The 123,774-nt window shown below is 36.4% G+C and overlaps 1 protein-coding gene across 1 annotated transcript; it reads left to right on the top strand.

Annotated features, from left to right (window-relative positions):
* The first annotated feature begins 34,290 nt into the window (after positions 1-34,290).
* On the top strand, positions 34,291-118,616 carry LOC149833412 (Vacuolar sorting protein 39). The gene is made up of 14 exons (XM_090015100.1): positions 34,291-35,646; positions 36,066-36,341; positions 57,695-57,891; positions 58,047-58,188; positions 58,412-58,678; positions 58,789-58,861; positions 62,513-62,561; positions 68,378-68,666; positions 82,566-82,621; positions 82,833-82,901; positions 82,986-83,097; positions 106,704-106,793; positions 117,740-117,910; positions 118,132-118,616. The coding sequence occupies exons 1-14, from the start codon at positions 34,525-34,527 to the stop codon at positions 118,228-118,230; spliced, it is 3,012 nt and encodes a 1,003-aa protein (XP_089871226.1). The 5' UTR covers positions 34,291-34,524; the 3' UTR covers positions 118,231-118,616.
* The last annotated feature ends 5,158 nt before the right edge of the window (positions 118,617-123,774 follow it).

Below are 123,774 nucleotides of genomic sequence, written 5' to 3' on the forward strand. Positions count from 1 at the left end.
TTTTAGAGAGAAAGGGTTCTATGAAAAGGGTGGCTTGGTAATTTGGTGAACACTACAGGAAGATAATCAAGAGTTAATCAAATGTTTGTTGTTACTCGAGGCCGCATTTGTGTTTTAAATCGTAGATTGCAAAACATTGTTGTATGAGAAACCTGATGTTGATTAGGGATGGCAGTGGACCAGGGAAAACAGGGCCTTACCCCGCCTTGCCCAGTTTGGACCGAGGATGGAGGACATGAAACTAAGATGTAGCTGTGGATGAAGGTTAAAATCAAAACCCGTGCAGGGATGGACTTACGCTTTCCCCGGCCCTGATCTCCGTTAGTAAAACAACTAAAATGCCTTTAGGGATAGCAGTGGACCCAGGAGAAACGAAGCCCGGCCCATTTGGACTGGGGATGAAAGACATGAAATGGGGATGGAGGCAGTGATAAAGGTTAAAATCAAAACTTGTGCGGGGATGATGGCAGGGATGGAGGGCAGAATTTTGAGATGGGGCGGGGGTGGAGACCTTGTCCTCCGCCTCTGCCCCTGTCCATTGGCATCCCTAATGTTGATGCTAATGGCATAGTGAATTTGCTGGAAATCAACAATTGGATGTGTATTTTTTATGAAAAAATGTGATTTTTTGTAATGCTTGAATATTTATGAAGATTATGTGCCTTTGATTTTAAAGCCTTAAAAAATCTCTTTTATGCATAAAAATTGGATGATTCAAGATCAGGTCTTATAAAACCGAGCATGGAGATCACATAAGTATTGTTAGATTCAAGAGAAAAGAGTAAAAAAATTCATGAAAATCACGGTTCTCATATTCTAGTAACTCTCTCTCTCTCTCTCTCTCTCTCTCTCTATATATATATATATATATATATATATATATATGGGTTCTTCTATGGTCATATTGTACCACCATAACGTGCTTGATTTACATAGATCTAAACTCTAAACATAAATTCTAACCTTAAGATGATGTTTAACGTGTCCTGTTTACTATTTTCATGTGTAAAAGACTTAAAGCTGACTTGAATATGAAGTTTTTATCCTATTTCTAAACCACTCATATTTTCATGAATTGTGAAACATTGATTTTTCACTATCTCAAAACTGAATTTGATGGTGTATTAGACATGAAAAAACTTTCTAACGTATTAAATAAACTATACTAATTAAATACATCTGTATAATTATAATGATCATTTGATGGCTAGATCCAAACAAACAAGTGTATGTACCACTATAAGGTATCATGGTACAAAACCACCTTATAAAAAATCACATTTCTTGATTGGTTTATGATGATCCAACAGTCAATCCTAAGTAAATGGTCCATGCCAACAGGATTAGATTTGCAAAAATACCTATGAAAATCTTGGTTCATAATAGTATACATATTTTGTTGATTTAGATATTTCAGATTCCCTATATATATATATATATATATATATATATATATAATGGCTTCACTCTAAAATGTGTAAAAACAATTTATCTTACTCTGCAAAACCCCATTTCCATATTTGTGACATTGATACAGACCTAGGCCCATAGGCCCAGTTCGATGCCTATCCCATTGTCCATTGATCATTGCAAGTCTTTGTTATATGTATGGGTTGATGTTGCCTTCTCTAACAATGTTTTATCATTATCTGACCCATCCATAATGCATTCCAAGCTCATCTACACCAACAAGTTAAATTTACAAAATTGTGGGCCCCATGTTTAGGGATGTTGGCGTCTCTTTATCTTCAATATTATTCATGTTTCCCTATGACCTACTTTGTATAGTTGTGTGTAGAGTTTATTTTGCTTTGGTTGAGTCTTGATGTAAAGTGTTGAGTCACTTGTAACTTTTTTTGGGACACACATGTACTTTGGTTCAGGTTAAAAAAATACCCTAAAGGGTCGGCTAGTAGATCTAAACTGTAACGAGCCTTCGGGCAAAAATATGAATGAATATAAATGTGAAGAGATTTCTTTTGTTCACCCTCGTTGTGATTGCTTTCGAGTGATTGTGATTTCTCTCTCTCTCTATTCTCTCGCTTTCTTGTACTTTCAGTTATCAAAGTTTTCGCTACTACAAGCGAGCGAAAGGTTTGCAAAGGTAAGGAAGGATCGTCGCGCTGCGTTGGCATATTGAAGAAGTAGGCTTGTGATAAGTGGTACCAGATCTCGTTTTCAAGCTGTGAAAAGGACTCAGGAGTCTATGTCGAGAAATGTGCCGACAAGCCATAATTTATGAGCAAGACATTGTGAAGTACCATTACAACTTGTGGAGCACCAAAAAATGGCAATTGTCGAGGCCGAGGAGATGGGTTCACCTTAAGGCCATAAGCAGATGGCCACGACCGTCAACAAACTGGTGGCTGATATGACTTCGCACGATGAAGAGATTTCACGTGCAGTTGAGTCATTCAAAGGACTGAATGATGAGGACGAGCCTGTGAGAGCAGGTAAACATGTTGATGGGATATGCTACTTCACTGACTATGACAGTGACCACCCTACAGACTGAAGTTGAGGAGCTTCAGTTGAATAACCACACTCTGCAGCAGACAGTTACCCTCAATGGTAGAAATGATGATAGGCCATCAAAGATAGATAGACTGAGGCCAGTTAAAATCAATGATTTTAGAGATAACAAGGTCATAGAAAACTTTCTATTCTAGGTAAAAGACTATTTGGGCATTAAGAATGTATTGGCCAAAGACTTAAGAGTGAAGGCTACAACAACTCTACTTGTCGGAGATGCTATAACCCGGTGGAGACAAAAGCGTAGCGATATGGAAAGGGGTCACTGCGTGATTGATACCTTTGAAGCTTTCAAAAGTGAGCTATGAAACTATTTTATGCCAAAGAATATACAATGCCAAGCTTATCGGATGGTGGCAGAACTCAAGCACATTGTAGCTTTGCAAGACTATATCAGGACATTCAATAAGCTCATGCTAGATGTACCCAATATGCCAGATGAAGACAAACTCAACTGGTTTATTTTGAAACTACAATTTGGGGCACAGTTCGAAGTGGAAAGGAGCAATCCTCGGACTTTGAAAGATGCACATGTGATGACCGAGCGATTAGTGGATAAACAATACAAGTCCTTCACTCCATTGTGTAAGGCTGGGAAGAAGTCGAACCACGAAGGCAATAAGGAAGATTAGCGCAATGATAAAGGTGAGTTGTCAATCCAGCACCATTCTGAAAAGAAGCAAAATTATAGAAAGTACAACAATAATGGCAACAAAGAGCAGGTTGTGACTTGGTTTTGTGGTGAGAGACATATTGCCAAGCAATGTCCAAAGCGCCTCATGAAGGATGATGGATAAGCCAATGCAGTGCAGGCGGAGAATAGTGACGCCGAGGTCGTGCAATCAAGGATGAAAACCATGTAGACAATCAACGCAGTTAAGAGCATGCCGATTAGCAAAGAGCTCATGTATCTGGAAGTAATTACGAATATGAACTCTACTACGATAATGGTAGACTTTGTGGCCATGTATAACTTCATCTCGTAGAAAGAAGTGGAGTGGTTGGGCTTGAAGCATGGGCCAAAGTAGAGGACCATCAAGACGGTAAACTCTGAGACCAAGTCAATCCTTGATGAAGCAAGGGATATGGCTATCCAAATTGGGAGTTAGGCCAGCAAAGCCAACTTCTCAGTGGTATCCCTAGACGATTTCAGAATAATTTTGGGCATAGAGTTTATTCGCAACCAAAATGTATCTCTTTGCAGTCAGAATGTGATGCTGCTTCCAAAGTTCAACTCATTAATAATCATGAGACCAAACTTTTTACACACAGTGTAGTGCCTTACTCTTGGAGGTAAGTCTTCAATGCTATCTATTACGCAAATTGAGGAAGGGTGACAAGCGTAAAGATCAGACATTTCAAGTCGTCGTGTGCACCGAAGAAGGGAAGGTGGAAGCGATAGTGCCGCCAACCCTTGCTTCACTATTGGCTGAGTTTCGAAGAGTGATACCCCTAGAACTGTCGAAGCATTTGCCGCTGAGACGTGAGGTCGACCACAAGTTAGAGTTGACCCCTAAAGCAAAGCCCCCTGCCAGGGTCCCTTATCGCATGGGGCCGACTGAATTGAAGGAGTTGTGTAGGCAGCTAGATGAGATGTTGGAGGTAGGATTTATTTGTTATTCTAAAGCACCCTTTGGCGCCCTAGTACTCTTCTAAGTGAAGCATGATGGCTACAAATAATTAAGTGTATCGTGCGTTGAACAAGGTCACCGTAAAAAATAAGCATTTGTTGCCACTGATAGCAGACTTGTTCGACCAACTAAGTAGTGCTTGTGTCTTTTCAAAGCTAGATCTGCGATCGGGTTACTGGTAAATGAGAATTGCTGACAGTGACGAGCCCAAGATGACTTGTGCTACTTGTTATGGTGCCTATGCATTCCTAGTGATTTCATTAGAGTTGACTAATGATCTGATCGCATTCATAACGTTGATGAACAAGATCTTCTACCCTTAGATAAGTTCGTGGTAGTTTATATCAATGACATCATAATTTACAGCAGTAGTATAGAGGAACATGTCGGGTACTTGCAAATAGTGTTTTAGGTGTTGAAGAAGAATGACCTCTATATCAAGCGAGAGAAGTGTTTCTTCAGCCAGAAAGATAGCAGCTTCCTTGGCCACATCGTGGGGCGTGGTTTGTTGCACATGAACGGGCAAAAGATAAGAGCCATCTAGGAATAGAATCCGTCGACTAAAGTGTCAGAGTTGCGATCATTCCTTGGCTTGACCAACTATTATCGGTGATTCATCGAAAGATACTTCATCATTGTTGTGCCCCTCACAGATTTGCTAAAGAAGAATTGGGTATGGCTCTTGACATAAGCCTACCAAGATGCCTTCAATGACTTGAAGAAGGCCCTGGTGAGGGAACCAATGTTGCGACTATCAGACTACTCCAAACCCTTTAAAGTTCACACAGATGCGTCAAACTTCACCATCGACGGGGTTATTATGCAAGAGGTTCATTCAATTGCTTATGAGAGCTAAAAGCTAAAGGATGCAGAGAGGCACTACACAGTGCACAAGTGTGAAATAACAGCCATCATGTACTGCCTCAGGACCTGGCGGCACTATCTTTTGGGTGCCAAGTTCATCGTTAAGACAAACAACGTCGCTACGAGTTATTTTCAGACGCAGAAGCAGCTGACACCCAAGCAATCTCGATGGCAAATATTTCTAGCTGAGTTCAACTTCGCTTTGGAGTATAAGGTGGGGAAGACCAACATTGTTGTTGACGACATGAGCTGCAAGGATGAACTGGTGGTTGTGTGAGCGGAGCTTTCTAAAATTTACTTGGAAGGCGTAATGTTAGACCGCATCTGCAAAGGAATGCAGTAGGACACAACAACGCAATACCTTGTCTCTCTGGCACAGGCAGAAAAGACTCAACGATTCTGACTATGGGACGACCTCTTCGTGACTAAAGGAGGATACATCTTCGTGCCGCGGTGGGAAAGCCTTCACCGCATATTGCTTAAGGAGTACCATGATACTTTATGGGCAGGTCATCCAGGTGAGGAGCGGACCTTAGCACTCCTTGAGCGCAGTTACTATTGGTTGCAAATGAGAGATGATGTGGAGAGATATATGTGAATGTGCCTCATTTGCCAGCAAGATAAGATGACCAACCAGAGAACTACCGACCTCCTTGAGCCTTTACCTATCCCAAAACATTTGAAAAAGCATTTTCATGGACTTCATTGTTAGCTTGTCGAAGGTAGATAGCTTCAGCTCCATCCTGGTGGTGGTAGATCGTTTCTCTAAATATGTCATCTTCATCCTAGATTTCAAAGAGTGCCCTGCAGAGAAGATGGTGGAACTATTCGTTAAGAATGTGGTGAAGCACTGGGGTGTACCAAGAAACATTGAGAGTGATCGTGATGCTCGTTTCACGAGCAAATTCTGGCATGAAGTGTTTCGGTTACTCGGTTTCGATATGTTATTTTCAACAAGTTTTCACCTACAGACTGATGGGCAGACAGTGCGCATCAACAGACTATTGGAGCAATACCTCAAACACTTTGTTAGCGTCAATTAGAAGGACTAGATAAAGCTCCTAGACATGGCTCAATTCTGCTATAATCTTCAAAAGAACAAGTCTTCAGGCTATAGCCCATTCAAGATAGCCACGAGACAACAACCGCTGACCTCGCATACTGTAACCGCGCAGGAGAAGGGAATGCAATCGTTTGCTTATCAGTTTTTTCGAGATTGACACGATTAGACTGAGCTGGCGAAGGCATTTTTGCATAAAGCAATCAAGAGGATGAAGAAGTGGGTGAACAAGCGTCGTCGTCCTACTGAGTTTTGTGTTGGGGACCTAGTGTTGGTGAAACTCTACCCGGATCGCACATGCATCTTTCGTGGACGACACTGAAGACTGATTAGAAAGTATGAGGGACCATTCACCATCACCAAAAAAGTGAGCAACCTAGCATATAAGCTAGACTCACTCCCAAACTTCAAGGTGCACCTGGTGTTTCAGGTGTGCAACCTGAAACTGTTTCATGCGGACGAGTGGGATCTGAAACGTAGCGTGCCACAACATGCTCCTATCCTATAGAGGGCCCCAACAGCACAACGGGCTGAGAAGCGTCTCAGTAAGATTCTTTGCTAGAAGGTCAATTATTTGGGCAAAGCGAAGAAGTATCTAGTGCAGTGGGAGGAAACAACGAAGCCAACGTGGGAGCTAGCATTTCGGATGAAGAGCCGCTATTAGGCCGAAGTCAGGGCCTACCACGAAGCAGATGGCGCCAAGGCGATGCATGACTTGAAGGAGGGAGTCTCTTTCTCTGCGACCTATTTTGTATAATTGTGTCTATAGTCTGTTTAGCTTTGGTTGAGTCTTGATGCAAAGTGTTTAGTCACTTGTAACTTTCTTTGGGCCACCCATGTACTTTGGTTCAGGTTAAAAAAATACCTTGAAGGGTCAGCCCATAGATCTGAACTGTAATGCGCCTTCAGGAAAAAATGTGAATAAATGTAAATGCGAAGAACTTTCTTCTGTTCACCCTCGTTGTGATTGCTTTCAAGTAATTGTGATTTCTCTCCCTTTCTATTATTTCGCTTTCTTGCACTTTAAGTTATCAAAGTTTTTGTTGCTGCAAGTGAAGGATCGAAAGGCTTGCGGCGGTAAAGAAGGATCGTTGCACCGTACTAGCCTATTAAAGAAGTAGACCCGTGACAATGCAATACCATCAACAATCTACTTGAACGGTAAAAGATTTAGGCTGAAAATCCACATAAACAATGTTCTGGACCGCTATAGAATGTTAATCTGAGGCATGTTAGCAAGGATTCTTCTGTTTGCAATGCCACGGGATTCTTGGATTTTCTCAAGATAAATCACAATCATAACAGTTTTTATTGGTTGGTGAAACACTAAAAAATGCATGTGGATCTTGTGACCAACATTCATCACTTTTACTTTCTCAGTTGTGGTTGTTCATTCCAACCAGTGACTGAAGCAAACATGCACGTAAGGTATATTTGAATAACCCAGATCTGAGAATATGAGATCCGTTGTTCAAAAAAGAGAATATGAGACCCGTGGATCTGAGATACCATGGGGAGGTGCCAATGCGGCACAGGCCCCACGTCAAGGTTTGACCCAAGGTATATCAAACAAAGGATAGGATTGGAGATCCTTCAAACATAGAGGAACTACGCAAGGCCTGACCAAAAAGTTAGGCGTTTGAATGCCTTAGGCCTTGGCCTGGGTCCACCAACAGGGGCTCCTCTTGTTTGGTAGGCGGCTCTGCCGAATCCAAACCAAACCAATTTTTCAGTGTATTTTCTGATCTGAAATCTAAGCTGTCTTCAGCCTTAAGGATGGCAGTGGACAGGGAAGGAAGCAGGGGACAAGGTCTCTACCCCTGCCCTGTTTCAAAATTTTGCCCTTCATCTTTGCATGGGTTTTTATTTTAACCTCCATCCACTGTCCATTCTCCGTTTCATGTCCTCCATTCCCGGTCAAAATGAGGCTCCTTCCGCTGCTGCCACCTTTCACTATCAGAGGAAGGAGAAATGAAAACTCGCACAGCTTGTTAGAGGAAGGAGAAGGAAAAAGGAAAGATTCGGTAAAGGATTTTATATTATATATATATATATATATATATAGGATTTTATAACATGTATAAAGGTATAATATTAATTTTCTTAACGAGAATCGATGATGGGGTAGGGCAGGTGGGGGGGGGGGGGGGGGGCAAGAGTAAGTCAATTCCCGACTCCATCCCAAGCATCTTCTGAAAATCAATGGGTCAACTAGTGCCCAACAGTGTTATTCATCTCCATATTACCACAAAATCGAACGAATCATTTTGCTTTCGGTAGGTTCATTCCTTTTCCTATTTCAGGAATTTATATCATAGCCTAAAGGTATCAGGAAGCCTGAAAGGCGAACCCTCCTAAACGCATATGCTTCCAATTCCTTTTACGAAAAGGTCATTCTTTCTTAAAGTAGTGCGCTGTGAGTTCTCATTCTGATGACATGTTTGGATATCATCCTAAATACGGCCAAGTTCATAAAGAAATATTGGAGTTCATGAACTTAATCATGTTTCACAGCAAACATGTGCATGAGCTATATATATAGTCATGTTTGATACAATGTGGCATCAAGTTCACTTTAACTATATTGTTCCGTATTCATTGATATATTAGTCATATTGAAAATTAGTAAAAATGGCCGTATCCCTGTAAGAACAGCCATATTTACGTGACATAGATTCTAAAGGTATCATGCATATTTACCACATTCTTTTCAAACGCTACCCTGAACAACTCACCATGGACTTGATCCTTTTCTTTATCCTTTTGAATCTTTCCTTCTTTTTCCTGACTGGGCCAACAGTGGACACATGATTGTTTTTTTCCTTCCTTTTTGTTATCTTTCCATGTTATGATTTTTGAATGCTTGAATATCTATGAAGATTATGAGCCATTGAATTTAAAGCCTTAAAAAAATCTTGTTTATGCATCAAAATTGGACGATTCAAGAGCGGGTTCTTATAAAACCAAGCATGCAGATCACATCTATTCTGTTAGATTCAGGAGAAAAGAACAAAAAATCCATGACAATTGTGGTTCACACTTTAGTTTTCATATTTCCAGTTACCATATTCTAGTGATTATATATATACATATGGCCACTAGATTATGAGAACTATAGATATAAGAACTACAATATGAACCCAGTTTTTTTTTTTACTTTTCACTTAGTTTCCTAATAAATTCTCCATGTTAAATACATCTGCACGGTCAGATTTGTAAAAAAGATGTTGAAAATGCCTAGTTCACACGTAGTTCTCATATTGAGAGAGAGAGAGGGAGGGAGATCCATGATGAACTGGACTATAGCTTCTGACTCTTTAAGTTTGGCTATAGCCTTATTGTTACATCTATGAAGAAAGGGAACAAAAGAGAGTCCTTAGATGAGAGGCCTCTCTAAAGTTCAAAAATGAGGGGAAATCCAGCAAATGAAGCAAACTGCAAAAACTTCAATACTGGAGGACTGAATTCAGAGTTGTCTTTAACATGGTGCCTCAGTTCCTGCCTTGTTCATCTATCCCCAGGGTGTTCTTCACAGACTCAGCAGCCCCTTGTGCCATATTCTTAATTTTCTCCCCTGTCTGTAAATCACATAAAAGAAAAAGAAGAGGAAAATGCTCAGAAAGATCTCTGCATTTTTTCTCTAATGAAAAAAGAGACCTATAACATGAGTTACTGCCCTTGCTCGTCAGAGTTCTGTGCACTCTGGGCAGTCTCACATGTCTTGTCCTTAGCTGCATTTTGCTGTATCCTGCACTGTTTCTACCCATTGGTCAGCCTTTGCCTGTAACCCCAAAATGAGAGAGAGAGAGAGTAATTACTGTGGAAAAATGTGAGTTTGTAATTTCCATGAAGGACAAGGAAACCGCCAAACGTACTTACGGCTTTCCCGTGTAAACCTGTGGCGCACCCCTTTCCCTGGCTTCAGCTGAGCAAGGACGTATCCCTTGACTTTTATCTCTATCTTTCATTAATGCAAGAGGTTTGATGGGAATGGAACCCTGACCAACCTTATAGTGGCCAAGGCCCGTTCCACTGCACAAAACCCCTTCGGGCTAGAGTCTTGGTTTATGATATTAAAGATCTCAGTATTTCACATGAAAGCTTGCATGGCCCAAAGCTCACGTGACAATGTATGAAGAGGGTTTATACTGTGCACATAGGGATGTAAACCGGTTGGATGTAAGCATTACCGAGTCTGACCTAATTGGGATCGGAGTATGATGAAATCAGATAAAAGCGAATTCGGATCTGACTAGCTTAAAGTTTTATATTTGCACTTAATTGGGTTTGGTTTTGAACTCAATATCAAACCCGAATCTAATTATTAATCGGATCTCAATTTGGCTACCAAATCCGACTAATCAGATTGTGATTTAGGTCGTTGGACAGGTTGGTTACATCCGATCCATTGACATCCCTACACGCATACCAACAATAATGTTTGGATCTTAATAGTTGCAGGACTCAGAATTGGTTGTAGGATCTCACATCAGAGTCCAACTTAAAATCCCCAACAAAATCCACCCAGATTATATGTATAAATCAGATCTAGATCTAGTAGGGTATACACTAATGTGATTCGGGGTTGGTAGAAGCTCTATACATCCAAGTTAGAATCCAATTATTTTAGATCCAATAAGATCCAGCCTGAGTGCAACCCATTTAAATCCCTATGTTTATGTGTGTGTCTGAGTGTGACATTATTTTTTTGATGATGCGGAACCTTCACTGAAGTGAGGAATACCCTGATGACTTCAATTAGGGGCAAAAATTGAAAAGTGAAATCAAATCGACATTGGCAAAGAATCAAACTGCTATCGAGTAATGCAAGTTGCACACACTCACTTATACACTCACTCTTCTCTTGTTTGCAATACTTTTTATGGCAATCATGCAGTCAGACAATAATGTTCATTTTTAAAAAAAAATCAAAAAATTTAGCAAGGGACTATTCTTTTTCCTTGAAAAAATTAAAATAATAAAAATTTTAGAGCATCATTTATATACCTAGGTCATCATGCATATTGCATTTCATCTCACCATGGCACTCAACATTATGTCATGCACCATTGTTATTCATAAATATCATCTTTGTCTTCTACTTTGTTATGAAGTTATTTAACATCATGATTTGATTGTTCACATCCATAGCATTCATATTGCAGTCATTCATTCATGTCATCTCATTTGACCCACAAAGGTTTACAAGTTAATCCTACAACAAGATTATTTTGAAAAAAAAATCTGCAATCTTTATCAATTTTATCCAAATTAGGTTTTTCATATGCGCATATCATTGTCATAGCTTTTGTAAGAAGTATCATTTTGAGTCAATCATTTAAAAATATGTCTTTGTCTAGTTGCATTTTGTCTTGCTTATTTCATCTTGAGATCGATGATTGGTCATTGGCAAGACCTCTCACTTTGCATGGCTACTCATTGCATCGATGAGACTTTTGTGTGAAATAAGGTTTCTGCTTTGTTTTTATATAGATGGTTGGTTGTCGGCAAGACCCTCCTGTAACGGCCTAAAATTTTAACCCATAAATACATGGAATTTTGTTTTAAACACAACAAAAAACAATTATTTGTGTTTGGTTAGAAATTTTGGGTGGGTTACAAATATGATAACTCAACATGGGCCTAGATCTAATTCCCGTATTCGACTTGGGTCCAACTCCAACTCACGATGGGTTTCCACTCAGAAATCTGATATCTAAATAGCCATTAAGCAATAACATTCATGAATTTAATTAAATTAATTAGAAAACATAATCAAATTATATTATTTATCAAATAAATGAATTATTCATAAAACAAGTCTTTAAGAATAATAGGCAGTCATTCAAAAGAAAATTTATGAGATTCAAATAGTTGGTTCACATGGCACCACCGCAGCATCCTGCAATCGCTTCAGTTTGTTCACTCATTATCTACATATGTATAAAATATAAGGATCAGACTTCAATAAGTCTCAATAGGAAACACAATAACCATGCATGCATACATGTATTCAATAATCTTTCAAAATACATACAATGTAATTTGGCAATCATTATGCATTCACATGGATAACTACAATAATTAAACTCATGTAACATGTTACCAAAACATGTCATTAACTAAACTCCAACATCATCAAATTCCTGCTTTCCATACAGACATAATATAAATGCAATTGCATAATTGAAAAGTGAACCTACTCAACTAATTCATTGTTTTTCTTGCTTACCAACTCTATCGGGTACTCGAAGGGTATACCACAAACACAAAGGAGACCACTTGGGAGTTTATTATGCTATGTATTTTAGTTTTTTTGAGTGACTGACTGAGTAAGAGTCCATTGGGAGTGGTCAACAACCAAGCAAAAGTCTCCCAGTGGCATCAGACAGGATCAATCTGAATACTTCTACAAAAGACATAGACACAACGTCTGTGACAAATATTGGTAGTTCGCCTCTAACTTCGAGGATTGGGAACCGACCAAGCCATTGTCACACGAAGCATAATAATATCTCAATGGTCAATGAGAGTTTTATACCACCTACCCTCTCCAAGGTAGGCATGGGATTTTTTATAACATATACCCTTGTGAGGTATATCACTGTCCCAAATTACAACTATCTTTATTAAGGTGAGAGGTTAATGTGTCTTATTCACATGGATAGCCCATTCTGTCTTATTCACATGGATAGCCCATTCTGTTCAATATGTTCTGGTTCTCTTTTTGTAACCAATGCTCAACATGTACTCATGAGCATACATGTGCATACATATAATTTTCCTAGTCTTATGTACAACCAACACACATAACATACTTTTATTTGTCATTGAAATCACATGCCACCCATATATTCATTTGTGGACACATGATACTACTTTCGTTTCTTGAATCACCAATTCATTCATCAAGATATGCGTACATGTATTTTCATGTCTTACATCACAACAATCATAAGCATATGCAATATATCGAATTTGTGTCATCATAATACTAAATTGGTTCCTTGAACCATAAACTCATTCATGAGCATTTATATGTGCAATATACATTTCATGTCTCATAAAACATAACAACATATACCCTCAAGATGCATACCATAACATCATATTGCATATCATAAGCCCATGTTGCATGACATATTATCATGTTTCATATCATGTCATTATATAAGCATATTAATAATGCATGTAATTTATTTTAATATTTTACATAAAATTTTCATCTATGAATCAACACATGTTCAAAATTAAAGGCACAACCTTATACCCCTATTAGACCCATAAGCTATACCCTAACAAGGTGTGTGTCCTTCTAGTCCATCTCTAGAACCCATTCATGTTTAATTGGTCCACTTTCTGAACCATAATATGTATGCAAACAAGAGTATCAAACTCAGAACTATATGGACAGAATTTATTAGTCAACGTAAATTCTGCCATGACCTTGTACCATGAATTTAAATATAGAATTTTTATTGTAGATGCACATATGCATTAGCTGTCTATAGGAGAAAACCTAGCCCAAATTCATTCTTGATCAAGGAATAACAGTCCTCTAACTAAAATCGGTTTTTAGTTTACAGAACAGATCTATCTAGTTTGGCTTTACCAAAGAACCATCCGCCAACAAATTTACAAAATAAAATATATTCTATAAATTTTTACTATAATTAGCTTGGTATGTCTAACACAAGCTCTAAAAGAAATCAGGTCTAAACTCTATACCAGCTAAGAATTAAAATTCATGCACTACAATCTATTTATATTCTTAGACAAACTATGTTTCAGGAAGTTCAAGTTCTTGAACAAATTTTTGTATTTTTTAATTCCTAAACCATAATGAATATGTAAAACCCAAGTTTTTTTATGATAATTAAAGTAAATAAATGATAAATTATTAGTGTATTTATGACTATAATTGTGAATTCTTGATTTTTATGATTTTCTTGGTATTTTTATGAACTCTTAGACATATCTATTCTGGAAGAGATGAAAAATTCAAATACTACCTTGAGAACATTGATGCAGCAGATACAATAGAAGTTTCAAGAGAATGACACTCAATTGAGACGGTTGAAGCAGAGTCACAAGCAGAAAATTCCTAGTGGTCTGGTTCAGAATGTTTAGCCAAGAAGGCTATGTCTATTAGACTTTCAAAAGTTGTTGTCAGGATCTCGAATCCTCAACCCAATGAGTACGAAGAGCGAGTCCAAAATTATTGAACAGATCAGGTTTCTGTTTAGGAAGAGTCGACCCCTAAGTTGACTTTGTCAACTCTTTCATACCATATTTTATGATTTTTGGTGTTTTAAACTCGGATGAAAGTTGTTTTTCTTGGGTAATGTATGGATTAACCCTGAATCAGGTTAACCTATGTGTGATGTGGTTTAGAGTTGTATACATCATTTTGAGTTTTGTAGCCCAAAGAGGGACCCAACTCACCTTGAGATGCATATGTGATGCTTATACCTCAACGTATGATTTTTTTTTCAGCTTAAGCATGTTGTATATTTCTTGTATGGCGGAGTTGATATTCAGTTGTGTTGTGACACTCATTAAAAAAAACTTTAAAAGTCAAAGCACCAATTGACAAGTATGGAGATTGGGATATTCTAATTTCTATGTAATTCGTTGTTATATGTCTCATGTTATAGAAAACTTAGAACCTGATTCATATGAGGAAGCTAAGAGTATTGATGTTTAGGAAGATGCTATATTATAAGAGGTGAAAATAATTAAGAAGAGTAGAGCTTGGGATCTAATACCTTTACCGAATGGAGTTGAATCCATCTCATGCACGTGGGTGTATAAGGTAACACATACTAGTGATGGAACAAATGATCGATACAAGGCAAGATTAGTTGCTAGAGGATTTTTAAAAAAAAATAGTATAGATTTCGATGAGACTTTTAGTCTTGTTGACTTGAATCTGGTTTCTGTTCAGACCCGATGTGAACCTAGGTCAGTTCAGATAAAGTATGAACCAAGGTCAGTTCAAACCATATCTGGACCCAGGTGAGTCCAGATCTGATCTAAAACAGTGTGTAACATCTGCGATTTTGCTTTAGTTTAGCTTTTTAATTCATATTAAATTAGTTTTTAATTCAGGCAAAATTTGAGAGTCTAAGTTGACTAAGTGGTGTTTTGGACACAAACCAGGATCCATGAGAGGCTCAAAGGAGTCACGCCTAGTCCAGTGGGGTGCCAGGTATGGTTAGAGTGACTCATAGGGGTTCAGGGGTGACTCAGGGTTATTTGGATCTTGGATGGGTTAGGTTCAAATCCAAACTTGATTTTAGATCCAGTGTTGTTTTGGATCTTATGCTTGAATATGAATCTTTAATTTGGATTTGGATTTGGATCTTTTTGTTTGGTTCCTATATCCAACACAACTGGGAATTGGATATAGATCATGTTTTGAATCTGGACCAAGTTTTTTGATCTAGATCATTTTTAAATTTGGACCCAAGTGGGATCCACTCCAGGTTCTAGAGACCTTATTAGGAGGGTCTTTAAACCCTAGAAGACTCTAAAGAGGGTAGGATGCTCTCTCTAGTGGACCCCATAACTAATTAGATTAATTAGTGGTTAATTAAGATAAAAATAATAGATAATTAAATTAATTACTTAGTTAATTTAAGATATTAGTTAGAATATCTTTGGAATAGGGCTCTTAGGGATCAACCTAGCTAATATAACATTAGGGTTGGACTCTAAGGAGGGGACTCTCCCCTTTGGTAGGTTTTTTAGTATAAAAAGAAAACAAAAAAGAGGAGTCTCCCTATTATTCTTATTCTTATTTTTATTCTTCATTTTCTTCATCTTCTTTCTTTCTTTCCTCTTGAAGCTTTTTCAGTAGTCATTGAAGTTTCTCTAAGGTTTTAAGATGGGAGGTGAATGTTGATCTACATTTGCGAACCTGATTAAGGTAAGTACATCAATCGCGTGGGCAGAGATTTTTTCAAATGCATGAAATATGCATGGGACGATTTTCAGAACTGAACCAATATTGGATCAGACCTTGAAATAGCTCTCTAAGATTGACTTTTAATCTAGAGAATACGTTTTTATGAAACTTAATTACCATAAAATAAAAAAAATGATTTTCAAAATAGGACAAGTTTCGGGCTTCTTTTGTAAAAAATGATTTGGGGAAAGCTTTTTTATTATTAATTACTCGATCTTATTTGTTCTAGCATGTTTAATATGTCAATCTTAGGTTATATTGATAAAATATAAGTTTTATAAGTTTTGAAAATGCATTATATGCTTGAATCCATGTTCTTGTATGCGAAAGATTGTTTTAAAGAAGGTTTTGGCAAAAAACATTTTTAGGGTTTTGATATTTTTGGATAAAGAAAGTGGATTTGAGCATGTATGATGAATTATTTCATGTTAAGCATGATTAAACACCATGTTATTTCATAAAGAATTCATGTTGCCATGATTTTTTAGGGTTTCTTATGATTTTTACGTAGATGTAATCATATTCAAGATATTTCTTGAAGGTTTTGTGATTCTTGGATGATGTATGTTAGTGTTTAAGCAAATTTAGCATGAATATGAGCAAATATGTGTTATATGATGATGCAAATATGTTCAGAGCATTAAAAAAAGTGATTGTATCGAATTTTACCTTGAATCTTGTTCTTACTTAATGGATCTTGCATGAGTTTGAATCTTGGCTTTTCTGTCATTGTTTTTTATTTTAACCTATTTTAGAAATAAATTAATATCTCTATAAAAATAAAGCCAATAAATTAAAATAAAAATACTGGAGTGTTCTACACATCTAGGGCTTGAATTTAGAATCTTGTTTCGCTTCGTTTGGATCTGTATTGAGACTAAAACGTCTATTGCAATAGAGCACATGTTTTCTCCTTTGTTTGCAAGACTGTTCCGACCAATGCTTTTGATGGTTCTAAAGACCCAACCAAGATTGATCAAAATAAATTGAGAAACATTTGGGTGAATGGTAACATGTATAAGAAGATCTTGTAAAAAGAGTTTTCTCAAAAGACTCTTTTGTAGGTCAGGAGAAATTCTTCAATGCAGAATAAATTTTTGTAATTGACAGAAATTGTTTTATATTTTTCCTGAACAGGGATTAGTTTCAAAATTTCTGTTATTTTACTATAACAAATTTTTCAGTTCAGTTTTTTGGTCTGTGTTCCTGAGATATATGGACAGTCTTAGTAAAATTGGGAAAGTAGAATTCGATCACTGTGATTTTTGGTGGGTTTTCCAAAATTGGGTTAACAGAGATCCAAATTTACACATTATGACATGTATGGATGCTTAAGTGTATTTTACATTATATAGGATGGTTATGAAAGTTTATTTTGAAATTTGAGCTGATATGCTTGCAAACTAAATGTATTTTATGTTATTCTTGATTTATAATCATTCATATGACATGCATGTTAATGAACATTAAATATCATAAGGCATAATCAGTGTAAAGTAAATTATTACCCATGTTGTTGCTTGTTTAAGCATGATCATGAATTGCATATGGTTGCAACATTTATTTATGTATGTGAGCATATAAGATGGTGATAATGATGTGTGATATGAGCATATGTGTTGCTTGGTGCGAGCTTGGGTTCGGTGGAACCTATGGGTATCTGTGGTGCACAAGAGACAAAAAAGATATCCATGCATATAATCACATAATTGCCTCATGAAGCCAAGCTCAATGTGTGAATTGTGGGTATCTAAATGGTTCCAAACATACTTACTTATGAAATCTCCAGTGGGGAGATTGGGCTTGCGAGCCCAGGTGCGTGTACTATGAGCACATGTAATTTAATTTATAAGCCTAATAATTAAATAACACCCATGACCCATTCGAAACAGGTCCTTTGGACTGTGACTCACTTTAGAGAGAGTGGAGGTACACACGATCAGTTGGCCGTTATTTTATTTTAGAGAGCAACGACATCTTCTGGTCTCCTGTCTCCAATCGTAGGGGGTTCGGACTACCAAGTGTCCTAGGTGGTATGTCCAAAATCTTTGCAGAGTAGGAATCGATTTCGCACATGACCACTAAAAGTTTCTCTCGGTTATAGACCGCTCCAGCAGAACCTCAGTGTGAGGTTGTAGATTTTTCAGTTCAATGAGGTTAATAAAGTACATGACATAATATACCTTTCATTGGATTGGTTGAATCAAAGTTAGGAACCCGATAGTATACCTTCGGGCAGGAAAAAAATGGAACATAAGAAATCGAAATGGAATCATTGAAATATTTCAGTTTGTGCATAAATTCTTATTTCATTGGCATGATGCATTGTAGCAAGTTTATCCTGTAATATAAATGCAAGCATGATTAGTTATATAATCAGAAACTATGCTTAATTTTAATATTATGATGTTGCATGATTTAGATGATATCTGAAAATGTGTCAATGTTTATTTATGTGATTAGAATATTTATGTTCACGTGTTTTGGTGATTACCTACTGAGGTTGTGGACTTATGTCTCTACTTATAATATTTCAGGTAATGAGTAGGCTGAAGGGTGATGACAGTAGGCTCGAGGGTGGCGCCAAGAGGGTCACGGTTTTTTAAGGCTTTAAAAAGACTTGATATTTTATTATCTATTTATTTGATTAAGTCCTATAAACTTTGATAATAGTTGAGACTAGCGTTTAATTTATTTTAAATGCAAATAGTGGTTTAATTTAGTTATTCTAGTCTTACTTATGTGTATTATATATGTAACCCCTCAAAGCTTGAACTGTATTTAAAAGAGTTTTTGTTGTGTTTCTTGAAAATTGTGTAAAAGGGTTTTTAAAAAAAAAATATTTTAAAAATAGGTGCATTACAGCTTTGGTATCAAAGCCTTGGTTAAAAAATTTGTGACTCTTGGCTTGTCAAGCATTCAGTCATTACTGTAAGTATGGTCCAATTTGAATTTTTATTGTTTGATTATTGTTGCTTGAAAGTTATAGTTTAATGCAAGAACCTAGACATATGCTAGGGACACTACTTAAGAATTTGGTTTTAAATTTACTCAGTTTTTTTGTTGGTTTAGATAGCGTGGGCTAGCCGATGCAACAATATTATGGACACCCTGAACAACCTCACAGGGGTTGTGGGCCAGCAGGCCATGGGAGCTAACCTGCAGGTAGCTCAGGACATGTTGATCGTCGGGGGTAGCGACATGTATTATAAGCGTTTTATGGACATAGCCCTACCTTTGTTCGCAGGGAGGACAGATCCTGATGCGACAGAGAACTGGATCAGGGAGATTGAGCGTATCTTCCAGGTCTTTGAGGTTCTAGAAGGTCAAAAGGTCAACTTTAGGACTTACAGGGTGACAGATGATGTGGGGAGGTAGTGGACGACCACCCATGTGGTTCAGTTCTAGAACGGGCTTGTGACCTGGGCACGAGTTTATGAAGTCTTTAATACGACATATTTTTTGAAGCATGTGAGGAACAAGAAGATATAGGAGCTCCTTGACTTGAGGCAGACTGGTACTCTGGTAGAGTATATTTCGAGGTTCCACATTTTGGAACGTTATTGCCTCAATCTGTACACAGAGGATCAGGATTGAGCCATGAAGTTTGGCCGAGGTCTGAAGCCAGCCCTGAGGACCAAGGTCTTTACTCGAGGACCGAGGTCACTAAATGCGGCCATTGAAGTGGCCACATTGCTGGAGGACAATTGGGCACATATGCTAAAGTCCTAGGGGAAACAATCTAAGCAACATTCTGGCAGTCAACGAAAGCATTTTGGCGGGAAGAGATTTGCACCATCTGCCAAGAAGGGCATGAAGCAATATCCATGTGGGGAGTAGGGCGTAATATGCCCTAGGTGTCGCTATGATCATCCAGAAAAGTCATGTCCTTTTGACACATATGTGTGCCTATAATGTAAATAGATGGGTCACTTCGCAAAGGAGTGTCCCTAGTGAAGGAACGTCAGCGGGAGGCCAGCCTCAGCTTTAGCAGCAACAGTGACAACAATGACAACATTAGGAGCAGCAGAAGAAGGCTACTAGACGAGTATATGCTACTACAACAGCTGAGTTGAAGCATGATGTCGATGTCATTGAAGGTACTATTCCTATAGTTGGTTTTAGTGCTTGAGTATTATTCAACACTATAGCAACTCACTCTTTTATTGTCATATGTTTTGCTTTATTATTGGATATTTCATTTGTTACGTTGGGTTACATCCTAGCGATAGTTACACCTTCGAGCGGTAAGACTATCGCTCATGAGTACCTATCAGAGGTAGAGGTGTTGATTGCTGGGCAAAACCTATTTGCCAACCTGATCATCCTGGATATGATCGGTTACAACATGATTTTAATGATGGATTGGTTGTACGAGCACTACGCTTGTATGAGGTGTCGCAGAAGGCAGATATATTTTGTTCTCCCAGACCAACTCATCTTCGAGTATAAAGCATATAAATCGATGAAGTAGGCAAAGTTGTTTTCAGCGATGATAGCCCAACATCTGGTTGAATGCGGTTGTGACACTTTTCTTGCCAATGTGTCTTTGGTCGAGCCCACACCTACCATGATAGAAGAGTTGGAGGTCGTGAGGAAGTTTTCAAATATTTTTTTTTGATGAGCTACCTGGGTTACCTATTAGGTGAGAGATGGACTTTGCTATTGAGTTGGTGTCTAGAATGACCCCAATCTCTAAAGCTCCACTCAGGATGGCATCAGCTGAGCTTGAGGAGGTTAAAGAGCAGTTGCAAGAGTTGTCAAATAAGGGCTTCATTCAACTGAGTGTGTCACCGTGGAGAGCACCAATGTTGTTTGTTAAGAAGGATGATTCTTTGCGGTTATGCATCGATTATAGGATGCTAAAACAAGTGACGATCAAGAACAAATACCCTTTGCCGCGGATTGAAGATTTGTTTGATTAGCTTCAGAAGGCTAAGGTAAATCCTGACTTATAATTTGGGGAATTGAAGGAAAGTAATGACAGCTTTTGATATGATTGTTGATGGATTACAGGTATTTTCTAAGATCGACTTAAGATCAGGTTATCACCAGCTCAGAATTATGGACGAGAATATCCCCAAGACAGCGTTCAGGACTCGTTATGGGTATTATGAGTTCCTGGTTATGCCCTTTGGACTCAAATGCCCCAGCAACATTCATGGACCTCATGAATAGAATATTCTAATTGTATTTTGATGTGTTCGTGATTATCTTTATTGATGATATTCTTATCTATCCTGAGAGTAAGGAAGAGCATGAGGAGCACCTGAGGATTGTTTTGAGCACCCTTAGAGAATATCAACTATATGCAAAATTCTTTGAGTGTGAGTTCTTGTAACACCCCAATTTTTAGAACCCAAAAAATGGTGGATTTTTTTAAATACTTTAACAAATACAATAGAAAAATTCAATAGGTTTAAAATTTGGTGTGCTACTTTTCGTGACCATTCATAACCATACGCTTGTGAAAATTTAAAAAAATAATTTCAAACATGCATAATATAAATTAAAATCTACAACCCTTCATAATTAATTATACTTGTTCCTTGAATTAAAACATTAAATAAATAATCAGAGTCCAAAATCTTTGGAGGTATAGGAAAGGTAGGCTGAGTCCTCGTCGCAACCTCCCACCTTCACTTGTAAGCTTACTCAATTCTTGAAAAACATTAAATTAGATAGGGTCAAGCATCGTATGCCTCAGTAGAGTGAATTATACTAAACTCGAAAAACAAAAATATGAAATAGAAATTTCATTAGACCTTTCATAATTTAAATATAGAGAATAACTCATACAATTACACAACCGACAGGAGTATACAATTCACTAAATTAAACAAGTATGCATCAATTAACTCATCTAAAGCAAATAAAATGCATGGCCAGTTAAAATGCATGAACTTACCACGTGCAAAAGCCATTAAATGCATAAAAAAAATTTTATCTTTAGTTACATGTTCTTTCTTAAATATTGCATGCAATGACTAACTAATGCACATACATCTTAAGTTATCACTTTTTAGCCCCATGGGTACAAACACAGGCAGAAACCTAGTTCAGGGTCGTGGCTCAAACAGTGTTTTATATACAGAGGTGGCTTTGGCCTGACCGAACACTTTTTACCAGTCTCGGTTGAGAGACGACAAAGCGAGAGAGAATCTCAACACCTCCAACCCGATGCATCAAACTTTCACTCATGAGTTTCTTACGCACTACATTGCAGTCTATTGTAGAGGTTTTCTCTATCTTCATGGGTGGGGAGGAGTAATTTTTCGTGCTCAAACAGAGTTCCACGAAGCCAGATGTACTGCTTGCCCTCTTTTTGCCAGCACTTACTTTAATGTTGCATGTTTTACTTAATTACTTTAATGGCTTATATGCAATATCATGATTGAATCTGTTATGAGGATTCAACCACTTTTTAAGCAATTGATGCATTCTTTGAAGCATTGCATTCAATTACACTTTCATTCTCATACTTTGGCTAGCGCATACACAAGTACATGAGTAATGCGATAAAAATGACTGACATGCATCCATATAATTACAAAATCAACATCATCATCATCATCATAACATGATTAGACATGCATCAAAACTAACATTTGATAATAAACAACAAACTTTGCATTTTGGACCCTTCGATCCCTTAATGCATAGTCCTTTAAGCAAACATGTCTTATCATTTCAATTTATATTCATGCCTTAGGGTAGGCATGTCATACCCTGCATAAAGTTAGACCTATACATGCATACTAATCATACAAAGAAAATTTATGCAAAGCATATGTAACTACACAAGTATCAAAGTTCAGTCCTTAGACCAGTTTTAATTTGCAAAACTCTCAACTCAGTTCGATTGTTTTAGAGTTAATAAAAAAATTTATTCAGTGAATAGAGTTGATTTTTTACAGATTGAAGGGATTTTTGTCAGCTTTCTATAGCCGCAAACTGTTTATAAAAATTTATCCGTATAAGGAAGTTGTGAATGTTTTACCGTAGACATATTTTTTTTTGTTCTGACTGTCATAGAACCATGCTCAATCTATGAACAGAGCCCAAAATTTCATAATAGGTGTAAAATTTTGTTAGCTTTCCAATGCAACAAATCTCTCATCAAAACCCTCTGGATGAGAGAGTTATGAACATTTTACTAGTCGTATGTCTGACCAAAAAATTATAATACCGAGTCTATGCATTCGGGTGGGGCAAAACCAGGTCACCCAAATCCATACATTCATATTTTTTTGACAAAATTTAACTCAAAAAATTAAATCAAAATACTTCTATCAATTCATCATAATCCACAACGGACAGATCTATTTTTTTCTCAATCGTTTGACCAAAAAAATAGACCATCTTACACATGCCTTACTTTCTCAAAAATTAATTTGGTAACATAAATAAATACTTAAATCATGATTTTTTTATAAATAGCAAATAAAAAAAGTATGCAAAAATCACATAACATACACATGCACATATTCTACCAACTACAATAAAATATTGCATGGACTTAAATTACGAAATTCATTGTTTTTCTTAAATTTACCGATATTTTTTCTAAAAAACTCGATAAGACTAAATTCACAAAATCTAAGGATTCCGTCCATGGAAATCCTTCAATTTTTTACATAATATCTACAATTTCATACACTACTGACCCAAATCAATATTTACAGAAAAATCATAGCTTAATTTACGTATTTTGAAAATTTATGATTTTATTTTTTGAGAGACTGATTTTTGGGGAAAACATATTTTCAAAGGGATTTTCACTCGAAAAGCCATTATTTTTCATATTTTGATAGCCCTAAGCCAAACCCACATATGTGAGGGTTGGTTTAAGGTCTATGCTTATGAAAAATCAATGGAATTCATACTATGAATTTTGTTTTGCAAGAGAAGTATATATCCCCCTACCTTTTGGCAAAAAAACCGTTGTTCCACACAAGCGACGACCCCGAGAACAACCTTCTAACTCCTTCTCTAACCATGTAACACCACTGGAGTTAACGTAGAGGAAGGAGAGAAAGAAGAAGAAGACAAAGAAGGGATTTTTGGGGAGAGAGAAAACTCTAAAAAAACAAGGGGCAAAATGGGAGGGGGGGGCATGAGCCCCTCCTCTCTTTAAATAGAGTGTAAAATTAGGTCAAGGGCTGGGGCTAATCTTAGCCCTTGATCTAATCTTGGTGGAGTTTCCAAATTACAAGGTAAATTTTTTCCTTTCTTCTTTTGAATTTTCTTTCTCTTTTATATATATATAGCATAGGTTGTAATATAATCTATGTATTGTAAGGTATAATATATACAATATACATATTACCTAAATACTTGGGAAAAGGTTGGTCAACCCCCATGGTTGGCCCGCCTTTCTATTTTGAAATTTTGGTCAACTTGCTTGCTTGGCAAGTCTTTTCTTCTTCTTCTTTCTTTCCTTTTTCTTTTACTTTCCGATTCCTTTCATTTTATAGCACAATAAGAAAATTTCCAAAATTCAAGAAAAAACCTCAAAAAAATTTCTGGGTGTTACAGTTCTAGCTTGATCAGGTGATGTTTTTGGGTTATGTCATCTCTAAGGATGGTGTTTTGGTGGACCCCGCTATGGTGAGTGATTTTTTCCATGAGCATCAGTATGAAATTTTTGAAAATTCTTATACCTTAATGGATAAATTGTTGGTATTCTATTAGATGGAGACAATATCGAAGTGGGAGCAACCCAAGAATATTGAAGATATTTGGAGTTTTCTTAGACTGACTGAATATTATAGGCATTTTATATCGGATTACTCACATATTGCTTTACCGATGATGAAGCTTCTTTGTAAAGGAGTGAAGTTTATATAAAACGTCTAGTATGAGGAGAGTTTTCAGATCTTGAAGCAAAAGCTTACTACTGCATCGGTGTTGACATTGGCGTCAGGGCAAGGTGGCTTTGTCATGTACACAGATGCCTCAAGTACAAGTTTGGGGTGTGTTTTGATGCAATACGGAAAAGTTATCGTGTATGCATCTCGTCAGTTAAAGGTTCGTGAGAGAAACTACCCTACTCATGACCTAGAGTTGGCGGTAGTGGTCTTTGCGTTAAAGATTTGGAGGTATTATTTGTATGGTGAGAAGTTTGAGGTTTTTCACAGACCATAAGAGCTTCAAGTACTTATTTGTGCAGAAAGAGTTGAACATGATACAGAGGAGGTGGCTTGACTTCATCAAGGATTATGAGTTCACGATCACGTACCATCCAGGAAAAGCAAACACTATAGCAGATGCTCTTAGTCGCAAAGTAGGAGGAATTTTAGCAGGTTTATAGAGTTTGACTCAGAATCTCATTGAATGAAAACCCTTTAGTGCTGAGTATGGCAAGATTAGTATCGCCAGTATGGCTGTGATGACAAAGATTATGGAGCAGATCATAGAGAAGCAAAAGTATGATCTCAAGTTTTCTCAGAAGGTAGCTGCGTGACAAGAGGACAAGTCAGCTCTGCACCTTTCGAAAGATGAAAGCATCTGGTATGGGAAGAGGTTATGGTACCTAGCGACCCTTTGATCAAAGAAGAAGTGTTTGGTGATGCACATAAGAGTAAGTTTACTATACATCCTAGTAGTACAATGATGTTTAAAGACTTACAGAGGAATTACTGGTGAAGCAAAATGAAGCAGGACATAGTAGAGTATGTCTTGAAGTGCTTGATCTGTTAGCAGGTGAAGATAGAACATCAGAGGCCTGGTGGTTTATTGCAGCAGATTGAAATCCCTCAGTAGAAGTGGAAAGCTATCACGATGAACTTTGTGGTTGGTTTGCCTAGAACCGCAGGGGTAAGGACGTGATTTGGGGAATTGTGGATCGACTTACTAAGTCAGCCCATGTTCTTCTAATCAGGACCAATCAATCTTTGAAGAGTTTGACAGATTTGTATGTGTAGGAGATCGTGCAACTTTACAGAGTACCTCTATCGATCATCTCGAATTGAGACCCACGTTTTACGTCAAAGTTCTGGGAACAGTTGCAGAAGGCTTTAAGGACTCAGTTAAAGTTCAATACGCCCTTTTATCTTCAGACAGATGGTCAGTGAGAGAGGACGATTCAGATATTGGAGGATATGTTGAGAGCTTGTACCTTGGATTGAAGAGATGAGTGGGATAAGTATGTTGTGTTGGCAGAGTTTACCTACAATAATAGTTATCATGTGAGTATTGGCATGGCACCATATGAGGTATTGTATGAGTGGTGGTGCAGGTCACCAATATATTGGGATGAGGTTGGTGCATTTACTCTAGACACACCAGTGGTGATAGAGCACTACACTAAGCAGGTGCTCAAGATGCATGATAGACTTCGAATGACTCAGAGTAGACAAAAGAGTTATGCAGATCATCGACATCGAGAGCTCACATTCGAGGTTGGAGATTTTGTTTTTATGCAGGTTTCTCCTACCAAGAATGTGTTAAGGTTTGAAAAGAAATAAAAGCTCAATTTCAGATTTGTAGGACCATTTAAGGTTTTGGAGAAGGTAGGCTCAACATCATATAGGGTGAAGTTACCACCCTAGTATGAGAAGATTCATGATATATTCCATGTGTTAATGTTAAGGAAGTATATACCAGACCCATCACACGTGATTCAGTATAAGAATGTTGAGGTACAAAAAGATTTGAATATAGAGGAGCACCCAACATAGATTATGGACCATAAAGAGAAAGTATTGAGATCAAAAATTGTTTCCTTAGTAAAGGTGTGTTAGCAATACCACGGTATTGAGGAGTGTACGTGGGAGCCTGAGGCTAGCATGAAGGAGAAATACCTTTACATATTTGAGTAAGTACAAATTTTGTAAATGATATTTCTTTAAGGGAGGTAGAATGTAACATCTGCGATTTTGCATTAGTTTAGCTCCTAAATTCATGTTAAAATTGGTTTTTAATTCAGGAAAAATTCAAGAGTCTAAGTTGACTAAGAGGTGTTTTGGACTCAAACCAGGGTCTATGAGAGGCTTAGAGGGGTCACGCCCATCCCAGTGGGGTGCCAGGTATGGTTAGGGTGGCTCACAGGGGTTCAGTAGTGACTCAGGGCTATTTGGATCTTGGATGAGTTAGGTTCAGATCCAAACCTGAGTTTGGATCTAGTATTCTTTTGGATCTTATGCTTGGATTTGAATATTTAATTTGGTTTTAGATTTGGAACTTTTTGTTTGGTTCCTATATGTAACTCAATTGGTGATTGGATATGGATCGAGTTTTAGATTTAGATCGAGTTTGGATCTGAATCATTTTTTGATTTGGACCCAAGTGGGATCCACTCCAGGTTCTAGAAACCTCATTAGGAGGGTCTTTAAACCCTAGGGGACTCTGAAGAGGGTGGGACACCCCCCCCCCCTAGTGGACCTCATAACTAATTAGTGCTTAATTAGTGGTTAATTAAGATAAAAGCAATAAATAATTAAAGTAATTTAAGAGATTAGTTAGAATATCTTAAGAATAGAGCTCTGAGGGATCATCCTAGCTAGTATAACATTAGGGTTAGACTCTAAGGAGGGGATGCCCTCCCTCAGTGGGTTTTCTAATATAAAAAAAAAGAGGAGTCTCTCTCTTATTCTTATTCTTCTTTCCTATTTTTTTTATTCTTCTTCTTTTTCTTCTTCTTCTTTTTTCTTCCTTATTGGAGTTTTTTCAACAGCCATTGAAGCTCCTCTAAGGTTTTACAATGAGAGACGAAGGCTGATGTACGTTTAAGAACCCAATTAAGGTAGGTACATCAATCGCGTAAGCATAGATTTTTTCAAACACATGAAATATGCATGGAATGATTTTCAGTTCTAGACCAATGTTGAATCAGACCTTGAAACACCTATCTAAAATTGAGTTTCAATCTGGATAATATATTTTTATGGATCTTTATTACCATGGAATAAAAAAAAAAGATTTTTGAAACAGGATGAGTTTCGGGCTTCTTATGTAAAAAATGATTTGGGGAAAGCTTCTTTCTTGTTATTTGTTAGATTTTAATGTTAATCTTAGGTTATATTAATAAAATATAAGTTTTATAAGTTTTAAAATTTTGTTATATGATTGAATCCATGTTCATGTATGCAAAATATAATTTTAAAGAAAGTTTTGCCAAAAAATGTTTTTAGGGTTTTAATTTTTTTTTGATAAAAAAAGTTGATTTGAGCATGTGTGATGAATTATTTCATGTTTAGCATGATTAAACATGTTATTGCTTAAAGAATTCATGTTTTCATGATTGTTTAGGGTTTCTTATAATTTTTGCATAGATGTAATCATATTTGAAATATTTCTTAAAGATTTTGTGATTCTTGGATGATGTATGTCATTGTTTTAGCAAGATTAGCATGAATCTGAGCCAATATATGTTATATGATGATGTAAATATATTTAGAGTATCAAAAATCATGATTGTATGTATTTTTACCTTGAATCTTGTTCTTGCTTAGTAGATTTTGCATGAGTTTGAATCTTGGTCTTTTTTTGTTCTCAATTTTTATTTCAACCTGTTTCATAAATAAATTGATATGTCTATGAAAATAAAGCTAATAAATAAAAATCAAAATAATATAGTATTTACATCTAGACTTGAATTTAGAATCTTGTTTTGCTTCGTTTAGATCAGTATTGAGGCCAAAACGTCCATTACAACAAAGCACAGGTTTCTGCCCTATCAGTAAGATTGTTTTGACCTATAATTTTGATGGTTCTAAAGACCCATCTAAGACTGATCAAAATAAATTGAGAAAACTCTGGGTAAATAGTAATATGTATAAGAAGATCTTGTAAAAAGGGTTTTGTCAAAATATTTTTCTGTAGGTCTGGAGAAATTCTCCAAGCCAGGATAAATTTCTGCAGTTGACAAGATTTGTCTTATATGTTTCCTGAATAGGGTTTAGTTCTAGATTTTTTTTTTATAATAATTTTTTCGGTTATGTTTCTTGGACTGTGTTATTGAGATATGTGGACCGTCGTAGTAAAATTGGGAGAGTGGAATTTGGTCCTTGTAATTTTTGGTGGGTTTTTCAAAACTGGGTTAACAGGGATCCAAATTTACACATTATGACATGTATGGATGCTTAAGTGTATTTTACATAATGTAGGCTGGTTATGGATGTTTATCTTAAAATTTGAGTTGATATGCTTGCAAACTAAATGCATTTTATGTTATTCTTGATTTATAACCATTCATATGACATGCATGTCAATGAACATTGAATATCGTAAGGCATTATCAGTTCAAAGTAAATGATTACACATGTTGCTTGTTTAAGCATGATCAAGAATTGCATGTGGTTGCAACCTTTATTTATACATGTGAGCATATGACATAGTGATAATGATGTGTGATATGAGTATTTGTATGGCTTAGTGTGAACTGGGTTCAGCAGAACCTATGAGTGCCCGTGGTACACCAAAAATTGAAAAAATATCCATGCATATAATCACATAATTGCCTTGTTGAGGCAGGGCTCACAGTGTGAACTGTGAGTATCTAGATGGGTTAAAACAAACTTACTTATAGAATCTTCAGTGGTGAGATAGGGCTTGCAAGCCCGGGTGCATGTGATGTGAGCACATGTAATTTAATTTATGAGCTTAATAATTAAATAGCACTCATGACCCATTCAGAACAGGTCCTTTGGATTGTGGCCCACTTTGAAGAGAGTGGGGGTACGCACGACCGGTTGACCATTATTTTATTTTGGAGAGCAGTGGTGTCTCCTAGTCCCCTGTCTCCGGTCGTAGGGGGTCCGAATTACTAGGTGTCCTAGGTGATATGTCCAAAATCTCTGCAGAGTAGGAATCAATTCCGCACATGACCACTGAGAGTTTCTCTCGGTTATGAACTGCTCCAGTGGAACCTCGGTGTGAGGTTGCAAATTCTTCAGTTCAATGAGGTCAATAAAATACATGGTATAATATACCTTTCATTGGATTATTTGAATCAAAGTTAGAAACCCGAGAGTATACCTTCGGGTAGGAAGAAAAGTGAAACATAAGAAATCAAAATGGAATATGCATAAATTGTTATTTCATTGGCATGATGCTTTGTAATATGTTTATCCTGTAATATGAATGCAAGCATGATTAGTTATATAATTGGAAATTATGCTTAATTTTAATATTGCAATGTTGCATGATTTAGATGATATCTGAAAATGTATCAATGCTTATTTATGTTATTAGAATATTTGTGTTTACATATTTTGGTAATTACCTATTGAGGTTGTAGACTTATGCCTCTACTTATAATATTTCAGGTAATGAGTAGGCTAGAGGGTGATGAAAGTAGGCTCAGGGGTGGCGCCAAGAGGGTCACAGTTCTTTAAGGCTTTGAGAGGACTTGATATTTTATTATTTAATTGATTAAGTCCTATAAACTTTGATAATGGTTGAGACTAGTATTTGATTTATTTTAAATGCAAACAGTGGTTTGATTTAGTTATTCTAGTCTTATGTGTGTTGTATTTGTAACGCACCCAAGTCTTGAACCATATAAAAAAATAGTTTTTGTTGTATTTCTTGAAAATTATGCAAAGGGGGTTAAAAAAAATCCATAGGCGTTACACAATGAGCCTTGTTTGAGCATGCTATTAAAAAAAAATTAGAAAAAATATATATAGTATTTCAAATAAAGTATATGCTATTGAGTGTATACCCGTAGTTATATATGTGTGTGTGTGTGTGTTTGTGTGTGAAAACACTTTTTAAAATACCTATGTATATATATATATATATATATATATATATATATATATATATATATATATATATATATATATATATATATATATATATATATATAACCATGGGTGTGTGTGCACATGTGTCTAGTCCTAATGGGACCATGCATGTGATTATGTGAACGTTCACTGAGTCTTTGGACACACTTATCCGAATGGGAGTATTGATCTACTAAATACATATGTATGATCTAAATGCATGCAACAAAATAATGTATAATGCAAATGCATGACTAAGTATGCAATATGATGTAAATACATGCAACGATAATAAAAACATGTAGATCACATTAGTAAGGTTAGTTTCAGGAAGAACAACCAAAAATTGATACTTTTTTTTGAAAAAATGAGGCATATGTACCTACAAACAACAATAACAAATATGATCATATATATACATAGATATATAAGTATATATATTGTGGTATTGTATTCAAATGAGATGCTTCATAAGACTATTGCAAATGATTAAGATCAGCCACTTGCAACTTGGTGACTCGTGCTACTGTGGCGAGTCAAGGATTTTTATTTATTTATTGAAATTTCATAATAAACATATAAAATATAATTATCTATTATAAAAATTAAATAGCCTAAGGTCCTAAACCAATCATTAAGATTGAGAAAACAAAATTGTGCTAAGAATCATTCTTATTTAGTTAAAAATTGATTAAATAGAGAAACCGAGCAGGGTTGCTAAAGTGACACCAGGTCAACCTAGAGGAAACCAAGTCAGCCTAGAGGGTGAACCAGGCTAGGGCTTAACCTAGTAGGGATTCAGTCAAACCTAAATGAAGCCAAGCTTGGGTGGGCTACACTTGGTCTAGGGAGGAGGGGGACTAGGCTTAGCTAGATGGATCAGTGCAGCTCAAGGGAGGGGCAGGAAGAGGGAAGGGGCAATATGGAAAATTGGGTGGCTAGGGGAGGCAACTACCAAGTTTGGTGGTGCAAGGGGGGCTAAGGGAGAGAGAGAAGGGGCTGGTAGAGTGAGAGGGAGGGAATGATGTGAGAGATAAATGAAGGAAGGGGTTGGAGGTGTTGCCAAGTGGCATAAACGAGAAAACCACTTGGTAAAGGGTGAAGAACAAGTATAAGGAAAAAGGGGGCCATGTTCCCTTTGGAAAACCATGGGCGAAACCCGTGAGCTGGCCCATGGGTGTGATAAAGTGGGTCTGGACATTGGGTAAGGTCCAGATCCAATCTATAAAGACCCATCCAGACCTAGTCTGGTTGGTTTAGTGTGGTTAGGGATTTTGGTTAGGTTTTAAATTTCTAACTAGACCCCTAATGGAATTTTATATTTCATTTAATACCAAATGCAACTTTAATTGAATTAATTAAAAAGATTAGAATTTTTGACAAAAATAATTATATAATTGATCAAGCCTAGTCAACAAGAGTATGGATGACTATGACCCTTAGGTCAAATCTGTCCCTTAGTTTCTCACAATTACGAACATAAACAATACATGAGCACTAACGTCAAACTGAAAGTTACAATGTGCATGTTAACGTAGTTGACTATGCACATTCGCGCTTTCTCACATGCATTTTAATGGCATTTGACTTAATCAAAATCATGACATGAAAGTGTCTAAATTCATTTCAAAACTGAGTTGTAAATACACAAGATTCACTTTTAAAAATTGATTTTGAATCTTGTTCAAAACCACATCCAAAATTTTAAAATTTATATCTCTTAAACATTTGATCAAACACTTAGTGTACATCATAATTCCTATGGTAAAACTAAAATTTTAGAATTACTAACATGCAAAACAGATTTAATTATGTTAAACAATCAATTCTAATTATATGCTCATATTGCTAATTAATCAAGAATCAACATAATTCAAGTGTTAGACATGTCAAAACCAAACTACACTAACATGATATTACACTATATGCTTAGACTAACATAATGCTAAAAACATTCAATTGGTATGCACTAACAGGACATCATTCTACAAGTTTAGTTAAGGGATTCTACCTTTGTAGCTCCAGTAAAAATATGTGGTGAAACCCGTAAATCCAAGGGGTTTCACAAATTTCGCAATGGATCATTCCTTTGGCGATTCACCTAATACTTGTTGTGCACGTGCAACACCAAGGAAAAAACAATAATTACACTTTGGCAGGAGCACTCACTCACTGACGGAGAGTGATACATGTCTACACACATAATGAGTTGGTACCAAAAAGTATCTATGCATAAAAATCAACATGAATCGGAGATTGGGTAGGGTGATTTCCTAAAAAAATGGCCCAAACAACTCCAAAATGACAAGGGCTGAGATGGTTGACTATGTTGGGCTTCCTCTACAATTAGCACACATTCCAAGACACCTTTAATTGTTGTTGCATGCTTCTCAATGCATTATTCCTAAAGAGGAATCAATTTTCTTGGGATAATCAATCTATAAAAGGAGAAATGGAAGAAGAACAAGGTGTCAATGATGGAGATGGCACTAATGGCGGTGACTAAAAAAGCACAAATCTACTGTACACGATTCTCAATGCTGAGAATGAGGCATGAAATCAAAGAAAAGCCTATTTTAAGTGAATCAGCTAGGAGAAACCGACTCAAAAAAATGATTTAGATGAAGAAAAAGATGGAGAAGGAAAAAACCACCTCTAGGCATAAATAGGGGGCTCTGCTAGACATCAATCCCTAAAAGAATATGCATGAATCCCAATGCAAGGGTCAGCTAGGGTGAAGGAAGAATAAGATGGATTTTCTTTCAAAACTCAAAAGAAAGAGTGACAAAAATGACGGTGTCGACCCTTGGGTTTGAGAAAGGAAGAAGGATAAGTGGGGTCGGGTGCCCTATTGGCCCCACTAAACCTATTACTACCCCCCTTGTGAGCCCATTCCAAACTAGGTTCGGTTTGGATCCATTTTGCCTCAAAAACCTAAATGGGGTTATGAAGAAAATCATATTCTGAAGTAAAATTAAAAGTCTTATATCCTATGTATATTATTTCAAGATTACAAATAGAATAAATGTAATTCTCTTTACTTTTAAAAATCTTATATTCTATGTATATTATTTAGTAAAAACTCTAGTTTGGGTCAAACCCATATAGAGTACCCAATATAAAAATCCAATTCTTTTTACTAAATAAAATCCTATCTTTTGCTTAAACAAAATCCATTATTTAATCTTTAAACAAATCATTGTTATAATAACTCATTAATTACTAATTATATTAGGTTAAAATATCTACTCATTATTTCTGACCAAAATACTTTTTTGATAGAAATCACTTTCATATGCTATTTAAATAAGTCCAGTTAAGCTCAAAACATTTTGAAAAATACCTTGATAAGCCATGTATATAGTTTTAATTATAAATTGAATATTTTTAAATATATAAAATACTAATAAATAAAATTTAAAAGCTTGAATCACGTTTATGATTTATATATTTATTTATAATCTTTGACAATTACTAGTTGTAGACCCTGCAGCCAGCCGCGGAAAGGCGAGAACGGTAGGTGCGTCTCCTTTGCCGACCACTGGGTGGGGTGGGGTGGAGGGAACGAAAATAAGATGAAAAAGAAGAATCCAAAGGTTTTACGTGCTTGCTTCGTCCGTCCGTCTGTCTCTGTGGTTTTCACCAACCAACCCTAGTTCCTTAGTCCTCCTCCTCTTCCTCTTCCTCTTCCGGACGATGGGTGTCTGCGAACCCTAACTAACACACACTCCCGATATGGCGAGGGTCGTCGAGTCCGGCGATCGGACGGTTCTAGAAGCTCTCGCTGAGGTCGAGCTCTCCCGGATCCCGGGCTTCTCCTCTCCCTCTTCCCCACTCTCCATCCGTTCGTTGGCGATCTGGACGACCTCCTCCGAAACCATGGTCTACGTGGGCTCCGATTCTGGAATCCTCCTCTCCTTCGCGTTCAATCCCTTGCAGCAGCAACTGACGAGGACTGATGGCGATCCAGATCTAGGCGATTCGTCTACGAAAGTCTCGTCGCCCAAGTGCGTCAGAGTCGGCAATTCTCCGGTGGAATTGGTGATCATTGTCGTGGAGATCGGTCGGATTCTTGTCCTTGCCGATGGTTTCTTGCATTTGGTGGATCGATATTTGTCTTCGCCGGTTCAAAAATTAGCGTTTCTGAAGGGAGTTAGCTCAGTAGCTCGAAAGTTGAGCTTTACCGAAACTGGCGTTGAGGATCCCTCGAAGAGGTCGTGGGGAGGAGTAGGTAGGCTTAACGGCCGCACTGGTGGCTTCCACTTCAGGGTCCATCCGCAATTTGCTGTCTTCGCTAACAGGAAGCTGGTGTTGTGTGAGATGCGGTTGGCTGGAGGGGTGAATGGTCAGGCGGATGCTATCGGTAGGGTTTACGATTATGGTGGGCTTATGGTCTCGGTTTTCAGAGAATTTCAGAGTTTGGATGCCGTTTTGACTATGACATGGATTGGTCATTCGGTGATCATTGGCACGGCTGATGGGTATTCGCTCTTCTCGTGTGTCACGGGGCAGAGTAGTCCCGTTTTTTCTTTTCCGGAGTCATCGGGGCCGCCCTTGTTGAGAGCTATGCATAGACGCAAGGAGGTGCTGCTGATGGTCGATAACGTGGGGATCGCTTCGAATGCTTTAGGCCAGCCAGTTGGTGGGAGTTTGATATTCAGACACGTTCCTGAATCTGTGGGCCAGATATCGATGTATGTGGTTGTTTTTAAGGATGGTAAACTCGACTTGCACCACGGAAGGACAGGTGTTCTCGTTCAATCAATCTCTTTATGCAGGGATAGAACCGGTCGTTCGGTTATTGCAGATGATGACAGTGGGAATGAGGAGTTCCTCGTTTGTGCAATGTCGGATAAGGTACTTCTTTTCCAATAAGAAGGGCGGTTTTCTCCTCTTCCAACCCCATTTTTTAAACAAGAGTCATTATATGCATGATTATGAATTCCTTTTGTTCATTGAGAAATACAAACATGATTAAGATTCGAGATGAGGCACGCTGATTCAAATATTGATTTTAGTAGTTTTGTCTTTTCCGATGATGGTAGTGATGATGTTGATTAGCAGGAAAATGTTACTCACCCCCCCAAAAAAGACCAAAAAGACAAGAGCATGTACATTGGCTTGCATTTTGAGTTTTAATCTGATTTAGGTATTTAAGCATTATTGTTATGGAAACAAAGCTTACTATTCCACTGATATGCCTGCGTTCTACTTCCTTGTTTTAGGTGGATCAAATTCCTTTGTATAGTAACCATCTTGTACTCTCTCTATGGCAGGTATTTTTCTTTCGGCAAGTATCGCTGGAAGAACAGATTAAGGATCTGTTGAGAAAGAAAAATATTAAGGAAGCCATCTGTCTAGCGGAAGAATTGGAAGCTGAAGGTGGTCTGACCAAAAATATGCTCTCTTTGGTGCATGCTCAAGTAGGGTTTCTTTTACTTTTTGATTTGCATTTTGAGGAAGCTGTGAATCATTTCCTGCAGTCAGAAACCATGCAACCATCAGAAATTTTTCCATTTATAATGCGGGATCCAAATCGCTGGTCTTTTCTGGTATTTTCCTCACTTCCTTTTTTTGTTTTACCTCCCTTTTGCTTGTAAATGATGCATAACATGTTTTCTGCTACGGTGAAGCTCCTCTTGCTTGCACATTTATTTCTTTAAATATATGCATCTTTATAGATCACAAGTTCAAATCTGGTTATCTTATCCATCTTCACACTTCTTTGTCGGACTATAACTCTTGGGTGTTTTTCTGTGTGAGCCTTTGAAAAAGAGGAATAAACTACTAGTGTTATATTCTTCCAAAGATTCTGAGTGTTGATGAAAAATAGGAAAACCAATCATATAATTGCTATGAGATGAAAATGTGCGAGAACCAATTAACAATATGTAAAAGTACTTTTTAGAATACTAGTTGTATGCAATTTTGAAGACAGTAATTCCTTAGCTACTAGAATACTCAACTTGGTATTTGGGAAGGAACTCAACTTTGATGTTTATAGACTTGCAAAAAAATCTACCTTGTCAACCATGCATGGACTTCAGGGCCTACACATGATGAAGACTTTGATGAAGAATTTGGACAAGATGATTTGGTCAAGATTTGGATGCCCTAGAAAGACTCAACTGTAATGTTACTTAACCCACAGATGAGCCCATGGGTTGGATCTACTTGTTTGGGATTTGGCATTATTAGTAGAGCTTGGGACGGAATGCGAAGGTCTCTACCTAGCCGGCTAGGCTATTTGTGGTGGGTCCATTGTATTTGGGTTGAGAATTAGAATGGTAATGAGGGTCATTATTGTCTTTTGTTGTAGCTACGAAGCCTATAAATATGGCGTATGCACTCACCCCGACGCACTAGCTGATCCCCCTGTCTCACTCTCTTTCACTATCAACTCTCAAATCTCTCTCATTCTTCTCCATTAGTGCTTCCTTAAAGGTGGAGCTGGTATCAAATTTGATATCAAAGCATTGATCCTACATCAAAATTCAGCCTCTATAAAAAATTCAAAAAAGTCGCCTTAGCCGATTTTCATGTTGAGCTTGAAAATGGGTTTTTGCATCAGTTTTGATGTGAGATTAGCTTGGATCATGCTGTGAACATGATCAAATCATAGAATTGATGGAGATGAGACGAGGATTGAGTAGATTGGGGAAGAATGAAAGTTAATTCCTCAATATTGACCTTCCTTGGCATGAAATTAAAGTGATTTGGTGGGATCCTTCATTTTCACTATTAAATTATTGTGGATTGTGCAAAATTCATGTGGATCAAATGAAATTCATGTGAATCACAATAGTTTGGAGTTGATTTAAAGTAGATCTAAAGTGTAGTGGTGTGAATTAATTGAAAATGAAAGTAGATAAATGCCAAATTCACGTGAGATTCACATGAATAGATCGTAATAGATCGACAATAGTTTTGAGTAAATTTGCTTTGGAACATGTGATCAGCCTCTGGATTCACAATTAGATATGGAAATTCACTTCTTAGATCAAAATTAGAGTGTAAATCAGAAGAATTGTTTTGAGAGTTATTGAATTGAAAATTCTGGCAATATCTTGATTGTTTCTGTGTAGTTGTATTGATTGATCCGAGTAAACCCGAGTGTTCTCTTGCCACTATGAGGTTGGATTGTGCTTTCGTATCATAGATCTATCATAATTCACATTTAGTAGTATGAAGAGACTGAATTTTTGGCTGTTTGTCATAGGAATATGGCGAGAAAGTGCTTAATAGTTCTATTTGTAGCAAAAATTTGCAGAAAAATGCATTTGAAAGATTGGATTGCTGGAAATTGGTCGTGTATGTTCTGTGGATGAAATTTGGAGGACAGATTCTTCAGATATTGGGCTTGAATTTAAAATTTTATTTTGTTCAAATTGCAGTTGTGCTTAGCTCCAAAAGTCTGATAAAATTGGGTGCATATTCAAATTTAGTTTATGTTCCTATTTTGTATAGCAAAATTTGTTTTGAATTGAAAAATCAAGTTTAGATTAAAAGAAATTGTTACAAAATACCAAAATTTGGAGTGAGGATTACTGAAGGAGTCTAGTTGTTGCTAGAATTTTGATTTTTTGAAATTGCATTCTTGTTGCTGATGAAAGATTGGATTTACCAAACCTTGTCCTAAGCCTTCTGTAATGACGCCTAATTGACCCTCGAAAAATGCAATTTTTTTTTAAACATTGCAGAAAACATCTAAGGGATTCGAGGCACATTACAAATTTAATATATACAACCCTAACCAGCATTCAGACAAAGAAATAAGAATTTAATCCATGAACTGAAATTGAATTGATTTAATCAAATAGTCTCAATGAAGGTTCACACAGTTTCCAAAATAAAAACAAACTATCCCATATACGTCAGAACCCGGGCTACCGGATCATAACCCACGGTGCCTCAGTACCTGAAAAAGATTTTTAAAAATTAGGTAAGAACTGAAGTTCTCATACGAGACCCTCTCGAAATCCATACTTAATGCACAAGTTCATGAGGTTCAAGGCAGTTCCCAGTGGTAACTTACCACACAATTTGTATTTTAATTACTGAGTTCTACATTTGTTCCTCAACCGATACCAGGAATCATCACCATCAATCAGAACATTAAAAATCATCACCTAATGTTGGGATGACAAAGAAATCAACATTCATTGGCACCACTTTCTTAGTATACTAATAACTACAGTTGAGTCAACATCTCCAGGCAAAGTTACGAAAGTTCCTTACAACCATGGCCGGGAACACGAACCACACATCGGGTTCTTGGAGACAACAAATGCATATGATATTTAGTATCTTCACGATCCCTCGTGACTGCCATCCAAGGTTCCTAACCTTTCAGAGGGACATGAAAGAATAAAACTATGTCATAGGGACTCGGCCAACTCGGTGCCGCACCCGCATCGACGGGACACAACGCGGGTGCACGTGCGAGTGCGTCACCCGGTGTGGTCAATGCACCCCATGTCATTTATGTCCAACTTTTGAACTTTATATATATATATATATATATATATATATATATATATATATATATATATATATATATATATATATTTCAAAGTGCTGCACCCCGCACTCGCACCCGCACCCGCACCCGCACCCGCACCCATGTGACATAAGAATAAAATTATTACACTGTTTGGTCTCTTTTACCAGTTTGAATTAAATTTAGAGTCATGCAAATCAACATGCATTAACATATTGGTGCCCTTGCCCTATTACATCAACAATGTAATTATTTAAAAAAAAAACAAATTTTCAACAAATCGTTTTGCAATGCAATTTACAATGTAATATTTCATAAGCAACACATGCTCATGGCCTTCAACGACCCAACAATGGTTCATACATTACCACAATAAGATAACATTGCAAAAATTTCAGTGAACATGAAGCACACATAAATATTCAAATTTTCATGTTCATAATACAACTCATGGTACAATCACAGAAATTTGATGGATGCATATTCAACCATGTATAACAGTTTCGAATATCAACCCTGCAGAAAAAATATATGCGTGTATTAAACCCAACCAGAAATTCAAATTTCCAAAACTGGTTTTGCAAAATAAAAACAAATTTTTATCTTAAACCCAAACACAAATTTAAAAGTTTATAAATCCACTGTGTTCCCGGTTCAATTACACAGACATATATCTATTTATATACCTGATGCGTACCCTGTTAAAGATTGCAGACATTATATATATATATATATATATATATATATATATATATATATATATATATATATATATATATATATACTGCGAACTCTGTTCAAGAACACAGACATATATATTTCGTCTGTGAACTCTGTTTAATAACGCAGAAAATGCATACATATATATGTTCTAGAATGCAGAAAACACAGATATATATATGTTCAAGAACACAGAAAATCACAAACATATCTCTCTCTCTCTCTCTCTCTCTATATATATATATATATATATATATATCCCTGCTGCGAACCTTGTTCAAGAACAGAAAAACGCAGACCTATATATATATATATGTATTCCTCGATTTTCTGAAAAACCAATGACCTGCCTATGCAGTCCCAACAAAACGACATGTAGGAACAGATTTAATAAGCATTATGTACATGCAGATCTAATAACCATGAGCAAATCTAATAGCTATCATGCATTGAACAGTTTTAACACTATAATACATGAACAGAACTAACTACATGCATATACTAACACACATCGTCCTGCTGACATACCTAATTCAGTATCAGCATAACCACACACATATGTTCTAAAATTATTCCTGATCAGCACTGACAACAAATAGTGCACACAACAAACAGTCCAGAAAACTTGGTCTAACATATTCCTGATCATTACTGACAATAAACAGTCCAGAAAACTAGGTATACCAGACTGTTTTCCTCAGTCCTAGTACTTAATTTCTGGACCATAAACCAATCAGGATTCCCGTTCTTTGAACTAGAAAAGGAATTGATTCTTTTGAAAACAGTTGTGCTGATTCACAGGTAACGATTTGAAGTACATGATGAAAAAGAAATTCAGAAACAACGAGAAGTTAGTCCAAGCAACACGCAGGCCATCATATACGTATACACAATTTAAATCCTAAACAAATTTAATATCTATAAACCCAACGTGAAACCAGTCCAAAAACACATAGGTTTCACTTCTTTAGGCCCATCAAAACCAAAACAGGGAATCAATATCCAGATCAGCAGAGAAGAATCAAGGTTTGATAAATCCAAAATCTGTGCGTGGAAACACATATTTGGTTTTTCTCAAACCCATGCTTGATTCAATCTGGGCTAAACACCTTACCCATTCAGATTAATGAAGAGAGAATCCCGTACCTTTGCTTGTGGATTCGTAAAAGAAAGAGGAGACGTTGGAGTAGAAGACTTTTTTTTTTTCTCTCTCTCTCTCTCGGTTTTGGCCCCTCTTCCTTTTTCAGTTTAGCCCTCTCTCTCTCTCTAAAATCGATGTTGAGAGAGAGAGAGAGAGGCACAATCCTTTTTATAAAGCAAGAGGGACTCCTCTTAATTAAGATTATGGAAATAGAACTCCTTATTCTATCTTTAAATACATACATACATACATATATATATATATGTATATATATATAGGTATATATATATATATATATATATATATATATATATATATATATATAGGTATATACTTTCGTTATCATAAAGTTTTAAATTTGTTATTTATTTTAAAGACTAAATTATCCTATTATGGATGGACTATGGGTCTTGGCTGGTGGACCCATGACCTATGTTCAGATCCATATTAGTGTCAGCCCCTATATATATATATGCCTCAGCCAATGGATCCTGGACCATGTCCAGATCCATATTGATGTCAGCCCTTATATATATATAGGTCTTGGTCAATGGATCCTGGACCATGTCCAGATCCATTTAAAGTCAGCCCCTATATATGTAGATTGGCATTAATCTAAGTAGCAAAATACATATATGAATAAATTTTTTTTGTTTATTAATATATATCTTGGCAAAAATTTGCGAGATATTACACCTACTCTGTTACAAAACTGCACAAGTCCCTAAAAATCCCTGAACTTTCATATCTGTGAACTTTTTAACTGTAGCAGAGAAAAATCCGATTCGCACGAGTTAGCCCTAAGTGTCTAGTTTCAAACCTTGTTTCAATTATATTTTTCAATCTTGAGATATAGCCATGTTCCTAAACCCTGTTTTTCATGACTGATAAAACTGCACTCTGTCACAAAAACTGAACCCATAAGTATACCTATTTTTACCCCCTTAGAAACCTCCTAAAAATCCTATAAATTTTTTACAGTACCTAGCTGGCAATCTGTTGATAGTGACCAAAGAAAGAATTTCTCAAAACTGTTTTATAACACCTCTGTATTGTTCAGTTCATTACAACAAAAGAGCAGTCATTTGCAGCAGCAGAAAATTTCTTGCGTATTGTGACTTGTGACTGATTGTAAAATGTCAGAAATCCAATACTTTCAAGGTGATTTGTATACAAGGATGGGAGAATTACCGAAGGGGATAGCTAGATTCAATGCAAGATGTGAGCATTTGGAAGGGATAGTAGTAGATTTGAAGGTAACTGTAGCAAAAGAAATTGAGCTTGTCGATTTGCTTGCTCAAGAAGAGGATGAAATAAAAAAAATTAGATCAAAATTTGGAGGATGCCAATTTAGCGACCTTTTTCATGGGTACATGCCTAGTATGTGCTGTAATGAAACAAAAGTGTGCACAAGGAAATGCCTCTTAAGGGTTTACAAGAATACAAAGTGTGCACAAATATAAAGCTTCACAAGCCAAATACAAAAGCCACTAATGGGAAAATACAAAAGAGCCACTAAGGCACACACAAATCACTCCAAAAGAGATCTCATAAGATAAAATAAACAAAATAATATTCATAAAATGCGTAAGAAAAGCTCTAAAGAAAATGGGGACAAGGAGTCCTAAATATACAACTCCCAACTACTCTATGGTCTTTTGACCATAGAGCCCTTGTACAAAAACAAAAAGCCAAAAAAGAAAATAAACAGATAAAAAATAAAAAAGATAAATCTGTCCCTAATGGACAAGGCCTATTACATAGGTACAAAATGACCAAAATGCCCCTAGAGGGCATTGCCTATTACATGAAAACATATACATATATATATATATATATATTATATGTACTCATGTATACATATATCCCCAAAAATAACATATTTTAACATGTTCAACCTTGGACCAGTTACTCATGGACGTGAGCCTTGCAAAATTTTTTGAAGAGCCGGTTACTCCCTATGGGAAGTCTCGCACGAGTGAAGATAATTTGGTGAGGCTCATACTAATACAACTTGTTGAATTCAATGGGCAATCAATCTTCTGCAGTGAAGGTAAGACAAAAAAAGGGTTATCCTTCAAGTCCCATACTACACTCATGGAGGAAGGTTACAAGATGTGTTTGACTATATACCAAGGGTAAAGGCACTTGTATTTTCTCACTAGTTTCATGGTTTCTCACCATAGAAGTGAAGTTGGAGATCACCCTGTTTTTGAGTCATATGCGGCTAGTAGTAGTGTAGGAAAAATAAGAAAAATGTTGTACTTTTCTTGTTTTGGGGATGGGAACTAGTGTACTTTTCTATAGAATTCCTTGTATTGGGATGATGGGCTATATAAAACGGGTGACTCTGTGTAGAGGTTCCAAAAATGAAGGAGGTGCAAGGACACCTAATAGAAGACCATTCCAAAACCACATGAGAAGTGAAGCCGAGCTATACATACAACTTGCCTACATCGCATGTCATGAGGAAAAGACAAATTGGAAGCGTGGTGGGTTGTTACCAACTCTATGGATGAAACCATGGGTTGGATGACTCTGATTTGCTTGTTTGGGAGTTGTCATTAGTAGAGGTTGGGACCAAGTGTAAGTGAGTGTTCACCGAGCTGGGTAGGCTCTTTGGGTTGGGTCCAATGTACTTCGGTTGAGAACTGGAATTGTAATGAGGGACTTTATTGTCTTTTGCTGTAGCCATGAAGCCTATAAATATGACTCGTGCAATCATTTGTAAGAATTCAAGGCCTTTAGTCAAATATAAGGGGGTTTGGTGATAAAGAAGGTTCGGTTAAAATCTGGATCGAATGCAAAGGTTCTAATTAATATATGGAGGCAGGTATAGTTTGCAAAATTTCATACCAAACCCGGGTTCAACCTAAGTTCCTATTAAGACTGTGTTTTTTCAATGTAAAAGAGAACAAATATTATTTTATAGGGTATGGACTGGATCCATGTAATCCATATAGAACTCGACATGATTTTCCTCATGGCGGACCCAAGCAGACCCTAGTCTGGACTCAGTACCCTGACCTCAAATTTATATCCAGTTTTGGATCCACCTGTGTCCAAACCAGATCCAAGCCGTTGACACCCCTAGTCAAATAACTCATTCTTGAGTTGGCCTCTCTAGAGTTCTAGGGTGGATTTGGATCTAGTTAGGGATCCTGCCTAGTTAGAGATTGGTTCATGTACTTAGAACTCTTCTAAGCATATGAGATTTCCCCCCTCCTACCTCAAATTACTCTCATTCCCCTCTCATTTCTCACTCGAACATGCTAGCTGATCCCTCATCTCATTCTCTTTCACTATCAACTCTCAAATCTCTGCCATTCTCCTCTTCTAGTAGTTCCTAAAAGGTGGAGCTGATACCATAGGATTTGCATTTTCTTTGATCAACCTTTTAATTGATCTTCAGAGGCCCACCCAAAGCCCAACCACCGAAGCCAGCTGGGACTCTGAAAAGCTGTAAACACAACCAGAAAATATGTGTTTCATGGTAACTCACCTTTGAATATTTGGGATGGATGTCAATGAACATGATCCAGCAACATGGTGGTGCTAGTGAGCATGGCCTCACAAGGTGAAATGACACATAGTACAGACTAAGGGAGTTTGTCTTTGTATAGATTTATGTAGTTAAAATCCTGACTAAGCTCCTGCCTAAGATGCCTGGGCTACCTAGGCACAAGTCTACCTCCTGGGAGTGCCTAGGCACCTGGGCTGGTACCTAGGTGGTAGGACACCAAGGTTGATAAATTATATTTGTATTTTATAATGTTTAAAATATTATAATCATGTTTTGGATGTATATTTTGAAACATTTAGGTTCTTCATTGTTTTTTTTATGTTTTTATATTTTTATCTTAAGTAGTTATATTATTTTGTGGGTCTCTAGGTGACATAATTAAAGAAATATTTGCTTACATGGATTTGAATGTTAGAAATGTAATTATGTTTTAATTGTTTGGCTTCGTTCATGTTGTTTTTTTCAGTTGCTTAACTTCATAAATTGTGTTGCATATGTTTTCTATTTTCTATTTAGTAGGCTGACTAGTCTCACCTAGCACTTTTGACTAAGGTATAGATTGGTATATTATCTTAGGTATAGCTATTGGTTCATCAAGGGCAACACGTGGCATCTGACTTTTAGGTGGCACAAGCCATTCCATATATGGGTGATCGGTATTTCAGCGACTATTTGTAGGCGCTCTCATTCCATGGTTTCTTAGGTGGAAGTGTGCCTTTACTAGGAACTTGCGTGGAGAGTGATCTTTCTCCAATTTCATTTATACTTAGCTGGCTATGGTTTTCTTAACTAATCAAAGCCCATAGAAGTTAGAGATGAGATTGTTAAAATTGTATATATATATTTATATATATATATTATGTATATATACTTATATAAATATATATTTTTTTCTTTTTTTCTTTTATTTTATTTGTAATTGAACTAGTCAACACATGTTGACTAGTCAAACATAAGAGTCGTTGGGGTCCTAACAACTCTATTTTGATTTGTTGGGACTCCAACAACTCTCTATAGAGTCCTCTTTTGTGTATAAATATGGGGCAAAGCCCCCACGTTATATATGCTTCTTGCATAAAGGTCATTAATAAAATATTATTTATTTTAGCCTCTGGTCCTTGCCCCTTGTGTGGGTTTTGTGAGTGAGTCAATTTGTGGCTTTTGGCTTGTTCACTTTGGCGTTGTGGTGGATCTTGTTGGAGACTTGCATTTCTTTACATGGTATCAAAGCGTGTTCGCTCTTGACTCTTGAGGATTGCATATCGCCTCTTTTTCCTTGCTTGTGGGAGAAATAAAGAATTTCTTGGTGATTCAAGTGCTCGTATCTTCGTGGTTGTGTGCTCGTACTACTACTCTCTCCTTTATCATCTATTATCTTTTTTTTCTCTCTTTCTCTCTACTTTGTAAGGATGGATGATAATGAAAAAGTCACCATCGTATCCTTGAAACTGAATGATACTAATTTTGTAATGTCGTCTTCAATAACGAAGCACCACATATGGGAAAAAAGATTATGGGGATTAATTGATGGTTCCGATCCAGAGCCTATACTAGTCCTCAAAAAGGTAGAGAACGAAAAAGATGTGCCTCTTGCTGATGGTGAGAAGACTAAGGCACTAGCCACTTATGAGAAAAAGTAGAATGAGAAAAAGTAGAAAGAGTGGAGAATGGGGCATGCCAAGATCATGTCTTGGTTAATCAATAGCGTGGATATTAAAAACTGCTCTAGTCTCAAAATTTGAGCATGCCAACAAAGCTTGGGAATACCTTAAAATTATGTATTCTCTTAAGGATATTGCATATGTGTGCAATCTTCAAAATAAAGTTTGGACAATGACTCAAAAAGACAAAAGCATTAGAGAATACTACAATGAATTGTCCGAACTTTAGAAAGAATTATCTATTCTTGAGCCTAAGTTGCATTGCCTAGAAGGTATAGAGCTCCAACAAAAGCAACTTGATGCAGAACATTTCTATCAATTTATAAATGGCTTAAGACCGAAGTTTGAAGCTCTTCTTCATAGAGAAAAAGTACCCTTTATTGTTGACACTATCAAAGAATTGAGTATGAAAGAGAATAGGCTAAAAGGGCACTATTTGAAAAATGATGACGACTCTGTTTTGGCCGTCTCTAGACTAGAAAACTACATGCACCCCTATAAGCCACCTCTTTGAAAACAAGGAAATGAGCATCATAACAAGCCTTATTGGAAGCAAGACAATGATTATGATAGAAAAAAGATTATTTGTTATAACTGTCGTGAACCTGGGCGCACTAAACCTCAATGCCCAAAGTTTAGAAGAAGGGAGGAAAAGAATGTGGTTTCAGTTGGCTCTTCACAAGAGACCAATGAAAACAAACCTCATGGTTCATCCATATCAATATCACAACTTATGGAAATCCTTACCATTTCAAAAGTTAGATATATTCCTAAGTTAAATTTAAATCTCTTATCAGTTTCACAAATATCTGACCATGGATAAAATCCTGTTGTTGGGTACAAGATCACCAGTCAGGGAAGTTGATTGGGTAAGGCCATAGAGAAGGTCTCTATTACATGTATATTTTGGAAATACCCAAGGATACCTTTTGTTATAATGTTAAGAGAGTTGGATTTATGGCACAAACTACTTAGTGTAAACACCCCAAATTTTCCACCTTCACTCACAAACCCTTCCCTCTTGCCACTAGGACCCACTCTCTAAATCCTTCAGGAAACTAGTGGGTCGACATCTGAGCCAGGGATATTCAAAGCTCAAATTTCGCCCTAAATTCAAACATTTCAAAATTCAATCTCCATTTTGGCTTAATTTCAATCATCAATTTTTGTCTTCGAACAGAAATGTTCAATTCTTTGTCTCCGTCATGGGTCCGGGAATTCAAATCCCTCATACAGGGTTTGTCTTTGTGTCTCATTTCATATCATTGCTTGCCATTTCATGTCATTTCATTGCATTGCATGTCATCATCGAGATCCAGTATTCTTATTTTTCCAAAATCTTTAATCCAAATTTGAGTTTTAAAACTTTTCTTTCGAAATCAAATTAAAAAACCTGGGTTTTAAATCGACATTTGCTATTTGTCAACCCCCAGGATCTTATATTTCTTTATTTTAAAATATTTTTTTTAGAAAGCGATCTGGATTTGTTTTTAACTCAATTTTTAATTGATCTCAATTCTCAGATGAGACCCATATAGGTGGTGTCGCTTCTGGATCCCTTCTTTCATCCAAACATCTCAAATTTCAGAGTTTTAGTTGATTCAAGACTCTGTCTTTTTACTTTTTAAATCTTTTTCAAAATTTCATTTTGGTTTTAAGCCAAGGGTAGTCTTATCCCTCGTAAATTTCTTTCATTTTGACCTAAAATTTCAGAGTTTCAGTCGGACTAAGACTCTATTCATAGAGTTTCAGTCGGATTAGGATTCTATCTCTCATTGCTATTTTTACTCATTTTTAAGAAAATCTTTCGAAAGAAGTCAAAATTTTAGAGTTTTAGTCGGACTAGGACTCTGTTCCAGAGTTTCAGTTGGATTAGGACTCTAGCCCTGACTTCATTTTTAGAAAATCTTTCAAGAACTTCTTCATTCATCTTTCAAGAAATCAAATTTCAAAATTTTAGGACTTTATTGTAGAGTTTCAAAATTTTAGGACTCTGCCCCAGAGTTTCAGTCTGTCCAGAACTCTACTCTGATTTTTTCTTTTTACTTTTATTTCACTTGTTTTTCGAAAACAAATTCAATCCTAAGAGTTTCAAAATTCTGGGACTTTATCCTAGAGTCCCAGTTGATTAGGACTCTGACCCTGGTCTCGTCCTTTCGTTCATTTTTACAAATCTCTTAGAAAATATTTCAAAATCTCTTTGTTTGTGTTTCAAAAACCAAAATTTAAGAGTTTCAAAATTTCAGGACTCTGTTTCAGAGTTTCAGTTGGTTTAGGATTCTAATTTTCTCGAATTTTATCCTTTGCTTTTATTCTCATCCTTTTCAAAAACCTTTTTTAACCTTTATTTTAACCTGCTCAAAAACTCAAATGCGGGGCCCACATACCTGGCACCACATTTGAGAGATTTCTAAGTCATCTAGGACTCTAGAGGATTTAAAATTTTGATTTTCACCGTTCGTTTTGAACCTTTTTTTGAAAAACTTGTTTTTAATCCCTTTATTTTCAAGTTTTTAAAATTGTTTTTTGAAAAACAAGTGGGGCCCATACTACGTGGCGCCACATTTGAAAATACTTTGATTAACTTAGGATTAGTCAACGTTCTAGTTAGGTTAGAAGTTTAAAAGAGTCAAAATTGATTTTAAAAATCCATTTTCACTTTAGTGTTTTTAACTTTGTTTTTTAGGGTTTTAAAAATCAAATGTGTGCCCACCTAGGTGGCCCCACATTTGAGATATTTTTAAAAGATTAATTATAACTCAATTAGGTTAATTAGAGTCTAATTAGGAATGTTGAAAAGTAAAACCCAGCTGAAAAAACCGCCCCCCTTAATTAATTCAATTAAAAAGAGTTTAAAAAAAAGAAAACTCTTTAATTAAGAGTTCCAAATTTTTTATAAAAGGGGCATAGGGGGGTCGACCCCCTCATCTTTTCCTCTTCCTCTTCTTGCTCCCTCTCTCTCCTCCAACAACCTCTCCTTCCTCCATTGTTGCAGCTCCCCCAAGGTGAGATTTCTTTTAGTTTTTTTGTTATTTTTATTAGTTTTAATGCTTTATTTGCTATTTTAGCCATTGCCGCCCCACTTGAGATTGAGTTTTAGCTTTGTTTTCGCTCAAGAATCGTGAAGGCAATCCAATAAGATGATCTAAGGCTGCGTGAGGGTGATTTCCACGTTTTTAATCTGTTGAAACAACTTGGAATATTGTTTTTTACGAGTATGCCAAAGAAAAGATGAGATTCGATCCCTCTGTGGATCAAATCCTTCTTTCAAATGGCTAAATCAAATTTCAACTGTGCTTCCTTGATTTTTTTATCATATTAATGTTTGTTTTATGTGTTTAATCTTCAAATCATGATTCGTTACATCATTTGCATTTTTTAATGGTTTTTACATGCTTAAATTAGGTTTATTCATGTGCTTTAGTGATAATATGCGTTCTCGATTTTGGGCATACGAAAACAACGTTATTTCATGTGTGTTTTCCTGTCAATAAATTCTGATTTTTTAGGGTTAAATCGTGCATATGTCAGTGACTTTTCATAAAAAAATTGGATTATTTTGAGTTCTGTAACTCTGCTAAAAAAACCAGAAACCGAAATCTGGTTCCTGTACCATGCAAACGTTGTACAAAAACAAGTATGGTTCGCCGAGGTGATATCTCCCTCATCGGAGATCCGTTTCGTAGAAAGCAGTGGGTCCGTTATGATGTCTAGTATATTTTATGAAATTTTTAAAATTTTCCTATGTCAGAAATTAGAATTTGTTTTACAGTGACCGTTATGTATCATTTAAGCTCTAGTTCAACTTGCGTGATCGTTATGTATCATTTATGTATCATTTCTCTAACCGGAGATCTGATTGACGATCCGTAAAAAGTCACGGATTCAGCAACATGTCTAGTTTTATCAGTGTGATTTCTGTAATTTTTGAACTCTGTCTACTATTTTTAATTGAGCCGAAATCAGAACTGTATTTTTTGGAGCCGTTACGTATTCACCGGAATCAAGCGCATATTGCCGGAACGATATCTTCCTAACCGAAGATGCTTTTTCCGATCTGTAAAAGGGAATATTTTTGTTCAGATGTCTAATTTCTCCATGTGAAATTTTACTGTTTTTCATTACTGTTTGATGCCTGATTCGGGTCTGACACTGTGACAAGTATGTGCCCGCGGGCAAAATCACATATTTTTAGGTTTTTATTTAATTTTCATATCAAAATAATGCCAAAAATATATTTTTTGATTGCACTTTAATTTTAAGGTTATTAGAAGTGTCCATGTCGATTTTCGTGAATTTTGAAATTCATTGGATACATTATTTAGTTAAATCATTTAAAAAGGATGCCCGCAGAGTCCCGATTCAACTGAAACACGGGCAAACATTGATATTTTTATGATATTCCGAATTCTTAATGAAAAGTTTTATATTTTTAGGGTTTGATCATGTTCATAATCATGTTAGGTTGCTCCACACCCGATTTGGTGTTGATTTGAATCCGTTTGATCTTTGAATTAAAAGTTTTACAAAAATCTTTTCTGAAAATCCTGATTTCAAGGCCATAGTCTTGTTTTCAGGGGCATTTTGGTTATTTTTTCAAAATTCTGAATTTTAAAGTTGTTTATTTTTATTATTTATTCAATTTAGCATAATCTTTTATTATGTTTATCTCAGGGAAACATAGAAAAATGCTTATATCCGGATAAATCCCTTAATTTCAGATATTGTTGGATAAATCGAGAAAAGTTGACATTTGTCCATTAACCAGTTTGCTAGCTTTGCAGGGACATTCAAGACTGTATTTTGCTTTATTTTAATTTATTATTGATGTAAATTGTAAAAAAAATGGAATAAGAATTTAATTTTCTACTTAGAATAGGGCTGCATTGCATATAGTTTATTTTTTTAATAATGTTAATGTGTGATGGATGATGATTGATGCATATTCAAACCTGGTCTACACGAATGGCACATGCATCCGCTTCTGAGGAGTTGGTAAACTCGATTGAGTTCGTATTCATTGCCATAGTCAGAATACGAACAATATCCAGATTTATTATCTTCTTTTAAGCCATAAACAACCTACACTCTTAGGCTATTTTCAGAAATCATTGCATATTTCATAACTTTTCTAAGTATTTCCTTCTTTTAGAACTAAATGAAATTTATTCAATATATATTCGTGGCCATAGTGAGGGATATGTAAAGAATTTATTTCATCTAAATTCTATAAGGTATAAAAATCTCTTTTTCAAAGATTTTTCTCAAATTCTTCAGAAAATACTTTTGCAAATTACATTCATTCATTCATCTAAGTTAGACCGCATCATGAAAAGAGTTTCACAGGGCCACACGCCCATACCTTTTGATGTTTTCCAATTCAATCTCAACAAAAATCGATTTTCTTCAAGTCTTTCTCTAGAATTCGATTTTCTCAAAAAGATTTTCTTTTCTTCAAAAATGGATTTTCCTTTCTTCAAAAAGACTTTTCAAATGTGATTCACGATTTTCAATCATCTCTTTTCCAAGTATTTTCCAAATATTCGAAGCATACATCATGTTTTTATCTGCATTTTTTCAAAGTTTATAGCACATGCCTGATTCTTTGTGCATTTAGGAATAGAACATCGATTTAGACAAGTTTAAGCAAAACAAAGCATAAGATTGATCCTTGGTTCGATTACCCCTGGTTATGACGCCAGAAACGGTTGAACCTCGTACCGACAAGCGAGTCTCATTTTACCGAATTTTCCCGTATTTTAAAACAGAGGCGAGTTATTTTCATAAATTTTTTTCAAAGGTCAGTTTGACTTGCAAAAGTAAAATTTTGCAACGATAACACTTGGTCATCCTAATGTATCTAAAATTTAACATTTTCCAAATTTGAATTTTTTTTGTAATTCTCAAAATTTTACGACTGTATTCTAGGTAAAATGAAGAGATTATCATTTTATAAAAGAACTTTATTTTCTTCTAGACCGCTTGAGCTAATACATTTAGATGTTTGGGGGTTCACACCAGTTATATCAAAGGGTGAATATGCATGTGATTTTTGTTGATAATTTTTCTAGTTTTACTTGGATCTACTTCCTCCAACATAAATACAAAGTCTTCTCACATTTTCAAATATTTCACAACTTGGTCAAAAATAAGTTTTAAAATAATATTTCTATTTTCCACACAGATTCAGGGGGAGAATTTTTTATCAAAGGAATTTAAAGATTATCTAAATTTGCATGATATTACACATCAAAGATCTTGTCCTCATACACCACAACAAAATGGTTTGGTTGAACGAAAATACATATTATGGAAACAACCATAACTCTACTTATAACAAATCAAGTGCCAAAAGAATTTTGGGCTGAAGCAGCCCTAATTGCTATGTATCTCATCTATAAAATGCCTTCTTCTTTGCAAAATATAACACTAGTTGAAAAACTCTTTAAAGTATCTCTTGATTATGCTAGACTAAGAAATTTTGGGTGCAATATGTTTGTTTTTACTAACAGAAATGATAAACTCTCCCCTCGAGCTATTCCTTGTTGGGTTACTCAAAAAACCAAAAAGGCTACGGGTGCATTGATCCTAAAAATAAAGAATTATATGATTCACGTAATGTGACCTTAGAAAAAGAAAGTTTATTTGACTTTAAAAAGGCGAAGAAAGTAGATGAATATTTCTTTTTATTTGATTTAAGTTCAAGTCATGAAAAATGTGATTATAAATGTGACCCGGATAGTGGTCTTGATATAATAGATCAATGTGATCTTGATAATGGTCATGATAATATAATTACTGAAGAGCAAACTCATAGGAACAAAAACTATTTACAATATTCTAGGCATAGGGACCTTAACCAACCATATGCACTAGAGAAATATCCTGAAGTTCATACTAGAAGGTCATCTAGGATTTCTAAACCACTTGAAAAGTTTGTGTCTTATGACTATTTTTCTCCAAAATACAAGGCATTCATTGCATTAATTCATTCATATGTGGAACCTTTAACCTATACTCAAGTTAAAGAATATTTTGAATGAGAAGAAGCCATGAGAACCTTTGATGTCCATCAAAGTCTGCATTGTCCATGAAAGTTCATTATTGGATGCACGTCTAATATCTGTATCCGTAATTGGTTTAGGCAATTGCATGCCCTCCGCGTGCATGTTAAGAACATCAATATTGTCCACTGTTTGGGATAATTGGATGCTTGTTAAATGACTGAACTCAATACATGGTGTACCTACTCCTTGATAGAGGGAGAAGATCAGAACATTTGATCACATTCCAATGATCACTACTAATACTTGGACCATTCAAGATGTTCCAAAAGGAAAGAAAGATACAAGATTAAAACAAAGAGTTATTAAATTCTTGAAAGATATAAAGCCAGATTAGTTGCCAAAGGATATTTTCAAGAATATGGTATAGATTACGAGGAAACCTTTGCTCCAATCACTAGAATGACCACTGTTAGAACCCTAGTAGCATTAACGTCTTTTAAAAAATGGTCTATATTTCAAATGGATGTTAAAAATACTTTTCTTAATGAAAATCTAGTTGAAGAAGTTTATATGGAAGCACCATCAGGTATAAGTGTTCCTAAGAGTAAAGCTCTTCGTTTGAAAAAGACTCTTTATGGACTTAAACAAGCACCAAAGGCTTGGTATGATCGGTTTAGTATATTGGGTTTAAAACTTGTTTGTCTGACACTACACTGTTTGTTAAGATTTTTGATGCAGGTATTCTTCTTCTTCTTCTCTATGTGGACGACATGATCATCATTAGATGACCTAAACATGGAGTTGAAAATATTAAAAAATTTCTAAAAAAATATTTTAAAATGACTGATTTAGGTTTTTTAAAATATTATTTAGGAATCAAAGTTGCTTACTCTCCTAGAAGATATTTATTATCTCTGTCTAAATTTGCTTTTGACATTGTTTTCAGGTCTGACATCATAGATGATAAGAGAGTTGATACTCTTGAGATTGCCAACACCAATATGCGAATTGATGATGGAGAACTTCTTGAAGATCCTACTCCTTACAGACAACTTATTGGAGTACTCTCTTATCTTTCAATTACAGGACCTGACATAACATACATTGTACACACAACTAGGCACGCTCCTACTTCTGTTTACATGAAAACAATTTTGCGTATTATTAGATATATTAAGACTTCTCTTTCTCGATGCCTCTTTCTGTCTACTCCATCTTCTTAGATTTAATTGCTTACGCTGATGTTGATTGAGGAGGTGATCCTAATAACAGACACTCAACCAAGGGTTTTTGTGTTTTTTAAAGTGAATCTTTGATTTTGTGGCGATGCAAGAAGAAACAGAAGGTTTCACTTTCATCAACTGAGGCTGAATATCGGGCCTGACAACTACTACGATGGAGGTAGTCTGGCTTAGAAAGTTGTTGGCTGATATGAGAGTTCAAGTGACAGGAGCCTCCCATATGTGTTGTGACAACAAGAGTGCGATTTACATTGCCATCAATCGTACTTTTCATGAACATAGTAAACATATCGAAATGGAGTGTCACTATGTTTGAGAGGAGTATCTATAATGAGAAATGTGAAAATACAAATAACAAGAGCTAACACTAAAGAGTTCAATAAAGAACCAAATATCACAAGTAAATAATGTGCACAATACACAAACCCACTAAGGGGAAATGCCAAAAGGCAAAGGAAGAATCTTATTAAAGAGAGAAATTGAGAAAACACTATGCAATTAATGAGGGGGAAGACCCCTTTATATACAAAAAGAAAAGGCAAAAGAAAGGGAGGGCATTGGGGCCCCCACTTAAATAGACATTGGACGGTCATTAAAAAAAGAAAAAAGAAAAAAAAAGAAAAAAAGAAAAAAAAAGAAAAACCTATTTAAGTTGCATACAACTTAGATTATACAATGAAAAAACCAAAATACCCCTATTGGTTATTTTGGTATATACATGGGACCATCGATCTGCCTTATGTTACATCATAATACTAGTTAGCAGATTTCTTCGCCAAACCTTTCGTTGTTCCCCGTTTCCACTTTCTATTAGACGAACTTTCAGTTATTGTACCGTAAGTTTTAGGGGAGTGTTAAAATTGTAAATATATATTTATATAAATATATAATTTTCTCTTTCTTTATTTTTCTTTTATTTGTAATTGAACTAGTCAACACATGTTGACTAGTCAAACATAAGAGTCGTTGGGGTCACAACGACTCTATTTTGAACCGTTGGGACTCCAACGACTCTCTATGAAGTTCTCCTCTTTTGTGTATAAATATGGGGCAAAGCCTTCACATTATGTATGCTTCTTGCATAAAGGTCATTAATAAAATATTATTTATTTTAGCCTCTTGTTCCCTTGTGTGGGTTTTGTGAGTGAGCTCATTTGTGGCTTTTGGTGTGTTCACTTTGGCATTGTGGTGGATCTTGTTGGAGGCTTCCATTTCTTTACAGAGATTGACTAGTATATGAATGTTATGTTAGTCTATAGGTTCAAAATCTACTATCTTTTTCGTTTGAGGTCTTTTGGAGATATTATATCTACAGCGGTGGGTGGGGGAACTCTTTGTTACTGTTAGATGTCAGAATCCTTATTGCCGGTTGGGTATGTTGAGCACATTAGGAAGGTTGGCCTATTGAGAGGCCTTTTATTTTTTGCTTCTTGGTGGAAATGGCATTTACAAGTGATCTGTTTCCTTCTAAGCATGAGTGTTGTATTCTTCTGTGGATTCTACCATTGGCTTTGTGTATCAATCATAACTATGATTCTTTGTTCCAAAAGAAAAAGAAAAGATTTATCAACTAGGGAGCTGCATTTCATGAATATGATTTTGGTGCCATGTGAGCATTGTGACAAATATTGAGGATTTTTTGAAAATATTGTAAAAAAACACTATATTCTAAATGACAGTTTAAACTTCAAAATAGCGTGATACAAAATTTTATTAAAATGTAAATATCACGTTTTTATCACGGTATTTTACGCTTTAATTTCAAGTTTTAAAAAAAAGCAGACAGTTGCTTCAAATTGATTTAATAACATCATCTTTTTCAAATAAAATCTCATTAAACATTAGCATTTTATTTGAGAGGAACTAACCAATTAAACAAGCACACTTTTTGTATTAAACACCACCATTTAAATTTATTACCTCTCTCTCTCTCTCTCAATTCAATACTAATAAAGTTTCATCTTTTCCACCAAGAATATGAAACCTTTTTCAAAAAATTCAGCTCTAGAAAGTGTTGAGTGTAAAAACGGTTTCCTGAAATCCGTTTTGGAAATTAAGGACTTTGAATGTGCTAAGAATAGGAAATGGTTTCCCAAAATCTGGCTTGGAAATTAAAAGCTTTGAATGATTTTGTTTAAAGGTTTGAATTTCGATCAAGACCTTGAACTATGTCATTTGTAAAATTTATTATTTGGCTCCATATCTTTTAAATTTTAATTTATTTATGTTTAGCCGATATTTTCCCCAAAAAAACATGAGATAAATAAAAAATTTCAAAATCTCAAGAAAAAATCTAACGATAAATTGCTGTTTAAAACTTTTGTCACTATTCATGTAAGTAGTACCTTAGGTGCCACGTCTCAATCGTGGGCCACCACAGTGCCTTTCACCCTTGTGAGGTTGAGAATTAGATTCATACACAGATGCTCGGAAATGGCAATGTGCGCTTTTGACAATTGGCAAGGGCTCCTATCATCACATGACTTGTCTCGGGGAAAATAATTGTGCAATAATCTGAAAAATTGTGATTATGTTATATAGTCTGAGAATTGGTGTTGCATTTGTTGAGTGTGCCAATTCTTGTAACTGTTTTTTGTTCTTTTAGTCGTGGCATGGTATGAATGTGCATATGCTCTCGCCAATTTACATGTAGATCATGTAATTTGTGGTTGTGAATAGGGTGCATGGAAAAATTTGGGCAAAGACGTGGAAATGGTATATCCATATTTCTTGTATCTTTGCAGTCCATGCTCCATACTTATGTTGAGATTTCTGTTATTTTTATAGCTATTCTGATTGTCCTAGGTATTGTTTGTAATATTACTACCAACTTTTCTGGACTGGTGCAGCATTTCGCTGTTCCCTGTTTTGTTATGCAAATTTCTCTTTTTTATGTTTTGCAGACACCGTTACTTCAAAAATACATGAAACCGACGTATATTTTCTAATCACCTTCTGTATACTGCATTGCTAAATTCTTGTTGTGTCCTTGGAAAAATCTGTCACCTTTAGATAACTTTTTCTTTCTGCTTTTTTGTCTACTGATACACAATGGATATGATTGATATGTTGTGCTTGCTAAAAGGGATTGGTTTTTATTTGCTTGATAAAGGTACCTAGAAATCGATATTGGGGGTTGCACCCTCCACCTATTCAACTTGAAGATGTCATTGATAATGGCTTGATGGCCATCCAGAGAGGAATTTTCTTAAGAAAAGCAGGTGTTGATACTGGAGCAGATGAGGGTTTTCTACTAAATCCACCCAGCAGAACGGAACTGTTGGAGTCCGCCATTCATAACATTGTCAGGTTCTTAATTGTATTCCCAGTTAAACAGAAAATGATTCAGGATTTCATTTGAAGGATTTTACTACTCTGGTGGCTTATGTTGACTTTTGTTATCTGCAGTTTTTGTTTGTTACTGTTGATGATATTTGAGATATTCTTTTCCTGGTGGGTTTTAGGTACCTAAAGGTATCACGGGGTAAGGATTTAATGCCTTCAGTGAAGGAGGGCATTGATACCCTTCTCATGTACCTCTTTAGAGCACTTGATCTTACTGATGACATGGAGCAACTAGCGTCCTCCCCAAACAATTGTGCTGTGGTAAGTTTGATGATAGTATTTATCAGTGCATTTGCAGATAATGCCTTGATATTATCTGTCCCTCAATTATCTTTTGTCAAAGTCAGTAGGCCTCAAGACTATGCACTATGTGTGTATGTTGGTAGGCTGTGGAATCTTAGTATTCCTATATATTGCAAAGCAGAATCATCATTGTCAGAAGGCTGCTTGAAGGATGACCCTGCAACTTGCATCGACGGTGCAGGAGGAGTTGGAAAGTCTGTTAGAAGACTCTGGGCATCTAAGAACACTTGCTTTCCTATATGCGAGTAAGGGGATGTATCCAAAATCTCTTGATGTATGGCGAGTGCTAGCACAGAATCATTTGAATGGTTCATGGAAAGATGCAGCTTTGAGATGGGATCTACAATTTAGTTCTACAAACTCTAGTAAAAAAGATGCTGCAACACAGGCATCACATCTTCTTGAGGAGTCTTCTGATGAAAATATTGTTCTGCAACATTTAGAATGGGTGAGTTTGTGCTTACGCTTCTGGTTATGTGCAAAGTAAATTACCTGTACTGAATTGATGGTTATCTTAGTAGTTGTGGCTCATCGGTTCCTTCTTTATGTTTGTGTTAGATTGCTGATGTGGATGAGGAGCTTGCTATTAGGGTTTTAACATCTGAGAAAAGGGCCAAGCAGCTTTCTCCAGGTAGTTTCATAGGTCATTATTCATAACAAGAATTTTTAAGTTTTGGCCTTTAGGATTCTGCTATCGCAATCACAGTCTAAAGTCAATGTCCCGACTTGTATTAGGCTGGGAAACAAGAGAAATGGTTGGTGACTCTGCTTGTTAAATACTCGTGCGAGCTCGTAAATTGGACTTTGGCAAGCCAAGCCACGACCAGCTTCTGGGAGCTGCACGAACAGGGACTGCATGGCTTGGCTCGGCTCATACTTGATACACGCAAACGCCCACATACACGTGTGTATTATGTTGCATGTCACATCTTATAGTGTAGTATAGCTGGAAACAGGTGGTTGGGTGATCAAATCCTGCTGCGAACAAGTGAAAAAAGGAAAAAAAATGTATTGGAAGAGCTACCTCAAGCTGCCTTGTCATAAGCTCGAGTTCGGGGTGAGCCCTAATAAGCTGAGCTTGAACAGGACAAGTTTGGCTCGTCGACCAGCGCCACTTGTATGCAGTAAAAAATATGAATACAACGTCCATACATTCTCCTTAAATAATGGATAAACAATGGTCTTTTCATTCACATCAAACTGATGTGCCTGTGAATCTGGAAATTAAGTATAAATGGCAATATTCTGGTTGATTCTTCATACTTAGAGATCATAGAGGGTCCACGTATTTTGTCACTTTGCAAATAGAGTAGGGTCTATCTGATCATGAAGTGTGCAATCAAATTTTGAAGCCCAATTCGACAGTAGATTTACTGCCGTAGACCACAAACTCAGAACAAATTTCTCCACAAACAGGACAACTAGTAAAACAGATCAGTCACCATGTTTAGTTAGAACACTTTCAGGGTCCAGAAAATACAGCAAACATCCCAGTATTAGCATCTACGGACACAAGGAAAAAGATGAGCAACTTTACAGAAGAAGTATATAAGAGAGGCTGCAAGGACATTGGGAATGTTGTGCCTCCTTTTTTTTAAGGACTGAAGGAGGGACCAGTCTTCCCAAGTGTAACTGATGCTATAACTAATCTAGTTGACCTCAGATGTGTGCCCTTGTTATTTTCTTCCTCCTGTTGCTTTTAATAAATCACCATCTCTAGCTTGGATATCCCAGTTTTGCTGCATTATTTTTCAATATTGTTGCCCCTCTAGTGACTATTACTGTTCCCAGTTTGTCTGCACTGCTTAATGCTTATTTTGTTCTAGTTTGTTTGGTCTTTATTTTTTGTTTTGTCTTATTACTATTTTTTGCATGTTTTAGGAAGCTTTCATGTATCTGTATTATACTTTGGTTCGAAGATGTCATGGATATCGTTGTGGCGTCTTTCCTATCTACATAGTCTGGCAACCAATATTTTTGACAATGAAATTTCTGGCAATGTGTACCTTGGATGAACTCCGCTCCCAAGACCATTTCTGATTTGGGTCAAGTGATGGTTTTCCCATTTTAGTTATGTTGTAAATGGTTCACACACGGACAGCTTACTGTTTCATGTATATGATTATCCAAGCACAAAGCCATCTAGTGGAAGATGGTTTATTTTTGTCCTCTATCTGGCTGTGGCCAGCATCCTAGTCGTACCTTGCTTAAACATGTCTTCTTGAAGGAGTGTTTGAGATATGATGAGTTTCTTCTTTGAGATGTACTTGGGGTTGTAACTAGGGCGGGTATACCTGACCCAACCCGATTTTAGTGGATCCATGAGTTTGGATTGGGTCCAAAATATAGACCCATAATGAAATCAGGTTGTGTCTTGGGTATTGGATGAAGAGCTGAACCTGTTTGGACCCGACCGGCTTTTTATACCTGACCCAAATGGTTCTTCATAATGCAAAACTAAACCAACCCGATTATGTACCTGAACCCGTTTTATTCTTGAACTGACCCGAGCCCAAACCCAATTCGTACCCGAACCAATTATGTACCCAAACCCGTTTTATACGTGAAGTGACCCGATACATTTTGAATATGATATATCATTGATGCCTTTTTATTTCAACTTGAAATGATTGGTTGGTATTGAGATATTCTTTTTATATTTAGATTTTGTCCTTATTTATAGTAGTTAATAAACCAAGGTTGCCAAACTAGGATGCGGAAGCAGGAAACAATACGAGAAGCGAGAAGCGAGCCTTTTTGAAATTTATAGGATGTGGGAATCTAAGTATCAATTTGAAAGCAAAACATAAATAAAAAATAAAGCAATATGGTAACTGAATAGGAATCGAACAAGAAGCAACTAAAACTTAAAATAAAATTGATTATTCTTATATTTCATGAATTTTTAGTATAAGAGTTAAGTTTTTGTTAAAATCTAACAATGATGGTTACCAATTTAGAAAAAGTACATGGGAAGTGAGTGAAAGCGTGAGAGGAAATATATGAAAAATATAAAAAAAATGTGAGAAAAGCATATAGGAAACATATACCATGTGTGTGGAAAGCATAGAAGAAGCGTGGGGGAATCGAGATTCCCATGAAGTTTCGGAAGCAAGGAGTATCGTGCTTCCGAAGCGTGTTTCTGGGAAGAGCGCTTCCCATCTACCTAAGAAGCTTCCAGTAACTTTGTAATAAACTTCTCATTTGTTAGCATATAATCTTCTTAATGAATAGCTAATTCCATTAATTTACATATTTTTTGATTGGCAGGTAATTAGGTCTAAAATACCAATCATATCAAGAACCGAGTTGAAACCCGAACCGATCATACCTGTTAAACCATATGGCTCTACAATTTTCAGTCATACCCACACCCGAACCCAGACCTGAATCAAAATGGGTTGGGTTTGGGTCTAATTCTTAGACCTGATTAAAAAACGGGTCTATTGAAGATGGGGCCAATTATTTCCATCCAGATACCTACCCAAACATGTTAACCTATATGGCCCCACAATTTCCAGCTGTTCTCAAACCCGGACTTGGACTTGAATTATATCAAGTCAGGTTTGTGTCTAACTTTTAGACCTGATTCGGAATCAAGTCTGATAAGACCCGACCCAAACCCAACCCAGTTACACCCTAGATGTAGGGGTGTCAACGGGTCAGGTTTGGTTCGGATTCAGGTGGAACCAGACTCAAGCCTGCTTTGAGAATGATGGTCTTGGGTCCGGATCCAGGTCGAATAGGACCCACCATAAGAGAAACCATACCCATATTCTATAAGGATGACCGAGCCCATAACCGGTAAAATAATATATATATATATATTTATCATTTTTACATTGAAAAATTGTGAATCTTAATCGGAACTCAGGTCGGACCTGGGTCTGATATGAAATTTCACAAACCATACCCAGCTCCATATATTTAGTGGACCCTTCGGGTCCAACCCGGATTCTAATTGGGACTTCTTATTTATCACCAAACCCTGACCCTATAGGGCTTGGTATGGGTTGGGTCCGGGTCAAACCCGGTCCATTGACACCCCTAGCTAGATGTACTGATCAACATAGCAGACAAAATAGTTTGTCATTACACTTGCATGTTTGAATGCAAAATTTTCTATATGAATATATGTTGACAATTATGATGCTTCAAATGTAATTTCTCTTGTTAGTGACTGATATTGCTTGATTTTGAAGGATGCACTAGTAATTTGGTGAGCGTCAAACCACTCTACTTCATTCTCCTTATAATGTTTGTCCTTTCTTGCTAACTGCAGAAGAAGTACTTGCAACTATAGATTCAAAAAAGGTGGAGGTTCTTCAAAGGTATGAATTCAAATGATTAGTTTCCTTTTCTTTTCTTCTCAGTATTGTTACAGCTGAAATTAAGAAGTAATGGATATGAAATGGACCATCTGTATTATGATTGTGTTCATAATATTCAACTTCTACATTTGCCTTGATATTTTGATTGATGTTGCTGTTGCTTGTTCTATATGAGTGCACGATCCTGTGTCATGCATGTGTGCTGTCTGTATTTCCTTGAACATCTGTATCTGAAGACTTGAAGATTTATGTGCACACATGCATGTGCATGTGTGTGCGTACAGGTTGAAATTGGAATGGTTGGAGGATCTGGTTCTACCATTCATGAGAGTGCGTTGACCAAATTTTTTTTGGAAGTGTTTGAGTCATAAATGAATAAAATGATTTCGATAGAAGTGCTAATCCATGGGGTTGAGTATGAGCTATGCTAAAGATATTCTCATTTGATAGTATCTTTTTTGGCTGGGTTTGGGAAATTTCTCATTTGATAGTATCTCCACCATTTTCACCTAAACTTGAAAAGTCCAAGACCAAATGAGCTTCTTCCACTGAATTGAGCATTACCATCTCAAGTGGTGGTACAAATAATTGGTAAAGTTGTGGACCTTGCTATTTTTCTTTTTGCTTTTCTAGTATATTCATTCAAACTCACATTTATCCTCATGTGAATTTACTTTGACCAGAATCAACCCCAAATTCAAACACAATTAATTTTGAAGTCAAATTTAAAAGGGGAAAATAACTCAACTTTCTTAAGTTAGGATCTTTATGTTGCTTTCTTTCACATTCATCTTTAGCCAGGGTTGTCCAGTTGATGACATACTTCTCTTTACTCGATGTTACCACTTAATGATACCAAGTATTTTTGTTTGCTTGCTTACTTACATCCTCCATTTTGCTTAATTTTGTCTTGCTTGTGATTTTACTTGGGTTCTTTGTTTTTCTCTGTTTCACATGCAAATTCAGCCATCTACAGGTGTTCTAGGTTAGCAACTTTTATCTACTCAAGGCTGCCAAGGATTTCTTCTTAACCATGTAAGACATATATGGTGATTTATTTGGTGCAGAAAAATGAGAAAAAAGAAAGAAAAAGGAATGAGAAGAAGAAGAAGAAGGGAGGCACGATAAACGGTTAAAACTTAATGCCCATTTCTTCTCATTCACACACATATAGCACAAGTAAACATGTCCTCATGACAAAATGCCCTTGTATGCTACAAAGATATGTACATACTTAAAAGGATGGAAAGAGAAATGTACCCAGACTACTAAAGTAGATGCCTAGAACTCCTAAAATCTCTCTGACACTCTCAAGTTGGGCACAAGATGTGGACTATGCCTCTTGAGGCCTGGATGAATTCACAACCTTAAAATAATATTGACTAGTTAATTATTTTTCGTACATGAATAATCTACTTCAACTTTCTCCCTTATCAAGTGACAGTCTATGTCACAGGGATTCGGCCAGACAGGTGCTGCACCCCCGTCGACGCGATGTAGGTGCGGTCAACCCGTCCCTGGGTGCGTTGACCGCACCCAGGGTCATTTTGGTCCAATTTTTTGATCTTTTAAAAAAAAAAAATTTTGCCCTATGAAATGGGCTGCGGAATTAAATTTTTTTTTTCTGCTGACAGCTGACCGTGCAGTGGGACCCGCCCCTTGCTGGATTTTAATTTTGATTTTGGCCTTGATAGCTTCTGTCTCTTTAGAGTTGCCTATTCCCTGACGAGTACTTTCATATTCTTCACCTCTCCCACCCCTTGCTGGATCCCTGCAGGTAGTGATGAGAGAATGAAAGGATGGAACAGCCGAAGCGTGGATGCCTGCTTGCTGCTGCTGCTCTTGTTTTATAAAGGGGTACTTGTGTCCACAACATCTGACGAGCTTTCTTGGCATCCCATGCTATTCCTGCCTCCAAACAATGAATTCACAGCGTTGGAAAACATACTGTTAACTTGGAAATGATGATCCATCTTCCTCAAAAATTAAAACCGAAATTCAAGAGCCTTTTGAAGTCTTTATCCTTCAACCATCCAGATCTTTCTTCGTCAAGGATTTTCTCTCTCCATAATAAATGATAATGGTGGTGGTAGCCTTGGTGGCTATTAGTATTCACTTTTCTCCTGACGGGATGGGTGCTCTAGCCGTAGCCTGGTGTAGACCTCTCTTTTCCACATGTCAAATCCAATAAATTTCTTTTAGCTGTCATCCAGAGTCCAGATCGTAGATCTGGGTGCAACTGTATATAAAATGAAATTTGAAGAACCCTAGGCAGTGGCGGTGGAGCCGTAGGCTTCGTGAAGACTCTCTCTCCAACAAACCACATCAAACGTTTCACTTATATTTTTTTTCGTGAAGACCAGGGAGTTTCAGACATGATTGAATCATGACAGTCAGCAGAACGCAACAGGCTGGGTCGATCAGATTGCCAATCCTTTCGGTTCATCAATTTTGTCCCGTTGCGCCAAAGTACACAACATTTTTGTCCCGTTATAAGTCCTAGGAATATATATATATATATATATATATATATATATATATATATATATATATATATATATATATATATATATTTGCCGCACCCTCGCACCTGGGATTTTTGGAAGCACCCACACCCGCACCCGCACCCATGTGACATTCATTTTCTATATGTTTTATCCTCTCATGAAAGAAAAGATTTGATGTTATTAGAATGACTGCTTATTCAGAATATAAGGTAATAAGGGTTTTCACTTCCAATTTCAACTCAATAATTGTAGATTCGATCCATAAAACTTCATATATTCTTTGTACGATGGCTCTATTCTTAGTCTCAGTGCTTGATCAAGCAACAACTCCTTGGTTCTTGCTTTTCTAGATACTATATTTCTATGAGTGATGTAATGAAACAAGGAGTCTTCACACACCTCACTCAAGGGGCACAAATCACACCCACAAATGATCCAAAGCACAAAAACTACTAAGGGCTTATGAAGAACGCAATCACAAAGTGCATATGCACAAGTCCACTATGGGACAATCTTTAAAGCACCAAGGCTTACACAAGCACAAGAGTGCATACAAAAGAGAGACAACACTTAAACATAATGAATTTATTCATCAAGGAGCTTCAAAGAAGCTTGCAAATACAAGGGGCCTTAAGCCCTTATTTATAGGCAAGAAGAGGCCAAGAGGGAGCTTCCAAATAGACGTTGGGAGGCTCTCAACGACTACATGAAGGCATTTTACAAGAATGCCCTTACACAAAGAGATAAAATACAAAAAATTAAAAGAAGAATAAAGAAAAACCTATTTACTAACATGTACAAAATGATCAAAATGCCCCTGGTGGTCATCCTAAATTAGATTATTAATTATAGTTATATATATATAAAAAACTATATATGGAATTGTACATATAACTTAACAAGTGAATGCACAATATCCTGAAGTGGATTTCTTTATATGAAGGAACTTATCTAGTTTGCATCAACATACAATTTATTGTCAAAATACTTATGATTTGGTTATTAAATCCCTTTGCTGCATTTTGTTTCAAGTATCTTCAATTAAAATACTATGCACAACATTCATATGAGAAAGAGTTGGAGCATGCATAAACTGACAAACACTCACAATATAAGCTATATCTGGTCTAGTAATGGTAATATAAATAAGTTTGTCCACTAAAATTTGACGTGTTCTAATGTCTTCACACTTGTCTTCTCTTTGACTAGCTTATGATTTTGTTCAATTATGGTGTCTACACTTACACCCCAATATACTAGTTTCTTCTAGTAAGTACAGCACATATTTTCTTTGGGACAATAGCATTCCTTTCTTTTATATGAGAACTGCAATACCCAAAAAATATTGCGATTGTCTAAGGTCCCTTATATCAAAGGCTTCATGGATACCCTTTCAACATTGATATTGCTTTTCATCATCACTTGTTATCACAATATCATCATATATACAATTAGAATACATATTTTCTTATTTTCCTTTACAAGGAAAGTGTGATCACTAATACTTCTTTTATAACCAAATTGGACAACTGCCTACTAAATCTCTCAAACTAGACTCATGATGATTATTTGTGCCTTATGTAGCCTTCCTCAACTTTCACACTTTGCCTTTCTCACTTGATAACCACAGTCAGAAAGAGTGTTCTATAATCCTCTTTCATTCCAGTCGAGTCTAAATTCCCTCCTGCCAAAATACTTGTTTCACTACCTTATTCAATCATCCTTCTATCTTCTTCCTCTAGAAGGAGGGTATAGGTGGTGCAAATAGAGAGATGACCCTCTCTATAAAGAATATTGGCCTTGATGGCCTCGTACTCTGGAGTCACTCCCCATAGTAAATCAAATACCTTGCTCTTAATTTTTTTTTGTTTCCTTGGAGCATGTTACACAATCTGTTTGGATGAAATAGTTAATTCATCCATAAACCACACAATTGGGCATAGTAGTCACTTGCGGTTGCGGATCTTCTTCCTTGACGGCATTTCCATATTTGATCAAGAGTGTCATATTTCTTAGCAATATTCCTCTTTTTTGAGTAAGCATCAGATGACTTTCCACATCTCGTGGGTCATTTGGAGATACATAAACATCCTTGGAATACTCAGAATCATGGGCTGGAGCAGCCATGACATCATCGATGCATTTATTTTCTCCAATTTATGTAATTTGATTCTTTTTTAGTGGGTTTCTTCACGTCTTTGGTGCTATACTCCTGTTTGCCTCTTGAAAAAGTAGCCGATTCGACGATTTGATCCACTTCCTTGAGACGTTCTTTCAGTGTTGACCATAGATCCCTTTTTTACTTTAATTTTTATTCACATCCTTACTAGTGTTTGTCATTATAGGACTTAAGAACCTTTTCTTCTACCTTCTTAATCTGCTATGCATTTCCCTACACCTAGGCCAAACTCAGCCTGCCATTAGCCCTTTCAAAAACTTTCTTCATTAAGCTTGTGAAAATCTTAAGCAACTACCCAATCCAAACTAGGCTCTTAAAAGTTGTTATAATAGGTACCATGACTTCAGATCTCAGCAAACTTTTCAGGCATGCTAATAAATAAATCTCAAGACAAAGTCATAACTCCATCACTACTGCTCCAAATTGTGAGTATAATGGCTTAAAAAAATCTCCAAATTCACGTTCTGTCATAAGAAAATAGACCAAACTAAAGATCTTACCACTGGCTAGGTGTTGAGAGCCTAGGTCATGTCACCTGGTGGCCCCACTTTCTTCTAAAATCTCCATCCTAGACCTGAATGGAGCTTTGCACCATCTTAACCAGGTAAGACCTATGTGGTGATTGATTTGATGCAGAAAAATGACAAGAAGAAGAAGAAGAAGAAGAAGAAGAAGAAGAAGAAGAAGAAGAAGAGAGACATGATGCAGGGTGAGGGCTCAATGCTCCTTCCTTCTCTTTCAAACACACATATTACAAGTAAACATGTCCTCAGGACAAAAATGTCCTTGTGTGCTTGAAAACGGACATATATGTGCACAATAGGAAAACGCACAAAATTACCCCTGACTAGTAAAAGTAGAGACTTGGAAAATCTTTCTGACATTCTGTCTGTTTTCTCACTTGATTGTTCATCTTGCTTACTCCCATCATGATTGTGATATTTATTTGCTTTTCATTTCTCAAAATTTTGTTGTCTGCTAACATCTATTTTTTACTGGTGCATGTTTTTTCCCCATGTTTATTTTCCTATTTTTTGTCCGCCATCAGTTTTTGCTTTCTTATCAAGTGGGTTCTATCTTCTTCCTCATTTTACAATCAATGTCTGTTTTGTATGAACTAATATCTGCAGATACTTGCAATGGTTGATTGAAGATCAAGGTTTGGAAGATGGTCACTTACACACGCTGTATGCCCTTTCTCTTGCCAAATCAGTGATTGAGACAGTTGGAAGTGACAGCTCTAAGCAGAAGCCAAATGCTGTTATGTCCAAAGTGGCCAATATCTCTGATCCTGGCGATAGGATGGGTTGTGGATTTCTGGTTAGGGAGAGACTGCAGTTTTTTTTGGATTCCTCAGACTTATATGATGCAGAAGCAGTTCTTGATTTGATAGAAGGATCAGAGTTATGGCTGGAAAAGGTATGGAGATTTCTTGAGTTGCTTGTATTTTTCATCTCCTCTTATATATGATAATGATTTAAAGGATGTGTTTGTTACACTTCCACTCAAGGGAAGTCGCTTTTCCTTGAAAGGGATGCCTAGGAGGGAAAGTGCTTCCCCATGGGGGGAGGTGTGAACCCATTTTGACAGGGAAAAAGCCTTTTGCATTTATTATTTGGGTTCCGCCCTATGTAACACAGACTCTTCTAACAGGGCACCGCACCCGCGTCGCACCCAGGCGGGTGCGACACTTGTTAGGTGAAGTCAACCACACTGAGGTCCATTTCTATCCAAAAGTAGATTCAGTTAACCCTAATCAAGTCCATTTATATATATATATATATATATATATATATATATATATATATATAAATGCACACACATACACGTGTGAACTTAAAACTGTTAAAAATTATATATATACCCTCCCCGCACCCCCGCACCCAAGTTTTTTTAAAGTGCCGCATCCGCACCCACACCTATGTGACATAGGTCCCGCCACATATTTTCCAAGTAGATGTTTGTTTCATCCCCTTAGGAAGGAGACCCTCTTTCCTTTGAAAGAGGCTATCTTTCATAGGAAATGGTGTGACACAAATGTCCGCCAAGTATTGGAAGTGTTTGTGGAAAGAACTGATAAACGATGAGTTCTGACAAAGTTATGATCATAAATCATGAGTTTTGTAAAGACATCATAAATCATGTTTGGTGATTTGTGAGTTTGCAGAAACAAGATGTGGGTGACACTTGATCATCTCATTATTGAGATTGGTGAGTATGTCCAAAACTATGTCACATGGATGCGGCTGCAAATATGGAGATATGACCATTTTTCTGAAGTTTTCAATATGACTGGCATCTAAGGGGATACAGAACCGGAGCCAAAATGGATTATCTGTGCGACATAGATCCAAAAAGATAAGGCTCGTAGCTGAAACTGGCATTCTAAGATTATAAGTTTTTTTAGACTGAGGTGGACTAAATCGTTTACAAATGGAAGACATTTAAGATGCTTAACAAAAACTTATGAACAATGTTAAAAACTTTGTGTTGACTTGTTGACTTGCAAGAGCGAAGCCATTCACTGGGTTCAGTGAATGTCCCATCATTCACATCAAATTGGGACAAGTCAGCTGAATATTTCATGACTTGGTATGGTAATGTCATGACATACATACATATATAATACATAGATATATATGTGTTTGCTCATGCTATTGTCTACTGTATGTACAATATAGTTGAAAAAGCATAGGTGCAATTGTATCCACTCGATCTGATGCAAGGTTTGTTTGTTTGCTTGTCATCACACCTTGGATCATATTTCCCAACATAAAAAAATGATACTTTTACCTATGAAATTTTGATACATTATGGGTAGCTGATTTTCAAAGCCCTTGAAAAACCTGCTTACATGTTGCAAACACATGATCCGAAACTGTTTTGTACTAAACAAACTATGCAGATCATATCTGTATGGTGAGATTCATATAAAACTGGAAAAAATACCATTTTCTACTAGATTATATCTGCAAACAACTTTAGCATAAACACACACATGCATGCATACATACATATATGCTGTGTGTGGGTGGGTAGATATCTATGTTACAGAGACATTTCAATTATCATGTGTATCCCCTACCGATACGACATGGTCACATGAGACTCGAACACTTCATGGACATGGCCACTTTCCTCAACATAGTCAAACTAGTTTAACGCACGGTCAACACTTCAACATTGTGTCTTAACTTTATCTATTTTCTTTTATGATCTTGTTTACATATTTCATATTCACGAGTTATTTTTCTTGTAAAATTTGTCATCAATTACATTGCATTTCAATTTCAACTTAGTTTCATTATTTGATGTTCCTAATTGTAATGATTTAAAATTGTTGTTTTATACACACTCAAACACATGCATACATCTACATGTGTGTACGGCCGTGTCCACATGTCCTAATTTTTTAAAATTATCGTATTGTACCAAGTGTATCCGCATCTGTGTATCCATGCGACATAGATAGGGCTGCACAACAAAACGATCTGGCTCAGACTTGGCTCGGTTAAGCCGAATCTGAAGCTCGTTTGGTTCAGTAAATGAGCCAAGTCAGGGCACAAGTTCAAGCTCAACTGAGTACATGAGCCTGGGCTTGATCGACCTAGTGAACTCAGTAAGCTTGACTCGGCTCGATTATGCCCATTTTAAAATTGTGTATTACATACATATATATAGTATTCTAGTGTGAACCGTTGATAAAAAAAACCTATCAACGGTTCAGATCAAGGCTATATAAAGAGGGTTTTAACAAAGGGAAGGGTTAGGGTTTTCATTTCAGTTGGTTTCTCACTTTCACCTCTATCTTCTCCCTTGTGCCGTGCCCATCCTCCTAAACCTCCTTTGTTGTCTTGCGTCTCTGTGTTTGGCTGTCTGCCATCTGTGACTTCAAGGACTCGGGGCCACTAATTTGGGACTCCTCCTTTGTGATTGTGGCTCTTTGGCTTTGCCCCTTTGTTTTGTGTTGTTCATTTTGAATAAAAATCAGGTCTTTCCCTCAACCCTTTTTAAATGGTGAATAGATCTCTCTCTCTCTCTCTCTCTCTCTCTCTCTCTCTCTCTCTCGTGCGCGTGCGCACACATACACAGAGGGAATGAATTTGGATGGTGAGGTCAGTCAATGAAATTTGTGGCAGGAAGCCAACAATTTGTTGGGATGCTGTGTTTTCGCTTGTAAGTTGTTTGTATTGATTGACTCTTCTTGCTTCTATTCTATCAACTGGGCTTGTCATGTTACCTTTCTTACAATGTTTTAGAAATACTTATTTGATGAAATTGGCCTTTGGACACTTTTTTTTGTTGCCATTTTCTGTTTATTTTTAAGAGTGAACTTTCAAAGAAGTGATTTCAAATAATGGACATGCAAGAAGGAAGAAACAACAAAAATATTTGGGTTTTAGGTGAAGTTGCTTCCTGTAAATAAATGTTCTCATGTAAAATAGGCAGAGGATTGAATTCTCTCTAGCTTAAACATATGAGCCAGACTTAAGCTCTGCTTGGTATGCTCTAACGAGTTGAGCTGGGCCAAGCTCGATACCCGACACGAGTCGGGTTCTAGCAGGCTGGCTCAAACTCTGGTCGAGCTGGAGCCGAGCTCGAACACTGTGTGTTTTGGACGAGCTGTGCTCGTACAAAGTAACCTTGGATCGAGCTCGGCTCGTGTGCACCCCTATGGGTGGATGGGTGGGATCATTGGTGCAGATGTGCATATGGTATCAATGAGTTGAGTCTCATAAGTGCAAGTTGTTGACTCAATCTGACCTTATAGGTGTCACATGGAGACTTAGCATGCATATCCCCGTATCAACTGACATGACACTTCAGACACATGAGGATACTTCACGGACACAGTCAAACTAGTGTCCAACACAATCAATGTTGTGTCATTAACTTTTATCTATTTCTGTTTATAATCTTGATTACTTATTTGGTATTCTCCACTCTAAGGCTTTCCATATATATGTACACTTAGTTGAAAATCATTCATTGGAGCCTAGGCGAAAGACCCCTAAAAGGACTAGTTGACCTAGGCAGGACAAAAAATATAAAACATCAAGAAAAGTAAAAATATAACAATAAATAATTAAATTTAGTAACAAATACATGATTGTAACTATGGGTGAAGTGTGTAATTCAGTGTAACAAGTTGCAAAATTCATGAAATTGTATAATATTGAACATATACCAAAACTTGGGGCACACTATCCAATTACTTACATATATATATATATATATATAGATAGATAGATAGATAGATAGATATATATATAGATATCTATCTATCTATCTATCTATCTATCTATCTATATATATATATATATATATATATATATAGAGAGAGAGAGAGAGAGAGAGAGAGAGAGAGAGAGAGTATTATCCTACCCCTGTTTCGTTAGGTCATTATTAGGACCCTCTAAAAATCATAGTTTTTAGATGTTCTATGCTAGATCTGAGCATGTAATTTTAGTAAGCATTTTTATGCTCAGATGTGTATTTTAAAGAGGTAAAAACATCATCGGTTGATATCGTACTAAAATTTCATAATAAAATGTTCACCTTTTACATCAAATCAATTTGACACAAAGCTTGTTTCTCAATAAATAAGTATTGATAAACACATCTATTGGTTCCAATTGAGCATAAAACACCTAAAACTTTGATATTCGGAAGGTCTTAATGGTGACGGAAAGAAAAATGGGACATTATGAACTCTGTTCTCATATATATATATAGATAGATAGATAGATAGATAGATAACTGAAAAAACAAATTTTATAAATGTGCATGTGTGTGTCAAAAACACATGCATACATCTATACAACAAAAATAAAAAAAGAGGAAAAAAGAAAAAAAGGGAGAAAAAGGAAGAAAAAAAAGAAGAGAGTGGAGGGGGGGAGGAAGATGGAAAAAGAAAAAATAAGAAAGAAGAAGAAGAAGAAGAAAAAGGGGTGAAAGGAAGTGGAAGAAGGAAAAGAAAAAAGAAAAAGAAAAAGAAAAAGAAAAAGAAAAAGAAAAAAATAAGAAGGCAAAAGAAGAAGAAGAAAATAAGAGAACAAAAAAAAAAAGCTTTTGGGAGTGAAAAGGAGAAAAAAGAAGAAAAAAAAGAAAGGAAGAAGACAAAAAAATAAAAATTTATAACCATGTTCCTGCAGCCTAGGCGCCTAGGCAGCCTATGTAGAAAAACAATAGTGCCTAGGCATCGCTTTTGACAAGATGAATCCCGTTCTAAAAAATATGTGTATATATATATATATATAAAACTGAAAAACGAGATTTTATATGTGTGTGTCAAAAGCATATGCGTATATTGTAAACAACAAAAATAAAAAAGAAGGAAAAAAGAAAAAAACGGAGAAAAAAGAAGAAAACAAAAGAAGTGAAAAAGAAGAAGAAAGTGGATGGTCGAGAGGAGGAAGAAGAAGAAAAAAGAAGATAAAGAAGGAAAAAAAAGAAAAAGAAGAAAAAAAAGAAAAGGGAAAAAGGAAGAAGAGGAAGGGGAAGAAAAAGAGAAGGTGGAGGGGTAAAACTGAGGAGAAATAAGGAAAAGAGAAGAAAAAAAAAGAAGGTAAAAAAGAAAAGCAAAAAAAGAAGGAAAAGGGAAAACAAAACAAAAAGCTTTTTGGGGCGAGAGAAAGAAGAAAAAGAAAGAAAGAAAGAAAGAAAGAAAGAAAAGAGATAATTTTTTTAAAAATAACAACTATGTCCCTGCCCTTGCAGCCTAGGTGCCACCTAGGCGGAAAAATAGGACCCTACCGCCTAGACCTAGAAGCCTAGGCACCGCTTTTGGCAACTATGGATCTGATTGTATGGATGTGTCCGGCATGGTCCATTTGCTAGGAACTGGCCCTTGGATTGTGTTTTTCAAAATAAAAAATGATCTTTTAATGTTTGAAAATTAAAAATTTGTGGGCCTTTGATTTTTCAAACTATAAAAAAACCTATTTACGTTCGGGATTGGATGGTCTAAAAGCTGATCACCATTAAATTGACCGCATAGAACACATTTGTACGGTACAACAACAACAACAACAACTACGCCTTCATCCCAAAACAATTGGGGTCGGCGATATGAACCAAAAAAGAAAATCATTATGGGTCTTCCACATGAATCCTTCTCCTCCAATCATTTCTATCCAATGCCATGTCCTCGGTGAGGTTCAAAGCATTCATATCCTTTCCTATCACCTCCATCCATGTCTTCCTAGGCCTACCCCGACCTCTTTTAACTAATATATTTTCCCATTTCTCCATCCTTCTAACTGGAGCATCATTAGGCCTTCGCCGAATATGTCCAAACCATCGTAAACGATTCTCTCTCATCTTATTTTCAATGGGTGCAACGCCTACCTTCTTACGTATCTCCTCGTTCCGAATCTTATCTTTTATTGTATTTCCACACATCCATCTCAGCATACGCATCTTAGCTACACTCATTTTTTGAATATGATGTCTCTTGGCAACCCAACATTTTGTACCATATAGTAAAGCGGGCCTAATAGTCGTCCTATAAAACTTTTCCTTCAACCGTAATGGCATTCTACGATCGCAGAATACTCCAGTTGCACTTTTCTATTTCATCCACCCAACCTTTATCCTATGATTTACATCTCCATCAATTTCTCCATATTTTGAATGATAGATCCCAAATATTTGAAACAATCATCCACCGGTATTTCTTGCTCACCAAGCTTCACTACACTCCCATCACTATTTCGTTGCTTACTAAACCGACATTCCATGTATTCTGTCTTACTCTTACTCAGCTTAAAACCTCTTGCTTCCAATGTCTGTCTCCATAATTCTAACTTCGCATTAACCCCAGCTCTAGACTCATCAATCAAAACAATATCATCAGCAAACAACATACACCACGACACATTTTCTTGAATTGATCTCGTAAGCTCATCCATCACTATAGCAAATAGGAAAGGGCTTAAAGCAGATCCTTGATGTAACCCAACCGTTATAGGAAAATTGGTTGTCACCCCTCCACAAGTGCGGACATTGGTTACTACTCCTTCATACACATTTGTACGATCAACTTGTAAAAAAAGATTGTTGAAGGTGGGTTTCACTTTGCACACCATGCACATGTATAAATCCATGCATACCTACCCCTTACTATAAAAAGCTATATATTATCATGGCCCAATTGAGTCACATGTAAGCTGATGTGTAAATTCTTGTATCATTGGGTTTTAAGGCATAGAATAAGACAAGATTGTTTGACAAATTTGTTGACCTTGGTAAATGCATTGAAATGTTGGGGTCTTAATTTATAGTAGTTTTTTTTTGAATTGTACAAGTTGAAATGCAGTTGGCTGAGATGTCAAGGCTTAGACTGAACATCTGGCCTAGGTTTACCTTAGGATTTGATTCTGTGAAATCTGAAGAGAACTTTTCTATCTATCCATGTTGTAGTCCAAATTGGCCAATTAAACTAGATAAAAGAAGTTCACACTAGGAGAAAGCATGTAAATGTTTGTCTTGTGGTAAACCAGTTCTTTAATGTTGTCTGTATCGTACGATATGTATCGTATCGATGCAAGAGATTGATATGATACATACCTGTATCTTGATACGGGTGTATTTCGTAGGTGTATCACATGTATTGTACGATATGGTGTCTACCGACTTAAAAATTGGCAAAACCGGTCTTTTATGTTTTTGATTTTTAAAGAGCTTTTGAGGGCCAAATCCCTCATTTGTATAGAACATACTGGAGAGCTTCCCACACACCCTTGGAGCCGTGAGATCGTTTTGGGGGCCGTTCTTTGCATCAGGGAGAGGGATTTCGTTATTTCATCAAGAGTGCATTTTCACCGTTTTTTCACCTAAAGAAGTTGGTTAAGGTAAAAAAGTTCATTTTCATCGTTTTTTCACTCAAGAAAATGGGTTAAGGTAAAAATTCTTTATTATGAGTAAAATTACAAAGCTACTCTCCAAAAAATTTCTGCCATGTGGGGCGCTGCCCCCCGTACAATCTTCTGCCAACTTACCGTGAAAATTAAAGATTTATATTAAGGTAGAAATCAGGTTCCACACTCCTCCAACAAAGATGACATCAGATGACCCGACATAACAATGGGGCACTCAAGTAATGAGTGAAAAATCGATTGAAAATCGAGTGCAACTATTTTCCTAATATTTTTGTTTATGTAATATGAAAGTATGTGTCATGGGTATAGAATTTTTTTGCAAACCCGCGATGTGCCAGACTGCCCAGTTTGGCCATTCTAACGGCCAAAGGCCGCACATCAACACTTTTTCATGTGCTGAATCATTTCATTGGCCCTACACACCACCTCATGCGTAACAACCTAGCGGAAGCTGATCAAGAGCATCTCCAAATGCGTATTCTACTTTGTCCATGCCACTTCATGCATAGCCATCCCATACTAGCTATCACTTTCGAAAATGGCATAAACTTGCCTTAGCCTCGCATGCCATGAAGTGCATTACGACTCCATGCACACACTACAACAAAACCTCGCCACTGAAGGAACAAGACCTTGCGGCCCACAGTCCGAAGACCAGTTAATGATTGAACACCATAGCGAAGAGTACCACCCAGACTCGTTCGCCGACATCTAGGCGTTCACTCGCCTAGCCTCGAGTCACCATACTCAATTGGAATCACTTAAGGTTATCTCTTGGAGAATGAGCCCTAACCAACACGCACTCCCATGCATCCAAACGCTACACATGAAAAACTCATTTGCTGACACTGCTTAACTAAACAACACTCCACGTCTGTGTCGCCACACAACGATGCACTAACGACGATACCGTTGCCTATCGTGTGCAGTGCTATCATTGTATGTCATCGATTAAGGCAACACATATTGTATGTTAGTATACTCGATGCATTTTCCACTAAGTAGAGCTTCACACTACACATGCCTCATTCCGAAGGCTTGGTTAAGGACATTCCCCCCTCACCCAAACCATTGTCGTCCTCGACAATGTCGGTGCAGGTAAGAACATAACCTTAATTGATATGCCAGTTTTCCTTTACACATATCTTTGGTTTTCTTTTCTTCACTCTACTCAACTTGTTTTGGTTTCCATCTGCCATCACCACAACCTTTAGCATGCTAAGTCCCATTCCTCAATGCGCCTCAAGTCACTTAAAAACGTTCATCTGTTCCAATATCATCGAGCATTTTTTGCTCGTGGGACCCCAATGTAGTCTCATACACAAGCGGGTCATTCCCGCCTGCACGACAAAGTTGCCGTCGTCACGCTCATGGATAGGGCATCTTTCGACCCTAGCAAGGGCAATTCCAATCCCTTTGTGGTACTCACAGAGAAGAGTGACCACCAATGCGTGCTGCGTATCACCACAAAGTTGCCGTCGTCACGCTCAACTCCCTTAAAGCACCAACTTGCGATTTTGTAATGGTCCAACCTAGTCCTCAAGTGGTGGACACCTACTTGCATATCACCCCAAAGCGGTCCTTTAAAGTGTCTTTCTGTGCACTCGTCCACACAAGGGGCAATACGACCCAATGCTACAACTCTCATATGGAGCCAACATATTGCAACTTTCATTCGGAGCCAACAAAACGTCTCCGTAAGAACCAAACCGACAAGTCACAAACAACAACTTTTTTCTCACACACAATCACAAAGAAACTGTCAAATTCAAGTGACCAAAACAACGAGCATTCTGATCAAGATGGGCACTCTTCTAACCCTAAAACTTGGGAGAGAATATAGAAGTTTAATTGAGTCTCTCATACTCAAAGGTGTAAATCCATCTAGCCGAATTCAACGTGCATTCTCTGCATGCACAAGGCAAACGCCGCGCTCCACCTGCGAGCCTAACACGCAACTGGTAGAAATCTTTGTCTTATCTACGTTCCCTTAGCCAACTAAATAACAACTTTACACTTCTATTTACCATTGACAAGATGACCCATACCATCTTGTCAACAACTTGCTTGTGAGCTTGGTCAACAACACTTCAACTGCTTAAATTTGTGTAACCAGGATAAACCATCACTGTCCTCTTCACTGTCACACTCACTGAACAATAAGTTTACCGTGAATCTTTCTGCTATGATGCCAATTTGTCACGGGCATAGATTTTTTTGCAAACCCGCGACACGTCAGACTGCTCAGTCTGGCCAACCTAACGGCCAAAGGTCGCACACCAACAATTTTTCATGTGTTGAATAATTTCATTGGCCCTGCGCACCACCTCGTGCACAACTGCCTAGTAGAAGCTGATCAAGCTCATCTCTAAATGCGTATTCTACTTGGTTCATGCTACTTCGTGCATAGCCGTCCTATACCAGCTATCACTTTCGAAAATGACATCGACTTGCTTTAGCCTCGCGTGCCGTATAGCGTATTGCGACTCCATAAACACTACAACAAAACCTCGCCACTGAAGGAACAAGACCTTGTGGCTCCCAGTCTGAAGACCAATTGATGATTGAACATCATAGCGAAGAGCACCACCCAGACTCGTTCGCCGGCATCTTGACATTCACTCGCATATCCCTGAGTCAACATACTCGGTTGGAATCACCTAAGGTAATCCCGGGGGGAATTAGCCCTAACCCACACGTACCCCCGTACGTCCAAATGCTATGTGTGAGAAACTCATCCAAGTCAAGAGGTCCTTAACCAAATCTCCAAATGCAACATCCTCTGATCTGCTGGCATTGCTTAACTGAACAATGCTCCACGTCTGTGCCGCCACACAACAATGCACTAACGATGATACTGTTGCCTATCGCGTGTCGTGCTATCACTTCATGTCACCGATCAAGCTAACGCACACTGCACATTCCTACACTCGATCCATTTTCCAGTCAGTAGCACTCCACACTGCACATGCCCACTTTCGAAGGCTCGGTCCGAGATAGCACGAGTCTTGTGACATGTTCTTAATTGCCATATATTTAATATTTTGCATTGTTCCTGTGAGATAGTTGATGTTTGATGATGTCTTATGCAGCTCATAGAGACATAAATGCTTCATATGTGATTTTATGGTTGCATTTTTTGCATTTCATTATTGTTTCGTGATTATGATTTTTTAGAATTTTATTTATTTTTTATGATTTTTTTTTTCAAAATTTACCATTTTTTCTATATGATACAGTACATATATTATTTTGGGCCCAATCGATATGGGTTATGATACGATACCTATAACCTTGCTTTATATAGTTCATGCATTTATTTATTGATGTGTATTTATGTTCATGTATAAGACCAGAAACCAATGTTGTAAATAGCATTGAGGCATAGCGAGGTATAAGACCCGCTCATGAAGCGAGGCATAAGCTTCACAAATAATATTAAAAAAATGATTAATTAATTGATTGGTCAATTTTTTAATATAAAAAGTAATATGTTAATTAATTAGGCAGACGAAGAAGAAGAAGAAGATCAGTAGAAGGAGGAGGAGAAGAACGTAAGAAAAATAAGACCGACAAAGGAAGATGGAAGAGGAGAACAAGAACAAAATAAGGAGAGAGAGAGTAATACCAGTAGAGGTGAGAGAGAGAGAGAGCACGAGAGATTCTTATTTTCCTTTTTCTTCTTCTTCTTGCTCTACCGAGAGAGAGGGGGAGTGCCTTATCGGGCCTCCTCCTTTTCTTTTAAAGAGAGGAAAACGAGGCGTGCGCCTCAACCTTGAGGCGTACACCTCAAGGCCCATTAGGCACACACCTCATAGTGACTTGCACTTTATTAGTGCGTCTCGAGGAACAAAAGGCCTCGCCTAGCCTCAAGGTGCGCTTTTCACATCACTGCTAGAAATATATGTGTGCATTTGCTTGATGTTGAAAACAATAATGATCAGATGTAGAATATCTTCTAGCAAAAAATTTAATATGAAAGACTTTCAATAATTGGAAAATGAGTGAAAGCAAAAGCGGTGAGACTTGTTGAAATTGAATATATTGAAGCTTATAGTTAAGCCTGCTCCTATGCGCTATTGAAACATTTGGGGTGTGTTCGACACCTTAACTCACACTCTGATTTGGAATCAGAATGATTTTAAATCATTCTGATTCCAAATCCCGAGGCAACCCGTGAGATTTGAAATCTCATGGGTTTGCCGTGATTTCAAATTATTCGAAATCACGGATGCCTGAAATCTCATGTTCGGAAGAACATGGAGATTTTAGGGCTTTTAGAATTGCTTTCTCAGGTTCCCTTGAGAAAGCAATTCTGTTGGAACGAACTGAACATGCCTTGTAGTCTTTCTAGTGAACGTTGTTAGTACCTGTTAAATATGGAAATTTATGGAAGAAAACAAAAGGTTAAATGCATAATAAAATGTAAGTGTATCCACATTTTACACTTCGTTTAGAACTTTAACATTTTGTCCATGCATGATTTGAGAAGTTTGTTCAAGTGAATGCTTTGAGTGCCTTTATCCTCCTTCACTGTGAGTCGGCAATAAAAATATAGGTTTATCACTCTAAAATTTGCCTTTGGTCCTTGTTGAGGCTTCTCTTTATGTTGCTTGTCTTTAGGAAATTGGGGCATGTGCTTCTTCACTCTTGGTAATAAAATCACTGACTTATTCTTATGAAGTTAGAAAAGTTTCGATTTCTTAAGAGTTACTTACACATGATGTTATTTTCGTATAATGATCTTGTTTTTATGTTATGTGTTGCTTGTTAAGATATATGTAGCGTTTGCCTATGTTATTGTTTTTGTCTTCTATATACCGAAGTACACTTAATTGTACTCTAGGTATTTTCTTTCTTTCCTTCTTTTGATGTGTATTCTTGTACATTTAATTTGAGTTCTATTCAAGCTATACTTTAGGTATACATTTTATGTATTTTAGGATATATATACTCCAGGTATACCTATTAGATTAGTAAGTGTACTTATGGTATACTTTAGGTTAGATTAGGTTTTTTGGTCATTTTTAAAACACCTAAATATTTTATTTTTGTATTTATTTATTTTTTATTTATTTTTGGGGTCATTTTTTGAATGACCAACTAGTCGTTGGGGTTTGTATCAAATTAGCCATTATGTCTTCCTCTATATATTAATCATCCTTTTGTTGTTTAAGTGAGAGAGGATGGATGTACATATGTTGTGTTTGAGTGTTTTGTAGTGAGATTCACTTGTAAATTTTGTTTATTTTGTTATTAATAAAAAATATTTATTTTATTTCTTGGTGTTCTTGTGAATGTATAATTGTTATTTTTTTTGGTTAAATAAATTATGTTTGTGCTTTAGTTTCTTTTTTGGGTCTTTTGGTTGTCTTGGGTTCTGTGCAACTTGGTGACAGTGCTTAGTTTTCTTTCCCATCTTGTAGTGCAATGAAACATATGCAGTATAACATGGTGCCTGCGTATTGATGGTACAAAGTGAGATTTGATTCTCTGTTAATGTTAAAATTTAGGGCATGTTTGGTAAGGTCTCATGAGATTCAGACTCATGTAAATGAGAAAATGAATCTCATTTACACAGCTAACCAAACATCAGAAAATGATCCAGGGGAAACTTGAATGTGTTTTGGGATCAAATTTGGTATGAATTTAGTCACATCTCATGTGATTACAAATCACATATTCCACGTGATTTGGATTTGTATGACTCCAAATCAGGGTTTGGTAAATTAAAAAAATATAATTACATTTCCACTTCCCTTTCGATTCCTATTTGCTTCCCACTCGAATCCTAAGTCGCTTCCTTCTTCGTTCCCCCTTCGAATTCTGGTTCGCTTCATAGGTCGTTTCCGCTTCGCTTCTCTTCTCGCTTTCGACATGATTCTTGGTTCGCTTCTAAGTCGTCTCGCGCTTCCTGCTTCCTAAAATTTTAAAAGTGTCTCGCTTCCACTTCAAGAATCGCTTTCCGCTCCCACTTATTCTATTGGCAACTCTGCTCCAAATCACATGCGCTTCCAAATCACATGAGTTGCTACTGAACAGGTCCTTAATATTCTCAGTTTCTGTCCACTTCCCTTAAGGAATTTGCTGGTTGAACTGCGAATAGTATGGGGAGTATATTTATAGCTTTTGGTTTGCCTAATGCTTCCTGAGGTTGCTGGTACATTCAACTGGCTATCTAATTGCACCACATGTTCCTGTGGACACGTTCCCTAGTTTCCTTACATTGCTTATTTCAAAATTGTCTACTGTACAATTTGTTTGAAATTCTGAGCCTTCTGGATTCTTTCTATGGGTTATCCCCTAAACAAATTCTATTTCTATTTGTCAAGTTTTATTTCGCCTATAATGCATTTAATGAGACATTTATTGTCCATACGAAACAAATAGTTTTCCGTGCTACTAAAATGCTCACTTTTTTCATTGCTTGTTTCAGGCAATTTTATATAGAAAATTGGGACATGAAGCATTCGTACTCCAAATTTTGGCCTTGTGAGTTACATGTGGATATTTATGTAATTAGAATCTCTTATGTTCTTTGATTTTGATTGAGGATAATAACAGTGTAAAGAATCTTATGGAAGCAAGGTCCATAGCATTGTCAGGGCAGTTGTCATTTCTCAAATTTTTTTAATTTTAGGTTGTGCCTGTGCTTTGTACCATCTTATACTACATAACTTGTGTGCTTTGGGAATTCATGTAGAAAACTGGAAGATAGTGAAGCTGCAGAGCGATATTGTGTTGAGATTGGTAGACCGGATGCATATATGCAGTATGTTTTCTTGTTTCATGCTTTGTGAAATAATTTACGTTAAATTTTGTCTAGAATCTGTATTAAGCAACCTCCATGTAGCAGGCTGCTTGACATGTATTTGGATCCACAAAATGGAAAGGAACCCATGTTTAAGGCTGCTGTGCGTCTTCTTCATAATCATGGCGAATCCCTAGATCCCCTGCAAGTGTTAGAGGTAACCTTTGTCATTAAATTGTGTCGATTACTGTTAACCTTTTTCTCATGTCCATTTTACATTGTTCTTTTTATTTCTATTATCTCTGTCTCTCAGATCAATCTTTCTCTTTTCTTCACAAGGCATTCCTTTTCACCACTTTTAATTTATGAGTGCAATGCATTTTTGTCAAAAATAATGAGATTGTATGATAGTAAAACTTTTCAGCTAATGATTTGGGTTTTCTTCCTGTATCTTTCATAAGTGCACATATACAGTATCTGGAAGGACCAACTAGTTATTCCTGGGAGGAACCTTAGGCTAGTAGACACAAAGAAGAAGGTATCTTCTTTTACAATGTGCGGAATGCTTAAAAGATATCCTGAAATGTCGGTTATACTGACCCAGTCTCCCTGCTGCAAATTTCGCCACCCAAATAACCAACTTAAGTGCTGGTGTCGCATATCCATGACTAATGATGACTGTCAAGCTTAAAGGCATGGAGAAGGGGGGGACTTAATCTATGATGATAACCAGAAGAGCTTGCTTTTATAAATATCCCTTCCTGAATAACCAGCCTAAAGAGCTTACAAATCATATATCCATGGCTAACCCAAATTCAAATGCACAAGGGGGCACCTGCACACCTGAACTTGTGGTCTCAAATGTGCTACCATTATTATGGGACTAGGATATAATTTGTGTTGAAAGCTGTACGGTAAACTAGAGAAGAAGTGACTTCTTTCACGCTAATATATGCAGTCAAGGGTGTGAGGTACATCTAGGCATCACCTTGGATTCCAAAATGGAGAAGAGGACAGAATGAACTAATACTGAGAGGATAAAAGATCAAGAAACTTAGCTCTTTGCATCATGACTTTGATGATTATAATAATAATGATGATATTATTGTTGCATGAGTTGACTTGGGGTCTACCTGTCAGAAATATCCACCTGCAAGGGTTAGAGATGAGGTAAAGAGAGAAGAGAGAGAAGAGAGGGGTCGACGTCTATAGGGTTTCCCTCTTTTATTATTTATAAGTGTTGTACATAGTATGACATTACACAAGAAGTAAAAACAAATTACAAACATGCCACCGCCCACACATCCCAAGATGAATCCTTGGAATGTGGTGCGGGTCGGATCCATGATCCAAAACTAACAACCTCCCTCAAGTTGAGTATGGTCTTTGATCATGCTCAACTTGTCTTTGAGTGCCCAAAACTGATGAGTGGATAATCCCTTGGTAAAGATGTCAGCAACTTGCATATCTGACCGAACATATGCAGGTTCAATTTCTTTTTCTTCCACCTTTTTCCTAACAAAATGTTGATCGATCTCGATATGCTTCGTGCGACAATGAAGGATGAGATTGAAGGCAATATTAATAGCACTCTGATTATCGCAAAGAAGCATAGAGGACGAGATCGGTTCTTGTAATTCTTGCAGTAGATGTCTCACCCATGTAACATCGGTTGTTTCTGCTGCCATTGCACGATATTCTGCTTCAGTACTAGATCGCGCCACTGCCTTTTGCTTCTTGCTACTCCATGTTACAATATTATTGCCGATAAGAATGCAATACCCCGAAACTGATCTGCGCTCGTCAGGATCACCCGCCCAGTCCGCGTCTGTGTAGGTGAATAGTCGATGCCCTGACATATAAGTTGTGTCCTTGGTGTACATCAAGCCATCTCCAATCGTACCCTTTAAATACCGAAGGATCCTTTTTACTCCTTCCATATGTACATCTGTAGGAGCATGCATAAACTGTGAAGCCTGATTGACAGAGTATGCTATGTCAGGCCTAGTGAATGTTAAGTATTCTAACATCCCTACAACTCGACGATACAAAGTAGGATCATGATAAGTAGTGCCTTCTTTAGCACTTAGCTTATGATTTAGAAGGCAAGGTGTGCTAATTGGTTTACAATTCTCCATCCCTGTAGCAAGTAAAATATCAATGGTGTACTTATGTTGGCTCAATGTAATAGTCTCATGTCGACTATCAACTTCCACACCCAAAAAATATCGCAAGGGACCCAAGTCTTTCATCTTGAATTTAGCCATCAGCATAGACTTAACCCAAGATATGTGAACCTCATCACTCCCGGTAATAATGATGTCATCAACATATATAAGCATCCAAACAATAGCTGAATCACTTTTGAATATGAACAATGAATGATCTAGAACACTTTTAGTGAACCCATGATGCTGGATCTCCGTGGAAAAACTCTCAAACCAAGATCGAGAGGCTTGTTTCAAGCCATAAAGAGAGCGTCGAAGTTTACATACCCAATTGGATGAATCATGCATACTATAACCAGGTGGTTGCTCCATGTAAACTTCTTCCTTTAGTTCACCATGCAAAAAGGCATTTTTAACATCAAGTTGACTGAGTGACTATCCATGTTGTAATGCCAATGCAATGATAATCTTGATGGTGCCCAATTTTACTATTGGGCTGAACGTTTCATCGTAGTCCTGCCCATACTGCTGTGTGAAGCCTCGTGCGACCAGACGAGCTTTATAGCGCTCAACACTGCCATCCGGTTTGTGCTTGATCTTGTACACCCATTTGGACCCTACAACATTCTTATTATTTGGCCTTGGTACAATTTCCCATGTATTGCATTCATGCAATGCTTCCATTTCCTCATTCATCGCCTCTACCCAGGCACGGGAATGTACAACATCATGAAAGGAGGAAGGTTCTGTTTCTTTGGACACTCTGGTTAGAAATGTTTGAAAATCCAAAGAGAAATTGTTATAACTTACCCAGCGATCTATAGGATGTCTAATCCGAGTGGAATGTCGTAGAGGAGTCTCATCATTGACTGGATGAGCTCTACGAGAATAAACAAGACCAGAAAAACGTGAGGATGTTGTTGTAGGAGGAATGTCTTCCATATGCGGTTCCACATCGAAAGTATAGGGTTCATTGTCTGTCAATAAAGATGAATCCTCATAAGGCAACAAGTCATATAAAAGTGAGTCACTGAGCCAAGGATCATAACTGTCCTGTGTATCTGTGGAAGACGAACCCAGAGTGTCAAAATTTTCATCATCAAAAACAACATTTCTAGATACCCGAATTTTGCCTGTATGAGGATCATAACACCTGTATCCCTTATAGTCATCTGCATACCCAAGAAACTTGCACTGTACAGCTCTGTCTTGAAACTTATTTCTCAATGAATGATCAATGTGAACATAACATACACAACCAAAAGGATGTAGTTCTTCATATGATGAATGACAATTATAAAGAACAAAATATGGAGAATTATCTTTAAGGATGGTCATGGGCAACCTGTTGATAATGTAAACAACTGTATGGAAAGCCTCGGTCCAAAGAGAGAAGGGAATACCCACAGTGTGCATCATGCTCAAGGCTGTCTCAACAATATGCCTGTGTTTTCTCTCAGCTACTCCATTTTGTTGAGGGGTATGAGGGCAAGAAATGTTACGTGTAATGCTATGCTCCTTCAAATATTCACTAAAATCATGGGATATGTATTCTCCCCCCCATCACACTGGAAATATACAACATTGGTATTGAATTGGTTTTGGACTAGTGCATGAAACTGTTTGAACAACTTGAAAACTTCATGTTTGTTTTTAATGAAGTAAATCCAACTAAATCGAGTGTAAGAATCAAGAAAGAGTACATAGTATCGAGATCCAGAAAGAGAGGCAATGGGCGCAGGACCCCAAACATCTGAGCATATAATCTCAAAAGGCTTTGTTGCTCTTTTATTGATATTATGAAAAGGAAGTACATGACTTTTGCATAAATGACAACTTGGACATTTTGACTCTAAACTGACTGCGGGTATTAGACCTTTAGCAAACAACTTGTCAAGAAAAACTTGACTATAATGACCCAAACGAAGATGCCATAAGTCTGACTTATTAAGTTCAAGACTCTAGATGAAGAACTATGATCTGTGGATCGACTCAAAAATGTTGGAAAGGAAGGAGCTGAAGAAGCCACGGCTACGGAAGACGACGTCTTCAAAGGCACATGAGATTCTTTAAAGACGTACATGTTCCCGCGCCGTTCACCTTTAGCGAGCATCTTCTTGGTGTGAAGATCCTTAAGATAAACAGGAGTAAATTCAACGGAAGAATTTGTTTCATCAACTAATTTAGACACAAATAGAATATTCTTTTGAATAACAGCTGTGAGTAAGACATTTGACAAGGGCAATTGAGATTCAGGCAAAGAAAGGGAGACATTTCCAGTGTGAGAGATGAGGTGGTGAGATCCATTTCCTATGACTATAGTGCCATTTCTAGTGTAAGGAGTCAAGTGAGAAAATTTACCTGCATCAGAAGTAACATGTGCTGCTGCCCCTGAATCAATATACCATATACCATCATCATTTTGACGCAAGTTCATCTGATTGAAAGTAGTCATAAGGATATTTTGTACGTCCTGTGGAAGAACCTATTCCTGAGGAGTGCGTGCAAACGTTTGAGTTGCCCTCTGCCCTGACCTCCCTGTTTTGTTCCGGTTCTGAGGATTGTACCAACAATTTGCTTTAACATGTCCCCGCTTGTTGCATAGAAAACAAGTAGGAACACGTCCCCCTCGTGGTACACTGCCTGAGCCAAGGCCTCCTCCAGCTGGTATAGGTAGTAGTCCTCCTTTGTTTATAGTTGGTCCATTTGGACGAGGAGTAAATAAGGCTCCTGTTTGAATAGGCGTATGTGCCATCATCACAGGATGAGTATCATCTGACGCGTGTTCCTGATTTAAACTGACCTCATATTGCAAAAGCTTAGATTGAAGATCATCAAAACATGGAAGAACTGAGACAACCTGGAGTGCTGTGCAAAACATGCGATATGCAGGTCCAAGGCTACTTAATACCTGTTGTACCATGTCCTTATCTGATACAGGACTTCCAATGGCAGCTAACTGATCTGTAATAACCCTGACATCCCCCATGAACTCTGTAATAGATTTGTTTCCTTTTCGCATGGATTGAAAGTGACACTTGAGTTGCAAAGCCCGAGATTCAGAAACCTGAGAAAAGGGATGAGCTAGTCCATTCCACAACTCGGCAGCAGATTGATCATCAGAAATAGTTTATAAAACACGATCAAAAAGTGTGGAAGTTATGTAAGCAACTAATGTCTGATCCCGTTGTACCCATATGTCATAAGCAGGATTGGTGGTTCGAAGTTGACTCACCTTCCCATCTTCACCTGTTATTTCTTGCATGATATGTGTAGGTGGGGCGGGTGATCGCCCATCTAGATGCCCATAAAGACCATGACTACGAATAAAAGGCACAATCTGACGTTTCCAAAGTAAGTAGTTATCATGAGATAACTTGTGAGTCATGAGGTGAGTAAGAAAACTAGGGTTCAACTTGTAATCCATGGATTATATGAAGAATGAGAAGCCAAAACTGTTCTAACAGTGTATTGAAGAGGAGACAACAATGCTGTGTGCTGAAAATAATATCAGCACACACGTTATTCAGAGAAAGAGGAAAACAACAATGCTGCTGTGTGCTGAAAATGATACCAGCACACACGTTACACAGAGAAAAAGAAGCAACAATGCTGTTGTGTGCTGAAAATGATATCAGCACACACGTTACACAGAGAATAGTAATGTGCGAACCATAAAAAGGGAAAGAATCAGAAATATTTTGGGGGAGAAAACAAAAACTCGGTCAGAAAAAGGGAAAGAATCAGAAATATTTTAGGGAGAAAAAAAAACTCGGGATGTTAAGACGTGCGTACCAGAAATATGCGTACCAGAAATATTGAGAATGAGAAGAACCAAAAAGAAAAACTGGAATGACGTGAAAGAGGATTAAGAAAAAGGAGGAAATAAGCAAAACTGATTTAGGAAGAAGAGACAGAAATAAACCTACGTCCTTTAGCAGCACGTGTTGGTCTTTAGAGGCCTTCTAGATGATTGATTTTCGTGCCTGTGCTTTGATACCATGTCAGAAATTTCCACCTGCAAGGGTTAGAGATGAGGTAAAGAGAGAAGAGAGAGAAGAGAGGGGTCGGCGGCAATAAGGTTTCCCTCTTTTACTTATTATTTATAAGTGTTGTACATAGTATGACATTACACAAGAAGTAAAAACAAATTACAAACATGTCACCGTCCACGCATCCCAACATGAATCCTTGGAATGTGGTGCGGGTCGGATCCATGATCCAAAACTAACACTACCAATAAAATAGGGGCAACTACATGGTTTTACTTTCCCAGCTATAATCTGCAAGCTGATTTGGCTTGTCCAAATGCAGCTGGAGTCTAGTACTCGCTCAAATGATCATATGTACTTGGAACTCTTTTTGTTCTTTTATACTAATCGCCATTTTGCTGGAAATTGCCTTCTCTTGAATGTTTTAAGAGATCTTTCATATTGAACAAACCATTTAGCTTGTGCTTCTTGAATGGAGTTACTTCCTAGCATGCCAAATCTAGAGGGCAATGTTTGTAGATTGCACAACGCACTTTATGGTCTCAAACAAGCTCAATTCAAATCTTTGCACATGTACTGGTGGGGCTACATCCCTCTACCATTCACCTTCTATCAATCGACGGTCCATGAAATTTCTTTCTCACGACATAGTTTTAGAAAGGAGTTTTAGGATTGAAAGCTAAACATAAAAAAAAGGTGACCTACCTAAATCGAAAGAACTTTCTCTAACTCATTGTGAACCTAGAAAGAAATAGGCTATAGCATTTATCTAATATGGAATTGTAGGGACATCGACTCTGACAAGGCTTTGATTCACCGGGGTTGGATGCTAAGCCTTAGAGTAGAGAAAGAAGAAGAGCGGAGACTCGGGTTTATAAATCAATCAACAAGACTGACAAGTCAAAGGTGCGGCGTGAGGATTGATCTCTGGCTTAGTTCCTAGAGCTTGGGGCTTTGATAGCTTGAATAAGGAGGTGAATGAAATAAAACAAGATATGCACAATCACAATGCCAACGAAGGGCTACACAAGTGCACAAATACAATATGGTCTCTAATGGACGGATAACAATATCATAAAAGAGATATCTAAACCACATTTCAATAGAACACAATGTAAACATAATAATCTTTGAATTCCCAACAAAATATGCTTAGAAAAGCATACCTTACATGAAGTGGTGTACAAGAAAGGGAGGCAGTCCAACGACTAGTTGGATTGCCTCCCAACAATCAAGTTTGACTTGCATAAAAAAATAGAAAAATAAATAACAAGACACTACAATCCCTATTGGATGTATTTTATTACATGTATGAAATGACCAAAATACCCTTGATACATATATTGTATAAATATATGTATATTAGATAGATACAAAAAATATACACTATATTTTAACACTTCCCCTCAAACTTACGGTGAGATCACCAAAAGTTTGCTAAGAAATAAAAATCTTGGTAGAGGAAGAGCTCTGGTGAAGAAGTCTGCAATTTGAAACTCAGACTGAACATATGGTAAAATAATCGTCCCCTTCAAATATTTTTCTTGAACATAGTGGCAATCCATCTCGATGTGTTTCGTTCATTCATGAAATGTATGATTGCTGGTTATATATATGACACTTTTGTTATCACAACATAACTTCGAAGGTTCTGAAACATCAACACCCATATTTGAAAGTAAGGATCTCATCCACACGACCTTGGTTGTTATTATAGCCGTAACCCTATATTCAGCTTTCGTAGAAGATAAAGACACTTTATGTTATTTTTTGCATCCCTAATAAATGAAGGAATCACCTACAAACATTTAAAAACCTGTAGTTGACTTACGATTATTGAGATCTCCTCCCCAATCAGAATCAGTATAAGAAATAAGATTTAAAGATGATAAAGATGATAAGAATAACCCTTTAGATATAGTTTTCTTGATTTATCGAACTATTCTTAACACGACACTTATGTGAACTGATGTAGGCGCATGCTGAAACTAACTTGCAGTATGTAGCATGTGCAATGTCTGACCTAGTAATAGATAAGTACATTAGTGATCCGATAAGTTGCCTATAAGGTGTTGGATCGTCTAATAAAACTCCGTCTTCAACTCTCATTTTAACATTTATCACTTCAGGAGTGTCAACATATTTTGTGTATGTGATTCTCGAACGTGCAACAATATCAGTTGCAAACTTTATTTGAGACAAAATGTATCCTCTTGGCGAGTATGCTATTTTAATTTTAAAAAATATCTCAAAAAATCAAGGTTAGTCATATCAAAAGATTTCTTAAGCATAATCTTAATTTCTTCAATTTTCTTCTGATCATTCCCGGTAATGATCATATCATCAACATACAAGAGCAGAATGATAAGCGAGGTACCTGCAGATCTTACAAAAAAAGTAGTGTCAGTATAATAAGATTTAAATCCAAAGTTCAACACAGTTCTAGTAAATCAATGATACCATGCTTTAAGAGCTTGTTTAAGTCCATATAAAGCTTTTCGCAGACGAAAAACCATTCCATTTTCAATAGTTTGACTAGAGAGACGATTCATGTAAACTTTTCATTTAAGAAAGCATTCTTAACATCTAATTGATATATAGGCCATTTTCTAATGGATGCTACTACAACTAGAGCCTTAATTGTGGTCATGTGAGCTACTGGGGCAAATGTTTCCTCATAATCTATTTCATATTCTTTGGAATACCCATTTGAACTAATCTTGCTTTATATTTTTCTAGGGACTCGCCACTCTTTGTTTTGACTTTAAATACCCATCTACATCCTATTGTCTTCTTTTCTTTAGGAAAATGCTGGACTTCCCAAGTATGGGCTTTTTATAATGCATCTAATTCTATTTTCATAGCTTCTACCCATTCTTTTATGTCTTTGGCTTCTTTATAATTGGATGACTCATGATATGAATGAATTGCTAGAAGACATGCCCTATAGTTTGGAGCAGTTACCGAAAGCGCCATATAATATGGTGAAGCGCGCTTGCCCGAAGTGTGTTTCGAAAGCGCGAAACATGGTGCTTTTGAAACATGTGAGGAAGCGCTAAAAAAATTTAGGAAGCACGCTTCCCATTTAGGGGTATGGGAAGCTCGCTTCCTCCTATTTTTTATTTTTTTTTACTTTTTTCACTTCCTCCTCACTTTCTATGTCGCTTCCGAGACGATTCCTGGTTCGCTTCTTAGTCGTTCAACATTTTTTGCTTCTTAAAATTTTGAAAGTGCCTCGTTTCCCGTATCGCTTACTTGACTGACAACTCTGGTTTGGAGAGAAGGATTTATAAGAGACAAACCTATTTAGAGGTCTATGTATTCGTTCAAATCTTGTAACACTAGTTTCTTCAATATTTGTTGGTTGACTATACTTCTCAAAAGCACATGGATGCTCCACATTATCTCGTCTAGTGTATTATATAAGGTTATGAGTTGGTTCTCTTTCTTTACTTGGTTCATCATTTGGCCCAACATTATCACTATCGTCATTATCAATATTTTCAATATTAGACTTAGGCAATAAAAGAAATTTTAATGAGTTTTTCAATTAAAGATTTGTTTTCCAAAGTTTGAGAAGACATTCTATTTATTAAATAAACTGCAGTGAAAGTGGCTTCGACCCAAAACCTTTTTGGAACTTCTTTTGAAACGAGTAGAGTCCTAATAGTTTCAATAATATGACGATGTTTTCTTTCAAAAATGCCATTTTGTTGGGGGGTCCTAGGACAAGTTTTTTGATGAAAAATACTATGAGTCTTTATATAGGATTAAAAATCATTTGAAAGAAACTCTCCCCCCGAGTCTGAGCGAAAGATTTTAATATTTATCTTAAATTGATTTTTAACAAGATTATGAAAATTTTAAAACACGAAAAAACTTCATATTTGAGTCTAAGGAAGTAAATCCAAGTGTGTCTACTAAAATCATCTATTAATGTAACATAGTATGAATCAGAGTTACCGAAAGTGCCTAGGTAAAAGGGGAAGCGCGAAACGTCGCGCTTCCGAAGCGTGAGGGGAAGCGTCCCCCTTTTTTGGGAAGCGTGCCTCCCTTTTATGGGAAACACGCTTCCCATAAATGGGAAGCACGCTTCCCCCACGCTTCCCCCTCGCTTCCCCCTCGCTTCCCCATTTTTTCATTTTTTCGCTTCCCCCTCGCTTCCGGTTCGCTTCCTAGGTCGCTTCCGAGACGGTTCAGAATTTTCTTCTAAGTGGTCCCACGCTTCCCCGCTTCCTAAATTTTTGAAAGTGCCTCGCTTCCCGCTCCCGCTTCCCGTATCGCTTCCCGCTCCCGCTTCCTCGACTGGTAACTTTGATATGAATATCCACCTTTTGACGTAACGGGAGTGAGACCCCATACATTCAAATACTCTAATTCAAAGATTTCATTAGTCAAAGAAGTTCTAGATCTAAAAGGCATCATTTGCATTTTTTCAAGTATACAATCTTCACGTACAAATTCTTTTTCCTTACAAAATTTTTCCAAGAACGAAAAAAAAGATAGTTACGATATACTTGGACGTTATAATCTTTTATGCCAAAGATCTAAATTAATTTCTTTGATATGATTACAAAAAGAGTCTTTAGGTAGACATAAGGAATCCATATAGTAAAGATCTCTTCTTCTATAGCCTTGTCAAATCAGCTTTATTGATTAGAGATCCTGCACCCAACAAGCCTTAGATGAGAAGAATACTTTACACCCTTAATCGGATATTTGGGAAACCAAAAAGGGATTTCAATCTAGTTTTGGAATAACCCTAATATTTTGGAACATTTTTTTTTAAACCATTGTTGAGATTTCCTATACTTTAACTTTTAAAGAAGTGTCATCGGCGGTTGATACATATGAAAATATGAATTAGTATAATCCAATAATAGGGACTCATTATGAGTCCTATGAAAAGAGGTTCCCGAATCCAAAATCCAAGAGGACTTATCTGTAGGAGAAGAAAAAGGAGACGATGACACCAGATGTAGTGTAATGCTCCAAAATTTTTAACCTTATTATAGTTCAAATATTAAAATTTTGAAATCAATTTTTTTTTATAAGTATAAGTAAATCAGATCTTATAATGCGGAAACGATTTTTAAAAACGGTTAAGACTTTGGGCGCGGTTACACTAAAAATAACAATCGAATCAAAATGTACGGGATATACACATTTCAAACCACGTACAATATAAGACTGAAATATGAAGAGTTGTAATTTCATTTCAAATCAGAGTATGAAAAAATACTTCAGTCTCTACATGATCAAGTACTTAAAACGAAAAGATCATGAATACCAAGATTGCATGTTAAGAGTGGACCCTTGAAGATGCAACTCGACCAACCCTTCGCTCCAACTACTCATCACACTTTACCTGCATTACCTATTTTCCATAAAACAGGGTCAGACTCGCTAAAGTCTGGTAAAGCAACCCAAACTCAAACTTAAAGAAAACATATCAAGCATTTAAAGGTAAAGATATATTATTCATCCATCGTCAAGTGATGGACAAGGGAATAACGTCCTATGAGTCATTCATTTCAAGCATTCGAACATAAAGCATTTAAAAGCATTTCATCACTTAATATTCTATTCAACCTTAACTCACGTAATAAAGCATAATCTATATGCATTCAAGTCATCGCATATATATATATATATATATATATATATATATATATATATATATATATATATATATATATATATATATAAGACATTCAACATATGCATTCATAATTCTTATAAACAATAAGTCAAATCACATTTGACCATTCCAACGTGAAACACACGCACATACCTTATAAGTAATTTAGTTAGATATTCATGATAGACATCAATCATGATACATAGGTGTGATATATTTACTCAGACAATCATAATGCAATCATTTGCAATAAAACTATGTAGGCGTGATGTATCATTCACCTAATAAGTCAAAACTAGTCATTTGTAGGCGTGATGTGTCATTCACCTATACGCTACATAAGCGTCAGAATCATAACCTTATATCAAGATCTAAAATCAATAAGGATCTGATTATCATATCTGAGTTCAATATATAATCATATTGTAATAGAAAAGCCAAATTTATAGATTCATAACTGGCTATCTCAATCAACTCAGAAGATCATCACAATTCATCGTAACATTTCATTTATTCAAAATAAAGATTTACAAAATCCACGCCGGATCACCTGGTCTGTGAAATGTACACCCTCACAAGGAGTTACCGCTCTAGACGGATGGTCTGCCTGGTCTTGGACAATGCAATTCCTCATAGAAATATACCGTCTTCGCAGGCTACCCGCTCTTGGACAATGCACTTCCTCACAGAGACTTATCGCTCTAGCCGGATTACCTGATCTTGTCATGCACCCCCGCACAAATAATCCTTTGGGAACAGTTCCTCAACGGGTACCATATCCAGTGAAAACTATTGTGATACATGCATCAATACAATTGACCACTCTCAGGGTCGATAGCCATCAACACGGGCATAAGCATGTATACAATTAAAGCATCACAACATACATCACTTCATATGACATTAAAATTATAAAATCACACATTTAACCAATAAGGCTTTATAAACCAAAGTTCACTATTGAACTTAAACAATTATCGCATGTATTCATAATTTCATTTCATGTGGCATTTAAATCATATCATAGATAAGAACATTATCCTACGCATCATATCATCGCCACAAAGAACATTGCACTCCGTAAATTGAACCTCGAAGCTTACGTAAACAAACCATGAGTTCTATGCATGCATACATGAACTTGCATATTTCATAATCCGAAGCAACTAAACCTCAACATATATAACTCCTACGTAGTTCGAGATTTGCACACACGATAAGAGTCACATGCATTTTTCACCACATGAATCGATATATCACCTTAGATATAATTGTGTAAGGGTTGGTCAAAATCTCATTGACCATCCTACTGTACATCATACACATATATTTCTTAAGCAAACAAGACGTACAAGTTCAAAACAATTTATAACATTCGCATGCTTTCTTCTATACAAGAATAAATGAGTCCATCATATGACACGACAATATATATAACATTCACAGTATGCATCGAACACGACTTATACATGTCCATAGTAGTTATATGTGCACCATGCATCAAATTCATACAAACACACAAAACAACATAGTATGCGCAAACCAAAGTATGATGACACACATTGCGTACATATTATACATTCATAAGTGCAGAGACATTCAAACACACATAGGTGTACCTGCAGCAAACACACTCCATATTTCGCTAACTACAATCATGACAAGCATGATCTCCGAACTACAATCACAAGAGTCCTAGATATCCACATCTAAGTGAAGTGTATGAGCATAACTTGTATTTGCAATTCATTTAGATATTCAGTGCAACATCATGTTTACACAATTAATGCCTAAACATGCTCTCTATAAGTTCAGTTAATTTATCTTACCTTAATAATGTGAAGAATAATGAATCGAAACTCAAAAGACCGAGGAATTTTGAAGTCCGCAAAGACCGCTACCCAAGTAATACAACGAACCCTTCGTGTGAGATCACAAATGCCAAAAACTCAAAAAATACCAATTATAACAAGATTAGCCAAAAACAACAAATTACCCTATAAATCATTACCAAGCGCCAAATAACATACAAATATACTCCAATAATTTACAAACTCCATAAAAAATATATTTAAATATAATATATATATATATATATATATAAATATAGTGATTTATAGCCCAAAATAGCTCTATAAATGCAAATTATACATTGATTGACTTGAATGAACAAATGAATATGTAATAAATAAATAAAATTCAAAAGCTAGAAACACATTTCTAATTTGAAGATAAAAAAAATGAGTTCTTTATTTATTAATAATCCTTAAAAATTACGGGTTTTACATGTAGAGGGAGTAACTTTTAGTATTTGTAAAACGGCCTCCGCTATTTGGGCAATTGTCAAATCAAGTTGTGTGATATCACGTATTCTCATACTTAGTCGTTTTGAGATTTTTCGAAAATTTGGCTAAGTATGGGAGAGAAATCGTTTGAACCTCGATATTAGTTTGATACTTTTGAGTCTGGGCATGGCCCAAGTCTCATCAACTAGGTCTAAACGAGCCACTTAAAATGTAAGAAAAAGTTTTATTTTCAACCTTAAAATTCAAGCGAAATTCGAGTGAGATTCAGGTTATTTTTGGGCGAAATTCAAGTTATTTTCAAGTGAAATTCAGGTTATTTTCGGGCAAAATTCAGAATTTATAATCATGTGATATATTGTTGGATGCGTCTCGGAATACTGAGGGCAATGATATGTTACTTTTCAGAATTCGAGTTTCGGTTGGCCCGAAAATCACATTTTTTCGAAAAAGGAGCAGTTTGTTGATCAGAATCTGGATTTGGATCGGACTGGATCCAAAGGATTTAATCCAAATTAATATGGATATGGACTCTATCCAAGACCCATATTAATCTTGATTTGGTCCAGTCCAAAACCCAATTGGATTTTTGGAGATGGATTTGGATCTTGGATCCAGATCCAGATCCATGTCCAACAATTTTCTAGATTTAAATGCATTAAACAACTTTAAATTGGAGTTAATTAAGGTTAAGAAGTCTCTCAAGTTGATTTGGCAACTTTTGGATAATTAATAAATAATTAATTAATTAGTTATTTTTTATTAATTCCGAAATTTAATTTTTATGGTTGTCTAGGACTTCTAAATAGAGTACTTAAACATACCCAAGAAGGCTAAAGAAGGTTTGAGAAGAGACTTTAAAAAAATTGTAAACTTTGAAAAGGCAACTTAAAAGGAATTTTTAAAATTTTGGAAAGGGTGAGAGAGAGTCCTCAAAAGAGGAAACTCCCCATCTAGAAAGCCCTGGAGAAGGGGGGGCGTCACCCCCCCTCTTGGTTTATTTAAGATAAAAAAAGAGGGAAAGAAAAAAAAGAGAGAAGAAAAGAGAGAGGGAGAGAGGAGTGGAAAAGAGAGTTAGAGGAGGAAGGAGGTTCTTTCTTCGATCGTTCGACGTTTTTCACCATCATTCTTGTTCTCTTTTCCATTCACCGTCAAGGTACGGGTTTCTCTTTTGTTTTCGAATGAGAAAATGAGCATGGATTCGTATTCCATGCAATATTTTAGTGAAACCAATGAGAAAAGAGTAAATATTAATATTCATCCTAAGATCCATAGTTGAAGCTAACGTTTTTCCCTTTTTCGAAATCTATTTCAAAAATAAAACTGCATATGAGTGTATTCATATATGCGTTTTTACATATATATGTATAAATATACATATCTAATTACTTTAATGTGCTATTGATCCATGTAGCTGGACTGATCTACCATGTGTTAAACGTGAGCAGATCTGGTCCAGATCTTGTGTTCGTAGTTTTGAAAAGAAACAGAAATCAATTCAATTTGTTTCGTTAAAAAAAATTTGTTTACGTTGATGGTCATGTAAAACAGAAAAATCTGTTTTGATTTTGATTCACTATAGCATGTATTGAGGCATGCGTATGACTGCTTACTTTCTTTATTGAGTTTTGTGAAATTGTGAATCAGCATATGTTTGACGATTAAAAAAAATGTCTATTACATGTATAATGCAGTCTTGCTTGCGTGCACGTTAATGCCTGATTGAAATCTATACGTATAAGTGTACATTTTTTTTCTAAAAATCTGGTTTTCAAAAAGCCCCAGCCCCCCTACTGCTGGCTAGGCAATTGACCCTAGCAGGCCTTGTCAGCTAGGTTGGCTGGGCTGTGTGTTTAAAAAAAAACAAGTCTAGTGGGTCGGGTGTCAGGCCAGCCGAACCTGGCCTAACCTGCCAGGTCCCTTCCTGGTTTCGGCTGGGGTCTGGCCGTACTCAACTGGACGGTACATGTGACACCCCAAACGATTTCAAACAAAAAATACCAGAATTTTTTTTATAAGGTTGAATCTATTCTTTTTTTTTCTTTGTTTTTTTTTAAATGTAATAGTGCAACGGTCTCATCAACGAACTCGTTTCAACCGTATCAAGTACTAGACGGCCCACCTGAGCACAAGCACGAGCGTGTCTTGGCCTTTTAGTACCAGATCCAGTATGGAACCATCCATTAACGAATCCGATTGAACCATTACATAAAAGAATTTATTAATGTATCAAGCTTTTCATCATTGACTTTTGCCTTAATCGAATCAAGCTCTAGGGAGTCAGCCTGGGCATGCACCGACATTTAATAGCTTCGTAGGACAAGGTTCGAAGTTAAGCATCCAACTCATAAAATCCTTATGTTATTATTAGGTGAGTACACACAACGAAAAATATTGATTTTTGAAATCAGTTTTATAAACTGGTTTCTTGGTTAAAATATTTGGACACATTACATTAAGAGACTACTACCATCACATAGCTGAATAGACATTGACTATGCAGAAAGTAACTGAAATTCAGAATTAATTAATAATCAAATGTCCAATTAAATAGTCCTTTAACAATTCAAAAAGTATTAAAAATTCAAATATAATAAGAAGCCCTTGGGATCATCGAAAACACCAATGTGCACAACCGTGACAACCCCCTCCAGCTTCTTGCACTTACTCTAGCCATTACATGTCTCCTGAAAAACATTTTATTTTGAAAGAATGAGACTTTAAAAAGTCCTAGTAAAACTCACACACCTAATGTAATGTAAACACATAAAGCTTCATAATATATGTATTTCAGAATTTTGCATCAACTATCAATAAGGCAAATATGTAATAACAATCTTAAATATGCTAACATCGAACTCCACATGATAACAAGGCATATATCAATGAGCATGAATTCACCAATTTTCAGGAACAAGAATAATTTGTAATAATATAAAATAAAGTAAAGCAAAGTGCAGTAAAGTGCCGTGGTTTTTATTGAGAGAAATAGAGAGAGGAACAAAGATTTGCATATGGTTTTTATTGATTTGGAGAAGGCTTATGATAGAGTACCTAGGGACGTTCTCTGGTGGACAATGATGAAGAAAGGTGTTTCTCTCAAGTACATTAGTATAATTAAAGATATGTATGAAGGAGTAGTAACCAATGTCCGCACTTGTGGAGGGGTGACAACCAATTTTCCTATAACGGTTGGGTTACATCAAGGATCTGCTTTAAGCCCTTTCCTATTTGCTATAGTGATGGATGAGCTTACGAGATCAATTCAAGAAAATGTGCCGTGGTGTATGCTGTTTGCTGATGATATTGTTTTGATTGATGAGTCTAGAGCTGGGATTAATGCTAAGTTAGAATTATGGAGACAGACATTGGAAGCAAGAGGTTTTAAGTTGAGTAAGAGTAAGACAAAATACATGGAATGTCGATTTAGTAAGCAACGAAATAGAGATGGGAGTGTAGTGAAGCTTGGTGAGCAAGAAATACCGGTGGATGATTCTTTCAAATATTTGGGATCTATCATTCAAAAGTATGGAGAAATTGATGGAGATGTAAATCATAGGATAAAGGTTGGGTGGATGAAATGGAAGAGTGCAACTGGAGTGTTGTGCGATCGTAGAATGCCATTGCGGTTGAAGGGAAAGTTTTATAGGACGGCTATTAGGCCCGCTTTACTATATGGTACGGAATGTTGGGCTGCCAAGAGACATCATATTCAAAAAATGAGTGTAGCTGAGATGCGTATGCTGAGATGGATGTGTGGAAATACAATAAAAGATAAGATTCGGAACGAGGAGATACGTAAGAAGGTAGGCGTTGCACCCATTGAAAATAAGATGAGAGAGAATCGTTTACGGTGGTTTGGACATATTCGACGAAGGCCTAATGATGCTCCAGTTAGAAGGATGGAGAAATGGGAAAATATATTAGTTAAAAGAGGTCGGGGTAGGCCTAGGAAGACATGGATGGAGGTGATAGGAAAGGATATGAATGCTTTGAACCTCACCGAGGACATGGCATTGGATAGAAATGAATGGAGGAGAAGGATTCATGTGGAAGACCCAGAATGATTTTCTTTGTTGGTTCATATCGCCGACCCCAATTGTTTTGGGATGAAGGCGTAGTTGTTGTTGTTGTAAAGTGCAGTAAAGTAATGTGATCTAATAATTTATGTTTCATCTTGATTTTCTCAGTCTACTTGGGTATGACGTAGACCAACCCGAAACAGGCTGACTAGTTTGGGTGTTTATTATGCTATGTATTTTATTATGCTCGAGTAGCCCTCTCAATCGTATCTCTCAAGGACGGATCTAAAAAACCGTGAGAGAAAACAACCGCTCCGAGAGAACTCTATTGGGGGTGTGACATCAGCGTCACAACAATGATCATGATCACTTACTTCTGCTCTCATACATTCAAATCATTGCATCATTTTTATATGTATTTATAATTCTTATAAACAGTAAGTCAAATCATATTTGGTCATTTAAGCGTGAAACACATACACATGCAACAACAACAACAACAACTACGCCTTCATCCAAAAAACACACACATACACATACTTTCTAATTAAATCGGTTAGATATTCATGATACACATTAATTATGATACATATGTGTGATATATTTGAATCAGACAATCATAATGCAATCATTTGCAATAAAACTATTTTGGCGTGATGCTTCATTTACCTAATAGTCAACCTAGTCATTTGTAGGCATGATGTGTCATTCACCTATACGCTAACATAAGCGTCACAATCATAACCTCATATCAAGATTTAAAATCAATAAGGATTTGATTATCACATCTGAGTTCAACATATAATCATGCTATAACAGAAAAGTCAAATTTATAGATTCATAACTAGCTATCTCAATCAGCTCAGAATATCATCACTATTTATCACAACATTTCATTTATTCACAATAAAGATGTACAAGATCCACGTCGGATCACCTGGTTTGGAAAATATACGACCTCACAAGGAGTTACTACCTTAGACGGATGGCCTGTCTGGTCTTGGACAATGCACTTCTTCACAGGAATATACCGTCTTCGCGGGCTACCCACTCTTGGACAATGCACTTCCTCATAAGGACTTACCGCTCTAGCGGTATTACCTGATTTTGTCATAGACACCCACACAGAGAATTCTTTAAGAACAGTTCCTCAACGGGTACCATATTCAGTGAAAACTATTGCCGTACATGCGTCAATACAATTGACCACGCTCAGGGTCTATAGCCACCAACATGGGCACAAACATGTATACAGCCAATAAGCATTACATCATACATCACTTCATATGGTTTTGAAATTATAAAATCATACATTTAACCAAATAAGGTTCCATAAACAATAGTTCACTATTGAACTTAAACATTTATTGCATGCATTCATAATTTTACATCACGTGACATTTAAATCATATCATACAAAAGAATATTATCCTACACATCAATCATCGCCACAAAGAACATTATATTTTCGTAAATTGAACCTCGAAGCATACATAAACAAAACATGAGTTCTATGCATGCATACGTGAATATGCACATCTCATAATACGAAGCAACTAAACCTCAACATACGTAACTTTTACGTTGTTCGAGTTATGCACACAAGATAGAACTCATATATACATTTTTCACCACATGAATTGATATATTACCTTAGATATAATTGCGTAAGAAAGGTAAGTCAAAATCTCATTGACTAACATCTGACACAACAATAGTAGTTATATGTGCATCATGTATCAAATTCGTACAAACATACAAAACAACAAAGTATGCGTAAACCAAAGTACGATGACACACATTGCATACATATTACACATTACTTAAATTCAGTTCATGCTATTCAAACTATAAGCAATTCATATATCAATAGAATATGCTTTCAGAGTCAATCAGAATAATATATTTGCAGAATAATGCAAATATATTGTTGCTAATTAAAAAATGTTTATCATAAATGTCATAATTTGATTTCCTCACATGTCTAACTCATTAATCTTGATGTAATATGACATAAAATCACTATTAATATGCAATACATGTCAGAAATATATCAAAATTATAAGTTTCTAATACGTTGCTAATTAAAAACAAGTATAAGTTGTTGAAACAAGTTTGGATCTCTGGTAACCAGGTTTTATAAGATCTACCAAGAATAGCAGAACATTGATAAAATCATGGTATTTTTTCCGTGGTTACATGTACCTGTCAAGAATATAACCCAACAAACCATTCGCAAAACAAATAAATACACAAATAATTAAAAATCTTTTATGAAACCTTGTTCGGACAGAGTTTCGGTCTAAAATCTGTAATCTGCAAGATTTTATTCAGATTAAGGTATTTCTTGATTTTTTTAGAATGTTTTTGACAAAACCCTTTTTACATTGTCTGATATTAGGTATTAAGATTCACCCAAAAGTTTTATAAAATATTTGAAGTAGTTTTTCATAGGCATTTACAATGTTTATCAAAAATGGGTCGAAAACATCTTGTAAACAGAGCTAAAAATTGGGGCTCTGTTAAAACAAGCATATCTGCATCAATACAAAACAAAAAACAAACAAAACAAGATTCTAAATTCAAGATCAAGATGTGTAAATGATTGTAGTGATTTTATTTAGATTTTTTGGACCGGTATTCATAGAGTTATCAATTTGTTTCCAAAACTGGTCGGAAAAAATTTATCAAGCATCATAGCTTTAGGTTTCTCAAAAAACGATTTTGTAAAAACCCTTTTTAAGATTATAAAACTTTTAGAATCTGATTATTTTTTATTTGATCTAACTTAATACAGGTTAATACATGAATAACACCATAGAGAATTATAATATGATTAGATCTAATATGAAATAATAACAAAGCCCTAATTTTGCATGTTTCTCAAAATTATTTTTGGGAAAAACACAATATTTGTATTTCCAATTCAAGAAACAATTCCTTTCACCAAAAAACATGTAGAACAGATCAAGAACATATTAAAAGTTGTTGGAAATCAAAATACTTTAATCATACATGCTTCAAGGGTGTAAAAACATCGGCTATGTAAATCTTACCTGCCTACGATCGTTTTTCACGGTTAGAACGAAGAAACGGACGATCTGATTCATATTCCATCACCACTCAATGACTAAGTGAAAGTCTAATGACTTCACAAGGGTTCTCAAAAGCTCCTACACGTTTTGGAGGAGAGAGAAAATCCAAAACAAAAAGGAAAAAAGAAGAGAGAAAGAAATAGAGATAACTAACCTTGTTAATCCTCCTTATGAGGGCCTTTATTTATAGATGGGCTTAGACAAGAGTCCCATTTCTAATATAAGAAGTTAATATTTATTAATTTCTTTTGTTAATAAAATTAAAAAATAAATTATGGGACCCAATTATTTAAATTTTGAAATTACTTGAGCTATAAAAGAAAAGTAGTGACTTTTTACTTTGGTTTGGGCTCTAGTGACATGATAACCTTCCGGGAGGCCTACAGAGCCAAAAACTCATCAAAATTGGACGTTTAAATAATTGATTTGATAGCTCTCGAAACGTAGATCGTCATAGTGGTCTTAGATTTAATTATACGTATACAGATTGACAAGATAATTCAGTTGATATTGAAAAACTTAGCATGCTTACATGAAAGAAACTCATATTCAAACATGCACCCATTCTTACATGCTTATGTTTATTTTTTTTATGGAAACATGCATGCATACAAGATTATTTAACACAAGTTTACATGCATCTCACCGTCCATAACATGGACCATCCATGGAAAAATGAAAATATCATAATGCAGGCACATAACAACTATTTTTATCATGAAATAAATTCTGTTTTAGCATAAAAAGAAGCATACACAAAAATTTATTTTTGAAAAGGTGAATAAAATAAGAAAAACGTATACATGGAAGAGGATCCATAAATCCTCTTCCATATATTTTAGAGTAAACATATAGATCTACTTTTTTCTCATGGTTTTTCATCAAAATCTTGCATGGAAAACCCATCTACATTCAATTTCTCACTTGATTCAAAAGAGTAAACCCGTACTTTACGCAAAGATTGAAAGAAAATATAGATTTGATGGTGAAAACGTTGGATGGATGGAGATCAATGTATCTCCCTTTTCTAATTCCTCCTTCCTCTCTTTTCCTCTCCTTCTCTCCTTTCTTTTCCCCTTTCTCCTTTTTTTATTTCCTTCTTTTTTTGAGTTTAAATAGACCAAGTGGGGGTGACCCCCCCCCCCCCCCCCCTTCTCCGGCCCCTCCTAGATGGGATGGAGGAGAGTTTCCTCTTTTGAGGAATCTCCCTCCGACCCTTTCCAAATTTTTCAAAATTCCTTTTATGTTGACTTTTCAAAGTTTCTCATTTTTAAAAGTCTTTTCTCAAAACTTTTCAAGTCTTTTTAGGCATGTGTAAGGACTCTATTTAGAAGTTCTAATCAACCATAAAAATTAAATTTCAGAATAAATAAAAATTAATTATTTAATTAAATATTAAATATGAAATATTTAATAATCATCCAAAAGTTGCCAAATCAACTTGGGAGACTTGTTAACCTTAATTAACTCCAATTTAAAGGTTTCTAATGAATTTAAAGTTCAAAATTTGTTGGGCATGGATTTGGATCTGGGTTCGGATCTAAGATTCAAACCCATCTCCAAAAATCCAAATGAATTTTGGATCGGACCTAATCCAGATTAATATGGGTCTTGGATAGAGTCAAGATTCATATTAATTTGGATAAAATCCATCGGATCCAAATCCGAATCGACAAACTGCTCTTTTTTTTTTTGGAAAAACGCGATTTTTGGGCCAACCGGAACTCGAATTTGGAAAAGTAACATATCATTGCGCTCGGCATTTCGAGACACATCCAACGATATATCACATGATTATAAATTTTGCCTGAAAATAACCTGAATCTCGCTTGAATTTAAAGGTCAAAATTAAAACTCTTTCTTACATTTTAAATGACTTGTTTAGACGTAGATGATGAGACCTTGGCGAAGCCCAAACTCGAAAGCATCAGTCTAATATTGAGGTTCAAACGATTTTTTTTCTATACTTAGCCAAATTTTCAACAAAATCATAAAATGACTAAGTGTGAAAATATGCGATATTACATAAAAAAACTGCCGTTTGTTTGTTTATAATGTTTGAAAAATCTTATAAATTTTATTTAGTAAATTTTGTAATATTTTATTTTTTCACATTTTAATTGTTTTTAGATATTTTATTCTAAGATTGATAATTTATATATTTTCTAGGTGAATCTTATCACCTAGGTGCCTAGGGGTGCCAATGCCTAGGCACCCACCTAGCACTTTTGAGTTTTGACTAAGATATCAACCAGAATGTTTGATTTTCATTGATTGCAACGTGATTTATTTCATGTGTCTATTATATACTCAAGTGGAACACTAGGCTAAGTCATCTAGGGTTAAGACATCTTATGGCAAAACTTTGAAAGCCTTTGTAATGGACTAGAGTTTGCTAGTTTAACTGAAATCTGAAGATGATGCAGGTTGTTAGTCCTTTTGAATATATTCAACTTCTTAAGGTTCACTTATGCTACAATATCATTTCATAAGTCTTCACTTCTCTCTTCTTTTGTGGTCAAATTTAATGCAATTTTCCTAGTTTCATGTTGTATATGTTACTTTAAAAAATCATGATGCATTCTGAAACATCGATTTACAGAAGCTCTCCCCAGATATGCCACTCCAGCTTTCTTCAGACACATTATTAAGAATGTTAAGAGCTCGAGTTCATCATTACCACCAGGGGGAGGTAAGGTTTTGTTTGGACTGTTTTCTATTTATCTTTGCATCAGGTTTTTGTTGTTGATATCTGGAATATTTTAAGAGATGTATTTCATGAAAAGATTGTTCTCTTGCTGAATGTTTGTTGAATTTATTTACAAAATTATTTAAAACTCCTCAAATTTTAATCTCGCAATATTATGCCGCATTGTGTATTTATCAGAACTTAAAATATGCTGAACATCATTAAACAAATTTTTTGATACCGTCCAACTTAGCTTGTCCATGGATCTCGCTCCTTACTCTCGAGCGGTTTCAAGGGGTAATTTGGGAATTCTTGTAATGCCTCAAGGGAAATTTGGGCATGGCCTTTGTGCTGTAATATGGGTAGTTAGGCAGGGGTAAAATGGTCTTTTAGGCCCAAGTGAGCCTATAAATAGTCATCTCATTTCAGTTTGTACTCATTGTATTCTCTTAATGCAAATTGATTCTCATTTGAGAAATTGGCTCTAGATTGATCTTCTAACTAGAGATTTGACTCTCAACCACTTGTAGTTGTGAGATTCCCTCTTCATAACCACCCCCCACCAACTCAAACCTCCCTAACCTCTCTCAAACTTCCATTTCTCCTTCTCTCTCCTTTCCATCACTTCAGCTTACCCGACCATCACTAGCCTCTTCTCCTTAGCTGATTTCTATTCTCCCTTTCAATTACCTATTCTCCTTATTCAAGCTTAGCCTATCCCAATTGACATAACTGGTATTAATTTTTGGTTTCAGAGCATTAAGATTTGATTCATCACCTGTAATCATCAAAATTCCAAGAAGTTTGATGAAGAGGAGCTCTACCCACAAGTAGGGGTGGCAATCGGGTCGGGTTGGCGGGTTGGCGTTTCAGCATACCTCAACCCGAACCCGACCCGTTTATTAAACGGGTCGGCTGTGGCAAACACTAACCCAACCCATTTAATAAACGGGTAACCCGACATGACCCGCCAACCCGTTTAATAAATGGGTTGGGTCAAGAAAACGGGTTGGCGGGTAGCGGGCGGGTTGGCGGGTCGGGTTGGTGGGTCGGGTTGGCGGGTCAGGTTGGCGGACAGGTTGGCGGGTCGGGTTAGCGGGTTGACCCGCCCGCCTAACCCGTTTATTAAACGGGTCAACCGGGTTGGCGGGTTGGCATACCCCCAACCCGAACCCGACCCGTTTAATAAACGCGTTAGGCGGGTCGACCCGTTTATTAAACAGGTTGGCTTAAGCCCAACCCGAACCCGCCTAAGAGGCGGGTTGGCGGGTCGTGTCAGGTTTTTCCACCTCTACCCACAAGGAGGAGCTCGACCTTGCCTTATCTTGGATAATCAACCACCCAAGAAGATTTACACATAAAGAAGGACATGCAGATCCATTTCACGTGAGGAATTCACCTTGGATTTGCTGAAATCTGGTGGATTTGCTGAAATCAGGTAAGTTCTACTGAAACATGTGTTGAGAAGGAGATTCCAGTCAAATTTTGGTTGTTGGGTCGGATTTTGCTGAGTTCCACTTGAATAGCTCCTCACGTGTTGAATTCTAGAACCCAAGAGTCCATGAGAAGTTTTTTATTTCGGAGTGAAGATCTGGAAGGAATTGGAATTAAATCATGTTATTCTGCATATTAATGTGTATCTGTTATATTGGTCTGAGCATCGTTCTTGTTGAGTTCATGTGTAGACTTCCACTCCACGTTGAAACTCCAAGAATTGGAAATTCAGGTGGCAATATTTTTGAAGAATTGTGAGAATTGAAATTGCTTTGAGGGTATGCAATATAGTCAGAACTGCTTAGAATTTATCAATTGGAGGTGTTTTATGGTTTAATTCTGAGCTTGTACAAGTTGGGTTTGAATATTGTTGAATTCATGTGAGTGCATGCAAGCTTCACATTGGAGTTATAAGATCTTGACAAAATTCTTATAGTGCAGTTGATTAGTTAAGTGAGTTGTTGCTGATACTGTAATATTCTGCTAAATTCTTGAGATATTGGAGTCTTGGGGAGCCCAGAATTTGTAAGTGTTGCGTTCTGGTTCAGTTTTTGAGGGTGTGGTCATATCTTGTTCTGGGACATGGTGCAATTCCTTGGCAAGACAGCTAGTTCAGAACCAGAATTTTGGTGTCTGTTAAAAAATTTGTATCTCCCAGTATACTGCGAGTTTGGGCCTGAGTTTTTACAGTAATTACTTTGATATGTGTACTGTTAACACTCAAAATTTGGTCCTCAGTGAATTCGTGAACAGTGAGATATTGACATTCTGTTGGAACCTCCTGATATAAACTGAGTTCAGTTTAAGACTGACAGACCTGTCTTGTATACCCATTTCACCCTAGTTCAACTCACTTAATTGACCGGATTTTTTGACTGAGCTCATTTGAGATACCCTACATTGAGACAAAACTAAGGCTCAGCTGAGACCAAACCTAGACTGAACGCGAAACCCGTAAAAATTCAACCCATCCAGTTGAGGATAGGGATGGCAGTGGACCGGGGGAAAGCGGGGCCCCGCCTCGCCTCGTTTGGACCGGGGATGAAGGGTATGAAACGGGGATGGAGGCGGGGACGAAGGTTAAAATCCATCCCCGTTCGGGGATGGAGGCGGGGATGGACGTACACTTTTCCCCGCCCCGCCCCGCCCCGTCCTCGCCACGATCCCCGCCTCATCCCCGCTTCATCTCCGTCCCCGCCACTTTTCCCCGCGATAGCCCCGCCCCGACCCGCCTCATCCCCGTTTGAACCGGGGATGGAGGACATGAAATGGGGATGAAGGCGGGGGTGGAGGTTAAAATCCATCCCCGCCAGGGATGGAGGCGGGGTTGGGGGTTCTAATCTTGAGGCGTGGCGGGGGTGGAGACCTTGTCCCCCGCCCCACTGCCATCCCTAGTTGAGGATAAAACCTATTGAACTTAGTTCTTGTGAAGCTCACCACCTTCGTTTTACGTGCATGTTGCTCCGCCATCTCTATCATTGTGGACCCGCATCACGGCGTAACCTCGCACGTGTTTTTGTACTTTTGACACAGAGTATGAGGTAGAGATTTCTTACACTAACTCTGGTATTTGTGCGATTTTAATGTATGTCTGTTGGCGTAAGTTTATGTTAATTAAAATGTATGCTTTCGTATTTAAGTTACAATGATCATGTACATATATATGTTACGTTTTTAATTCAAGGACGCAGTTTTACGTATTCTTGTCTTCTTTTAATTACATCATTTACTTTGTCGTCGTGCTGTAATGTGCATATGCTCCATCTTTTCTAAAATTTATTTAGCTCGATGTGTGGTTTCACACATTGAGCCTTGCTTTATGTTATTTACTTTGTCGCCACGCTGTAACATGCACAAGCTCCAACTTTATGCAATTTACTTATCCCGATGTACGGTTTCATACACCGGGCCTCGTTTACGCTATTTTCTTTGTCATCGCGTTGTAATGTGCACAAGCTTCAGCTTTATGCAATTTACTTAGCCTAATGTTTGGTTTCGTACACCGGGCCTCATTTATGCTATTTACTTTGCCGCTGTGTTGTAACGTGCATAGGCTCCTGCTTTACGAAATTTACTTAGCCTGATCTACGGTTTCGTACACCAGGCCTTGCTTATGCAATTTACTTAGCTTGATGTGCGGTTTCGTACATCAGACCTTGCTTATGCAATTTATTTAGCCTGATGCGTAGTTTCGCATACCGGGCCCTATTTTCTTTGGCATGAATATGTTTTAAATAAACACAACATGAAATATTTAAAACATATGTAATAAGTATGCAACATTAATGAAGACCATAAATCTTATAATAAAACATATTCTTGAAATTGAATTGAAGAATGAAAAGAGAATAACCATTTTTTATGAGATCATTTTAAAAACTTAATTCAACCGATATTATAAAAATGCCTTCTTAATCAAACATTGCTCGTATGAAAAAGAACTCATTAGGTAGGAAAATAAAACATCATTTTTCAAAGACACATGTTATTATGAAAAAACCTCATATAGGACATTTTAGAGGGTAAACACATACCTTTAATATGAAATACATATGATGAGAGTATGTGAGCAATGCTACATCTCTCACAAACATTTTACTTCTAACATAACTTTCTTTAAAAAACTTATTTTTCAAGAAAAGACATACGAAAGAGAATAATATAAAAAGTTCAATGGAATTGTTAAGAATCCAAACTCATAATGACATGGAGAACACATATGCAAAAAACATATCTAATTCTTTATAATGCTCAATACTTAAAGAAATATAATGCATACCAAACATTTTTAAGAAGCAAAAGAGAGAAACACATATGCAAAAACATATCTAATTCTTCATAATGCATAATACTTAAAGAAATATAATGCATACCAAATAATTTTAAGAAGCAAAAGCGAGAAACGAGAACTTCACCATTCTTCTTTAAAATTTCCTGAATAACACGCTTCCCAATGCAACAAAGAGCAACTCGATCCCAACCTCGCTCTGATACCATGTAAGGAAACGACTTTGAATATATTAGGTTTAATAATGAACCAATACACATGCACATGAAGTGCGAATATACCCACTAAAGGGGAAAACACAAGCACATAATGTGCTAACACATAAACCCACAAAGGGGCAAAAATGCCCATAAGGCATAAGTTAATATTATTGAAGAGAGGAAGGGTGTAACACCCATTACATGGAGCAAAAGCTCCTCCAAAGGAGTGAATAAATTACAAGGGGGAGACCCCTATTTATAACAAGAGAGGAGCCACATAGGGGGCTCCCAAAGGAGTCGTTGGGAGCCCCCCAACGGTCACATTTGTGACCGTTGGGGGCTCCCCAACGACTCTTTGGGGAGCCTCCCTAGGTGGCGCAAACCACAAAAAATAAAAAATAAAAAAATAAAAATAAAAATAAAATTACAAACATATTCCAAATGGAATATGCGTAAAAAGGGGAAATGACTAAACTACCCCTATGCCTAATAATAGAGAAATATATTATATATATATATAATTAGGAAGATACATATGCATATATACCATATATGTATATGTATCATCCTTTATATATATAAAATATATATAAGATTGAATGATACATTTTAACAACCTCGTAGTGTGATGATGCTTTCATGTTAAAGGAAATCACATAGACAAAGATGATCGCTTTCACATGCAAGATGCTCGATTTGGTTTAAAAGACCAAAGCATATTGAATGGGTTGTCAGATAAAATAAGACCTGACATACCTATTCATCCTTTGGTTCTTTCAAGGGAGAGGATAGGATGGGTACAAAAACTTTGATGGATAAGTTGTTAATAACTATGCTCTTCGATTTACAATGACTCTGTATCCTCGATCATAGGAGTTAGGGGGTTGGGCTATCAAATATTATCCTAGGTGGTAGATCTCATTGACTTTTGTAGAAGTTCGGATGCATCTCCTGTTGTTTATGCCTCTGGAGAATTCTCTCTTGGTCAATAAGTCGTCCTCTTTGGAGCAGACTCAACTAGTCGTTCGAGGTATCAAAATACATAGAATAATAAACCCCTGGACAGTCTCAGTTAATTTTACATATTATCATGTGCGTACCCACAGGTCGTTAATTATCAAAACAAGATTATGATGTGATTAATCCATGCGATGTATGTTGAAGCTCGTAATAGAGCTATGGGTCACTGAACCCTGTTGAACATGAGATTATATGAATGAAATATAATTTGACTGTAATTTATATTGTGATGCATGTCGAATATGTTCATGCTTAAGCTCGAACTGGTGGTTATCAACTGTGTGAGTGGTCTGTAGTGATTATGTAGAAATGACAATGAGAATCCACTTGATAAAAATAAGCCTATTGAGGGACTGTTTCCAAGAGGGTGACCTTGTGAGGTTTTACATATTCAAGATTGGCTAGTCTGGCCAGGATGAGTCTCTGTGAAGATATGCGAGTCCAAGACCAGGTAAATTCGGTTAGGACGTTTCCGTTAGGGTGTATTGACCCAATACTATGTACTTTGACAAGGACGATGTGATGAAGTACGTTTTCGAGATCAGGTAATCTGATGGGGAACTTGTTTCCAAAACACGGTAAATCTATGAAAGATTGAATGGTTTAAATATATTGTTTGAGATGGATTGTGATAGCCAGTTGCAAATCTATGGATTTAGCTACATTCCAATTGTTGTACCATTATTAAATGTTGATTTCAGATCAACCATAGAGCGCAATATGGTTGAAATGAATTATAGAGATATTAGGTGAATGACATATCCCTCCTATAAACAAATATATTGATTTATTTGGTAAATGACACATCACTCCTTTTTAGTCTTGTTGCAAATGATTGCATTGTGTTATATCTAATTAAATGCATTGTGTTTTGTATGAATGACATATATCACGTATGCTTATTTGATTGATGTATATCATGAATATCTACTTGAATGGATTGTAATAACTTGGTACAAATTACCATGTGCTTTGATGTAGATCTACCAGGCTTTCAAGAGTCTGACCCATTTTATAGGCATACAGGTGATTACATATTTAGCTACGGAGCATATGCGGGATGTTGCGACGGCGTCGACGAGTCAATCATATATTTTTTTGGGGCATTGAATTCAGATACATTTTACTATTGTTTTTGCTTTTGTACAATGTTATCAAAAACGCGCCTTGAGGCGCAAAAGGCGCCCCTCGCCTTGAGGCGTGACCCTTTGTGCCTCAAGGCGCAAGCCTGAGGCGCAATTATTATTATTTTTTTACAACAAGATTTCAGAGACATAATCAACAAAGTTTTTGTAGGTTAATCTCATATATTTTTCAGTTATGTAATAAGTTTATTAGTATATTACTATATTTTAACTTTTGTTGGTTAATCTCGTATATTTTTCAGTTATTTGAGTCATGTAATTAGTTTCTTAATATATATTAACTTTTGTTGGTTAATCTCATATATTTTTCAGTTATGTAATCAGTTTTTTAGTTAATTTTATATGTTAATCTCATATTTTTTAGAATAATCTCTTATATTTTAACTTTTGTAGGTTAATCTCATATATTTTTCAGTTATTTCAGTTATGTAATCAGTTTCTTAGTATATTTTAACTTTTTTTGGTTAATCTCATATATTTTCCAGTTATGTAATCAGTTTTTAGTTACTTTTATATGTTAATCTCACATTTTTTAGAATAATCTCATATATTTTAACTTTTGTAGGTTAATCTTATATATTTTTCAGTTATTTCAGTTATGTAATCAGTTTCTTAGTATATTTTAACGTTTTTTGGTTTATCTCATATATTTTCCAGTTATGTAATCAGTTTTTTAGTTACTTTTATATGTTAATCTCATATTTTTTAGAATAATCTCATATATTTTAACTTTTTTTGGTTAATCTCATATATTTTCCAGTTATGTAATCAGTTTCTTAGTATATTTTATCTTTTGTTTGTTAATCTCATATATTTTCCATATATGTAATCATTTTTTTAGTTACTTTTATATGTTAATCTCATATTTTTTAGAATAATCTCATATATTTTCCAGTTATTTCAGTTATGTAATTAGTTTCTTAGTAAATTTTAACTTTTTTTGGTTAATCTCATATATTTTCTAGTTATATAATCAGTTTTAGTTACTTTTATATATTAATCTCATATCTTTTAGTACTTATTTGAGATTTTCTATTTCTTATTGGTCGTTATTTCATCAATAAAGCATTTCTTTATTTCTTTATATTTTTAGATATTTTTTTATAATTTTTTTAAAGTTTTCAAAAAAAAATTGAAGCTTACGCTTTACGCCTCGGTTTTGGTGGAGCACCTCGCTACGCCTCAACGCTTTTCACAACACTGCTTTTGTAACACTCTTTGTTTGGAATTGAAATACCTTAAATGAGTCATGTTATCTACATTTGAATTCAGTATAATCGATTTTTGTAAAATGTAACCCGTCTAAGGTCTCAAACCCTGTTTGAAAATGTTTTTGCTGACTATTTTAATAAAGAAATAAAAGTTTTTAAATTTTCGCATATTTTTCCAAAGGTTGAAAATCTCGGGGCGTTACATAGGCTAAAGTACATCAAAAGGCAAGATAGTTCTTTGGTTATTGTTGGCTTCAGTGATGTGGATTGGGGAGAATAGTCAAATAGAAGAAGATCCATATTGGGCTTGCACATTTTTCTTGGGACAAATTTGTTATCTTGGAGCAGTAAGAAGCAAAGAATTGTAGCAAGGTCGAGTACAAAAGCAGATTTCAGGTCTATAGCATCCTTGGTTACAAAAGTAACTTGGATAAGGCCACTACTTTTTGTGCTGAATCAAAGCATTGGTCGATCTATCATTCATTGTGATAAACAGTGTGCCATTAAAATTTCATTGAATCTCGTTTACCATGGAAAGCCGAAGCATATCCAGATAGGTCAACACTTTGTCAGGGAAAAGATAGAAGATCAAGAAATAGAAGCTCAGTTCGTGGGTTCGAAAAATCAAGTTATAGATATCTTTACGAAGGGGCTCAGTAAAGCACGATTTTGGTTCCTCAAAGGCAAGCTGTCCATGATCAGAAAGATATATTAAGAAACCACATTGGACTAGGAGGGGATATGTTTGTATTTTATATATTTCATTTATATTAATTATGAAGGGTATTTTGGTAAAACACCAGAACCCTCTATAACCCCAACACCTATATCTATATATATATTCATTAATATGAGTAACTGCTCTCGAGAGAATCCTAGAGTGGTCGGCTGGCTTGCTTCTTTCATATCTTCTTTCTCTTGTGTGTATCCATGAAGGCAAACTTTCATCCTTCTTATCCTGAGTCGACATAGGGCTATTCTCTCTGTTGTGATTTCAATCCTACTTATTATTACTAATGTTTTTCCCATTCAACCTGTACATTAGGTATTTATCAAATACTTTCTAGTTTTAGTTTTAACCTATAATATTGTCTAATTTCTATGTAAAATACAAAGATTATTTTGAGTATATTTTCGAGAAAAGACAACAACAACTACACCTTCATCCCAAAACAATTGGGGTCGGTTATATGAACCAAAAAAGAAAATCATTCTGGGTCTTCCACATGAATCCTTCTCCTCCAATTATTTCTATCCAATGCTATGTCCTCGGTGAGGTTCAAAGCATTCATATCCTTTCCTATCATCTCCATCCAAGTCTTCTTAAGCTTACCCCAACCTCTTTTAACTAATATATTTTCCCATTTTTCCATCCTTCTAATTGGAGCATCATTAGGCCTTCACCGAATATGTCCAAACCACCGAAAACGATTCTCTCTCATCTTATTTTCAATGGATGCAACGCCTACCTTCTTACGTATCTCCTCGTTTCAAATCTTATCTTTTATTGTATTTCCACACATCCATCTAAGCATACGCATCTCAGCTACACTCATTTTTTGAATATGATGTCTCTTGGCAGCCCAACATTCTGTACCATATAGTAAAGCGGGTCTAATTGTCGTCCTATAAAACTTTCTCTTCAACCGCAATGGCATTCTACGATCGCACAACACTCCAGTCGCGCTTTTCCATTTCATCCACCCAACCTTTATCCTATGATTTACATCTCCATCAATTTCTCCATACTTTTGAATGATAAATCCTAAATAGTTGAAACAACCATCCACCGATATTTCTTGCTCACCAAGCTTCACTACACTCCCATCACTACTTCGTTTTTTACTAAACCGACATTCCATATATTCTGTCTTACTCTTACTCAACTTAAAACCTCTTGCTTCCAATGTCTGTCTCCATAATTCTAACTTAGCATTAACCCCAGCTCTAAACTCATCAATCAAAACAATATCATCAGCAAACAACATACACCACGACACATTTTCTTGAATTGATCTCGTAAGTTCATCCATCACTATAGCAAATAGGAAAGGGCTTAATGCAGATCCTGAGATATTCCCTTGCCGAGAATTTCCTGAGAGCAATATTTGTGGTTGTGTTTTGAGGCTTCAACTAATCAGGTGTTTAGGTATTGATTTGAGATGTGAAATTCAAAAAGTATTGCTCCTTTACAGCCATCAAATGAAAAAAAAAGTAGCTAGCTGTCGAAGCTGGCAGCATAACCTCTCCATCCCCCCTTTTCTTCCCAACAAAGCATAGTGACTCTCTCTCTCTCGCGCGCGCGCCCGCGCCGTAAAAGGGTATAGTTACTCAACAAGTATTGCCTGTCGACGTACCCGAAACGGGATTGTCGGCAGGTTATCAGCCAGCCTTCAGTACCTGAGCCCGAAAAGACTCAGGGAGCCCGAACTTGACAAGAGTCGGCTTGGGTTTTGCTTGGGCCTGTCAGGCCCTAATGGGCTCCGATTCAGGCTTGGCCCAGCCTGACCCAATGTCCACCCCTAGCTAGAGATGGACTTCTTCCTAATTGTTACTTTTTTGCTTTGCCTATCTTTTTTTTGGGGTTAATTTTCATTTGTCTTTCCTTTTTGTGAGTTGGTTTATGGATTGGATGAAGTCACCCTCACTTCCTTCTAGTCGTGATGCTCTGGGAACCAAAAAATTGTTGCAGTTTAGTTACTGCAAGTGATACGAGGTCTGTTCCCCTTTGAAACCTCCATAGGGCAGCACAGGACCAGAATGCTTGGTGGGCCTCCACACAGAATGACTAAAGACTAGAAGCGACTTTGTTGAGTCTATGAAGCTTTGCTTCTGGGTTCGCGATAGTGAATCTTTCTGCCATCACAGGTTGCTTGTTTTTGTTCTTGAGCCCATGCTGCTGATATCTCTGGGATTATTGATCATTGTATTAGTTTGTGTTTCATTTTCTCTCTTTATTTTTTTCTTTTTTGAGAGTTTTCATTCTTGTTGAGCCATGGATTATCTATGTACCAATAACAAAGAGAGTGCTTGCAATTGTTTCTCATCTGTTGTCTTGGTTGAAATTCATTTTTTCCTGTCATCCTTGCAGATTGTATATAATCTGTCCCATGCTATAAATCTTGATACAAGGTTAGCAAAATTTGAGGAAAGATCGAGGCATGTGCAGGTCAATGATGAGAGCCTCTGTGACTGTTGCCATACACGTCTTGGCACAAAACTTTTCGCCATGTATCCAGATGATTCAGTTGTCTGTTACAAGGTCTGTTTTCAATTTGTGTGTATCTTTCTGCCTTTTGATGCACATTTGTTGGAAATCTTTGGAACTCCTTTTGTGCACACGATGCACCAGAGCATGGTATTGCACATATTAGATTGACATATTTTGCTGTCTAAAGTTGCATGCAAAATGAAGCTTGTAATATTACTGATGTTCAATGCATTTTACTTATTTGATTTAACATATTCTTGTGTCTGCTTCAGTGTTTCCGGCGGCAGCCTGAGCACATATGTCCAGTCAGTGGGCGTAATTTTCAGCATGATTTTGTGTTCAAGCCTGGCTGGCTTGTGAAGAAACCTTGAGATCTTATTTCTGCTGAGTGGTCATACATTTGATTCCAAATTTACCCATGTCTAAGCCAAGCATAGTACAGAGTCGCTGTTTGGTTAAGGACAAAGAAGGGTTAGTGACAGTTAAAGAGAATGGGAAATCACACCTAGAAATTGATCACTAACCAAATGCTGAACCTCACCATCGGACTTCACAGGTCATTTTTGGGGATTAGCTGGAAGTCTATGTTTCTTTTGCACTGTTGTTTTCATCATTTTTATAAGAGATGCTTGTCATTTCTTTGTGCAGAACAGTGTAATATTGTAATTGAGCTTGGCATAGATCTATGATGTAATTTATATCATTTTCCGTTGCTTTGACATGCGAGTAGCGGTTTTATGTATGGTGGCTTGCTTTTCATCTGCATTTTATGAGGGCATCGCACTGTCGTGATGCCCATCAATGGGATGCTGCTGTCTTTTGGATGTGGGAACCAATGGATTTGCTTTTTCTTAGCTGCCAAATCTACTCTTTAGTACAAATATAAAGGGGAGAAGGCTTTACTCCTGTCCCAAATGCATAAACTTCCATCCCAGCTGCCAGTTTCCAGACACCCACCACCAAGGTAGTTTGACCATGTATCTAGCAAAAGCATAAACTTTCATCCCAGCTGCCACTTTCCAAACAGAACACTGATGGCAAATCTTTCCTCTATTTATGCATTTGATAGAGTGATAGCTGCCAAAGTATAATTATAAAAGGGAGACAACTTCACTTCTTGTTCCAAATGCATAAACCACTATCCCAGCAACCAGTTTCCAAACACCCACCACCAAGGTAGTTAGACCATGTATCTAGAAAATGCATAAACTCCTATCCCAGTTTGCCACTTTCCAATCTGAGCCTTAATGGCAAATCTTTCCTCTATTTATGCATGCATGATAATCAGTGTTGGCGATTTGTTTTTGTTTGTGGTTTTAGTTTGTTGATTTGGTACCATTATTTGCTGCAGTGTAACCTAGAGTTTCACATATTTAACGATTGGTTGCTTCCATAGATGCGCATTTGGCCCATTTTTTTCTAATATCCAATCAAGTGAGACTATCGGTAGGCACATTGTATATACTGGATTATTTGGTTATTTAATTTGGTGCCAGACCACTAGTGAGTTAAGCATGGTAATAATATTTTTGATTAATCAGGTGCCTTTAGGACACAAGCTGAACGTGCTGAACTTCTTTGTAGTGAGCCAAAGAAATTCTACGGCTAAACGGTCCGAACTGGCTTGTCGACAAATTTTTTTTTTCCAGAGGTGGAAGTAGGATTACAAAAAACATACATTATTGAAAAATTAGAAGCCATAAGATTTTAACTTTGAACCTGTCACCTACAAGCCAAAATTTTCAATCATCTTAAAAATTCTAGGGATGAGTGATTCTCGTAACAGGCATTTTGTCTAAAGTTCAGGACAACGGGTTCTGGAAGAGGAATTAGGATAGTCTCATGCTCTAACCTATTACTGATGGGGGTCTTTGGCAGTCGATTGAGCCGTTTCATAAAAAAAATGAATTAAAAGATAAAAAGGATAATTTGATTAACAATTATGAAACTGGTCAACAAGTTTGATTCAATTTCGAACGAGTGCATTAACTTCATTTGGCGCACAAACCATAAACTGTTGTCAGTTCAAGGGTAAAGTGGTTAACCAAGTTAACCTTCATGTGTTGGAATGCGTGGTGAGGTCATTGGTAAGATACTGGTGGCCCAGTTTTTTTCCATAACGGAGCATGGGGAATTGAGTCCCCCTTCTACCGGTGGCCCAGTTTGCTGTTGACCTACTTAACAAGAGGTATGTTGTCTTTGATTAGCTGCTTAATATCTCTATCAGTAATTATCTAACTTGTCTTATAACAGCTAAAATTTTAGGCCTTGCTTTGAGTGACACCTAAAACCAGGTTTCTGACTAGCTTTTGAGTGAAACCCAGTTAAAACACCAAAACTGGGTTTTATGATGCATTTGTATGCCAAAAATTCAGTTCAAGAAGCCATGTTTTCATTGGAACTTGGTTATATAGCATAATTCAGTTTATCGGGAAGGGGTAGGGCTGCCTTCTCTCCACCCTTTGGTAGGTGTCCACCTTTGGCCCTCACACTGGGTTCCCACATGTTGGTGTTTTTTTCTGTTGTTTTTGTATTTTTTTTACTTTGATGCTCAACCATTTTCTAGCTATCTACTGACTGGGAAATGGCTGAGATGACACCGACCAGTGGCCGGTGCTAGCTGATGCTCTCTAACAATTTTTTGATTGGTAGTGATGCAAATCAAAAGAGGGCTCTAATACCACTTTGATGTAAATCGAGAGGGTTCAATTTACCAGAAATTATGCAACTACAAATAAATTGTGCTACTTGCAAACAAATGAATAGGAAAACAACTTGAAAATCAATAATGTAAATAATTTAAGAAAAATATGACCCTTGCCATCGTCATTACCATTCATTTTGTTCAATAACTCGTGTCCTATTTATTTTCTTCAAAGTCTTTAAAAAATTATGGGCCACTTGAAAATATTTAATATGAATCAATTTGATCCAAGCCTTGGAGTGAGGAGGTTAAAGTGCATCGAATTGAAAAGTCTCAGACTTTTATGTGCTTAAAGCTCAAATTTTTAGGCCTACATGGCCAAGGAGACTTGGTCATTTAGAAGTTTCTAGAGTCTTAATATTTGTTAAATTAGATTGGCATTCATGAAACATGAGCTTATACATGCACTGGTACGATTAGTTGCTTTGAAATTTGAGGGTCAAACAGAAGGGTCACCTCCACTTGGTCTATTTAAACTCAAAAAAAGAAGGAAATAAAAAAAGGAGAAAGGGAAAAAGAAAGGAGAGAGAAGGAGAGGAAAAGAGAGGAAGGAGGAATTAGAAAAGGGAGATCCAATTATCTCCAGCCATCCGATGTTTTCACCATCAAATCTATATTTTCTTTTAATCTTTGCGTAAGGTACGGGTTTCCTCTTTTGAATCAAGTGAGAAATTGAATGTAAATGGGTTTTCCATGCAAGATTTTGATGAAAATCCATGAGAAAAAAGTAGATCTATATGTTTACTCTAAAATATATGGAAGAGGATTTATGGATCTTCTTCCATGTATACGTTTTTCTTATTTTATTCACCTTTTCAAAAATAAAATTTTATGTATGCTTCTTTTTATGCTAAAATAGAATTTATTTCATGATGAAAATAGTTGTTATGTGTCTGCATTATGATATTTTCGTTTTTCCATGGATGGTCCATGTTTTGGACGGTGAGATGCATGTAAACTTGTGTTAAATAATCTTGTATGCATGCATGTTTCCATAAAAAAAATCAACATAAGCATGTAAGAATGGGTGCATGTTTGAATATGAGTTTCTTTCATGTAAGCATGCTAAGTTTTTTCAATATCAACTGAATTATCTTGTCAATCTGTATACATATAATTAAATCTAAGACCACCATGACGATCTACGTTTCGAGGGCTATCAAATCAATTATTTAAACGTCCAATTCTGATGAGTCTTTGGGTCTGTAGGCCTCCCGAAAGGTTATCATGTCACTAGAGCCCAAACCAAAGTAAAAAGTCATTACTTTTCTTTTATAGCTTAAGTAATTTTAAAATTTAAATAATTGGGTCCCATAATTTATTTTTTAATTTTATTAATAAAAGAAATTAATAAATATTAACTTCTTATATTAGAGATGGGACTTTTGTCTAAGCCCATCTATAAATAGAGGCCCTCATGAGGAAGATTAACAAGGTTAGTTATCTCTCTTTCTTTCTCTTTTTTTTTCCCTTTTGTTTTGGATTTTCTCTCTCCTTCAAAACGTGTAAAAGATTTTGAGAACCCTTTTGCAGCCATTAGACCTGCACTTAGTCATTGAGTGGTGATGAAATATGAATCAGATGAGTTAATAGTTGGAAGTTTTCAGTGGCATGCAAAGCAGAAGTTCAGGCATTTACCTGATTTGTTTTTCACATTGCATTGCTTTCAATGCACATTGGCTTATAGTTGTTTTGATACTTAGCGTAAGCATCACATTTTTAGTATATTCTGCACTCAAATCAATTAAACATATAGGCACTAATAGCACTCCTAGATATCCATAACTATGTGCAGTGTGTGCGCATAACTTGTATTTGCAATTCAATGAAGTATTTAGCACAACATCATGCTTACACAATTAATGCCTAAACATGTTCTCTATAAGTTCAGTTAAGAAAACTTACTTTAATAATGTGAAGAACAATAAATTGAAACCCAAAAGAGTGGGGGGTTTCGAAATCTGCAAAGACCGCTCAAGCAATGATGCACCGAAGACTTGGTGCGTGGTCCAAAATGTCAAAAGCTCTAAAAATATGAAATTCTCAAAAATCCAAAAAGATAAAGTAAAACACCAATAAATATTAATTGTTGAGCAGAACATGCTGCATACACCAACATCTCTATCTCACCAAATTTGGTTACCGTAAAAGATAGATCAAATATTTTAAATAGTACTTTTGATTAAAATAACCAAAATGCCCCTTGATTAAAAATTAAGATTTTTAACTTGCTAAATTCATCTAGTAAATTCCAAAATTCAATGATATCATACCAATATTTTATAAAACTCTTAAAAATATAATTTTGATCGGAAGTTATATAATTGATTGTTAAATATCTGAAATAGTTTTAAAAATACCAATTTTATCCTTGTTAGTGACAAATGAGTAATTGAGCATTTAAATACCAATAAATGAGATTTAAATAATAGAAACACATTTCTAACTCGAAGATAAAGATGAATTATTTATTTATTAATAATATCCAAAATTTACAGATTTTGCAACCTTCTAAGTACATCCTTAAATGATGGACAAAAAATGCAAAACGTGGTGTCATACATCAATTTGGTTGTTCATCAGTATCGAACGAATCATCTGCAATTATGAAATAACATATGCTTTTGTTGGAGGCAAATAAATGTATCAATGATGCAATGGAGTGTGAACAAGGTTAATGACTACTTAGATATCTTGGACAAGGCATCAAATGACTTGGCACAAATTAAGATTCGGTCTCATGCTACTAATGAGAATGTTAGTGTTAATGATGACAACATATATGGCAAAGGTAAAAGCATAAAGGTGTTGCGTTCCATTGAAGATTTAGTTGATAATGACATTGTTTTGAGAAATCGTGATCCAGTGCATTCTAAAGAATGTGGTAAAAGAATCCCATCAGAAATCCATCAAAATAAGAATGCTAAGAGATGTTCTACTTATGGTTCACCTAATCACAATTCACAAAGATGCAACCTCAGCATAAAATCAGGGTAAGACATCTGAGTATCAATTGACAGACTTCTTCATTAAGGCTTTCTCCTATTCTAAATTTCACTTTATCCTTAGCAAACTCTTGATTGTGTCACCATGAGTTTGAGGGAAGTGTTAAAATATGTATTTATTATATATAAAAATATAAAGTAATGGGTACATGCTAAACAAGTTATTCGCTAAACAAAACTTAATGTTGTAAGTCGTTGGATCTTGT

The sequence above is a fragment of the Nuphar pumila genome, chromosome 7, assembly GCF_984573655.1.
Source record: "Nuphar pumila chromosome 7, dmNupPumi1.hap1.1, whole genome shotgun sequence".
Lineage (NCBI taxonomy): Eukaryota > Viridiplantae > Streptophyta > Magnoliopsida > Nymphaeales > Nymphaeaceae > Nuphar > Nuphar pumila.

Bases quoted from the DNA above. Each gene is read 5' to 3' on its own strand.
- LOC149833412 (XM_090015100.1), top strand. From the start codon at position 34,525: ATGGCGAGGGTCGTCGAGTCCGGCGATCGGACGGTTCTAGAAGCTCTC. The intron at 36,342-57,694 runs GTATTTTCCTCA...TGCTTGATAAAG, and splicing joins CAAATCGCTGGTCTTTTCTG to GTACCTAGAAATCGATATTG. The intron at 58,862-62,512 runs GTAGTTTCATAG...TGCTAACTGCAG, and splicing joins GGCCAAGCAGCTTTCTCCAG to AAGAAGTACTTGCAACTATA.